At 42.4% G+C, this 144179-nt stretch overlaps 1 protein-coding gene across 2 annotated transcripts; it reads left to right on the forward strand.

Annotated features, from left to right (window-relative positions):
* The first annotated feature begins 16614 nt into the window (after positions 1-16614).
* On the forward strand, positions 16615-73145 carry NPR3 (natriuretic peptide receptor 3). Of its 2 annotated transcripts, none has more exons than XM_063128686.1 (8): positions 16615-17514; positions 30848-30970; positions 35341-35507; positions 59812-59947; positions 63622-63716; positions 66741-66873; positions 69831-69918; positions 72843-73145. In XM_063128686.1, the coding sequence occupies exons 1-8, from the start codon at positions 16800-16802 to the stop codon at positions 72952-72954; spliced, it is 1569 nt and encodes a 522-aa protein (XP_062984756.1). In that variant the 5' UTR covers positions 16615-16799; the 3' UTR covers positions 72955-73145. The 2 variants fall into 2 exon arrangements, with proteins under 2 accessions (XP_062984756.1, XP_062984757.1); XM_063128687.1 differs by having other exon boundaries at positions 69834-69918.
* Positions 73146-144179: the final 71034 nt, after the last annotated feature.

Raw genomic sequence — 144179 nt, forward strand, 5'->3', positions numbered from 1 at the left:
CCCCACTCTAGATTAAGAAATAAATAAAAAGAAAGGTGACAGGAATAGAACTCAGTTTCATCTGAATTATCATGGCCAGTTATGTAAATGTGTTCCTCTTCTTTGCATCAGCTTGATGAAGAAATGGTTGACTTATACTCTAAAAAGAAAGAATGTGAAAAATCCTGTGAACTTCTATAGTTAACATTGGCAGAGGGAGGCGATTTTTCTCCATAGGAAGGACTCGTTGATATTGGAGAAATAGGGCAAAAGTGAAGAGTGAAGGACACCAAGTAACCTCCAAACAGATTTTTCTACTTCCAGAACCAGGACTTTGGCCCACAAGAAACTGCAAATTGGCAGTAATAGTCACATCAAGAATTTTTCCTGTTGCAAACCTCTCCACCCCCATGTTGATCATAAGGCTCCCCGTTGGAAACATTCTTAACAGAGATTTCAGCAAAACTCGCTAATGTCGAACATGCTTGAATAATCCCCATGACGGGCTGCTGACGAGGCCTGTGTTCCAGCTGCGGTCTTCAGGGAGTCTGGGGGTATAATACAGCTGCATACCAAATGGAGCTGTATAGATGCGAGGAGTTGCCAGTTGCCCTGTTTTGTTAGCCTTGCTTCAAAAACTGCCAAGATCTGCAGAAAACTCAAAGCCAAAGAAAGGGAAATGAACAACTTGGCTCTGTACCTGGCCTGAGCCTACACAGCTAGCTTTCCACAGCTATCTATAAAAGTTATCATTCACAGCTAGCTTTCCACAGCTATGTATGAAAGTTCCAGCACCCAAATTAAAAAATGGGCAACACATTTTGCAACAATGTATAAACTGTGCCATGAGAGTGGCCAGACAACCAGGGTGGATGGGCAGAAGAAACTTAGGCCTTAGCTAGACCTAAGGTTTATTCCGGGATCGTCCTGGGGTCGTCCCTGCCTGCTCCTGGGATATCCTGTGTGTCATTTACATGAACAGGGATGACCTTGGGATGATCCCGGGATAAATCTTAGGTCTAGCTAAGGCCTTAGTTGGGATTTTTGCCTTCTGGACAGCTGCCAGAAAACCCAGGGGCAAGACCTTCCACAAAAACCATTTCAAAGAGCTCCATCAGACGGGGAAATCACACTACCCTGCTGTCGCTTCTCCGCCCCCGCTTTTGTTGCTTGATACTCCCTCTTTCAAAAGAGGAAGTAAACAACATGCACGTGGCCCATTCAACGGGCTGTTCTGATCGCACTGCTTCTCCTGCAGGCAGCAGGAGATAGCAACAACTTCTGCTTTTAAAATTATATTGGACTTTCTGGGGATTTTTTGTGTCGTGAGGAAGGCCAGAAGAGGCAAGGAGGTGTGCGGGAGGTAGACAACGTCGTGAGAGGGACCCGTCAAAATCCGTGAGTGCCCAGCAACGACTGTGCAATAAAACTGTGCTCGTCTGATGGAGCTCATAAACTTGTTTTAGTTGTACACCTTTTGCAATGGCTCTACTTCCAGGCCTGCAAAAACAAACAAAACAATCTTTACCCCAAACACTGAGCTTCTTCCCTAGGCCTTCACTGGGCCAACTTTGGGCTCTGCCACCTGATCCAGAAGGCTCCAACCTGAGGCCCTATCCAGGTACCAGAATGTTTGATTTAAAGAGTTGGCACTGCCCAGGCCACATGTATTTGCCATCACTGCTCTGAGCAATTACCTCTCACGGCAGATGAGGAGTGCTGTGTCTGTTCAGTTATCCACTGATTTAAAAGCCAAGGTGTTTTTTGATCCAAAATCAGGCGATGCTGTGGTCTTGTTGAAGCTAAGAAACTCTGGTTCTACTCGGTGCCTGGATAGGAGACCACCTGGGGAATATGTACGCACATGGCCGCTTGTGTTTCACAGCAAGTAGGATATAAATACAGTAATTCAAAATATGCTTCGACAACATCTGTATTGTGTGAAATGTCAGGGTGTGAACCGCATGGTGTCGTTAGTGTTCATGCACACGCAGATTTTAAATGCATGTGTGAACTAGAGACTTAAGTGCACCTGCTTGCTCATATCTACGGTTGCTCGGAAAATAACTTCTAAAGATTCTAGAGTAGAAAGATGAAGCCTGAAGGATGATTACTGTAGCTCAGCAACTCACTCAAACAATATTTTAAGGAGACATCCCTATAAATGGCAATAGTGATTGAAGAAGTACAGAAAATAGAGGCTGTCCATTGTAAATAGGGAGTCAGTTAAAACATATGCTGATTCCCCTTTTCCTGGCCTATCAGTTCCCCCTGACTCACCTCCCCAATCTGGCCATGCATCCCATCCTCACATACTTTTTGCAGCAGGCTTCTGGTGTAAACATCTTCCCTAGCATTTCATGTCAAAGTTTTCAAGGCAACGATGTTTGATCATCCTGCTCAGCTGTGATGCTCTTTAAGTGATCTTGGATGAACCAGTCACTATCTCTTGGCCCAACCTACCTTACAAGGTTGTTGTGAAGAACAAAGGGGGGGCACTATGCACACCATCCTGACCCAGGGCTGAATGAAGATATGCAGAGGCCCTAAGCCATGTCAAGATTCAGAGGCCACATACCATAAAAAATAAAGAGGAAAAAGGGGGTGTTTGTAGTTAAACAGTGTTAAATAGGCTTCTCTGAAGATGTGTCTAAGAACACTAATAAAGTAAACTTCTTTTAAACAGGCTCTACTCTGCGCTTATTGCTTCCAATACTAAATGCTGTGTTGCCATGCTTTCTCTTTATAAAGCAACTCTGCTGTAAGTCACACAGACTTTCCAACATATTTAAGCCGAGATTTCAACTAAAATATTTTAATTTAGTCATCTCCAACATATTTAGGGGCCCCTCATAATATGAAGCCCTAATCCATAGCTTACATGGCTTGTTTCTAAATCCAACACTGCCTTGACCTCCTTCAAGGTAGAACAAGATATAAATGTAATAAGTAAATTGCAACAAGAACCTGAGCAATGAGTAAAGTGTCCTACAGAACCCACAAGGCACTTCTGATGCACTTCTGCCAGCACAAGTTGTTCCAGTAAAAAAGACATAAACCTCCCTACGATGTAATAACACTCTGATCCACAGTGCTTTCGTGAGACAAACTAACTATAAATTCTTTCCTCCACTCCCTTCCATTTTAGAGTAGTACCTCATCTCCATATTTTTCTTTTAATATATTTGGTTTTCTGACCAGAAGTCCTTAGGAACTCTCCCCCACCCCCGCAAAAAAGCATTTTAAATTAAGAAACAAACAACAAAAGAAAGAGAATGGGAAGAAAATATTTGTTTATTGGAAAACATCTGTTTGCCTTTAAAGTAATGTAAAAATTTACAGGGGATCGCTAAGCAATGCCTTCTGTATTTATAGTTCTGCTTCATTTTCCATTCAAATATATGACATTAGGGATCCTGTGACAAACACCACAACTGTGTTTGTAGATGAAGTTTGTTTTCACTCTGACCTAAATTTCAGGAAGAATTTAAAAAATAAAAAATAAAGGAAGCATCTACAGAATAGCACATCTGTTGAGGCTGCCTGAGGACAAGTTGCTTGATAAATGTCTACATTTTTTCAGACGTGGGAACTCTTGAGCAAAGTGGGATGCCTGGTAAGGCCATCTGCATGCCAGTAACCAGCGTGCCTTTTCAGCTCATAGCAATCTGGTTATTGTGTCTGAATTCTGAGGATAAAGCAAAAAAGTTCAGGCTTGTTTGTATAGTGTGGGCACAGTACGCTTTTCAACAGTGCAGCCTTTTTAAAACAATTTCTTGTGTGGTCACCTTATTGGAATACTGCTCTGAAACCAGCCACATGATTTCAAAATCTATTTTGCTGGGTGATCTGCCTAAAAAATTCAGATTCTTAGGCACCAGGATAAAATGTCCAGGAGTCTAAGAAATCAGATATCAGATGTTTATCTCCCGCCATTAAATCATGAGTATTTGGTCCACCTTTGTTCTATCTTCATTATCATTTACTTCTGTCTTTTTTTTTTATGTGAACCTTTTTCATATTCATAACTATGTGCATAAGGGCCACATCACATCACAAGGAAATGTTACTAGCAACTATTTTGCCACTAGGGCCATGATCCAAGGCACATTTGTCAGGGAGTAAGTCCGACTGAGAGCCTCGTGTGGCGCAGAGCGGTAAAGCAGCAGTTTCTGCAGCTGAAACTCTCCCCACGGCCTGAGTTTGATCCCAGCGGAAGCTGGTTTCAGGCAGCCGGCTCGGGTCGACTCAGCCTTCCATCCTCCCGAGGTCGGTAAAATGAGTACCCAGCTAGCTGGGGGAAAGGGAATAATGGCCGGGGAAGGCAACGGCAAACCACCCCGCTATAAGGCCTGCCAAGAAAACGTCAGCGAAAGCTGGCGTCCCTCCAAGAGTCAGTAATGACTCAGTGCTTGCACGAGAGGTTCCTTTCCTTTCCTTCCAAGTCCTACTGAAGTTAGTGCTTTGGACCATGCTATGGTCAAATTTATGTGGACAAGTCCAAATTTCCAAGAAACGCCAGAGTGGGGTGTGTGGGTGTGGGTGTAGTATTGTTAGTATTATTATTCAGGTGATATTTCAGATGACCACATTGATTTATACCAGTTGGGGGAGTGTACTGGTTTTGTTTGTATATTCTTGCGTGTGAATCATTATTACGTGTTTATGTGCTCTACCATATTCTCTTTAGCTATTTTCACATAGCAATCTGGGTAAGAACTTATTCTTTTTCCAGAATACAAACTCCTGTAGACACCTCGAAAATATATACCCAGAGTTTCCCCCTCTCCCCATCAATAGTCCATCCTTCCTCAACCCAGAACTCTCCAGATGTGCTGGACTCTCATCACCCAAGCCAGCAGGACCTGCTGGCTAGAGTTGATGGGGACTGAAGTCCTACACATCTGGCATGTTGGCTGAGGGGATGGGAGTTGTAGTCCAATATATCTGGAGGGCACTGAATTGAGGGAGATTTCAGAAGTATGACATTTTTGCCTTTGAACAAACATTGTATTATCGTACACCATATAAATAGTAATAACTACATGTGCACACACAAACACACAGGGAGTAGGAAATATATACGTATGATGTTAAAAAAAGAAGCAATAATTCAATTTTGTTCTCTATTTTGGCCTACTTTCTCAACAGCCTGTAGGTGGAGCTCCGTTTTCAGCAAATCCTTTCCTCTCTTTTAAACTAAAGAGAGATTCGCACATCACTTGCTAACATCAGTTGGAGAAATCTGCAAAATTTGGGCCACATCCCCTTGAAGACAATGCCAGCATTTCTTTTGTTTTTTAAAACATCTGAATTGTGCTCACTGGGCCTTAGATATTTTTTTAAAAAACCACCAATCTTAGGGTGACCCTATGAAAAGGAGAACAGGGCTCCTGTATTTAACAGTTGTATAGAAAAGGGAAATTTAGCAGGTGACATTTGTATGTATGCAGCACCTGGTGAAATCCCCTCTTCATCACAACAGTTAAAGCTGCAAAAGCCCTGCCCTGTTTTGTATCTGGAGTCTTTCCTTTGACATGTGTGCCGTAGCAGGCTTGTCCACCAATGGCTCCACTGTTGCAAGGGCTTTCCTCCACGGAATGGCCCACAGCCAGTCAGAGTGATTACATCTTTCATCTGCTTTGTAAAGGCTTGACAATGGGCGCATGCCTTGATCCTGTGCCTTTCTCCCAGGTGAACAGGCACAAGGAATGCCCACCTTTAGGATGCAGTTTACTACCACAATGGACAAACTTGCACGAAGGGGCCCTCATGGCCATATGCCTGTAGGCAAATTGCAGAGATTGCAAACACAAAAGAAGCAAAATCCAAAACAGTAACTGGAAGAAAAATGAGAGGGCAGAAGAAATAGAAGAAAAAAACCAGACCTCAGGATTTGTAGTACAAACAACAAGCAACGAGGACATTCTCTAACGCAATGGCTGTTGAAAGGTAACTGAGGGAATAGGCCAGGGGAAGGTTACAGCCAAAAAAATATTCAGCTATACAAGTTTCCTGAACAGGGCTCTGCACAGGCGCAGACCCTATATGTGTGATGCACAGAGACCGCGAAGAAGAACATCTGCATTCCACTCTACGATTGGTGAGAGCTGAGATCGCCATTTCTGCTGGGGCAATGGTTGACAGCATTGCTATGTTTTGTGTGGTTTGGTACTGTTGTTCCAGGTAGGCGACTTGGTGCGCTTAGGATCCCCAGGCCATCTCCATGGTAGGTTCACTGGGTTGCTTTGCCCAGCTCATTTGCCCTGTGCTCGTATGTACTCTTAAAGCTGAAGTTTCAAAGAAAGCTGTTGGGCTTATTGGAAATATGTTTCAGACTGAGGGTATTTCTGCGACTCAGTGGACCTACTGCTGTAGTTCTAATGCACGTGACTCTTCACAAAAATAATAGAATCATAGAGTTGGAAGGCACCACAAAGGCTGTCTAGTCCAATCCCTTGCCGATGCAGGAAATCCAGTACTACACCATCCCAGAGAGGTGGCCATCTAACCTGTCTGAAAATCTGTAATGAACCTTCTGAGGCACTCTGTTCCACTGTCCCTCTAGAGCTATAGAAAACAATCTTGCTCCAATATCTGTATGACAACCCTTCAAATATTTGAAGACAGCTATCGTATCATGTCTTAAATCATCTTTTCTCCAGGCTAAACGTACTCAGCTCTTTCAAGCTTTCCTCATAGGATTTGGTCTCCAGGCCCCTTGGTGTGTGTAGGACCAGGGCGTGAATTAGTATTGGTTAAGTATATCAGCCTTTAAGCTGAAGTTTGGAAAATCTGGTACATGTTTTTGTCATTGATGGCTAAAGTTTTAGCCTCATCTCCGACCAATTCAACTGAAGTACCTGATTCTAAACTAGTTTAGGATGCTTCCACATGCCCTATCAGAGTGTCATGGATGCATCTCAGTGAAGTCCTTGCTTTCTGTTTGCCTGTTGTAGAGATTCAGAGCTATCATTGCTAGGTATGGTTGGTAGTAGTTCTGCCTTCCTTTCTGATCCTGCTCCACTATAAGCTAATAAGGAATTCCCCCAAGCTTGTGGATCATCAGTGAACGGCACCCTGTTGATTCAAAGAATCAATCATCTGCAAACTCATTGATGTATTCTTAATTGCACTGAAATGAGTGGAATGAACGTAATACATCTTAAATATATGATCAGACTACCATATGTTGCATTCCTATCTGGCAGCAGTTAGAAAGCTCAGTTTTACTTTAGATTAAATGCACACTTACTTGGGAATAATCACCTTCGAACTCAGTGGGGCTTACTTCCAAGTAAATGTGCATTAGATCAAGCTGTACAAGAAATGTGTTGCTAAGTTGTACGATATTGTGTGTTACATTTTTCATTATGATGTCTTGCTTTATTTCACCTGCGAAGACTGTATGACTGATAACATTATATAGAAAAGTGTAGAATGTGGATCATATTAGTTTAATTTTTATCTGATTTTTTTGTAAATTCCTGGATGATTTTGAAATAATTCTGAGTAACAAACACAAGACTTCATCCTCAGTGTACTTTTGACCTTTGCACTTGTACATTATATTTTCTATCTTATTTCCATTATACAAATATTTATGATCTGCTATTCTGGGATTTCATCATGTTTTATATACAAGGAAATCTCTATTATTTGATTTGGAGCTACATTAAAATGCATTTTCCTTTGACTTCAATACTGGTTTTCAGCCTAATCTACTGATATCAGTGGGAATGTGGGCCTAACTTGTCTTGGCTTGGTGGGTGGGGTGGGGTGGGGGTGGGAAAGAAAGAAGAAGCAGAAGTAGCAGCAGCTCAGTCTCATTCCAAAATCTGTAGGGAATTTATCACTCAAGTAGGGTTTGATGTGTAGCAGTCTAAAGGAGGCCTTCCATTAGACCTGGCTGGCTTAAGCAACTATAGTCCTGTATCTAAGCACTTGTCTTGTTGTCGGGGCACTGTGATTGAATGGGCAGTGGAAGAACAGTTCCAGAAGCTCTTGGTGAATATGCATTTTCTTTAACCATATCAGTTAGGATTCAGAGCAAAGTTCCTGACTGCAGTTGTCATAGTTGTCCCAACTGAAAAGATTTGATGGAATCGGGTAGAGTGAGCATGACCCTGCTCATGCTCACGTACCTCCAGGGGCATTTGATCTGTATCAGCCTTCCCCAAACTGGCACACATCTGGAGGGCACCAGCTTGGGGAAGACTGAAATATCATGTCCTCCATTTATAGATCAATATGTGGATCTTCTGCTCAGTTTTTCTTTCTCATCAAATTGAGGAACAACACAAGGTTCCCTGAGCATATGCATGAATGTAGGTATGAGGTGAATTAGGACTAATATTAGCTATTATCCACTTCCTAATAATAATGCATTTCCTTAAAAACTCCAACATACCAGCAGACTGGATTACAGCACGCCAGGGTTATCGTACACTAATCTTTCTCCCTTCCAGCCATATAGGCATAACAATAGTGAGCTATTTTGCAGGGCTGATGAAACCCATGCTCAGCTACAGGGCCCTATGTTGCCATGGAAGCCCTGAAGCCCTGAGCTGCCTTTGACAAGGGCTTGTTGGCTTGTTGTTGTTTTGTATTTTTGGCATAGATTTTAAAGTCCCCCAAGACTATAAATCAAAAGATCTTCAATACCACCTGAGACCATCTACATAAACTCAGGAAGGGAAGCTGCCAGGCAGCAGAGAAGGCTGTACGCTAGCAGGGTCTTTATCCTGTTTCAAGAACAAAACACTATATGCTGTCACTCACATCTGAATCATAGTGGACTGTTGGACAGGGAACCTGGTCAATGAGGTGGAATCTCAGTGAACCATGACAACACCCTGTCTTTCAAGTTGATGGTGATGCTGCACCTGGGAACCCAGTGGGGAAAGCTGGGAGAGGCTAACCCCACCCTATGCAGGTTGCTATCATGCCAGGTTGGCATCGTCATCCAGGATGAAATCACGGATGGCAGCAGTTTTGCTATTCACCAACCTGGCATTCAGGAGCAGCACTTGCAAGCATGGAACATGTTTAACAGGAACCATAGGGCTGGAAGAAGAATGAGAAGGTGAGATAGCACGCAGTTGACCCATCTGACCCTTTCAACTCTTCTGCCAGGACTCAACCAATGGCCGCACTACCGGCTCTGACACTCCTCTCCTTGTTTACCAACTTCCAAATACGCATTTAACAGGCACACTTAAAATTCAAGAGATAACTGGTAGCGAGGATCAGTTAAATCAGGAGATAGGGTTTAATTAACTCTAGACCTTATAAGCTAAGTCTCAGCGGCTGTTCCAAGAACCTCATCCTAGAAAGTTGCACCCATACCCTCTTGCTGGCCCTGCTGTGGTCAACCCACCGGCAGTGTTCTATTGTCCACAACAAGGTCTGATTCTTCTTCATCCTCCTCCTCCTCCTCCTACCCCAAGAACAGCCATCTGATGCTGCTAAAGATGTTCTCAGTAGGGAATGCTAGTTTTCATAAGCCAAAGATATTAAGCAGACTGGCTCTTCTCTCGGAACACAAAGGTTCCGTTGCCTTTTATGAGGGTGCTGAGCTGACTGTGGCCACTTCACTCAAATAAGGATTTGGCCTCAGCCATCCATTCTTTGCTATTCACAAAACAGTCAGTGCTGATATCCTGGCACAAGGTAAGGTGAATTAACGTCATTTGATTGTCGTTGTTTTAAACACCCTTTAGCATAATCTTGGACTAGATGGCCTTGTAGGCCCCTTCCAACTCTGCTATTCTATGATTCTATGATTCTTTTCTTTCTTTATACAATATTTATATACCTCTTCCCCATCCAAAACATTTCAGAGTGGTGAGCAACATAACAATAAAAGAATAAAAACACCATATTAAAAATTACTATTTTAAAAAAGAACAAAGACTCACACCTCTGACAATAGAACTGAAACTCTGAAGAGTAATTCCGTGCTATTCATGATATGATTGTCACTGTCAGTACTTTTCTGCATTTAATTTCCCCCTGACCTCACTGTTTACAAATCACCCAACCACAGTTATGTGCAATATATCCATCACTGTTGCTGGAGGCCCAAATAGCTGTGGCAGTTCAGAGGGCCTTTTACCAGCTTTGCATGGTTCACCAGCTACAGCCTCCCCTGGACAGGGATAGCTTGACCACAGTGGGACAGGCGCTAGTAACCGCAAGACCGCTATTTAGGCTGCTCCGGAAGCTGAAGCTAGTGCAAAATGCAGCAGCTCAGCTTTTGTTGGGAGCTGCCCCTTTTCGGCATACAACTCCTTTGCACTGGCTGCCTGTTCGCTACTAGGCACGTTTAAGGTTTTGGCACTAGTATACGAAGCCCTAACTTGAAACAAGGAGGCTGTCTACAGGTGGAGAAAGCCCCGTGGTGGCTGTGGAACTGCACCCCGTCGATTACACAATGCAGGTGCAGGTTCGCAGCCGTCATGAGGCTTTCATGTGATGCTGCATTTTGAAAAAGTCAAGGATTCACCCTCACCTTTTCAAAGGGAGCAACGTTAACATGGAGTTTTATTTTATTTTTTATTTTCTCTATATATGAAACTTTTCATACTAATTCATTCACATGATGATGACTACGGTCCACAAAAGCTTATGTCATAATAAATGTATTCATCATCATTACAGTAGCACAAGACTCTGTTTTTGCTGCAAAAGATTAACATTGCTACCTGTCTAGAAACTCTTTCCATATGTACTTCTCTGTTCCCTTGGATCAGAGGGTGAGTCTACACTTCCTTGACCCTCTTCAGATGACATACTAAGCCATAGTGGTTAAGCACTGAGCAAGGGGTTGGACTCGATGGCCTTATAGGCCCCTTCCAACTCTATTATTCTATGATTCTAAGCACTTTGAGCTAAATGTTATGGCTTAGCGTGTCACATGAACCATTCCTAACCATGGTGGTTACATAAGCACAGTTTAAACACACTCGCTAACCTTTTGCAGCAAAAGGGTTAGCGACCTAATCATGACTTCGTGTGTTGTCTGAAGAGGCCCATGTCTAATTCTCAGAGATAACAGTGTCGTGGATATGGAACCAGGCTTTCTTTGTGGCAGCACACATACAAGGAACATATCTTACATGGGCTTTTTGGCATCAAGTGGAGGCCTGGCTATTTCAGAAGGCATTCTGTGCTACAAGACTGGTTGTGAAGTTTTTATCTGTTCTTTTTGTGTTTTATTACTTGAATGGTGTTTCTGAGTATTTTAGACTTTTTGTATACCACTTTGGATGCCTTTTTTCTTTTCTTTTTTGGCAGAGAATGTGGCTTAAATAAATACATAAAAATTACGTACACACTCTATAACCTGACAGATCTTTCTTTTCTTCCAGAAAAACCATTTTGAAAAGGAGCAATTTGAAAAAAAGCAGCAGGTGTCTATGTGCTTAACCCTTTCCCTGTGCAGCTGAATGTGTAAACGGGCTCAGTTGAAAACCATTGGGTGTGAAATAAAAAAGCTCTATCTTATTTGATCTGTGACACCTATTTTGTATTTTCAGTTCATCACTTGATGTTGCAATCACTATGTGATTTGACATGCCCATGTGAACCCATCCTGACATGTCCCTAACACACTATGGATTGCTGTGAAAATCAACAGAAATCCCACTGCATAATAATGAAATAAACTAATTTGCATTAACCTGGAGAGAAACATCAACAGAAATATTTTTAAATCTTCCCCGTATAAGTAGCAACTTTCTAAATCAGGAGACTTTCTGTTCGGTTATTAACTAATTTAAACTGTAATCCTATTCTCATATATTTATTTATTTTTATTGATTACATTTTCCACATATCTTAGAAGAAGTCCCACTGAATTCAATTGGGCTTACCACTGAGTAGACATGTATAGGATTACTCAATTATTTAATGGCCACTTAGCATACCCGCATTTTCTCTTCTGTTTGGTCCTGCTATTACTAATGTATGAGGAGCTTTTCATTAGGGCCAATTCAGATGATGAAATTAATGTTAAGAATTTTGGAGTTGTGGATCAATATAAAATTCATCACAGGGTAAATCTTGGAAGTATGCACAGTCCTTTGTTTCTATTGATTTTCAATAGAAAACTGGTGGGAGCGAAGGGTTAAGTATTACAGCAGAGTGAACTGTAGTATCTCTTTTTCTTGCAGGTAAATGCTGTTCTGTCTTGCCAAAAATAGCAAACTTTACTTATAAAGCATAACCCATCACAGAACGTGGGGTGGGGGGGCACGACACAAACATCCTAACAGCAGAGTCCTATACTCAGAAACGAGTCCTGCTGATTTTAACAGGTTTACTCTGTTAAGAAGGCAGAGGTTTCTAGCCTTAGCACTTAAAAAACTTACTCTGAAATAGTCCTATGGATGGACTTCCATCATTTTTTATTTTTGTGAGCTGCTTGGGCCTTTTGTATAAATTGGAAAGGTGGCACTGTGACTTAACGGCTAACTGAAGTCAGCAAAACAGCTCCATGTTATGATAGAATACACCCCAACCTGGTGCCCTCCAGATACGTTAACTACATGACCATGTTGGCTGGGGATGGTGGGGAGTTATAGTCCAACACATCTAGAGGGTGCCACATTGGGGAAGGCTAGAATACACACTTGGAGAATTGTTGCTCAGAGAACATTTTTGCTCATTGTATTTTCCTTTATGGAAAATATTGATTTAAAAATAAAACACAAGCCCTTTCAAGAAGGAAAAACACACATGCAGATTAGTCTTTGGCCTGTTTTTAATTAGATACTTGCTGAAAATAAATACTGAAAATACCATACATGTACAATAAAAACTAAAAATGATGAAAAATGTTATTCAACTTTCATGTTTCTAAAACAAGGAACATGTTATTCTGTGAAGTGTGCAGCTGCTCGGACCCACTCCCCCCTCTCTGTCTCTGTCTCACATACACTACTCTCAATGGACTAGGAGCTCCTCAGATGAGTGCTCGTTACTGGGCACTCACGGATTTTTGCGGGTCCTTCTCATGACGTCGTCTGCCTCCCACACGCCTCCCACCCCTTCTAGCCTTCTTCACGCCACAAAAAAAAAACCCAGTAAATCAGACTGATTTTTAAAGACGGACGTTGCCGCTATCTCCTGCTGTGTGAAGGAGCAGCAGGATCAAAATAGCCCACTGAATGGGCCACGTGCACATTGTTTACTTCTTCATTCAAAAAAGGAAGTAATGAGGGGCAAACCCGCAAGCCGGAGAAGCCACGGTAAGCAAACGCGATTTCCCCATGTGATAGCGCTTTGGATCTACTTTTTCAGAGATGTATCTTGGAAGCAAGTACTATGAATATTATTATTTTCCATTAGGGCAGTGCTCCGCTTCACTTCGTAGAAGCGATAGCGGAGCGGCCTGATTCGCCTTCGACAAAGGCGGAGATGAATCGGGTCGGGGGGCTGCGGATCGAGGCGAAGTGGTTTGCCTCGATCCTGAGCTCCTGACGCAGGTAAGTGGGGGGAGGGGACGCACCTGGTGCCAGCGCCACTGCAGTCCATGTGGTGACGGCGATGGAGCCAGGTAAGGGGGCATGGGAGAGGGGGGCTTACCTGTGTCCATTGTGGGCTTCAACTGAGGCTACGGATTCCAGCTGGAAGAGGCCGCGGCCTTCTCTTCCGGCTTGAAGCCGGGGCCTCAATTGAAGCCCACGACGGATACAGGTAAGGGGGCGGGGGGGAGTTTGGCTTACCTAGTTCCACTGCTACTGTCCATGCGGCGACAGAGCCAGGTAAAGGGGCAGGGGGCTTACCTGCCTCCGTCAAGGTCCATCGCGGGCTTCAACTGAGGCCTGGCCCTCAGTTGAAGCCTGCGACGGACCACAAGAGAGCCAGGTAAGGTGGTGGTGGGGATTTTCGCTTACCTGGCTCCGCCGCCGCCGCCGCAGTCCGTGCGGCAACAGTGGCGGCGCCAGGTAAAGGGGCAGGGGGGCTTAGCTGTGTCCGTCTCTACAGATTCAAGCTGGAAGAGGCTGCAGCCTTCTCTTCCGGCTTGAAGCTGGGGCCTCAAATGAAGCCTGCAACGGACACATGTGAGGTGGGGGGGGGGAGTTTGGCTTACCTGGCTCCACTGCCGCCGCAGTCCATACAGCGACAGCAGCAGAGCCAGGTAAGGGGGCAGGGGGGCTTACCTGTGTCCGTTGCGGGCTTCAATTGAGGCCCCAGCTTCAAGCCGGAAGAGGACACGGCCTTCTCTTCCGGCTTCAAGCTGGGGCCTCAATTGAAGCCCGCGACGGTCCGCAACGGACACAAGTAAGGGGGCAGTGGGGAGGGAGGCTTATTCGGCCCCCATTTTGCCCCCCCTTCCCCACTTACCTGCCTCTGCCATCCGAGGCAGGTAAGTGGGGAAAGGGGGCAAAATCTCGATCTGCCCCTGCGGATCTCACTCCGTGAAGCGGAGCGAGGGGATATGGGCGGATTGACCCAAAGTGGTTCGGGCTCAATCCGGAAGTTCCAGATCAGGCCACAAAGCGGTTCAGGGGGTCCGTGCACAGTCCTGCTTTCCATAGGGGTTGAGTTATCTTGCTGTCTCCTCCCACTCCCAGCCTAAAGGAAATATATCTTATCTTCCTCCCTGCACTCGTAAAATCAGGAACCATGCCACAACAAAATGTTGTAGTGTGGAGCACTCCTTTTCAGATTTCCAGCCAGTCATTCCTGCCCTCTTCCAGGATACTACATCCCTCCTCCTCCCATCCTGTTTTTCCCACAGATGGCCCCTGAACATGCACATTTGACTGTTTAGTTGGACAGTATCTGAGGCAGTAAGCCTGTGTGCACCAGTTGCTGGGGAACATGGGTGGGAGGGTGCTGTTGCACCATGTCCTGCTTGTTCATCCCTGGCTGATGGCTGGTTGGCCACTGTGTGAACAGAGTGCTGGACTAGATGGACCCTTGGTCTGATACAGCATGACAGTTCTTATGTTCTTAGTTCCCCCCGCCCTTTAAGATTCTTTCTACTTTGGGGGGTATTTCTGACAACCTTTCCTCTTGTATGTGGATGGTGCTACTTGAGATACATGAAGATGGGCACTAGCAGAAGGAGTTTGCTATTAAGCATACAAGATTGTTATCGCCTCATTTAAACTGAAGTTTAATTTACAACTGAACCCAGTTTCAAATTCAGTTGCTTAGCCTGTGATTGTCCCTTAGATTTGATTCCATCTCAATGGTCTTAGGTTTTTGTTTCAGCAATTCAACATTGATGCTAGCAAGATAGGATATTGATTCCTTGCTACGCACGAATTGCAAAGGAAACCTCATGTGTACAATCCCCATATGGCAGATTAAAAAAATAAAAAAATAAATATACACTCATGTTTATTTGTGTTGGTTTTATGTTGAACACTACCTTAAAATGGAGAATGGAGGGTGGTATATAGATGTTTTAATAAAACGAATTACTACCAGGTATAGAAATGTAATGATTGTGAAGCAGGGCTTACTTCTGAGTCCATTTCACTAAAATTAATCCAGAGCTTATATGCACATGCAAAATTGCATAACAAGTCTGTAAGCCTCTCCACAATCCCCCTCATTCATGTATGCCAGCATATCCTTTAAAATAGAGTTAAGTTTCTAACCCTCACGGCCAGAGGGGCGGACACACCCCGCGCCGCAGCCTAACTACATGTGTACAGCACAACAAAGTACTCTACCTACTGCTGCCTACTCCTTGGACACTCCTTCGCCCGCCTTGTTTATTGGCTGCTTAGAGAGGTACACACATTCCTCCCCGCACGCCTGCCGGTTTTGCACAGCCCGTAAACGAGCACGCAGTCGAGGGGGGCCTGATGCGTGGAGGCGAAAGTTCAAAGTGGGAGGACCGCCCAGAAGGAGGAAGAGGGGACCTGGGCGCACGGCGCAGCCTTTTAGAATCCGTAGCCTTGTGCAAAAAGGGCATCGTTGCAAACGTTCAGCCATGGTTTGGGAACGGTTGTGTCCAAGGCTAAGAGCAAGTCTATGCATGGCAGCAAGTCCCACAGCACCAGGTTCAGCGTTGGGATTAACTTGATTCCCAGCAAGTACGCAAAGGACTGCATCCTTGGGACACAGGAGTGCAGCAACTCACGCACCCCTCCTGCGAAAGAGAGTTTGCGGGTCGCCGTCTTGTCATGATTAGCCTACCAGCTCCTCCTCCTCGTTCCAGAATCTCAGAACAAAGTGGCGGAAGAGCGAGAGGGAGGGATGCAAAGGCGCGGGGGGGGGGGCGGAGAAGAGAGGGGCGGGGCCCAGCCAGGGAGCGTTCATGAATGGCTCCTCCCCACCCCGCCCCCCGCCCCCCACCCAGCACAAACCCGGCCTCGCAGCGCCATGTGTGTGGCGACTGAGCGCGCGGGCTGCTGCCACACTATTTAAACAGAGGCTATGAGACCCGGAGGAGCAAGGGAGGTCCACCAAGATCACTCAGGAGGCAGAGAGGCTGGGGAAGGAGGGGGAGGAGGAGGAAGGAGGAGGAGAAGAAGCAGCAGCAGAAGCTGATGAAGAAGGTGGTGATGATGCTGGCGTCGCCGCTGCATCAAGGACGAGAGTTGTAGTCGTGCTGCAAAACATCTCCCTTTCCAGTAGTCATAATAATAATAATTAATACTAGTAATATCAATTGATAATAGTAGCAATACATTCCGTACTAGGCATCAAAGTGGCGGAGAGAACGAGGAGACGCCCCTTCAATTCGGATCCATACAAACTTTCCAGACTCTGGTTTCTCATTCTTCCTGCATCTTTTTCGGAAGTAACTTCTCTTTGCGAGCAATTTTCTCATTTTTGAGTTGCGTTGCGCCATGCCCTCCTTTTTCTTCCTCGGCTTCTTTTCTTGCAGTCTAATGGCTTGGCTGCTCCTCGCCGGTAGCAGCAACAGCAGTCCGGAGGAGGAGGTGGTGGCGGACGAGGAGAAAACGCTCCGGGTGCTGGTGCTGCTGCCCAAGGACAACGCGTACCTGTTCTCCCTGGCGCGGGTCAAGCCGGCCATCGAGTACGCGGTGCGCACGCTGGAGGCGAACGGGACGCTCCTGCCGGCGGGCTACAGGTTCCGGCTCTTCTACAACGACTCGGAATGCGGCAACGGGGCGTTGTTCAGCCTGGTGGATATGATCGCCTTGCGGCGGCAGTGGCCCGATCTCCTGCTGGGGCCCGTGTGCGACTACGCGGCCGCGCCGGTGGCCCGCCTGGCTTCCCACTGGAACCTGCCCATGCTCTCGGCCGGCGCGCTGGCCGCCGGCTTCAGCACCAAGACGGGCGAGTACTCGCACCTGACCCGGGTCTCGCCGGGCTACGCCAAGATGGGCGAGATGTTCCTCGCGCTCTTCCGGCACCACAAGTGGACTCGGGCCATGCTCGTCTATCACGAAGACAAGGAACAGCGCAGCTGCTTCTTCGCCTCCGAGGGCGTCCATGTGGTCTTCCGCGACGCGGGCTTCCACACGGACGACTTCGCTTTCGACGAGAGCGGGAAGTTCGCGGACGACGTGGTGCGCGCCATCCAGGGCGGCGAGAGAGGTGAGGGCGCTCGAGGAGGGTTAGAGTAGCCGGAGGAGAACCGGCTGGGGAAGCCCGGGCCTCGCGATGCTCCGGCCGGGGCATCTCCGGCTGCAACGGCGAGGATAGGACTTCCGGGGACAGAGCGCGCAAGCCGGGAGTTGCGCCCCAGCCTCCTTTCCAGGAACCCCCAGGGAAGCATCTCTCTGTGCCGGGTCATCTTTTGGGGTGGGGGACCTTTTGAGTCAAGCAAGTGCGCTCCCGCAAACGACACGGGGCTGTATCCGAATGGCTCAGTCCGTAGTTCAGAGAAGCCTCAGATAAAACCCTTTGTGTTACTGGGAATCTCTGCCTTGCAGTACCTCCCCCCGACCCCAGTCCCACTTCGAGCTTTGTCAAAGGAGGAGGCTGCCACCTTAATCCTAGGCATGTTTTCTGAGAAGTCCGGCCAAGTACAATAGGGCTTACTGCCAGGTAAATGTGCACAGGGATTGCAGCCCCGTGCATTTGCTTTTACCGATTCCCACAGTGGTCCTATGATGTAAGTCACTGTTATCATTTTACAGAGGGGGAAATTGAGGCTGAAAGCGAGCAATATGCCTAAGACCAAAGAGCCGCTCATCACCAGGGGTGCAACTTGGACCCAGGGGCCTTCCACATCCAAGTCAAACCCATCACAGAGTTCCCCCTATGTCTCTGCGACTCTTCATTCCACTTCTGCTATAGCTGTTTTGCTTTATTGTTTCCTTTGCAGCCAGTTGCTGCCCAAATGCCCATTGGTTTGGACTGAGGTTGGGTGCCCAGCAAAGCATATGATTGGAGGCTATATGTTACTGGACCACTATATTTTAAAACTGCAAAGGGTGCATGGAAATTTTAGAGGAGAGGATAACTATGAAGGTGTTCACCAGGTTTTCCCATACTTAACTTAAAGGTCTATATGAGTGCTACGACTGCAGTGGTACACTAGGGAGCACTCAGCCTCTAAAATCACATATACAGAATAAAATAAGTAAAGGTGATTTGAAATAATGTTTTAAAGGGTTCAGAAATATGCAGACAGTGAGAGGGGAAGAATGTATCATCATCATTATCAATGTTGCAAGCACTGGCCAATAAGGTGTTCGTGACAGTCTTGAAATCACAGTACACATAGCACTCCAGCCTGTAACAGATGTGCCAAAGATGTTTGGTTTCCTATAGAAACTGTACATTTATTACACTGTGAAATGACTTTTTGGAAAGATCCAGAGATGACTATTGTTCTATGCAGGCAACTGCTGATAGGAACATAGGAAGCTGACTTATACTGAGTCAGACTATTGACCCATCTAGCCCAGTATTGTCGACACTGACTGGCAGCAGCGGCTCCCCAGGATTTCAGGCAGGATTCTTTCCTTTCCCTACCTGGAGAAGCTGGGGACTGAACCGGGAGACCTTCACCATGCAAAGCATGTGCTCTATCACACTGAGCTACAGCCCCTCCCTTAGATCTGGAATGAATAGGAATAAAGCATTAACATGAAAATTTCATTTTAACAGGGCATCCTCTGGGCTAAGTGACACCTAACCTAACCCCTTTCCCTCTGGCTTTTCATCAGTCCTTTTTATAGTCTGCAGTAATACGTACATATTTTGCACTGTTATCACCAAACTGAACAGTTCCTGTAATGTTTAAAATTCTGATCTAGCTCCTTCCAGTTTTGCTCTTCTCCATACTTGTTGCCTTGTCCCCTCCTTTAATTTTATCTGTGACAGATTTTGGTTGAAAGTATTTTTAATTTAACAAACAAACTTAAAGGATTTATCCATTTCTCCTCCACTTCCAAAAGCCAAACGTTAATTGATAACTGCAGTGTCTTTTTAGATCTGGTTGTCTTTATGTATAAATACTTACTTAATAAATGTAAATACTGGTTTTCAGGACAACCCCCCCCCCCAATGCAGCTTACAAAAATTTAAAAACAAAGACGTGCTGCTTTTCATATTTCTGTTTGCACCATTACATACTGGAAAATTGCATGGCTGTCCACCCACTCTTCTGATGCTGTGAATGAATGGCTCAGATGTAGACTGTAAATATCAAGGGTGCAGCTGGATTGCAGAGTTTAAATGTGCTGTAGACTTTCCTGGACTGTTTTATATAGATCATTGCAAACCAGCTTGGAGTTTGAGCTACAGATTAGGGAGTTTGAATCTTGACTTCTGCCATGAACTCTGTACCTGGCCTTAAGTAAGCCCGTGCTCCATTAGTCTTCTGTTGTGTGGTATGGAAATAATACTTTTCAGGGTTGTTGCGAAGATTACAGCATGTGCCAGGTATTAATTCTACTTTACAGTTTGATTTTCTGCTGGAGCATTCCCTCCTCCCACTGCTTGCAAAAGCAATAGAAGAGGAATTGCCTAGAACGGACAGTGTAGAAAAGGATTGATAAAAGGTTAAATTCATTCAAATTTCAAAAGGTCTGTATAGACCTTTCCATGTGATCTTTGCACTTCCAGTGATACGGTGGGTTTGCTTACGTGTGGATGGTGTGCAAATGGGAAAATAGGAGCTGTGGTTTACAAAGTTCTGTTGTGAATGAAACACCCCCAGTGTTTGTTTGACTATATTCTTCTTATTGTGAACAGTATTAGCAAAGCTTACTGGTGCTTTGCTAGTGATCCCACCATTCATCTGTGTAAATGCTCTTTTCCCATTCATTGCACGCTTGCTTGTATTTCCAGTTAAAAGCACCTGGACTGTGACAGGCCAGTATGCATGAAGGGATTGCTAAGAACAGTTGACTGTCTATGGCATAAGTAGTTGCCTGTAGATGCATACGTTTCAGCATGCCTTATCAAGACATTACAAAAAAGAATTCCATTAGCAGAAATGCCTCAAGTAAGAAAGCAACAAGGAGTTCCCTTCAAAGGTCTCTCTTGTTCCTTAAGCAAGCTTTCCCCAACCTGATGTGTTGGACTATAACTACCAGCATCCCTCAGCAATGCTGGGAGTTGTAGTACATCCAGGTTGGGGAAGGCTGTCCTATGCTACCAACTCAGATGATCCTGTCTCTGCAAGCCTCTCTCATTTCCAGATTCTGTTTCTTTGTTCATATTTCCCAGTCAGGATTTTCCTCCCTTATATTTCCTTCAAAATTTGGCACATCCAAAATGTAATTACCTGTCCATATAGATTAGGGGTAGGCAACCTTTATGGGCACTTGTGACAATTTTGTTTGGGTCCTGTTTTCTTTGACACCCTCCCCCCTAGGGCATTCCTACTTTTTTTTGACTGCCTCTCCTTCCTTCTCCCTCCACTGCTTCTACCCACCTACTGCAGCCACTTCACCTGCTACCACCGCTTGTCCTGCCTGCTTTGCCTGTCACCACTACCGCTTTTGAGTCACCTTAGCAGCGAGGAAGTCAACTGATTGGCAGCCTTCCTGCCTCCTGGCTGCAGAAGTGAGGGGTAGCGGCAGTGGGCAAACAGTGGGCAGGCGGATAGGTGAGGAAGGGCCTGGTAGAGAAAGGGTCTGGCAGTGGCATCCAGCAGATGCACTTGGGGTGGGGTGGGGTGGGGTGGACGAGTGCCAGTGAACTTACAGATCCTGCATTGCTGATCCCTGATATAGATGATGAATGAAAGAACCGTTTCTAGCCTTTCTTTGTTTTTTTCCTCCTTCTGTTTCAAATATTTCTTGTTTGGGGCATTCAGGCTGACCACGCTCAATATCAGTGGAAACTTTTTTTGTGGTGTTTCCTGTTTTTATTCAGAGTAGGAAGTTGTTCTCCAGCAGGTCACATACACTGATAGCTTTTGGACTCCTTTAGTTCAGCAGGGGTAGTAGGAAGCCAGGAAGCCAGTTTTTTTAGTGAACTGGGGTTGGGATGTTCTGTAAAGCTTCAGATTCATACTGTTGGATTGTTCATTGCAGGTGCTTGTCATCTGTGACATGAGATGACCAGCACATCATAATCTGTATTAAATACACAGGGGCTCATAATTACTTATTTCTGATCACATGCACACACACCGTTGAAAGGAATGCCCTGAAGACAAGACTATAGAAAACTTAAAGTTTTCTATCACACATCTTACTTTTAGCAGCATCACTCAGATAATTCCCTGGAATTTTGGAGGCATTGACTGGCCCAAGCTTATTTTATTTATTTATTTCATTTCATTTCTGTCCCACCCAATAGCCAAAGCTCTCTGGGTGGTTCACAAAAGTTAAAACAGCATAAAATATAATATGAAAGCTTCAAGCCACAATATAAAACCACAATACAAAAGTACAATCAGAATAAAACCAAGCAGCAATGCAGAGATTTAAAATACAGATTTAAAACAGCAGCGTTAAAAGACTAAGAAAGTAAATTGCTAAAATATTGGAAAAATTAAAATGTTTTCACCTAGCACCAGAAAGAGTAAATGCAGGTTCCAGGCGAACAGCTCTAGAAAGCTCATTCCACAGTTTGGGTGCCACAGTAGAAAAGGCCCTCCTCCTGGTAGCCACCCACCTCACTTCCTTTGGCTGGGGCTCATGGAGAAGGACCCCTGAAGATGATATTAGAGTCTGGGCAGGAACATATGGGAGGAAGTGATCCTTTAGATAACCTGAGCCCAAATCATTTAGGAATTTTTATGTTAATAACAACACTTTAAATCGGACCCAGACATGGAGTAAACCAACTGAGGACTAGAACTTAGTTCTCCTGACTCCCAGACCAACACTCTAACCACTAGACAACATAGGTTATATCTAACAATATGTTGTTTTACAACAGATGGAGTGCCTTTCAGTAAACTAATCAGCTTGCAGATGTAGGATGCACTGAAGGCAAATGTTGAGATGAAAGCTATTTCATACTAGTTGAAATAGAAACAGCATGAAATAGAGATGCTAGAGTAGGGGTGGAGAATATGTAGCTCTCCACATGGGGTTGAACTGCAGCTCCCATCCCTGGCAATAGCTCATGCTGGCCGTGGTTGATGTGAGTTGGGGTCCAACAACATCTAGAAGCCTTAGGTTCCCCACACTTCAGAGGCTGAGGAACTGTTTATACTCTCAGGCTGAAGTATCTGAATGAAAGCTTTCCATTTGCACAAATGTTTACAAGGATACAAAAGCTCCACCATAGGGGACCGGATGGAGATTGTTACAATATCTGTTCTGATCCCTAGAAAGGAAGATGACAGAAGCACAGGTAGACATGACAGTAGTATTGTCTGCCTTAAAACCTTCATGGGGTCTTGAGAATCAAGTTGTTCAAGTCGTATATTGACCTAGCTCTGCGAAGAGCACAGAGACAAACACAGATGGTACAATGCTTTCCACATACACACCTGTTTTAATATGGATGGATACGTATATTGAATTAAAACGTTGGAAACCATTTGCTATATCAGGCAGTGATTACTACTGATGCTTCTGTAGTCTACTTCTTATACTAGCCAAACTGCCTTCTGTCCACTATATTTTATTTATTTATTTACAATATTTATATACTGCTCCCCATTCAAAATTTCAGAGCGGTATACAAGATAAGATAATAAAAACAGAATAAAAACACATTAAATTGATGTTTAAAAGAAGCAAAATGCAAAGTGAACTGTGGCTGGTCATCAAGGGAAGGCTTCCTGGAACAATGACATTTTCAGGAGGCGCCAGAAGGAATACAAAGTTGGTTCCTGTCTGACCATCAGAGGCAGAGAATTCCATAGGATGGGGGCCACCACACTGAAGGCTCTTTCCCTGGTGGACTCCAGTCAGACAGCAGGTCTATGTGGAACCACCAGGCGCATGCCCTTCGATGACCTCAGTGACTGGGCAGGTTGATAGGGGAGAAGGCGCTTTCTCAGGTATCCTGGTCCCAAGCTGTTTAGGACTTTGTACACTAGTCCAAGAACCTTGAACCTAGCTTGGTAGTGAAAAGGCAGCCAGTGCAGTTCCCTCAGTAGAGGAGTTACATGCTGGAAAGGGGCAGCTCCAGACAACAGCCGAGCTGCAGCATTCTGCACTAGCTCCAGCTTCCAGAGCAGCTTTAAGGGCAGCCATAACCTAATAAAGACTTTGTGGATTTCACAGCGAGTCTCTGTTGTGTCACATTTTGGTTGCCTCACACCTTGACACCTGCTGCAGCAGGAGAGTGGCCAGTGGGGTGCTCCAGAGCACCTGCCCTATGCCTCACTATGAGAGGCATAGGGCAGCAGTGGCATCGGAAACCCCAGTGGCAGGCACGTGGTCTGTGCTGCCTTTCCTGGTCTGCCGCCTGAGGCAGGCATTCATCCCACCTCATGCGAAGGCCAGCCCTGCCTGATGCTGGAGATCCTTTTAACTGGAGATTCCTCACAAACATGACACATGACATAAGATTATTGAGTGGTACATCTTCTCCCACTCCCCCACCTGAGAGGGAGGTGAAGGATGCCACTGTCCAGAGTTGCCACGTCACATGGTGCATCGTAGTAGGTATTATAAGGAAGAAAGAGCAAAAAAAAAGCCACAGAGGTACAGCAGCTCCATATATCTTAATATAGATTGTATTTTTCACTTAACTGTTACGTTTGTCGTTAACTTTTGTTAAACTGCCCTCAAGTTATAAGGTGGGATACAAATGGAATAGAAATGGAAATAAATACATAAACATAAATCTAATTCCACCCTAAGAACCAGAGCAAGATGTACCAGGAGTTTGCTCCAATCCAGACAAGACAGAGGTGATCCTGGTTAGGAGACAAATGAACTCTGGGATAGAGAAGCAACTTAGGCCTTATACACCAAGCAGGATATTGAACTATGAAAGCGGTATATAAAAGGCAGAAGCCACACTGCTGCTTTATAGCGGTATTGAAGTGCACTGACAGCTGTTGGGGCCCATTGACACAGACCATATACCACTTTCATAGTGCTTTATCCTGTTTGGTGTGGATGTGTCAATCGGCCCCAACAGTTGTCAGTGCACTTCAGTACCGCTATAAAGTAGTAGTGTGGCTCCTGCCTTTTATATACCGCTTTCATACTGCTTTCATAGTGCAATATCCTGCTTGGTGTAGATGAGCCCCTCAGATGAGCATTTTATAGCACACTCGTTCCTGGGCGCTCACAGATTTTTGCGGGTCCTATTCACGACGCTGTCTGCCTCCAGTTCGTCTCCTGCTCCTTCTGATCATTTTCACGGCTCAAAAAAAGAGCCAGCAAAATCCATTTTTCCCCCTCTTGTGAAACATGCCGCCATTTCCTGCTGTGTGCAGGAAAAGTAGCACGAAAAACCCTGCCCACTGAATGGGCCACGTGGTCTTTGTTTATTTCTTCTTACCGCTACCTCCTTCTCCATCTGAAGAAAGAGGAAGTGCTTATCCCTATTGTGGGACAGAAGCAGGATCCAAAGCGAAACCCAATTCCGTACCCCCCATCTTTAGAGGCTCATTGTATTATTTGAAGAGGAATACCTCAGGAGGTGAAACATTAAGGTGCTGACAGCTGCCTTTTTGTTCAAGCCTGTGACACCCTCCTGCTTGTCTTCATCCACCCCTGTCCTTGTTAATGTCCTATATAAAGACAGTTCCTTAGAAATCAGCCTACGTTTCAATGCCTTTAGGTCTAAGAATGTCAAAACCCCATGAGCATACCCAAAAGGAAATGTTGGATGGACAGCAACAAATCTGATGCTTAACCTTTCATTCTTTTATAGTGACTCTGCATATGTTAAGAGACTGAGAGATGTTTTCCTTTGGCCCTGCTGAATGGAGCGTCTCTTCCCTCTCAACCTTGGAGAGACCCCCGTTGAGTATTGCATAAATAACAAAGGCATTTTGTGGAAGCGGCTAATGATGGGGCTGTGGGGGGTGGGGGGGTGGAGTTCATGAATTCCTGACTCTTGCATTTATTCAGTAATATGGTCACTCGTTTAGCAAAACAAACAACTGGGAGACAAACCGCTTGCTAACCACTTTGAAAAATCAGATGCGATATAGACTGACTTAAGAAACATGAGCTAGTGTACTGACATTCACGTTTAAGATTAATTACCAAATCTGGGATTCAGGTTGCTGGCAGATCCATTGACTTACTTATTAGATTGTAAGCCTATGCGGCAGGGTCTTGCTATGTACTGTGTTATCTGTACAGCACCATGTACATTGATGGTGCTATATAAATAAATAATAATAATAATAATAATAAAGGCAGTATTTAGTTTTTAGAGCAAAAGGGTAATGTGATTGAAAGGAGCTGAACTTTCTCTGTGCCTGCCACTGACCTCCTCATAGCCTCTCTCGCCAAGTGCTTTTCTCTCAGCCAGATAACCTCCGGGTTAGTTTACTGCAATGCGTTGTACTGTGAGGCTTCCCTTGTAGACGGTCCGAAAACTTCAGTTAGTACAAATTATGGCCAATAAGGTAGTGACTGGAACTGGGCTGTGTGGCCATATTATGCCAGTGTTGTACCATCTTCACTGGCTTCCAGTTTGTCTCTGGGCCCAATTCAAAGGCCAGATCTTCAGCAAGCAGGATATAACACTTTGAAAATGGTTTGAAAACTGTATATGGCGTGTGTCCCAGGTCCCAACAGTTGTCACTACTGTTATAAACCATTTTAAAGCAGTAGTGCCTTCATGGATACTAGAGCCACAGTATCTGGAGGGCAGCCTCTTCCCTTATTATTTATTTATTTATTTATTTATTTATTTATTTATATAGCACCAACAATGTACTTGGTGCTGTACCTGAGCCTTATGTTCCTGCTGTGCCTGAGCCTTGAGTTCATCATTTGTAGTCCCAGAGCCAGACCAGGATTTATTTACCCCGAAGAGTGCAAAAGTTTAGTGAATATTATTTGTTTATATATGATGTAAGTGTCTCAGAAAAGTGAGTCTTACAAAATTCCAGTGGTGGTGGGGGCTGTGTGATGACATCATCAATATGGCTGCCGCCGCGCTATTATGCAATTGCCACGTTTAAATATGCATGACTTCTCACCAATTTATGCTACAGAGATGAATCTTTTTCTGAATCATTTCAAATTTAATGACAAATACTTTTTGTAATTACACATTTTTGTTAACTCCATTAGTTTTTGAGATAATTTCATTTGAACATATAAAAACAGTGTTCACATTGGTTATATGTGATGTTTAACCATGATTTACTCAAAAACTATACGACTTTTGAAAGACTACTCAAGAACAAAACAGTTGCATTTTTTTAATGAGGATTAAGAAAATGTATAATAACATGGGGTTTACCCCAACGCTTAGGGAATTATGAGTGGTATCTCGTTATACGTGCACTTTCTCAGGATTGTATGATTTTACAATTTATCATACAGGGCTTTCATTTCAAAAGTATCCACCCTAAATATCTCTCGATCTGATGCACGGATAATTTTGAACATGTTGAACTGTGATGTTTACAGTTGAACATGTTCAAATGCTCTTTACAAAATTTCAAACAGGAGGAATATGATGAAATATTTAAAAAGACAATTTATTAGGTTGAATTGTTTTTAACAAATGTTTTTAAAACCTTCAGTAAAAATTTACAATTTACAAAATAAAAACTATGTTCTGTGAGAGGGGTTAACAAATAAATTTCATTGGATGTCCTCTTCACTTTCATTGGAACTGCTATCATCACTGTCAAAATCACTTTCCTTGTCTTCTTTTTCACTGTCCTCTTCTGTGGCTGTTTCAAGATGTTCTGGGAGTGTTGGACCATTGTACCATTGTATGTTGTACCTGCCATTTTCCAAGTACCAGCTGTGTTCAGTAGGATCAAGGCCATCGTCAGGTTTTCTACCATCTGCTCGTTTCCACAGCCACGACACTGAATTGCTTCTTTTAATCTTTTGGATCAAAGCAGGTTTAGATGGAGGCAGCATTGTTGGGTCAATCCCTTTAACTTTGGAGAATGCCTTAGACTGGATCTTAGGTGTTGTTTTCTTCATAAATAGACTGTATCTTACTTCACTCACAGAGGAGTATCTAGGGTGGCCGTACATGGCACAGACAAATTTCTCCAACCCAGCTATCTTTCCTTCAGTTAAAGTTAGTGACTCACCTAGCTGGCTGAGAATTTCTTGGAATTCATGATTCTTTTTCATGATTTCAAAGGGTTTAACTTTTCCCTGTCTTGCAAATGCATCTGTGAAATCAGAGACTGTAAAAGCATGGTAGCTAGACAAGGCCTCTATCAGATCATGTCCGAGCAACTCTGTGATACAAATTACATTTATTGTCCTTCTGCTGTGGTTAGGAGACACACCACAATCAAACCAAACCTGAGAGTTTAGGAAGTGCTTTTGATGGTAAATTAACAGAACCAACACATCAGTGTCATTTTCTCTAACCAGGATATTCTTTGCCTGATTACTACCATGTGATGTATGTTGGATGTGCCAAATAATACTTGTGTCTGCCTCTTGATGATGGCAAGCATGAATGTACATGCAAGATCCAAAGAATGTAGAAAAGCCCATAACCCAAAATTTGTTAGCTAACTGCGCATCTTCTATTGCATCAAGTAACCTGAAAACCGAACGAAAGAAACTTGAGGTTGCCAAAAGCACTTTAGATGCTTTTGGTAAAGTAATTCATATGCTATTCAAAAATGTGATGTGAAAAAAGTCATTGAGTGCCATTCTCTCTTGCTCAGATTGGTGGATCAATGAATAAAACAGACAAAAGTTGATGCACAGGTTAGAAAAGTACCAAAACTTAGACGAAGAGCATGGTATAACTACAAGGTCAACCTCACATAGATGTGGCTGTATATAATGCAATGTTCGTGTTGCACACTTTGAAGTTCCCGGAAACTTACGGAACTCTTGCACGTAAATTACTGAAGCATGTTACTAGTAGTTCAACAGCTAAGGAAGTGTACCTGGTGTTTGTAACCCAATATTATGTACCAGTAGATCCAGATCTACCTTCTTCTCACCCAGGTCTAGAGCAGCTAGCCATATAATAAGCTCAATTGCATAAATCACAAAACCATACCATAACATTAAAGAAATCCAGCAGTGACAAAATCATCTAATCGACATCAAACTAAAGTCGATCCTGCAACCCTGATGTCTGCCTACTCCTGCAGGCATCCATGCTATGAGACTTTGGCCTTAGCTAGACCTAAGGTTTATCCCGGGATCATCCTGGGGTCATCCCTGTTCATGTAAATGACACACAGGGGATCCCGGGAGCAGGCAGGGATCCCAGGATCATCCTGGGATGATCCCGGGATAAACCTTAGGTCTAGCTAAGGCCTTAGTGAAAGTTCAGTTGTGGAACACTACTTTTGATAATTGCTCATATACATTTGGGGCCTATGTAATTACTTTGATCAGGTGAGAAGATCTAACTGCATGATGGTAGACTATTGATTTAATTAACTCTTCTTTGGTTTTGAATATTAATCTCCAATGCCATAGAATTAAAATCATCAATTCCCCTCTTATAATTTGCTAATACATGTTTGAAACAGAAATAGTTCCACAATTCTTCATTCCTTTTAGTCAAGCTTGATAATTGGCAACTGAGGAATGACTTTGATTCCCCTTAGAGAACACTAATTTTGTGGAAGATTAAAGACACAGAGGAAAGAACTGAGGAGATAGCTAGGATATTTTTGGAGAAAATCCAGCTTTTCCATGTATAATTATGAAGCTAATTCTTATCAGTTCATTTGACAGTTCTGTTCCATGTATAGCTAATTTAGGGTTTCTTCAGAGATGAATTCCAGTTGTCATCTCTGTTTTATTTTAAAGCATCTGGTGAACGCAGACAGATTTTCTCACATAATCTAGCATGTTGGACATTTTAGACTAGAGAGTGCTGCAATGCACTGATTTGGATCCAAGTGAAGATTTAGTAATTAATTTCCATCCCTTAATCATTCTGTAAAATGACTGCATTTGTGGTCACTGATCTTCGTTGTTACTGTCATTCCTTAATATTTCATGTCATGGGGTTGTATCCCGTGGTGTCCTTACACCAGCAGAATGGACACCACTGATAAATCCAATTTTCCCTCATCCCTGCAGCCCCCCACACATTCCAAATCTGTTCCAGATGTTTGGGGGACCATCTGGAGCAGATGGGGGGGCATGGGAGAGGAGGGTATAGTAAACTCCTGTTGTGTGAGTGGAGGTTTGTTCACATAAAGTTGAATTTAGCTCATGATAGAGAATTAATGTTAAATGAGTGGTGGGCCAAATACCACTTGGAGCTTTAGTTTTGCTTCATGTTAATGAGATAACTAAGGCTGCAATTCTATACCTGCTTATCTGGGAGTAAGCCCAATTGAAATCAGTGGGACTTATTTTTGAATAGATATGTATAGGATTACACTGTGACTGGGTTCAGACAACACAAGAACCCATGGTAGTTTAAATAGTCAGTGGTTGGTTATTTAACCCAGCCACCATGGGTTAGTTCGTCAGCCACAGAGTCGCAAGGCAAGAGTGGTCAAAGTGGTGGCTGGCACTCTAGTCCAGCTGACTGGATAGATTTTTGGCAGCAATGGCTAATGGGATATTAGCGGGAGGACTGGGGGGGGGGGAGGGCAGGGGATGAATGAGTCAACTCAGCGTGAACTAATAGTCAACTCAATGCTGATCCTAATCCACACCACAGTGATTATTATCATGTTGTGTATGGGGTACCTCCTAGATAAACAACTGTCAAGTTGATTATAACCCCATCGTTGACTATTGTGTTGTCTGAATGCAGCCTGTGAGTTTTTAATAATCACAGCACCAGTCATTTTCTGCACATTGTGAAACATTGTGGGCATGACCCAGGCCAAAGTTAATCACTTTTAAATGTTTTAAATAGGAAAGAGTTTAGTCCATACTTAATACTTAGATCGAAACCAATGGTACTTAAATGTGCTTAACTTTGTTTGGATTGTCCTCATATGTAGCATGTCTTGTTAAATTGTGAACTATTTATGTCTTTCTTCAAGATCAAAAGATGGTACTAAATTGTATGGAAATATTACAAAATATCAGTAGTTAATGAGCTCCCACCCCCACATTTTGTGAATGAAAAGTCTGGCAATAATGCTCAAATGCTTTTGCTTAGATCCAATGAAAATTTAGTGATTAACTTCCTTGACAATAAATAGCCACTGAGGACCCTCCAGGGAATAGGAACTGGGGTCCTGCAGAATGTCAGTGAAATTTGCCTCTTCAGTTACTATATTTTCCTTTGACAATCTTAACCTTTTTGGTCTTACATCTCCATTACTTAAAAAAGAACAACTGGAGGACAGTCTATGTCATTATCTCCAGCTGTGCATAAGATTGACAACATGTTTCCAGTGGTTTGAGGAATAGCTTCTTATCTGTGTTTTTCCATTTATTTCCACTAGTTGTGATCATGTGTGCCAGCAGTGACGCAATAAGGAACATCATGTTGGCTGCACATCGGCAAGGAATGACCAATGGAGACTACGCTTTCTTCAATATTGAACTATTCAACAGCTCGTCATATGGTAATGTGGTTTCTTTCCTCTGGTGGGTTGCAAGACTTTTATAATTGCAATAACATTTGAGAGATTGTTTTAGTCTTTAAGCAGGCCACCGCAAGTCTTAAAATGAGCCATTGCTTCTCCCTATTCTTCAGATTAACATCCATTTGGATAATGAAATTAGAAGAAAAAAACCCCAAAATTAACACTTAGAAATTAATTTTATTTATATATTTGTTATGCTTGTTTCTCATTCTATCCCCAGACAGTTGAGCAGGGTTCAATCTCCACAACTCTGCTAGAGGAGGTTACTCTGCTAGAGGAGAGACTGTGACTCTATTCACTGTGACCCACAGTGGTTAAGCATTTTGAGCAAAACATTAGCTTAGTGAGTCATGTGAACCATGACTTAGCATGTCATATGAACCATTCTTAACCATAGTGGCTACATAACCATGGTTTAAACATGCTCACTATTTGCTGCAAAAGGGTTAGCAGACTTAGTGCATCATCTGAACAGGCCCTGTAACTTGTCTGAGACCACCCAGTGAGCTTCATAGCCAAGCCAGCATGGAGCTGAATATGGGTTTCTCATGTTTAAAGCAATCACTTTAGCCATACTATAATGAAAGAGTGGGATAATTGAGCTACCATGTGGCAGCTTGTTCCACACTCTGGTGCATGTTGGAGCAGCCTTTGAACATAACAATGGCTATTCATGTACAGCAAGTAAAAACTGGCAAATAAATGACAGCTTCCGGTGCAATCCTATACATGTCTATTCAGAAGTAAATCCCATTGGATTCAGTGGGCTTACAGGTAAGTGGGTATGGGACTGCAGCATTCCTGTATACTGCATTCCTATATACTGGCCTCAGGCCAGTTCAATTCTGTCAGTTGTTTGACCCACTTTTCTTGGTTTGGGCCCTACTCATTACTGTGGTACCGTGAGAATTGGGCAAAGTATGCTATGAAAAAAGTGATTATAATTTTTTTAAAAAAAAATTACTAGCCCCATCTTTTGACAGCAAACTTTAGTTGATGCAGTGACAGTTTGAGTTAGGACTTAGACAGATAACAGATTTAACTGTAGCTGAAATAATGGAGTTCCTTGCTAAGGGACTTCTTGGGCTAGCATGTTTAGACGCAGGAGAGACTGCCAGCTGAGCAAGTGTGTGTGGATTGTGGCTCTTACATGTTCATTTAATGTACAATTTTTAAGGTTTGACTTCAGTGCTTGGATTCATTCAGAGTTATTCCAAAGAAGCAAATTGAACTAAATCAGCTCATGTTTTTCATCTTAACTGGGTAATCAAAGCCCAAAATGATTTAAAAACTTCTCTTTCTCTACAAGAATAAGACATTGGCTACTCCAGCCTTCTCTCACATTGTGTGTGCTCTCAAGTGCAACACACTTCACATAATGGATGTGTGTGTGATTATGCAATCTTGCAATCTTTAGAGCATCACACTATTTATTGGGTGACTGGATGCATAGACCTAAATGGGATTACTAGACTGACTCTCTCTCTCTCTCTCTCTCTCTCTCTCTCTCACACACACACACACACACACACACACACACACACACACACACACAGGATGGGAGCCTGAAACAAAGATGATGATTGTTCAGCAGTTGCAACACTATTAGGCATAAAAAGTTGAAGTGCCAGGATTGGTACATAGGCCTGTAGCTAGAAATAACCAGTCTAATGAGATTGGATGGACCATAATTTCAATGAAGTTGCACTATTGCGATTTACTATTCTTTTATATATTTAGAACATCTTTAATATATGTAACAGGAGACATCACAATAAAAAGTATAAAATTATAATAATCAGAGACCCAGCTTTCCTCTCCAGCTTGGAGCAGGGACGGTGACAGGGATCGTTTTATGTTTTCACTGTGCTTCCGAACTTTGAAGAAGATCTCCACTCCTTATCCAAGTTTCAGATTTGGAGCTGGGAAGGGGGCAGGAGACTGTTTCACCTCACAAAGTTAGAGCCAGCTACATGGGCAGGATTCTAAAACAATATAAATGGCACCAGCAGTTACAACTTAATTACTATGTCGACAAATATGTGTACAAAAATATTTATTACGTGAAAAGAATTAAAAACAAACCGCCTCATTGTGATTTGTTTTTAATTCTTTTAATGTAATAAATATTTCTGTACACATATTTGTTGATGTCGACATAGCAATTAAGTTGCAAACTGCTGGTGCCATTTATGTCGTTTCCTTAACTCTGTTATACTCATTCAGTGTTTTTTGTTAAGAACAAGTGTGGTTTTTCACTTGTGGTTCAGAGTCCTGAAACCACACATTGTTTAGGCTATCAAAGGCAACCAAAAAATGTAGGTCCCCAGCCCGGTCCCTTCTTTTTTTATGGATAGGCAGATTTGTATACTGCCTGTTGACCTTTGAAAGGTGATTCACAATAAAATGCAATCCTAATACAATAAGAAATGAGAACAGTAAAGCGACAATAAAAATAAAACAACAGCCAGAAAAGTTTCCATTCAGTTTAAACTCATTAAAACCCTGGTGAAAAAAGTCTTGCGCTACATTGACTGGCAGCAGCCTGCCTAAATCAAGGGGCCAGTCAAAGCTCTGTTGGGAGAGAGTTCCACAATTGGGGTGCTACCACTGAGCAGGCCCTATTTCATGTTACCTCTAGCTGTATTTCCCTTGCTAGTGGAACACAGAGCAGGCATCCAATGATGACTGTTGTTGATGGGCAGGTTCATGAGGGAGGAGCCAGTCTTCCAGATATCCTGGTGCCCAGCTGTTAAGGGCTTTATAGACAATAACCAGCACCTTGAATTTGGTCCAGAAACTAATAGGAAACCAGTGCAGATGAACCGGAATCAGTGTAAGGTAATCCTAAAAGCAGGCACCTGAAAGCATTCTAGCTGCTGCATTTTGCACTAACTGCACTTGTTGTACACTCTTTAGAGGCATGTCCACGGAAATGTACTATAGTAATCTAATATGGTTCTTACAATGGAGTAACTGAGAAAAATACCTTGTACTGAGAAAAAAACAATTGTGTGATAACAAGTTGCTTCAAACCACTTGAGGGACCGTTATTATACTTATCAACTGCATCTTCCAAATTTTATGCAGAACCTCTTCACAGCAACATAAGAAGCTGCCTTATACAAAGTCAGATTTGCATTGACTGGAAACAGTTCTCTAGGGGTTTAGATCTTTTGCAGCCCTACCTAGAGATGCTGAGGATTGACCTTGGAACCTTTTGCAGGCTGTGGCCCTTTCTTATTTTCTGTCTGGCTAGCAGTAACCTAACCTTCCATGGGAGCTGGGCTAAGGTGATACCCAGACAGCAGGTGTAGATGACTGGTCTTCACTTCTATCACCATCTTGTGTCTGTGCTACCCAGTTTCAAGACTGTACTCCTGGTCACAACCGCATCTGTGGATTCTGTACCTCCATTTGAACCTTTGTATTTTTAGCCTTGGCTAGATTTTAAATGTCTAAACGAATGGTTTGACCAGTGTGTGTGTGTGAGTGTGTGTGTGTGTGTGTGTGTGTGTGTGTGTGTGTGTTGTGCATGTGTGTGCATATCCCCCCCCCCAAAAAAAAATCTCAGTGCTTTATGATTACCATCTTCCACTTGGTCTTTTTTACTTTTTGATTTTCTAGAAGTAATTATCCAGTAATGTCTCAGATCAAGCCAGTCCTTTATGAACCTGCCCCGATATAGGAGTTGTGCATGATATCTCATTAGAATGGAGGCAGAGAGATGGATTAGGTTCCTCTTTTCTGTTTTCTCCTCTAATGTTTCTCATCAATGAATCAAATTTCCAAATGTAAAAGGCAGGCTGTTAGGAAGGAGATTATAACAGTTATGCCCTGGCACTCTAATACCTATAATGCCAGAACATAATGTTATTGCTTATTGCCCTTGGTAGAAACTATTTCTTGGTCCCAAGAGAGATTTATGTTTTCATTACGTTTTTTGTCCTGAACTTCCTGCAAAGAATTCCGGGCTTTTGTCACAAACTACCACCTCTGAAACAATGTGCTTCCTTTTTGTAATACAATGTATAACCTTTTTTAAAAAGTTGTTATTAATTAATCACATAGGGTACAATTCAGCCACAATTAAGTATTTTTCTAATACCAATTAATTTCAGTGAGAGAGTATGTGCTTTAAGGCTTCCATTGAAATCTGTAGAATTTAAAAGTGGTTAAAACTGGGTGGATTTTGCTTCTAGAGTACTTACACTGTATTAGGAGGACAACATGTTTCATATTTCTGGCTACCCCCAGCAACACATGGGGAATACAGCAGCAGGAAAGGGGAAAACGAGTTCTTTATGGTAACTGGCTTGGAATTGTAAATATTTTTATTTCTCCCTTAGGAAATGGCTCATGGAAGAGAGGAGACAAATACGACCTTGAAGCAAAGCAAGCATACTCATCTCTCCAGACAGTCACACTACTGAGGACAGTGAAACCTGAGTTTGAAAAGTTTGCTGTTGAGGTGAAAAGTTCTGTTCAGAAACAAGGAATCAATCATGATGATTATGTAAGTAATCTGATTATGAGGTTAGAACTTTCAGCATCTTTAAAACTCCTTTCTAATGAAATCAAAAGTGACTGTGTTTCCCCCACCCCCCGAATTGGACCAAAACGTCTGAATGTTCAAAGTTGCTTCTGGAACTCACTTCGCGCCCCCCCTTCCTTTTCTTTGCCAAAGAAAATGGTTCTCTCTGTTTGTTCAGTCATCTGGAATAGAGTTCTTTTTGTCTTCATCCTCTTCTTGCTCATCATTCTAGGTATGAAGTCATGATGGTGTAGATCCCAGAACCCTTAATGCTTTTCTGTACCAGATGCTCCTTAGTTTTCCAATTGTTCCGATTTTACCACATTTGCTTGGGAACCATGGTCCTTTCTACACCTAAGGGTTATCCCAGGAAAATGGAGGAATCATCCCTGCCTGCTCCCAGGATCCCCTGTGTGGCATTTGGATGCACAGGAACGATCCAGGGATGATCCCAGGATATAGGGCTGGTGTAGACATGCCCTATGTCTCTAAAGACATCTGCAAATTACTTCTCTGTGTTTAAGGAATAAGCCTTTCTGGAACACAAATGATTGGGGAGGGGGATTTAGTTCAAATGTATGTGCAGAAGGTAAATCTGGATGTACTGGTAGATGCCTCGGTAATTTGCAGTAGATTGACACGGTTTTCTGGCTCCCAGTGGTTTCACAATAGCAACAACAAAATTTCCAAAGAAGCTCCCAAAGTAAGCCGAGAGCTGGATAGAACTGGCCTAATTCATTCTTCTCATTGTGATCAGTTGGGGGAAGACGAAATGGAAGAAAAGGATAGATTGAGCTGCCTCCACTTTCTGCCCTGACCTCAGCAAGCTGGGTTTTGGATGTGATGGAATGTCCACCATAGAATATGCTCACCATTAACACCATAAGATTGCTCCATTAAGATATATACTCCTGTCATGGCCCAAAACCCAGATTCAGAGACAGTCAATTCTTCATCAGATGACAATATGGAACATCCCAGGAAGCAGAGGCAACCCCAATAGCAAAGTCTTCTTCAGATGAAGAGAAAGTAGAGCTTTACTCCTTCACCTTAGGGGCTGTGTTTCTTCTATCCCCTGTTCCCAAGAATGTTTTCTTGCCAATGTCCTTTGAAACTTATGACTCCTCCTTTGGCCATCAAGAACCATCTTCCACACTATGCCAAACCCACTTTCACTATTAGCTTCAGAACAAAGCATCCCTTTAACTGCGAATTGATTTCTCCCAGGGAGGTGAGGGCAAGAATACAGATCTCCCTGCAGGAGTATTTAAGCCCTTCTTAAATTCAGACCAGTGCAGGAGGAATAATCCAGGTTACCTGCTCTCTGGCAAGGCCTTATTGACCTCCAGCTCCCCTGTTTACTTTCCCGGGTTTTATTACTTGCATGCTTGACTGGTTGTCTCTGCAACTGAAGCAGTAACTCTGCTGCAGGCTTTAGTAATGAACAGAACTTCAGAAAAACAGTAGTTCTAAGTGATGGATGAGATCTACTACCCTATTTCTTTGATTCTAAGATGCACTTTTTCCCCCATATAAACATCTCTAAAATGGGGTGCATCTTAGAATCGCGGGTGTGTCTTAGGTTTTTTTTTTCTGTTGGTGGTACTGAAATTAGTGTGCGTCTTACAATCGATGGCGTCTTACAATCGAAGAAATATGGTAAATTCACAGGAGATTAATAATGAGTAGGTCATTAGAGTGCAAGCAACATGCACTGTGGATAATACAGCCCAAACGATTAATGCTTAAAAGGAAAATAACGATTAATGATTAAAAGGAAAATAATCCCAGACAAAGTGAATAATTAATTTGTGGCAACATCCATTGTTGTGGGTTTCTGCTCTAAGTTTTTATAACTTTTTTGCAGTGACAGGGCTATATAGAAATTCTTAATAGCTTCAATAATAAAATGAAATGCATCCTTGATATGAGTGTTTTCCTGGATATATTCATACTGTTTTATTTTGTAAAGATGTTATAATCAGATGTAAAGGAAATATTAAGACACTTGTAAAGTTCTTCTGTGAATCCATACCAATGTAAAGTTCCTTCATTGCCATTGCTAAAGTAAAGTATCACACATTAAGGAGATAACTACACATCTGGAGGGTACCAGGTTGGGGAAGGGTGCTTTCTAAGTAAATATTTATTGATGTTTTTGTTTTTATAATTTTTATGGCCCCTCAGAGAACCTCAGTTATGGAGTAGCATAGAAATACCATCAATGAATACATTAATCTTTCAATAAATTTATTTATTTATTTTATTTATTTATTAAACTTATATACCGCTCCCATAGCCAGGGCTCTCTGGGCAGTTTACAGAAATTCTAAAATTGAGGTAAAAACAAGTATACAAAATTTAAAACTCTAAAATACAGAACATACACACATAAAGCATTAAAAACCAATTAAAAACTAAACATGTGGGTAATTAGGATGTGCCGCCATATGCCTGGGCAAAGAGAAAAGTCTTAACCTGGCACCGAAAGGATAGCAGCATTGGCGCCAGGCGAGCCTCATCAGGGAGATCATTCCACAGTCTGGGGGCCACCACCGAAAAGGCCCTATCCCTTGTTGCCACACTCCGAGCCTCTCTCTTTAAAGAAAGCGTGCCAGTTATTCAATGTTAAATTCACTCAGTTGCCCACAATCCAAAGGGAGAGGCGGGTAAGAAATTTTTGTTGTTGTTGTTAGTGAAAGACAATACCACTATTACTGGCTTCATATTTAAGCTGCTGAATCCACCATTTGATAGACAAAATGTCAAAGATATATTGGGGGTTGTTGTTGTTTTTGTTGTTTGTAAAAAAAAAAAAAAACAGCCCTACCAGACTTTTTGCCTGTTCAAAGGCAGCGAACTGTAATCTCAATTGGTTCACCTTCTTTTTCCCCATGCGAACACCCTCTCCAGAGCTGTTTCAGGAATAAACGTTTTGTGTCAGCTATGGCACAGCCCTCATTGAAAGCCTACCAAGTCTTTGTAGTTTCAGATAGTGGAAGCAGTCATTTGGAACTAAAAGCTATTTTATGCAGACCTCCACAAAAGGTTAACGGGACACAGTATGTCTAGCACTTCCTGATGCCCCCCCCCCCCCCCGTCCCCACAAATGCAAATAACCTCTAGTAGCAACTCTTAAAATTTGTTTTATACACCAGCAAGTTTTGGGTTTAAAGTAGCACTACAATCTAGAAAGAAAACAGGGCTGGCCAACTTCAGTGTTCCGGGGACCATTTACACCCCTTAGGCTATACTTCTGCTACTGTACAGTTGAATTTAGTGGTGGCAGCAGCAAAAAGAATGACAACCACTGTTCTTTTTGCTGCTGCCACAAATTTCAACAGCAAATGATGGAGGGCAGTGGGGGTACGTGCAAATCAAGGGCTGCGTATTGGCCACCCCCTGATCTAAAGGCTATCTCCGGAGTTGTGATTTTTATTTTTCTGGACAAAAAGAAAGTAGCTTTTTCTTCCCTGTCTGGGAGCCACAGAGAGAAGTGTATGTGTGGGGATGCTATAGGCCATTCAGGATGGGCATATAATGAGTTCACGGAGAGTGCCCAAGAGTAGTAGAGCTTTCTAATTAGAATCAGTTTATTTCAAATATAGCCATTTGGCTGACATATTATTATTAGCTTTTCATAAGACCACAGTCGCTTGTGCAGTCAAATCTTGACAGTGGAAAGGTAGCAATGTTTTGCTTAACTCTAAAGCTTTCAGAATGTTCTTTCCTTGCACGCAGAATTGGAACACTGTGTTCCATTATAAAGGAAATGTAAAGTTGACCTAAGCTAAAAATGCCTACAAATGATCGTGATACCCGTTTACAGCTATCTTACAGCGAGCTGTGCAAACACCCTGGTACATTAGTGTTCTTATATTGTCCCTGTACTATCCGTATCTTGTCAGACTATTAACAAAGCACTAGATCAGGTGTTCTCAAACTTTCTACTCCCAGGGCCCTCTTGAGAGAGTTGAAAACTACTGAAGCCCACCTCTCACAAAATGGTGGCAGATGAAAGTAGAATCTGTCATATTCAGCTGGCAATTGCTGATATCTTTTTATATTGATATCTAATTCCTCTATGGAAATTGCAAATTCTTTGCTGCAGCTATTTCCTTATATTATTTTCATACTTCAGCTTTCCTCAAGTAAATTACACACATTGACCTGGCATGGCTCGTTGTGGATTATGGTCTGTTCTAAGGTTATGTGAGGATTGTTTAACCCTTGAATTACCCATGTTTGCACAACAACTCCCAAATGGGGGGATGGATATGCAAAATGGTGCCCACACATGCAAAGTGGTCTATTGGCTCTGGAGATATCATGACTTACATGATATTGGGGAAAGATGTTGAGATTGAGACGTTGCTGATGGAGACTGCTCATGCATTTGGCAAACCTTTGTAGCTGCTGTTATATCTCGCAGATAACAGACACATAGGGCCTTCCTAGACGAGGCCTTAGCGCGCCTTCTGACCCGGCTTCCCTGCTGTGCGTCCAGATGATGCACAGGGGAATCCGGAGACAGGCCGCGCTGAGGCCTCCTCCAAGGCGCCATAAGCCAATGCGCTTATGGCACGCTTTTTCCCCAGCTCCGGCCTCAGGCCGGGGCTGGGGAAAGTGTGGAGAGTTCCGCGGCTTTTCGCGGCTCCTCACTTACTCGCGAGGAGCCGCGAAAAGCCACGGACCTGGCACAGCGCTCATAGGAGCGCTGTGCCCATTGCCAGGGGGGGCAAAGGATGACAGGGTGGGTGGCAGGGTGGGTGGCACGGGGGGAGGGCGGGTGCGATCGCGCCGCGCACCGCCCGGGCAATGCCACCCCATGCCAGGCATTGCCCGGGCTCGGGCGGTGCGCGGCGCGATCGCACCCGCCCTCCCCCCGTGCCACCCACCCTGCCACCCACCCTGTCATCCTTTGCCCCCCCCCCCCGGTAAAAATAATTTTAAAAAAAACACTTACCTTGTCCGCCGTCTTCGGGCCGCACCCGGCCCTTTTAAAATAATAAAAAAATGGCAGACGCCGCAGGGACGCGACGTCCCTACGCGTCCGCCGTGTGGTAGCCTGGGGGAGGTGCGCTAACGATAGCGCGCCTCGGCCCCGCCTCCCTGCCGGCGTAAGCCGGCAGGTCTAGCAAGGCCCTCGAGTTAATTTACTGCTCTTCATCCTGTTTTGTTCCCCACATATCAGGGCCCTTGAGCCTACAGAGTACAAACTTGGCCTTGAAAGGGACTCTATCTAGAAGGACAGAGACTACTCTCCAAAACCATCTATATAGTCTCTTTCTAGCGTCACAGCAGAGACAGCAGTAAGCTCTCTTAGATCAACTAATAAAATGCAACGCCAAGCTACTGCTGATTTATTACGATCAGCAATAAGGACTATTGTAACAGCAGTATGCTGTCAGCATAAATACACCTAAATCTTTTGATCCCATTGATTCAAGAAGCCAAAAAATAATAATAGGAAAATGCCACAGGTGAAAGACAGACTTTATGAAACACTACAGCAATTCACTTACTTCTGCCTATTCACATTTGCCTAACAAGCATTGATGCTGAACAATGATGGCAATATAACCATCATTTTATGACCCCAGCCTTAAGCCCTGAAATAGCTACCTGTTGTCAGCAGCAAAGCTATGCACATCTGTAGCACATTCACTTTTCAAGCAGGTAGTTTCTTAATATAGACCAGTTGCATAAAGTCTACAGAATCTGGCCCTTAGTATATGCAACTTCTTCTCAATAGTGTATTGTTTTGTTGAGGAATCTGGTTTCCTCTAGATTTCTAGTATTGACATTTTCATAATAAGAGCTAAGCACCTGTAAAATATTTTAAATCTATGGATTAGACAAAGTGTTTGAATAGTTGATTCAACAATAGACAGATTCTGCTTTAACAAGCTTGACTGTTTTTCTTCTTACCTGCAGATGGTAAAAGGCTGGGCATGTTTACCAAGGCCAGGAGCTTATTCTGTTTGTTTTAAATAACAGAAACTATGTACCTTTTAGAATCAGATGTACCTTTTAGAATCAGCTAACATGCATGGTTTCTTTTTTGTTTGGGGAGTTAGAAAAGGTGCACATGATTATTGCTAGCAAGGTGCTACTTCCTTGCAAAGGAGTTAGTAGTAGGAAAGCAATTGGATTCCCCCATCCCATCTACCCCATGCACATGCACACACACACACACACACACACACACACACACACACACACACAGAGTAGGACACACTGGCTGGAGAACAGTTGCCTTGCAGCAACTAAATAAATTAGTTTCAGTCTTCATGCTATGAAAACAATATTGGGAAAAAGAAACCCTTACTATAAGTAATGTGTTAGGTCTGAAATGGGATAAGTTTTGAATGTGCATAACAAAATGGATGCATAACTATTTTAATGTACAATTCCTGTCAAACATAAGGAGAATCCCAGAATAAAAATAGATTCTGACATATCTGGTTTTCCAAAAATGGTTTTTCAGTTAAAGTTCAGGCACAGTCCACTTTTTATTAAATAATTCTTAACTCTTACAGGAAATTGGCTTAGGCTTTGCTTTTCAAAATTCTTAATGCTACCTCTGTTACTGGTTTTGGGGGTAGAATTTAATAAATGCTGCTTTTATTTCTGACCCAGTATTCTGAGCTGGAATGATTTTATAACCTTGGTTATTTGGCCTTTTGAGGTTAGCAGGCCACCCATAGCTTGTTTTTTTCTTCTCATTTAAAAGCTGGGGGGAAATTAACTAATTTAACAAACATTTCAACGGGATTGGTTGGACGGAGGGGTGCATTGTTTGATGGAATCAGAGATTGTCACTTGAAAAGGCCTTTCCTCACCACTAGTGCCCAAGAGATCGAACAGCAAGACTTCTTGCTGTACATAATTTCCTGGTACATAATTTCCTTGGCCAAAGAATGTGAAACAATGCATTAAATGAATATTTTACTACAGGTAGTCTTTCCCCCCCTAATAAGCGGATGAGGTAGACAGCATTCCTCTGTGAGAGATGGCGGATCTGGTATTCCTCTGAAGTAATCTAGAATTGTGTTGATTGTCTACAAAAACTGTTCAGGAGGAAGCAGAAATTGGTGATCTATGATTTCCATGCCAAATTCTCCCATTTTTTTCTGTTTTTCAATTCCAACCTCTACCTCTCTCTCTCTCTCTCTCTCTTTCTCTCTCTCTCTCTTTCACACACACACACAGTCTTAACATTATCTTTTAATTGTGACTCTACAGCCACAGAGATTGGAGGCCCAAGTGCTTCAGTAAAAGCACTGAAAGAGAATGCAGAAATGCAACATGTTCAATGGTGTGCGCTCCACTTGTCTTTCCCCAAACCAGCCAAGTAGGATTAATGACAGGCAGGCTTTTGTGTCCTCTTTTAAATGCATCAGAAGAGAAAGGAAAGAAAATAAAGAGGCTGGGGGCCAGGGAATAATTTGTACAAATGAATAGATCTATTCAGTGTCTGAAGTGCTTTGCTAATTGTCTCTGAGGAAAAAAGAAAAGCAAACCACAAATTGGCTTTTGGTGACAAGGAAAAATGAATTCACATGTCAGCTTAAGTTTTGCTGATAGAATCAATCCACTATTAATTAGAAGTTTGGGGCGTGACTCTACAGCCACCAAAGTCAGCAGAAGCTTTCCCACTGGCTTCATTAGAAGGATTAAACCCCAGATGCTGAAGACAATGATTTCTTTCCCCTTTGTTTTCTTTATGCCTCGGTGTTATGAACCCTTAATGCATCTTATGTCTTTGATTTTATAGATATATTAGCTGATATGCTTGGCATTGCTCGGGGCCATGAATAATGTTTATAACATTTATTTGATATATAATAAATGTCTATGCAACTTATTCATCTTTAGATTAGTTGTTGTTTTTAGTTTGGTTGAGTTAGTAAATTGTTTTGTTAGAACAAATGGAAAGTTGTGTTAATAAGAACTGTATTTTAAATTAGAGCTTCGTGATAAACCACATATTTTTGTTTTACCTGAAAAGCCTATACCTCCCATCATGCCTTGGCTGGAGCAGGGAGTTGTAGGCCTAAGCCTTGGTATTTTATTAAATTCTTTAAAAAATATTTACAATCCCAAATTTCATTTTTTTAGATTTTTTGGTACATTGTACAGCCAAACCTATCAGCATGCCAAATGTCAAGTTTCTACCCAGCTTTGCTCAGGTCCCTAAGATATATATGTCTATGAGGTAATCATCTTAAAGTAGCAGGTCGGTGCTAGGCCTGTGAGTTAACCTCTAAACAAATTAAATTCATTCCCGCCCTTACTTTCAGGACAACCCTGCAAGGTAGGCCTGTCCTAGGCTTGTGAGGTAACTTTAAAACAAATTAAATTAATTTCTTTTCTCTCTCTCCTTCTCTTCCTCAACGCCTGGCCTTGAAGCTGTCATCATGATTTTCCTTGCCCCCACAGAAAACAAAATCTACAACTCCCAGCATGCTTTCTGCCCAGGTGCTCTCCCTTCAGGCCCAGGTTGGCAAGCCACTTCCAGATGATGGCTCCCAAATCCTGATAAATCTTCCCTCCCACCCAAGGCATGCTGGGAGTTATAGGCATAAGCCTAGGTCCTGAATAATGTATTATCTTTGGACACCATCTGAGGTGCAGTGGAAGACAACTGGAGAGCAGGCCATCTTAGTTGTGGCACCATGCTTATGGATTTCTTTTTCCCAGGCAGGCTTGCCTAGTGACTGCATTAATGGCTTTTAAGTGCCAAGTGAGTTTTTTAAAAAATATATATTTTCCAAGGTCTTTTATCTTGATGAGATTTTTACGTGTGTTTTTCTGTTATAACTAAACCACAACATTCCAAGTCAGATGCAAGAATTACTGAATAAAGTTTATGATTTTTATGTAAAAGCCTGACTTTTCTATTGAAACAGAAGAGTGAATGGAGGAATGACTGACAGCTGAGGCTAGAATGGAATGGTGGGCGGAGTTAGCGGCAGTTGGGGAATCAGTTAGTGGGAGCCGAGTTAGGACTGAGAGAGAGTGATGCCAGTGCTACACCTCCCAGCATACCTTTGGCGGCCCTCAGTTGCCCATGTCCTCTGAGAGGCACTTTCTTCCTCTCATTGCTGATGCTGCTCCTTGACACAGCATCGAGGAATAGCATCACCAAGGAAGGGAGGTAAGCGGCTGTCAGTGGACACGCACAACTCCGGCCAAGTCCTGCTGGGACTGCGTCAGCCCACACTTCTCACCCACGAAGTGCTCCATCAGGAGCCTGTACTGAAGGGCTGGGCACTTCCCCACCTTCGTCAAGCCTGTTTCTGGGCATGCGCAGAGTGCTTCCCTTCTCTCCTTCCCTCCCTCCCTCTTAAGGGTGAAGGTTGTGCATATGCTTCCCTCAGTTTCTGAGAAAAACGATATCAGGACGGGGTGCCTTTGAGCATGTCCAAAGTTTGGCTTCTCAAAGACATGCTGTTGTATCTAGTTATGATTTTAAAAACACACATGGCAGTGGGAGGAGGAACTGCAAATGGATGCAGCTCATTTATGTGGGTTGTTTCCTTATATGTGGAATTGGGTTGACTGACTTTGGGAATCATAATGCCTGCCAAAGGCCAGTAAGTCTGACCTCCTACCCAAGGTGTGCTGGGAGTTCCGCCCAAGGCATGCTGGGAGTTGTAGGCATAAACCTAGGTTTTTATTAAATTCTTTAAAAAAATACTTTAAAACCCCAAATTCATGGTTTTAGATTTTATCTGATCCATGTACACAAAGTCCTGCCTGGGTGAATAGCATTAAGGCAGTACCATATGTGGAAGTGGGTAAACATTTAGGGACATACATGACACACACATAATTTCCATTTTATAGGTAGAGATTCAAACAGACAGCATCTGCTCATTCCAGGCCTATTCTTTGGTCAATTCAGTGTTGTGTATATACACTAACAACCCACTCTAACACTCCTTAGATCCATGGATATTCTTAGTTTTCAGCATTTTTATCCCCTTAGCAATCCTCAGAATGGTATAACAATGACATCTTTTTCTTTGAACACAGTTCTTAGAGGCATTTAGTGCTAGTCTTTGGAAGGGAATTTCAAATTTGCGCAGCCCACCTCCTTTCCCCATTGTGGGTTCAGACTTCAGTTGTACCCCAAGTGAAGGAACCTATATTGATATTTGAGTCCATTCTGTGGTCTAATTCTCTCATGAAAAGCTGTGTAGTTTGAGCTCCCTGCATCTGTTAGATGATAAAAATGTCTGTTCCAATGAGAAATCTCCCAAAGCAATGAGACCTTCTCAGTACTGTGATCTTTTATAGCTGTGATTAGACTTTATAAGGTTAGGTCTGTCTGGTTGATTGCCTGCATGCTCCCAAAACAAATTCTTTAGCTATCCAAACAGTGCTATTAATTTTCAGATTGCTGCCATTTCTGAAATCTGAAATTTAGTTATTAACTAGATACTTTTGTAAATGAATCTTTGCATTTAAGTTTCAAGCTTCTTTAAAAAAAACCCAGATACCAACTGCAGAGGAAGGGCTGATAATTATCAGGATCACAACAAGCAGGGAGGGAGAATGGAAAGAGCAACTTCACAGTGAGGGATTTTCGTTAGTTCCACAATAGGGGGAGGAAACAGTTAAAAAAAGGGTGACCATATAAAAAGGAGGACAGGGCTCCTGTGCCTTTAACAGTTGCATAGAAAAGGGAATTTCAGCAGGTGTCATTTTTATATATGGAGAACCTGGTGAAATTCCCTCTTCATCGCAACAGTTAAAGTGCAGGAGCTATACTAGAGTGACCAGCTTTAAAAGAGGGCAGGGCACCTGCAGCTTTAACTGTTGTGATGAAGAGGAAATTTCCCCAGGTTCCCCATATATACAAATGACACCTGCTGAAATTCCCTTTTCAATACAACTGTTAAAGATACAGGAACCCTGTCCTCCTTTTCATATGGTCACCCTAGTTTAAAAAAACAGCCAGCCTGCTGCAGTCTCAATATTTATCACCCTACACACACACACACACAGAGTTGCTATTTGTATTTTTTTTAACTTGCACATTAAATGCAAAGACACATTTAACATCATTCCTAGTTTGGCTCTTCGTGCTGCCTCTTTTAAATATATAAGAACTGTCACTTTAAGAATTCTGGAGGATGTTTTTAACAAACTCATGTCATGCTGAAATAGTGCACAGTGCTATTGCAGGCTCTCTAGCAAACAGCACAATATTGCTTGTACTGCGATAACTGCACATAACATTGTAAGAAATGCCCTGCTGGATATCACACCAAAAGTCCATCTTTTCCACCATACTGTTTCCGACTGTGACCAGTCAGATGCTTCCAGGAAACACAAAAGCAAGGCATGAAGGCTGTCTGCTCTTGTTGTTTTCCTCCAGCAACTGGTATTCAGAGATATATTGCCTCTGAACACAGAACTTCCATTTAGCTACCATGACTAACAGCTGTTGATAGGCCTGTACTCCGTGACTGTGTCTAATCCTTTTTAAGGCAATCTAAATCTCCTTTAAAGCACACGTATTTGCAGTGCTAGGTCCAGCTTTTCTTGCTTTTGTAGTTTTGAATTTCTTTTGGTGGGGAGGAAAGCACCAAACGTGCTTTCCCGTTACAAAATTAATCGTATGTGTTTATGTAGGAATTAATCCCGCATTAACTCTTTGTTTCCAGCATGTATCTTCATACACACACAGTTCCTCCTCCAAAAGTCTCAGTGTTGGTTAAACCCCCTAACAAGTCTAAACACATAGAATTACAATTTAAAATAGACAAAACTTATACAACCAGAGAAAGAACAACTCCCCAGATAGCAACAATACAATATCAACACTCTTATTTGAATACTAGTTCAGTCCTCATCTACTAAAATCCAATACAAACTCAGTCTTACACTAGTTTGATTACATTTTCATTCCTGTCATTCTAATAAGTGCAGTTCCCACATCCTAGGCACCTTCAGGCTGTTATTGATGAAGGTGCATATGTAAAACGTCATAAACAGAACTTCTACATGCCCAAACTTTTGATTACCTGCATTTCCAGTGCAGGTAAATAAATATAAATAAATGTGATACAGCCTCAATTTGAGAATACAGTACTTAAGCATGCCAGTTCTGTATGTATTGAGTGGCTTGAAGAACCTACATTATTTAATCCATATGAACCAGGGCACACATTGTGTGCTATGGCTTTTAGAAATGTTAGGCCCATTTCACCGTTAAGACAGCTCCCTTGCGATCACTTCAGGAGTGTGTGATGTCACCACAGGGGTTGCGTGGAGAAGCCATTCATGTGAACCAATGATTCCATGTATGAGTGTTTATGCAATTCCTGCAATGGCAGGAGGTGTTAGTATGATGCTGTCCATTGGCCGAAGTAGTGTGCTTTTAGCTAAGATTCATGTTTTCTTCGTTCGTCATTGCACTAACTAAAGGAGAATAAATAGCTCCATGAAGTTGGATAGGATACTGATGAAACATTCCCACCTCACCACTTATTTGCCCCCACTTTGCCTTTAGTGGTGTAACTGTGTGGCACAGGCCTACCACAGCTTCCTCTTTGTGGCACTAGTATAAAGGTGCACCAGTATCAAGGCCCTTAGTTGCAATTCTGTTCCGTTCACAGCCTCCTTACAGAAGATAGATTTGTGCCCTTAGATTAACATGTGAAAAGTATCAGTGGCTAAAAGTGCAACTTACTTTTCATTATATCTTCTGAGGTACACTTGTTTGGAATTAATAAATATTGACATTGTGCCCTGCTTATGAACCTTGCTATGTCTGGCCACCGTTGACAGAAATGGAACAAATGGAAGGAACTTGGTTTTCCGTTGCACTTTGCAACAAAAAAGTGACAACAGCTTAATTCTAACAGTTTTGGGAAGAAATGGGATGTCTGATGTGAAGCCAAGGAGTTTGTCTCTCCTAGAGACATCAAGATTCAAACCGTATTTAAATCCATGGAAAAAAGCCCATCCCATTGACTTCGTATCTGGTCCTAAATCTGATAAAGTGGCAGTTTAATGTTCAATAGTAAGAAAACAATATGAAGAACCTGGGGGGTGGGTAAATTTATGGGATTTATTGTTCAGTAAGTTGGCAAGGAGCTTACAGCCATTATTTTCTGGCTAATCACTTCAAAAAGAGTGGTAATAAAAAAGGATACAATGGAGAACCCTAATAAGAACTACTGCTTATGAAGAAGAGAATTTCCTTCCTTGTTTGTAAGCCATTTGTCATTGTAATGTATCTCCCATTTTTACTTTAATGCTCTTACACAGATCAGAGGCAGGATAAATTTATACTTATTTACAGCCACATTAAAAGGACAACCTATGGCTGTACTAAAATGAGTAAATTTTGGTCTTTGAAATTTTAGGGGGAAACTCAAATGAATCAGAGATTTTCCTCCCAGGGATACAAAAACAAAGTAACTTAGTGGAAAAAACTACAGTTGTTATGATTGAACTGAACACACAAAAGCTGGGAAATCATTTTTTCAACCATAACACACACGCACCCTTTCAAACCACAACACGCCTTGGGCAAAGGGACCAACACATCTGTGACAAAGGGCAAGAGCCCATTGGGATGCACACGTGACCGTTGAACCACAGGGCTCTGGGACCTATCAGTCAACAGCCTGAGTGCTGGGACTTGTGAGAAATTATGCAGAGCCCTGTGGTTCCACAGTTGGGGCTCATGCCTGGGGTGGGTATTAGGGGTGGAGGCTCATGCTAGGTGTGTGTGGGAGAATTGGTTGGGGGCTCCAGGCTGGGGAGGGCAGTTGGAGGGGCGATATGGGGAGGTTCGTACCTAGGTCTCTAGATTGGGTCTGCACAATGGAGGCTCAGGGGGTAATGTCTAAGGTGGAGTGATATATGGACTAGGGGTTCAAGGGCATGGAGCAGGTGATAGTTTGTGGGGTTTTGTGGGAGTATGCGTGCATGGCTTCTGACCCCCTGGCCCACCCCCAGATGTCAACCTCCCTGAATGCTCAGCACGCAGACTCAGGCATGGGCTCTCCCTATGGTTCTTCGAACCAACCTCTTCAACGTACTCAAGACCAGCATGAGCTTCCACTTCTGATCCACCACCCGCAGACTCAGGCATGAACCCACCATCCTCACCTCCCAACCTAGAGCCCACCTACCCACCCACACCCATCCCTCACATCCCCACCCCTGGTATGAGCACCCCAGACTCCTGCACTTCTTGCACTTTCTATTACAGTCTTTTTTAAAAAACACATTATTGTCTATGATCACCATCACTTGGCTGAGTTTCCTCTATTATTCCTGAATAATTACTTTTATTCTATTTTGATCTGGTTTTATATTTTTTGTAAGCCAACTTGATTTTTTTAATAGAAAATCAGTGCATACATAATAAACTTTACTATACTTTATTTAGATCTATATGTCTCCATCTTTTTGGGATATCCATCAAACTTTGGATATGGAAAGCCTGTGAATATGCAGCTTTGAAATTCTGTTATAGGGAGTGTCAACAACTGAAGAAAGAAATCGTAGAGCTACAAATAATGGAATGTATGAAGAAACAGGGGGAGCAAAGGCACATGTGTCTATAAATTGTGTTTTATGATTCTAGAAGGAGGGACTCCCAAGGAACAGTGTTGATCCTAGTCAGATTAAGAAATAAACAGTGCCTGAATTTGGAGAGGGATCGGGTTGCGTAGGACTTTATGCCTTCCCTAATTTACCAGCTGAGCATCCTTAACATAGAGGCTTGCCTGAATATTTTACTATATTCCCTTCACATCCATTTTACAATCTCCACTGAAATCAGTTGATACTGTAAACATCTAATGGGTCAGAAAATCAGACTATTTACTATAAATACAATTAAGGTATAGAAAGTTTAGATACATAAAAGTCTGGGTAGTTTGCAGATGCAATTTGGCTGTTCCCTTTTTATATCATATTTTATATGCTTTTCAACATAATGCTGTAGTATTTGTATTTTCTGAAGTCAAATTTTAGTCCTTTGGGGAACCATAATATCAATATGCCCGACTTAAGGGAATGTGAAATTAATTACCACAGTGTTTCATTGATATTGTTTACTTAAATTCATTGGAAGTTTCTTTAGATTTCGTACAAAGCACGGGGACGGCTAAAGACAATAAGCAGTAATATGATTATACTCTTTTTGTTGTTTAAATACAATAAGATAATACTATGGGCCTTTTTGTTATGCCCTGCACTGCAGGAGTGTAGGGAGGAAGCTGAAATCAGTGGTCAAAAATTGTTTTTGCCAAAACAAGCATCATTCCTTTGCAGCTATTTTTGCAAAGTATCCAACTATATTGCATGTTGCTCATGCTGTCAATTTATTTATTTATTTATTATTGCATTTATATCTTCACAATAACAACCCCATGAGATAGGTTAGGCTGAGATTCTGTGACTGACCCAAACTCACCCAGTGGGTTTCCATGGCTGGGTGGGGACTAGAACCCGGATCTCCCGACTCTCAGTCCAACACTTTAGCCACTACACCTCACTGGCTTCTAGTGTGGACATATAAAGATCTGCTTCATACTTAGTTATCCCATTGGTTCATTTAGCCCAGTTCTGTCTACTTGGATTGGCAACAGCTGTCCAGGGTCTTGGGCAAGAGATTTTTCTCCTCACCCTTATGTGTAATAAGGTTGGGTAAGGGCTGCAGTCCTGCATGCTTCCTCCCTGCTTCTGCTGCCAATATTTCCCATGGTGACCTCATCTGACTCTTTGGAAATCTTTAAAATAGACTGCTGAAGGAAATGCCATTGACCTTAGAAGGAGATAAGGGCTCATCAACATGCACAAATATTGCAGAAACATCTTAAGTGTTTCGCAGTGTACAGAAGTTCTGTGATTTTATCACGAATGGTATTTTCTTCCCTGAGTACCATTTATTATATATGTCCCAAATCTTGTACTGTAAAATGAAAGCTAAATTTCAAGTATTCACTGCCCACAGTCCATTTCAATCTGGCTTCAGGCCTGGTTATGGGACGGAGACTGCTTTGGTCTCCTTGGTGGACTATATAAACTGGGAACTGGTCAAAAGTATGTCCCCCGCTCAGCAGCCACTGACTATGGTTTCCTTCTAGGGCATCTCGAAGATGGAACCGGGAGGCACTTTCAGAACGTGGTACTAGGGGATTCCTGTTTAATGCCAGGGCTGTTGGCCTGTGATATCCCTCAGGGTTCCAGCTTATTGCGCATGCTATTTAACATATACATGGAACTGGAGTTGTCTGGAGTTTTGGGAGTTGGTGATACTGATATGCTGATGATGACACCCAACTCCTTTTTCTCTCCTTTTCATCTAAATCCAAGGAAGCTGTCTGTTGTCTGATGTCAGTAATGGATTAGATGAGGGCAAACAAATTGAAGCTTAATCCAGACAAGACAGAAGTGTTCTTGTTCTATCAAAAGGCAGATCAAGGAACAACTGTGCTAGATGGGGTTACAGTCTCCCTAAAGACTGAGGACTACAGCTTGGGTATACTTCTAGACTCAGCCCTGAACCTGGATGTCCAGGTTTTGGCAGAAGCAGGGAGTGCATTTGCACAGATGAGGTTAGTGTGCCAACTGCACCCATTCGTAGAGATGTCTGATCTGGCCACGGTCATGCATGCATTAGTTACATTTTATTTAGACTACTGCAATGCACTCAATTTGGGGCTGCCTTCAAAAGCTGTTCAGAAAGTTGAGCTGGTCCAGAATGCTGCTGCCAGATTGTTGACTGGGGTGCCCTTGTTGCAATTGCTGTGTCAAATACCAATTTGTTTCCAGGCACAATTCAAAGTGCTGGTTATGACCTATAAAGCCCTATGCAACTTAGAACCAGGCTACTTGAAAGACCACCTTCTTCTGTATGAGCCTGCCTGGTCTTAAGAACTTCAGGAGATGTCCTCTTTTGACTGGCTTCAGAGGTGCATTTGGAAGTGAAATGAAAGAAGGTCTTCTCAATGGCTAATCTCAGACTGTGGAACACCCTGCCAAAGTAGGCTAGGTTCACTCCCTTTCTGCTGTCCTGCCAGAATTCAAAAACTGGATTCAGACGTCATGATAATGGTTGATGGGTTAAATAAACCATGATGGCTTATTTAACCTATTGTGGGCTATTATGTTATTTGTAGGGAGTTTTTTTTTAACCCACAATGGGTTATTTTGGTCATCTACAGAGTTGCTTGGCAAAGAGTGGTCAAAATCGCTGCCGCCACTCACCTCCAGCTGGCAGATCTCTGTGATCTGCCTAGCAACTCATTGCTCTCACAGCCTGCCCCTGCCCTAACCATTCCCCTGGTGATGTGCTCTGCAACCTCCCCAGGTATCAAATACTGTCTCGGTTGGGTTGCGGCAGCTGTGCAGGGTTGTCATTTTGGCTTGTGGGCATTCCTGCTGTGTATGAAGTTTTGTCCCTCTCCTGCAAACTTCCAGGGAGTTATAGCCACCACCACCCTTTTTGGTGAAAAAGTGCCCTTCACTACTGACTAACTTCCCCATTAGTATAAAATGATGGCTATTTTAGTGAAGAGTAAAAGGTATATCCTAGAATCACAGCGTTTTCTAGCATGGCCAGTTGCAAAAGAGATCAGAGCTTCTGCACCTTCAGTAGTTCTGTAGAAAAGGGAATTTCAGCAAGTATCCCATGTCATGCAAGCTTCCCCTATTGAAATTCTCTGATGTGCGCAACTATTAAAGATGTACGAGCCCTTTCTTCATTTTCTTCAGGCCACTCTACCATTTTTTGCCACTAGAACAGGAAAAGAGAACCACACATGTCTAAATGCCAATCTATGCCAATGTATCTAACATGCAAGCTTTTAAAATGCAAATTTTATCAGCTGGGTAGTCTGATAATTAATAGGGTTAGAGCAGCCACGGAGAGTGAATTTAACCCTTTCCTGCCCAGCTGCACATTGAGGAAAATTCCTCTGAGTTAATACTTCCATCTGCTAAACCCCTCTTCCTTGCGCCAAAGGACCGTAGTTAGAGCTGTTACTTGGCAACGGCCAGCAAAGGAAGATTTAATTCCATCACGGAATGAGTAAGTTCAAGGGGCGTGATCTCGCTCATGCACACTGAAGGTCTTTGGTGGGTCCTGCTGCCTAGGAGGTGGTGGCCAAAGGATGGCACCAGGGTACAGCAAGGGGAAGGGCACAAAATGGTGTCTGAATAATTCTGGCACTATATGGACAACATTTTTTTCCTGTTCCTGAATTTTATTATGAGATTATTCACAAGCCACTTTGAGAATTTCTTGGGGCTATAAAATAAGATATTTTCATTCTGTTTTTATTTAATTACCTGCAAACACAATAAACCTGTAAACCGCCCAGAGAGCTTTGGCTATGGGGCGGTATATAAATGCAATAAATCAAGTAAAATAAATAAATAACAAACAAAAACATAAGGGGGGAACCACAAAAGAGAGAAGGGAAAAAAATCATACAACATATTGGACTATATAGAGCATTCCAACTCTTTCTTTCATTCCTCCTCTGACATTCTGAACATCTACTTTGCTACATTCCGAAAGGCTTTTATAAACAGCTATTGTAGGCTTAGCTTTCCGTGAAGAACCAATTAATTCTTCCACTAGCGCAGGAATTCTAAGTAAATAAATGTCTTTTAATTGGGAAATAATCCCCCCTTGGTACAACTGTTCTCCAGAAGTCTGCTGTGGTGAATGGTCGACAGAGAGGCCTGCAATCACGTCAGTAATTGCACAGGGGACCCATACAGGAATACCGCAAGGCAGTTTGTTAATTTCGTCTATATTACAGCTCAGAAATACACAAGCTACACTTGAGAAGAATTAACAGGTGATTTATACAACTGTTAAGGTAGCAACTAAATTTAAGCAACAATAGGTCTAAAGCCTTTTTTTATTTATTTACAATATTTATATACCGCTCCCCATTCAAGAATTTCGGAGCGGTGGAGAAACTGAATAAAAGAATGAAACAGAATAAAACACATTAAAAGTACATTTTTAAAAGAAACAAATTGCAATAAAACCACAGGTTGTTAAGGGAAGGCTTCTTGGAACAACGACGTTTTCAAGAGGCACTACAAAATTGGTGCCTGACTGACTGCCAGAGACAGGGAATTCCATAGGAGGGGGGCCACCACACTGAAGGCTCTTCCCTTGGTGGTCTCCAATCGGACAGTAGGTCCATGTGGAACCACCAGGAGCATGCCCTCAGATGACCTCAGTGACCAGGCAGGATGATAGGGGAGAAGGTGCTCTCTCGGGTATCCTGGTCCGAAATTGTTTAGGGCTTTGTACACTAGTCCAAGAACCTTAAACATGGCACAGTAGCCAAAGGAGTTACATGCTGGAAACAAGCAGCTCTGGACAATAGCTGAGCTGCAGCATTCTCCACTAGCTCCAACTTCCGGAGCAGCTTTAAGGGCAGCCCCACATAGACTGCATTGCAGTAATCCAGTCTTGAGGTTACTAATGCCTGTACTACCATGGTCAAGCTATCCCTGTCCAGCTGGCAAACCAGCCGAAGCTGGGAAAAGGCAATCTGAGCTGCCATGGCCACTTGAGCCTCCAGCGACAGAGATGTATCTAACTATGAACCTGATGTTTCAGAGGGAGTCCAACCCCATCCAGAACAGGCAATGAGCCTATCTTCCAGACTCGGGAACCACTCACCCATAGGGCTTCCATCTTGCCAGGATTCAGTTTCAGTTTATTGGCCCTCATTAACTGATGAAGCTCTGATCCATGACCTTAAAACACTAAAGCAAACATATCAGTGTGAGAAAAGTGGAATCTTAGACCTGTTGGGCCAGATCAGAAATCTACCAGATGCCCTCATCTCATCTTTTGGAGGGCAGATGGAAGATTTACCCTCCTTTCCATTTCAGATAATGTTTCCTGGAGTTAGTAAGCAAAGGGCCCAAACAAGCTAATACTGATGGAGCAGTAGGTGTCGGTATGCGTAAGTATGTATGTAATAGAAAAGAGAATGTATAAGAGTAAAAGTACAATATAGAGTGTTCAGTGCTAAATGGCTGGTTTACACGGCACTTTGCCACTCTTAGGGTTCAACTAGGCTGTGCAAGTTTTTAAAATGCAACTTCCATGAGCTGGGAGTGGATCAGAGTAGGCACGGAGAGGGGATTTAACCCCTTCTTCTCCTGCTGTGGTTCTTAGGAAATTCACAAATACAAATAGTACAAGCAGTCTGCATTTGTTTTTTGTTCTGTGTTCACACACCTGAAGAACACCCCACTTTTTTAAAAACCCATCTTATTTCATCTTGAGTTTTGCTTAAATTTTTCAATGTGTACTTGAAATATATGACTGGGGGCATGTCTATACCTCCCGGCATTCCGGGAGGAAGTGGGGAGGATCTTGCTGATCGCGAGATCCTCACCCTGCATTCACACACGGTGCGCGACGTCCAGGGAGGAAGGAGGATGTCGCGCCCGCCATTTTTTTTTAAAGGACAGGACCTGGGGCGCACATGCGCTCCAGCACGAAAGTATTTTTTTTAAAAAAAAGCCCTGACCCTGTTCCCCTCCCCACCCCCGATGAGCATGGAGTGCTTGAAGAGCTCCATGCCCTGGGCCTGGTTTCTGGCTCCTCACATTTACTCGCGAGGAGCCGGGACAAAACTGGGACAGCTGCCCACACCTCCTCCCATGGTCTCAGGACGATCCCGAGACCGCGGGAAAAGCCGAGAAAAAAGGGTATGGCAATATCCCGTGGAAATGGAGGGATCATCCCTCCCTGTTCCCGGGATCAGGGACAATCCCCAGGATATCGCCTGGTGTAGACATGCCCTGGGTGAGGGAGACTGAAGACCAAAACAAACATAAAGTGAAAATTTATACCACAAATCTGGTATTGGAGACAACCCTATCAATCTAATGGCCACTCGCGTATTTCCTGGGTCTGCAGGTGGTTGCCCAACAGGCCAAGTGTAGTAAATGGAACCCTGGGAGAGTAAGAGCACAGCTGGATTCCTTGTAGCACAGCGCTAACAGTACTGCTATAAAACACAAAACTATTTGTTTGCTTTGGGGATTTGTAGTGGAAAGTGACATTTCATTTAGCTCATGCCATTTACTGAAAGAGCCACAAAAGATGGGGAATTTTTTTCCCCTGTCCACTTCAGAAAACATGCTATAGAACAGGATTGCTCTGCTATTCACGTTCCAGCAAAGGGGGAGTCTGTTGAGCAAGGTCCAGAATCAGCAGGCGCAGGGAGGTAGAAAGCTGGAGGAGTGTAATCATTAAACAAACAAATCAAGCAGCAGAGCCGGGGAGGTGGGAGGGAAACGTTCTCTCTCTAAAACAGCACAATGGGGGAGAGTATTTTCATAACCAATGAGGAGTTCTGTGTAAAAAGGCAATTATTTGTGTTGTCTGTGTCATGAGCAGTACCAGATTATTACACCACTAATCCTATGAGGACCCAAAAAGAGGAAATAGAAGTAGTAGATTATGAATGTGTATCTCAAGCAGAGTATTTGTAGACACAAAGTCATTCCAGGAGGGATCCCAGTTTTGTGAAAAGCCTGTCACTAGAAGGAGGCATCAGACATGTCTGTTTATTCTCTTCTGACAACTGATTTCTAGGGGCACTCTGAGATTTTTCCTGCTGCCTCCAGTTAAGTTTCTATAACTGTGTGGACTGAACTGAAAGCTGTCTTAGCCTTGCCATTTGCTGTGTGAATTTAATACTTAAGTTGCCTGGTGATGTTGGAGACCAGTAGAGTAGTCTTTTCATGGGCTGAGAACGTCTCATTTTTTCAAGAACATTTTTTTTGGTATGCATTAGCTGCGTTCAGACAACGCCATAGTCAATGGTGGGTTAAGAGTCATCTGCACATTTGATTGCCGAGGGGGTACTCCCCACATGACATGATTATAATCAACCATGATATGGGTTAAGGCCAGCATTGAGTTGACTATTAGTCAATGGAGTGTTTGATTGACACATCCCCTGCCCCCTCCCACCCCCAGTCCTCTTACTATTATCCCATCAGCCATTGCGAGTTCTGCTGGCTGGACTAGAGTGGCAGACACCACTTTGGTCACCCTTGCCAGGGGACTGTATAGTCACCGAAAACCAACTCTGTGCAACAAAATAATCAACGGTGCTCAACACACAACACAATAACCAATGGTTGTTCAAATAATCAATTCTGCACAGCATTGGTTAATTGCATTGGTTATTTGGCCGAATAGCTAACCGTGATGTGAAAAAGGCCCGACAGACGACACAATAACCAACCGTTGACTATTTAACCCACTGTGGGTTGTTGTGTTGTCCGAACCCAGTCAATGTCTTCTACAGGCCCCCAGACTGAAATCAAAATAGCTTGCTTTTCACTGTCAGATGAAGAAGGAAGCATTATAATACAGTGGGAAGAAGGTAGATTGGGATCTACTGGTAGGCCTCTGGATGATTTGAAGTAGGTTGCCAAAAATTTCTGACTCCCAATAGTTTAACAATAGAAATAACTAAATGACTCCTAAATTCAAATTATACTGCTGAAAGAAACCTGAGAGTGAGAAACTAGGAGTAATTTTTTATGTAGAAAGACTGTGAGTTCAGTTTGAGTATTCAAAACAAATTCCTGGGCTCAAAATCCTTTATCATAGAATCATAGAATCATAGAATAGCAGAGTTGGAAGGGGCCTACAAGGCCATCGAGTCCAACCCCCTGCTCAATGCAGGAATCCACCCTAAAGCATCCCTGACAGATGGTTGTCCAGCTGCCTCTTGAATGCCTCTAGTGTGGGAGAGCCCACAACCTCCCTAGGTAGCTGATTCCACCGTCGCACTGCTCTAACAGTCAGGAAGTTTTTCCTGATGTCCAGCCGGAATCTGGCTTCCTTTAACTTGAGCCCGTTATTCCGTGTCCTGCACTCTGGGAGGATCGAGAAGAGATCCTGGCCCTCCTCTGTGTGACAACCTTTTAAGTATTTGAAGAGTGCTATCATGTCTCCCCTCAATCTTCTCTTCTCCAGGCTAAACATGCCCAGTTCTTTCAGTCTCTCTTCATAGGGCTTTGTTTCTAGACCTCTGATCATCCTCGTTGCCCTCTTCTGAACACGCTCCAGCTTGTCTGCGTCTTTCTTGAATTGTGGAGCCCAGAACTGGACGCAATACTCTAGATGAGGCCTAACCAGGGCCGAATAGAGAGGAACCAGTACCTCACGTGATTTGGAAGCTATACTTCAATTAATGCAGCCCAAAATAGCATTTGCCTTTCTTGCAGCCATATCGCACTGTTGGCTCATATTCAGCTTGTGATCTACAACAATTCCAAGATCTTTCTCATTTGTAGTATTGCTGAGCCAAGTGTCCCCCATCTTGTAACTGTGCATTTGGTTTCTATTCCCTAAATGTAGAACTTGGCATTTATCCCTATTAAATTTCATTCTGTTGTTTTCAGCCCAGCACTCCAGCCTATCAAGATCACTTTGAAGTTTGTTTCTGTCTTCCAGGGTATTAGCTATCCCACCCAATTTGGTGTCGTCTGCAAATTTGATCAGCGTTCCCTGCACCTCCTCGTCCAAATCATTAATAAAAATGTTGAAGAGCACTGGGCCCAGGACTGAGCCCTGCGGCACCCCACTCGTTGCCTCTCCCCAGTTTGAGAAGGTTCCATTGATAAGTACTCTTTGAGTCCGATTCTGTAGCCAACTGTGGATCCACCTAATAGTTGTTCCATCTAGCCCACTTTTAGCTAGTTTGTTAATCAGAATGTCATGTGGTACTTTGTCAAAAGCTTTGCTGAAGTCAAGATATATGACGTCCACAGCATTCCCACAGTCCACAAGGGAGGTTATCCTATCAAAAAATGAGATCAAATTAGTCTGACAGGATTTGTTCCTGACAAATCCATGTTGGCTCCTAGTAATCACTGCATTGATTTCAAGGTGTTTACAGATTGACTTCTTTATAATCTGCTCCAGAATTTTCCCAGGGATGGATGTCAGGCTGACTGGTCTGTAGTTCCCAGGTTCCTCCTTTTTGCCCTTTTTGAAGATAGGGACAACGTTAGCCCTCCTCCAGTCGTCCGGCACCTTTACTTCCTATCCAATTTTGTTTTACCACTACCCTTGAAATACATGTATTTTTTTTGTTTTATTTTATTCTGCAACGGTTGTTTGGTCGTAATCGGTTAATCGTTTGTATCAAATTGCAATTTTGCTGAACTTTGCAAATAGTCCCTTTCTTATGGCTCAGTATAGAAATGAAGTTTAGCTTTGTATTGCTTTTAGGTCAACATGTTTGTAGAAGGATTCCATGATGCAATTGTCCTATATGTGCTGGCTTTACGGGAAGTTCTGAAGAATGGCTTCACGAAGAAAGATGGAGAAAAGATTGTTCATCAGACATGGAACAGGACTTTCGAAGGTAGGAGCAACCACGTGGTCCCTGTGACTTCATTATAGTTCCACCTTTGCAAACGCTGTAACTTTTTTTTTTTTTTTTTTACTTTTGGGGACATAATAAAGGGAATAGTTCCCAGTTTTTGTTGGTCAGACTTTCTAGCTAATGAAAATTAAAATCTGATACCTCCTGCTTATCAGAGTAAAATTTGTTAGATGCCTATCAAACAAGTTCCCTAGGCATTGGACAAATTCATTTAATAACATTTAATATGCAAATACCAACACTGCAAAATATAATACAAATTGCAGGAGTTAAAAAACCCAGTAAATTCAGGACCGAAAACCACCAACAGCACCATAGGGACTAAGACTGAGTGCTATTTTTCTTAGTAGAAAGGTGAGATACAAATCAAATAAATTCATGTTTCCTGTTCCACAAGCTGGGATCACCACTGATCCTCTGCAAGCAGCACCCATCTCCCATGCAACAGGGATTTAGCACTTTCTTTAGCTGGAATGGAATCAGCAGTAGTCCTCACTTGCACAATGGCCCGCTTGAATACGGCCCCAAATAACAAGATTTTAAAAGGCCTCAGAGAACAAAAGACGTATTTGCTGTCCTTTTGACACCAAATGAGCTTTCCGAAGGAAAGCGCTCCATAGCCAGGAGACCACCAAAGATGCTCTTTCTCTCATGGGCACCCTCCGAACTTCAGATTGAAGTGGCACTCAGAGAAGGGCACTGTATATTTATTTATTTATTTATTTATTTATTTATTTAATTACATTTATATACCGCCCCACAGCCGAAGCTCTCTGGGCGGTTTACAACATTTAAAAATAGTAAACATTAAAAGTATACAATTTTAAAAAAACAAAACAAAACACACACATAAAAAACAGTATAAAAACAACAGTATCCATTTAAAAACAACAATTGTGGGGTCCATTAAAAACAAACTTAACGTTGTTAAATGCTGTTAAAATGCTGTTAAAAATGCCTGGGAGAAGAGAAAAGTCTTGACCTGGCGCCGAAAAGATAACAATGTTGGCGCCAGGCGAGCCTCATCGGGGAGATCATTCCACAGTCGGGGGGCAACCACTGAGAAGGCCCTCTCCCTTGTTGCCATCCTCCGAGCTTCCCTTGGCATTAGAGGAGGGGCAGGCTTATATGGAGGAGGTGTCCATCAGGTACAAAGGTACCAAACCATGTTGAACTTCATATACGTCAAACCCAACTCTTTGAATTGGGCCTGGAAACAAATTGGCAGCTGGTATAAATGAGAAAGGGCTATCACGGGAGTATCTACTTTGATTAAATTCTCTCCTCATACTGCACTACACAAAGGAAGGTTAATGAAAAATAGCAGCCACTTGAATAATGTGGCCCCTTTAAAGAATGAGGTAGAAAACTATGACCCTTAAATTCTGGTGTGACATTCTTGATGATTATTGTTAAAGTAGTAACTTTCAAGAAGGAGGTAAGAAAATCTCATTTTTCCAGATGCACTGAGAGTTGTTTTTTTTTTTATCACCCCCTTAACATACCACCTTATGCGTCTTGTGTTGTGTTTGGAAAGCGCCCTCCTGCTTCTGGGTATCTACACAGATAACAGCATACACAAAACAGAAAGACTGCACCATGTTTAGTTTAAACAGGTTACGTAGATAACATGCGTACACGTTGCATCTGAAGAAACTACATTAAATAGTCTCCTGTTGTGTACATGTTTATAGTATCACTGTCAGTAGTTTTCTGCACAAAGAAAGCCTTTATAATCAGAGCTTAGCAGTTGTCATAAGGGTTCTCGGCTCCTTCCTTGCTTTTAAAGATTGCAGCCCTTTGACTTTTTCATGTGCACATATTAGCTTGCTTCATTGCATTGCTTCATCTTTTCCATTTAGCATTTTATCTTAAAAGCTGGGCTTGATAAACGTGCACAAACACCAATTCCAACCTTCCTTCCTTGTCAGTGTTGTGTTAGGTTTAAAACTGCCTTTTGTGCACGTGTGTCCATTCGGAGATATTTCAAGACCTCAATTTGCTATTTCAAGTTATTTGCCAAATGTAGCCATGTTTTTCTGTGCCCAACTTGTTGCCCCCCCTTCCCAATACAGCAAAGCTTAGACTCTAACACACACACGTGAATTACATTTTATAAGGTCAGCAGGACTTTACTGCTAAGACGAAGCTGCTCTTGCCAGATCCATCTGTCATTTCTTACAGTGTAAGATTTCCAAGATTTCCAGTGGAAGTACTTAAACTAAGGGAAATGTTTCCTTTAGATAAGAACCCAACAATGAGTTCAGAAACTGGAACAGCAGTGAAAAACATTATGGGTCATTTTCTCAGCTGCAGTGACTTTTTCTTCCTGAGAGTGCAAGGGAGGCATTGGGTTGAAAGTGAGGGTGCTGGAGGATTTCATTCATTCTGAAAAACAACCTAATTCACACTTCCTGGACTAATATGTGAATTGGAATGCAGTTGTCCTTCAGATTGCGAACTTCTAAGTTTGGTGTACTGCTCTCAGTTCAAAATAGGTAAAAAATAGACTTTTTAGAAGTGCATTTTTTCAGCCTAGACTACTTTACAGAGTTGCTGTGAATATAGAAAAGGACTATGTATGTTGCAAGGGACTTCCAGGCCCTTTCTACACCTAAGGACTATCCCAGGAAAATGGAGGGATTGTCCCTGCCTGCTCTCAGGATCTGCTGTGTGTCATTTGGATGCACAGGGATGATCCCGGGATGATCCTGGGATATAGGCATGGTGTACACATTTGAAAGAACGTATTCTCCCTTATGAGCCTACCCGTGCTTTGAGATCTTCTGGAGAAGGCCTTCTTTCAGTCCCACCATCTTCACAGGCGCGCTTGGTGGGAACATGGGAGAGGGCCTTCTCGGTGGCTGCTCCAGTGCTCTGGAACTCTCTTCCTGGGGAAGCTAGGCTGGCTCCCTCCTTGATGGGCTTTCGGAAGCAGGTTAAAACTTTTTTGTTCCAGCAGGCCTTTGGAGAATAATCTGGCCCTCCATCTATGTTAATGTCTTATAATTTTGTTGTGTATTTTAAACGTTTATGGTTTTGTTCCCCCCTCCCTCATGTATGTTTTAAACTTTGTAAAGCCGCCTTGAGGCCCAGCATTGGGCAAAAGGTGGGATGCAAATAAATATAATAGTAATAATAATAATAATAATAATAATAATAATAATAATAATATACATGCCCCCAGTTTCACTGTTGACAGGCTTAGCCACAACTACACTATGCCAGCTCTAAGGTTATTGTTACATTAGGACTCTGTTCTTGCCTTTTGGTTTCAAATAAGCAATGTCCAATAATAGGTGTGTCTTCCGATCTCCCCCCACTTGAAGCCTTTTCTATATTATTTCAGCACCATAGGGGGTTTGGAGTAGGACTTCATTTTACTTTTTTCACTTATTCTTTCAAATAGGCTGAGATTATTTGATTATTTTTTTAACAAAGAAAAGATTAAATGTTAGGAATTTTAGGAATGCAGACACAGAGGTGAAATTACAATTTCTTTCGGAATGCCAACAGAAGTGCTGGAACACTGATGAGGTTTCCTGCCATATCAGTCTATAAAAATTCTGCCCACTCCGTTTTTTTGTTATTCTTGGAAGCATTCTACATTTCCAACTCATTATTTTTTTAATTTCTCACATGCAATTCTTCAGGCATTGCTGGGCAGGTATCCATAGATGCCAATGGAGAAAGAATTGGGGATTTCTCTGTAATTGCAATGACTGATCCAGAAACCGGAACACAGCAGGTAAGCATGGGAATAAACTTAATTCTAAATCGTAGGTTGGAACAAGGAGTACAAGGCAGTTCAGGTCAGGAAAACAAAATTGTATGTCAGTCAGGTCAGACTGATTGAATAAGTCGATAGAGCTTCATTGCATTCACTGAAGTATCCTGAAAGAGAATTTCATCATCATCAGTAGCAGTAGAAGATAGATGGATATGGGTTACCCCATTTTATCCTCACAGCTGAGGCAAGGTGACTGTCCTAAAATGACCCAGTGAATTTCATGAATGTTCTCCTGATATCTGTGGAACACCGTCACAATTGTTGTGTTTGGGCCTGTCATTTCTATCCTTCAAAAAAGCTTTGAAATCTTATCTGCTTCAAAAGGCCTTCAACTGAGATGGTTTTATTAAGTTTTCTATTGGCTTTTAGGCTACTGTTTAGTAGTAGTAGTAGTATGGAATTGTGTGAACTTGGTTTCAAAGTATTTGTTGACTGTAGATATGTTTAATTGGTTTGCCCTGAAAGATTGCTATTCATCAACTGTTATTTTATAATATATATTATTGGAATCGTGTTTTTATGGTGTTCTGTAAGCTGCAATGAGAAGACCCTGTCCTGAAAGGTGGCCTAATGACATCTAAAATGAGTTGTAAGCCTGCAAGCAGAAATTGTGCTGTTTTTAATCGTTGTATAGCAGCTAGAAAAAATTAGGCACAATGATAATTACAGCAACAATTGAATGGAGATTTGAACTCTGATCTCCCTAGCCTAAATCCAACATACTAATTGCCATAGCACACAGACTCTCCACTATTATATTTGACAATACTCATAGAAAATTGGCATGGACTTAGAAAAGACTTCATAATAGCAAATATGGAGACTGAGGAAGACTCAGGCTATGGGTAGACCAGGCGATATCCCAGGGATTGTCCCGTGATCGTACACATGATGCACAGGGCATCCCGGGAGCAGGGAGGGATGATCCCTCCCTTGCCCTGGGATATCGCCCCGGGATGATCCCGAGACCGTGTGATGTGTGACCCACTGTTGCGGTTTTGTCCCAGTTCCTCACAAGTAAACGCGAGGACCCGGGACCCAGGCACAGGGCACGGAGCTCTGCAAGCACTCCGTGCCCATCGGGGGGGGGAGTGGGATCGGGGCTTTCTTCTTTTTTTAAAAAAAGCAAAAGCAGGGTGAGTGAAGCATCTAAATGTGGCGAAAAGAATGGAGAAACAGGTTCTCAAGATGCTGAACTACTTATTCTTAAATGAAAAGCCCAACGCGTTTCGGCCTGATTCTTCAAAGCCTTCTTCAGGGGGCTGTAAACATTCAAAATACATATTGTAAAACATGGTGGGAACAACACATAGTAAGAATACATTGTTATTGTAAAATAAATTAACATATTGCCACAGAGGCTTCTGTACATATGTGAAATGTTTAAAACTTTTTAAATATTTTTATATAAGGTCAAAATACTCTATATACTGATATTTTAATACATACATACCAACATTTTTTTTACAAAAGAATATATAGCATAAGAAAATGCCATTCCATTCAACTGCAGTTTGGAATATAGTGTATAGCTGGGGGTCATACATCTCAAAAAGAATGCTGATTAAAAAAAAAAACAGTTAGTGTTAAAGTATTACAGTTTGCTGTGGAAACTGCTAAGGTTAGAAAAATAATTGTAGATCTCAGCCTTTAAAATGATAAAGCCAATGATGTGGTTAGATTTGGTGTGGACCAGACTGTACTACTATCTTGGTGTTATGTATTTTTGAATGCGTTTGAAATATTGTAATGGTTTTGGCCACTAAAAATTGACTGAGTGATAAAATGGAAGATGTCAGAAGGAACTATAAAGACAATAAAAAGGTCCAGAAGTCATCTGAGGAAAGCTGCAAGACGCAGCATATTAATCCAAAACCTAGGGAAAAATGAGATTATACAGGAAGGATCATATTGACCCTAATCTCTACAGATGTTCATGTGCAGTTCTCATCTATGACAGGAAATACAACGGTTGCACAATTGGTCTTTTTGTATATTTAGTGTATCCTTTCTATCAGTCATGAAAACTTTAGTTCCTAGCTGGAAAGCAACCAGGCTTGACCAGAAAATCCTTATCTGACGACTTGGTTTTTAAAATATGAAGTTTACTTTTAAAAAATATAACTAAAGTGAAACTAAATAAACTCTGTACTCTGTACAGCACCATGTACATTGATGGTGCTATAATAAATAATAATAATAATAATAATAATCAAGTATTTTAGAAGAATTTTAAATAGAGCTGCAGGAAAAACAAAGGAGTTGAGGAGGAGGTGGTGGAGAACCAAGGCACATAACAGAGAGCTCTGACAAACCACACACTAATAATAGTGACGCCTCACACACCAGTGAGGTGACACACTGATGGGCCTTTTGCCATAGCTTTGAGAAGCTTCTTTGTGTTTGGCTTCATAAATATTAAGAGTTGATGGGCTGGGAATGTGATTCACTTTCAAGATTCTTTCCTATGTCCACATCATTTCAGTCATGTTGCTTTTCTGCAGAGCTGATAGGAGGGTGGTTGCTGTTGTTCTTATATCCTGTCCTTCCACCAAGGAGTTCAGAGGAACTCTGCATTTTATGTTTGACTTTGGTCTGTTTGATGATGTTTCTGATATGGTTCCTTCCTCAACACTTCAGAATGGAGCAAGGTGGGCCTGTTCAAACAACACACTAAGCCATGGTTAGGCTGTAACCCTTTTACAGCAAATGGTTAGTGAGCATGTTCAAACTGTGGTTATGTAGCCACCATAGCTAGGAATGTTTCACACGACACGCTACGTCATGGTTCACTGACATGCTATGTTTAGGTCAAAATACTTAACCACCATGGGTTAGCGTGTTATCTGAACTGGGTCAGAGAGATTTATAATCTAATTTATCTATCGCTAGCAATAAAACAGGGTATCTGTTATATGCAGCAGTTTTCTTTCTTCTCTCAGGTGTGATTGGAAATGTGTTGTCATACTTTTTTCTGCACAGGTTATTGGGAACTATTACGGAAAACAGGGGCGGCTTGAAATGTTTCCAAATGTAAATTACCCCTGGGAACATAAGCTGGGAATAGATGACAGCCGAGGTTTGGAGCATCCAAGCAATACACCCTGCAAATCATGTAAGTTTAGTGAGGTTAACATCTTCTTTTCAAAACTTCACAGCAGTCCAAGCGGGAGGATTGTACTTGTTCTTAGATATACTTTTGCATGTTGACACCTTTTAACCAATGGGCGAATAATGTGTACATTCAAACATGTGCACAATTGATGCATACATTTGGAAAAAATATGCATGAATTTTCATGCGAAAAGAAGAAATAAAGATTATAGTCTGATATAGATACAAGACAGATCAAGCAATGAAGTGGAATTTGGAGAAATTCAATGATCTTGAGATTTGCTTGCATGCACATCCCTAAACGTGAAGCACAAGCAAAGTGAATATGTGCAAACAGTTTTGAATATTTTATTGGTAATAGCTCAAGATTTCCTAAATAGTGGGTTGCAAACTCACTGATATCACTGAGAGAAGGGAATGATCCCTGGCTGTTGAGGGTCTACCAACCTTGGGCTGCAAATGGAGCTGAATGGGGAAAAGGGGTGTAGGGGAGTGCTGCAGGGGAGAAGAGATAGTAGCTACAACTGGGATGAAGTAGTTGTGAGGCGAGAGTAAGTTCTGAACAGACACAAGAGTAAATCAGGCCACAAGTTTATTAAATTACAGCTTCTGAACGTATTTGTCATGGCATGGGCAAGGGACCCCAAACATTTAGCCTGACTGTTGAAGAGGTGTATGGGGAGGAAAGTCAACATAAAACTGTAGATGTCATAGGTTACTTCTTCCTACCTACTGTGACCAGCCAGGGATGTGGCAGCTGCTGAGGTCCCATAGATGATCCAGATATGAGCCATTACATCCTAGGGTCCATAAGCACCCCCCTAAGGCAGCATGTGGAAAACCCAGCTCCAGCACCCCATTGTCAGAGCTAGTTGTAATACAGTTATTGAAGCAAGAACACAAAAGCACTGGTGAAACAAATATGTTTGCTATGAAGAAGGCAAAAAGCCTGAAACCAAATGGCCATGCAGGAATGCAGGTAGAATTCCTTCCCAATGCTGTCACCCAGCTACTGGCAATCAGACCACAGCAAAAGGAAGCAAGCAGTCAAAAGAAACAACTAAAAATTAGGGAAAGGAGCAGGGTAGGCAAGGAACACACTGGTTGGAATCTAGGTGTGGGGCCTGAATTTAGAGCCCGGAAAAGTATTGGATGGATGAAGTTCCCTTTCCGCTCTGCCCCAAGGCTCTACCCACACAAGGACAACTGGCTTGTGCATAGGCCCCACAATACAGCTATGGTGGCCAGACAGCTTGTCCTTCCACTCACCAAGGTGCCAGGGGATTCCAACAAGAAGGCCGAAAGGTGTGCTGTTGTTTCTCTTGGCCTGCTTAGTAAAGGCCTGGCAGTGGGCACAGGAGTCCACCCTGTGTGCCTTTCCAAGGCGGAGAAGGCAAGTGGTGTGCCCACTGGTTAACAGTATCTCCCCACCACAGTCGATGCAGGCCTCGGAGGCCATGTAACCCAAAGAAGCAATGAAATAAATTATTATTTATTTATTTATTTATTTATTTATTTATTTATTTATATAGCACCATCAGTGTACATGGTGCTGTACAGAGTAAAACAGTAAATAGCAAGACCCTGCCGCATAGGCTTACATTCTAATAAAACCATAATAAAACAATAAGGAGGGGAAGAGAACGCAAACAGGCACAGGGTAGGGTAAAACTAACAGTATAAGTCAGAACAAAATCAAGTTTTAAAAGCTTTAGGAAAAAGAAAAGTTTTTAGCTGAGCTTTAAAAGCTGCGGTTGAACTTGTAGTTCTCAAATGTTCTGGAAGAGCGTTCCAGGCATAAGGGGCAGCAGAAGAAAATGGACGAAGCCGAGCAAGGGAAGTAGAGGCCCTTGGGCAGGCGAGAAACATGGCATCAGAGGAGCGAAGAGCACGAGCGGGGCAATAGTGTGAGATGAGAGAGGAGAGATAGGAAGGAGCTAGACTGTGAAAAGCTTTGTAGGTCAACAGGTGTTTATATTGGATTCTGAAGTGAATTGGAAGCCAATGAAGAGATTTCAGAAGTGGAGTTACATGGTCAGAGCGGTGAGCCAAGAAGATGATCTTAGCAGCAGAGTGGTGAACAGAAACCAACGGACTGATGTGAGAAAAAGGAAGGCCAGTGAGAAGAAGGTTGCAGTAGTCCAACCGAGAAATAACCAATGCATGAACAAGAGTCTTGGCAGAAGAGACAGACAAAAATGATCGAATCCTGGCAATATTATACAGGAAAAAATGACAGGATTTAGCTACTGCCTCAATATGAGGAATAAAGGAGAGCGAGGAATCAAATATAAAGCCAAGACTACGAGCTTCCTTGACTGGAGTAAGCGTAACATCATTGACAGTAAGAGAGAATGAGAGATGAGGAGAAGGTTTAGGAGGAAAAACAAGCAATTCAGTCGAAGAAACTGTCAGAGAAAATAGGAAAGGAAGAGAAGAAAAGCGAACTCTGTTCAGCATCCCAGGAGGGGACAGTAGAATGTTTCGGGATTTTGCCGTCAGGCAAACACTGCTAGTTGCTGTGGCAGATGAAAAGGAACTGAACGGCAGGTGGGAGCCATGCCTAGAGGAGGTGGCTGGGGCTCCCGCCTGAAACACTGTTTAGCTCTAGAATGTTCTGAATGACTGTTCTGCACAGAGGCATAACCCCTGTGTGTGAGTCACAGACACTCCGAAGAAGCCTGCCTTGCCCTCAAAAGCACTTCAGGGCTGGGGCATCTCTATTATGCTCATCGCTGAGGATCTCTGAATTTGGGAGGAGATTTTATTGTTTTTAAATAACAACCCCAAACTAAACATAAAACCTATAAAAAGATCATTGAAGCAACTACACCTAGCTAAAAATAGATTTTTCATAGATTGGTTTATAATACTATATTGGTCATTTATTCAATGTTCTGTTTGTTTGAACATGTTTTTTGTGAATTGCTCTTGTTTACTTCCTTTTAATTTTTTAAGCAGGTGGCCTAGGAGAATCAGCAGTTATAGGAATTGTTGTGGGTGCCTTGCTAGGAGCAGGATTGTTGATGGCCTTCTATTTTTTCAGGTTGGTTCACCTTAAATTACATTACTTACATGTATATCTCTACCATACTTGCTCCCTTAAAATCATGTCATTTTTATCCCAAAGGAAAGCATCAGAAAAAGAAGGAAAACACACACTAAGGGCCAGTTTATTCAAAATGTTAGTATATCCACAGTTCCTTCACCTGTTTGTCTATGACCTAATCTACACCAAGCAGGATATTGCACTCTGAAAGCAGCATGAAAGCGGTATATAAAAGGCAGGAGTCACACCAAGCACTATGAAAGCGGTATATAGTATGTGTCAATGAGCCCCAACAGTTGTCCGTGCACTTCACAGTACCGCTATAAAGCTCCTGCCTTTTATATACTGCTTTCATACCACTTTCGTTGTGCAATATCCTTCTTTGTGTAGATTAGGCCATAAACACACTGGTGAAGGAACTGTGGATATAGTAACATTTTGAATAAACTTGCCTTTAGTGTGTGTTTCCTTTCTTTGGTTGAATGTAAAACCAACAAGTAAATAAACATCATTTATTTCTTAGCGTACTGCTTTGGCAACTGTTTCTTTCCAGGGCTAATTTTTCATAATAGGAAATCATTTTAGAAATTAAGTTCTGTGTACAGCAACTAACAGCTGGTTTTTGTGATGTAAGCAATTACAGGTTTCAGAATATAAAATATTTTTCCCTAGTCACTACAATTAAGAATTATTAATAATTAATAATTATTTTTGTAAGCCACCTTGAGAGCCTTCTGTGGCTAAAGGGAAGGATAAAAGGATCCCGGTTATGGAATGAGCTCCCCAGAGAGGTCCGCCTGGCCCCTACACTGTACTCCTTTCGTCGCCAGCTGAAGACCTTTTTATTCTCTCAGTATTTTAACACTTACTAACTTAAATTTAAATTTTACTGTTTTAACTCTGTATTTTAATTTTATATCAATTTTGCTGCGTGGTTTTTATCCTGGTTGTGCATTTTATACTGTATTTTGTATTTGTGCTTTTAACCTGTTGGTTGTTTTATGATGGTTTTAATTTTTGTGAACCGCCCAGAGAGCTTCGGCTATTGGGCGGTATTAAAATGTAATAAATAAATAAATAAATAAATGTGCTAAAATAAATAAATAAATAAAACTGGACCATGGAGAAAACTTATTACTGCATGGAAATAGGCTTATCAGCTTAAAGCAAAACATTATTTTATACTGAAATGGAACTAGTTACCTAGGGGGGCTGTGGGCTCTCCCACACTAGAGGCATTCAAGAGGCAGCTGGACAACCATCTGTCGGGTATGCTTTGAGGTGGATTCCTGCATTGAGCAGGGGGTTGGACTCGATGGCCTTATAGGCCCCTTCCAACTCTGCTGTTCTATGATTCTATGATACAGTGAGGGAAAATCCTTAAGGCTCCTATAGGTGGTAGGTTTGTGACTATGTTATTAAGATAAAAATGGTATGTGTTCCTTTATAAACGCCCTTTGTATATTGGCATATACAAATCCTTTACGTTTTTCATTTTCACAAAATTAATTTAGCTTAGTTTCTTTTTCTAAATGCAGAGACTGCATTATTTAAATTACATCAACACCTTTTTTTCTGTCTTTGACATCTGGGACTTATTTCTGTTCCTTTAGTAATCAGGACAGGTTTCCCCCCCCCCCCCCGCCCAATTTTTGTTAAAATGAACCAAAAGAGTTAAGTACTGGTGATTAATACTCCTTTACCATGCTTATGGGATCATATTGTAAAAAAAAAGAAAAAGAAAGTCAAATGGAACATGTTAAAAATGGTATTATGTGGCACTAATAATGATAGTCTCAATGAAAACATACATGTTGCTGAAGATCAACATAATAATTCTTTTCCCTACCTTAAAATTAATAATCCAAACAAATTATTTTTATGAATTCAGAATTGAGTGGGGAAGTATAATGCTATTAACAAAAAAGTAAGGATTTGCATAGCAATATTAATTAGCCAAGAAGTTATGCTTGAGTATTTAGTTTTAATTAGATTGTAGATTGGACTTCAGTGTAGTGTTCCTGATTTCACTTGAGATAAAGAATACAGAATACAAATTTCATATAACTGTGTGGGACTGCAAGATATCTCACCAATGTATCAAGGGGAAGAAGGCATGTGCCGCATGAACTTAGAATTAGTTCACTATTTGCAGCCATAACTTCAAAGCGTCAGTTGTATTTCATACTGGTTTCCTGATCACTTAGGCCTTAGCTAGACCTACCTGTTAGCCCATGACGGAGGAGGGATGATCTCGCGTTGTTTAACGCAAGATCCCTCCTCTGTTTACACGCGACTCGCGACAACCTCAGAAGGAGAGGCGTTGCGCCCGCCCTTTTTTTATACTTAAAGGGGCAGCTGCGCATGAATGCTCATGTGCAAAAGGTTAGTAATTTTTTAAATTTAAATTATTTTCCCTGCTCCCCCCACCCTACCCCCGATGGGCGCAGCTCCTGGCGAGGGATCGCGTGGAGTCAGGTCAACCCGTGGTGCCCGGCCACACGTTCCGCAGTCTCAGGCTCAGCCCGAGACCACGGAAAAACCAGGGCTAAAAGGGAGGGCGAGATCCCAGGGCAAGGGAAGGATCATCCCTCCTTGATCCCGGGATCCCCTGTGCATCATGTGGATGCACAGGGACGATCCCAGGGATTGCCCCGGGATTTTGCCCCATCTAGCTATGGCCTTAGTTTCAATTTGTGAAGAAAGGGGCATTTTATCTGAATATGATTTAACTTTTCAACTAGGCAGAAATGCTCCAAGGCACACCCCTTTAATCTTTTGGCAGTGATATTCACTCATTTTATTATAAGAAACGTATCTGTCCTTCACAGATATTCTTTTGTGGTGGGAGTTCTATTACTTATCCTAATGTGGAGGTGGCGGCTTTGTTTTATTCTGTGTTACCCTTTCCTTTCATGCAGAAAAAAATACAAAATAACTATTGAGAGGAGAAGTCAGCTGGAAGAATACAACATCGGGAAGCATCGGCAGTTACGAGAAGACTCCATAAGGTCTCACTTTTCTGCTGCATGAAGTACAGAAAAACAAATTGCTGTTGTGGGGGGAAATCTATGGACCAATGGATGCTACCAAAGACAGCGACAGAAAAGAAGCTCATTAATGACTCAGCATTTTAAAAGTAGAGTAACTTTGTCTTACTTTCTTTCAGAAACTCAGGAAAGATTTACTAGCCACATTTTGCCGCATGGCCTTTTTATCTTGTGGAAAGGAAAATGACAAAAGTGCAGTTTTTCTTTTGGCAAGATGTTTTTAACCCTACGTTTGTATTATAGGGGTGCTTCCAGATGAGGCTTTCATGGCACCATTACCCTGCCTCATTCATGGAAGTTTATGGTGGGTCCAGATGTCATTGTCTTCTCCCCATGACCCTCTTGCATTTTCTTACCACTTCTTCCACCTTTCTCCTTAATGCAGAAAACTCATTAACTAGAAAAAAGGCAGAACAGCTGCAAAATGCCTTCTGATTGCTAGCTCTACGAGCTCTCTGTCTGGAAACACCCTGAGACAGGTTGCTCCAGTCAGGTCTTTTGTGTCTTGGAACGTGGATGGTTCTTCCTGATGCCATCTTTTGAACTTCAGATCATCCTCTGTTAGCTGCATCTCACACCAGGTTATAAAGTGATTTCACAAACACAGGGGCTTCTTCATAGCAAGAACATAAATATGTTCAGTGTTGAATGGTGGGGGCAAGATGGAAAGGAAAGAGATGCGTAGGTAGTACAATACAAGATGATTTATAGGAAAAGAGTGGGTGTGCATTTGTTCTTCGAACATAAGAAACCTCAAGACTGAGGAAAGGGAGGATTTGATTCTAAGAGATCATCTACATTCCACTACAAAAGCAGTATATAAAAGGCAGGAGCCACACTACTGCTTTATAGCGGTATTGAAGTTCACTGCAGGATCTACACTACTGCCTTATAGTGGTATTGAAGTGCACCGACAACTGTTGGGGCCCATGACGCATCTACACCAAGCAGGATATAACACTATGAAAGCGGTATGAAAGTGGTTTATGGTATGTGTCAAAGGGCCCCAACAGTTGTCAGTACACTTCAATACCACTATAAAGCAGTAGTGTGGCACCTGCCTTTTATATACCGTTTTCATAGTGGAATATCCTGCTTGGTGTAGATGAGCCCTAAGTGGACCTATTTATTCAACGCTTTGGTTTGGGAGATCTTTCCCATAGTGATCCTTATGAAAAGATTTCTTCACAAATATGTTTAGGATTGTGTAAACAGGGCAACTGCTTTCCACTGTTCTTGAGAAAGGAAACTTGGGCTTACAAGAAATTACATGTACTTGGAATTTTTATTTTCAGGAAGCCCCCATCTGGATCACTTCCACAACCTATGTATCGGCATCCTGTCACAAACATCACTGTGGGATTACGCATTCCCTGGCACATGTCCTCTACTTTAAATCCTTTGAATGTTTCTTGTATAAGAAAAGTACAAAACATTTGCAGAAAAGAGGCAGAGACTTAATCCATGGTCTATGCATAAAGTAGCATGAGGTGGTAAAATCCTGAGGTAAAGTGAACTTGACACTTCAGAGTGCAGGTATGTGGGGTAGGATTCCATTTCTGTGTGTTCCCTTATAAACGCCTAAAAGTTTTTTTAAAAGTTAAAAAACTAGTACTTTGGAGAAGAAAGTTCTAGCTAGCCCTCTCACTGCTATGCTAGGTTTCTACTTGAAGATATAGATATTACATAGGAGTATTCAAACATGTGATTTCCCCTACCTGCAATCTGAAGTGGTATAGTCCATTTTGCTTTATATGTAGACCAGGTCTTACTCCTGCCAGTAGCTGGAAATAAGATTCCAAAGCACCTTATGTTGATCTCCATACATAGAGGCATCCAGCCATACAAACAATTGGAAGTTCAGGTTGTGTTTTGGCTCCATCTCTGCCCCTGTCCCTCCCCACCAGGTTGCCCTGTAAGTCTTTCAACCTTTGGTTGCCACCACTAAAATTTAAGCTGGTGAACAAGATGAAAATGTTTACTTTTACACTTGTGTGGGGTGTGACAGCCATGCAGATGACACAATCCTAGTGACTGTGTAAAGAAACTATTTTTGAAAACCAGTCCATTACTCAGCAGTATGTTGCATTGAAAGCTGTGGTACTTACTTCTGAGTAAATGAATATAGAATCAGGATGCAATATAGCATTTCTGCTTTGAATTCTTCAATAGGAAGCAAATACCCCACAGCCACCTTTGAGATTTGTGTGTGGCCCAAACTATGTAAATATTAAGTATCAGAGTTGTTTTGTACAGTAAAGGCAACTGAATTTTTGTTGTTATATAAATGATGACATTCCAGGTTAACATGGTAATTTAGGTATTCTTATCTTATATTTTTCTATTAGGGGGAAAAGTCTATTTTGGGTTGTTTTATTTCATTTTGTAAAGTCAAGGTAAAAATACATTTGAAGAGCTATTTTTCTTTTCTTTTAGTGTGAATAATAATGAGCAAAGAACTTCTTAAGTGTATATAAAAGTAGTATTTTTTACCTTTGCATATTGGCCAGTGTTCCTCCTCCTCCTCCTCCTCCTCTTAGACATGGCTCTCTGATTCAGTGGCAAGATGCCACTGATTTTGTAGGAGTTGAGAGTTCATGCTAATATTCCCAGGCGTTCTCCAGCAGGAATCTTGCTTAGTACACCCATCTATTTTATTGGAAGAGTACATGAATCTTGAGGCTTCAACATCAAAAATTAACACTCTTACACATGCTGGTTTTTTAAAATCCTTGTAGACCAGTCCGCCAGCCCTGCCAAACTTTCAGCCATCAGGGAACCCTTTCCAGATCATCTGTCGAGGAACTTCTATATGCTCGCCAAGAAAACCAGCTAGTGACAGCCTGAGATGCTGTGCACGAACTGGGCCCTCCTAGCCATTCATAGCACCTGCAAGGTGCTACCTCCAGTTGTCCCCTGCCTTTACTGCCATCTCAAGTCTCCTGCAGGGAGGGCTGTTAGCTCTATCTTTATGCATCCCAACTCACCATTTAGCAGAAGTGGCCGCCTTTTGTCTCTTCTCAATGCACCCACTCACTAGCTGCTGAACCCAGAGCATTGCAGAAGATTCTGGGGCATATTCTACACTCATGCACCACAATGGCCAGTCCTGTTTGGCCTTGCCAATACCCAGCGTGAAATGGAACAAATAACCAAGAGCTACAACAACTAACCTTCTCCTGTGGCTGCACATTACAGGAGAAGATGGAAGACCAGCGGTGTTTCAGGGAAGCTTGTCTATTCTTTCTGACCTTCTTACTAAGGACACCCTGGTATCTTTCAGGGAACCCCAGAGTTCCTTGGAAAATAGTTGAAAACCACTCGTTTACATTGTAAGTAATCAGGTTCTCCCCCCCCCCAAAATAATCTGCTGCTCTTTCCCTAAATTGGTTTGTTTTTTTGTTTTTTTGCAATTCCTTCAGCTTTTAAAACTGGTTCTCTAGCATTAATACTATTCTTAGATTTCAAACTTTTTAAGGGAATAATGAAAACCCTCCACCAAAACTTGCTTCACTAAAATGGATCATGCCTGCACACATACATATACAAAATAAACAGGCCAACGTAGCACAGGGTTCAGTGTGCTTAAGTTGAAATTAAATTGAAATTAAAGCAAATTGCTTTGTCCAGTTGAAATCAGAGAATGCACTGGATTGTGACCAAAATTTAGAAATAGTACACAGAAGGAAGTGCTGAAATTCAATTTAAGAACTACAGAAGAATTTAAATGTTCACACTGAGCAAACTGAAAGAGATAATATATGAGGTTGGATACACATTTTATTGAACCAGCAGCTGTTGGTGGGAGTGTCAGGTTTTCCAATACTATACAGCCCCTTAGGATGTTCAGTTGTTCACATTTGACAACGGAAGTTGGACCAATAAAAATAATAATCGTATCAATTCCTTTTCTTCTTTAGTTCTTTTGAAGTAAGAAAATTGGTACAAGAATAATATATCCACAGAACCATATAGTATCTTGTTGTCCTTTATAATTAACACCAGGGAACAGATAGAACTCCGGCTATACTGCCAGTGTGGTAGAGGAGCTAGAATGTTGGACTGAGAGTTGAGAGATCCAGGTTCTAGTTCCCACTTGGCCATGGAAGCTCACTGGGTGACTTTGGGCCAGTCACAGACTCTCAGCCTACCTCATGGAGTTGTTGTGAGGATAAAATGCAGAAGAGGATTATGTATGCTGCCTTGGGTTCCTTGGAGGAAAAAAGGCAGGATATAAATTAAATAAATAAATAAATCTCTGGCATACAAATAGAAATCTGCCTGAAAAACCATGCTCCCAAATCTTTGTAAAAATTCTCTTATTTTGACAATACATTGGCACACAGGTCTTTGGTACATTAAGCAAAAATCCCGCATATTTACTGTGGCTTCTTCTTCATGGTGTCTGTGCATCACACATAGGGGCTCTGCACCTGCACAAAGCCTCTCTTAGGGAAAGTCTTGTTTTTGTCACTTAACTTGTGCTGTATTTTTTCCTTGCAGCCCCCAGGACAGCCAGGACTTACTTTTGAGTAGATGTAAGATTGTGCTGTAAGTCTGCAACCCTAGGCAAACTTACTTGAGAGTAAGCTCCATTAAACGCAATAGGACTTATTTCTGAGTAGACGTAAGGTCACTCGGCACATTTCCTTGGGAGTAAGCCCCTTGAACTTAAAGGGGTGCTCTTAGAGGAGTGGAGGTCAGATCGGTCTCCCTTTCTGCAGGGAGGCAATTTACCCTCTTCTCCGATCTTGGCAATTTCCTAGCACAATGGCAGCTCTACACAGTTCCAATTTCTCACCATTAAGAGTTTATTCCAGCTTATCTCCAATCTTTTTGAAAATGGAATAACGGGGAGGAGGGGTGGGAGATGTTCTGGCTTGTCAACATCATGTAATCTACCCGCAAACTTCTGTGAGTGGCCTGTCATGAGCATGCTATAAAGCGTTCGTTTAGAGAAGCCCTTTAAATCGACACTTATTCAATCAATTACTAAGGGGCTTAAATTCAGAGCATTCATATTCTACCACTGTACTAAAAACAAAGGCTATGCTTTAGTTTCTTTTTACATTCCAAGAAGTAGCTATATTTTGCAAGTCAGCTCCATAACCTGTTGGTGAATGCCTCATTTCTAAAGTACTTGCTAAACTTAAAGAGCAACCCTAAACATATATAGGATTGTGCCCTTAATTAGGGTGACCATATGAAAAGGAGGACAGGGCTCCTGTACCTTTAACAGTTGCATAGAAAAGTGAATTTCAGCAAATGTCATTTGTTTGCAAGCAGCACCTAGTGAAATTCCCTCTTCATCACAACAGTTCAAGCTGCAGAAGCCCTGCCCTCTTTTGTATCTGGTCACTCTAGTATAGCTCCTGAAGCTTTAACTGTTGTGATGAAGAGGGAATTTCACCAGGTGCTGCATGCATACAAATGACACCTGTTAAAATTCCCTTTTCTAGACAACTGTTAAAGATACAGGAGCCCTGTCCTCCTTTTCATATGGTCACCCTACTTTAATACTACAACCACCAAAGCATTTGACTTCAAAATGCATCAGAAAGATAAATCTGAATCAAGTGATTTAAGAAACATAGGCAGTTTTTCATTCTCATCATTTGGCAGCAGTGCCTTCTGGACTTTTCCTGAGCATGTATCCTTATAGAGATGGATGTTGGAGCACTAACAATGCAGTTCTATATACATCTACTTAGAAGTAAGACCTATTGAATTCAGTGGGGCTTACTCTCAAATAAATTAGTATAGGATTGAGCCTAATTACTCATTTCCAAACTCATATTTATAAGTAGTAGCCACACGAACTCTCAATACACCAAGGAGTTGGATTTAAATTAACAATATTACATAGGGTGACCATATGACAGGGCTCCTGTATTTTTAACAGTTGCTTAGAAAAGGAAATTTCAGCAGGTGTCATTTGTATATATATTGAGAACCTGGTGAAATTCCCTCTTCATCACAACAGTTAAAGGTGCAGGAGCTAGGAAAGGGAATTTCAGCAGGTGTCATTTGTATATATGGAGAAAAAGCCCAACCTTTAGCAAAAATCTTGCATTAATTATTTCACTGCATACAGCTTTAGCAATATATTACAAAACCAATGCATGAAAAATTACTTCAATGAACTCTTAAGTGTGTTGGGGAAAAAATCTGCTTTCAGATATGCACCTATGTATATTTTACACATAACCTTCAATCCTATAATGGCATGTTTAGAACTGGGTTAATTGTCATGGCTTCCTAAAATATCCTTTCGAACTGTAGTTTAAGGGGTATGCTAAGTGCCCTATGCTCGATCTCACAGAACTAAAATGCCTCATACTTATAAAAAATGGGTGTATTAGTAGTGTACCTTAGTCTGCTCATGTAATACTAAGAAGTCAGCAGATTCAGTAGTTTATAGGGTTAGATCCAGAACTAGTCACATTGAAATAAATGAAACTTAAGTTGCTATGGAACCACCTGTCAGTAAAGATTGAAAAAAAGATGAAAAGTATTGAATACTGATCTGCAAACCTTTCAGAAGCAAATTTTTTGATGAAGCAAGTGTAAGTTTGGTTAATAAAGTGCCCTCAGAGAATGACAACTGAAAGTATTAATAACTGTTCTGCAAACTATTGAGATGTCATTGGCTGTGAACACTTCGCAAGCAACCTTCAGTTTGGAATGAGGTTATATTCAGGGCTGGCATCCAGGTCAGGCATGGTTGGACACCTGCTGAGGGCCCATTCCCCAGTAGGGGACCATTGGCAAGACCTTCCTGGAGTTGCTCTTACTGGTCACTATTTCACCTGCGTCTCGCATCACAGTCGTGCTAAGAAGGAGGAGCTGTAGAGGCAATTGCCTACTGGCACTCTGCCTGTCAAGCGAGCAAGTGGTAACAATCATGAGAAAAAGGGTGGAGGAATAATGGCAGCTGCGGACAATGGTGGTGAGAAGATAGACTCACTGAAGGAGGAGGTCAATTGAGGGGGTCTTGCCCAAGGACCCTCAAAAGCCTGGAACCAGCACTGGGTGAAATAAGGAGATTCCCTGTGAATTTATCTCTAAGGAACAAAAAGTATAAATAGGAAACCTTGTTTTATGTAGATTGCTTGTATTTGATCTGGAAAATAAAGTCAAAATGAGGCTTCTTACTGCTGCATGCAAACGTTTTAGAGAACATTGACATTTTTTTTAAAGGTGCACCTTTCACATTTTATAGGGTGACCATATGAAAAGGAGGACAGTGCTCCTATATCTTTAACGGTTGCATAGAAAAGGGAATTTTAGCAGGTGTCATTTGTATATATGGAGAACCTGGTGAAATTTCCTCTTCATCGCCACAGTTAAAGCTGCAGGAGCTATACTAGAGTGACCAGATTTAAAAGAGGGCAGGGCACCTGCAGCTTTAACTGGTGAAGAAGAGGGAATTTCACCAGGTTCTCCATATATACTAATGACACCTGCAGAAATTCCCTTTTCAATACAACTGTTAAAGATACAGGAGCCCTGCCCTCCTTTCCATATGGTCACCCTACATTTTATATAAACCACTAATGCTAATTTTCTACATCAAACACAAATATCCTAGTGATGTTGATACTGCTGAGGTCTATACATTAAGCTACAAGACTTATATTATGGGGATTCAATGGGTGCTGTAATATATTTAAAAACATGCTTGCTTGGTGTTTCCACTGTGTTATCTTTTCCTCCTAAAAGATACTTGAGAAGAAAATATATTCAATAGGGCATTTTCAAAGAGACTTAAAAAAACGTAAGCTGGAATGCACAAGTTCATAGAATTATACCAAACTATGGACAGTGTCCTTAACCCACATATTCTTAACTGAATGAATTGCTACTTCTTCTGATGAGTATGTCACACGGAGATCAGAATATGACTACATTTTTATTATCAGTCTGATCAGGTGGCAACTAATATGTGCTAAATAAAAGTTATGTTATCTGAATTCTTGATTCTGCTGAACAATGGAGCTTTCAAATTGTTACAGAGCAGTCCTGAGGCCAATGGATGCTATTCCTGAGTGAGCTCTTATGGACTACAGGGTATTGCAAATTCACAATGTGTCCTTTCTGTACCTGCAACAATGTTGTGTCGGCAATGGAAAATAATGTTTTATCATTTATTAAAGATGACCATATGTTCATTTTTAGTATTGCATACTGCTCTGGGTACCATTTTCACAGATGTGCAGTTTCTGTATTCTTAAACAAAAACATTTAAAGCCTAGAGGGACTGAGTTGCTGTAATAAATGGAATTAGAATTTTGCCATTGACTTCAATAGGAGAAGACCCAGACTAAACATTCTAATTTTAGTGGCATCGCAAGAGCCATGTCTCTCATTTGCCACTGTCAAAAGAAGTCAACTTCATACTCTCACATATCTGGGCTTTTTTCTTTGAGTTCTATGTATCAAACCACTAAATTACTTTTGCCTATTTCCCCAAGTATGAAATAGGAATGATGCATAAGTAGATCTTTTGATTATACCCACTGTCATATTCTTTCACAGGTTATTATTATTATTATTATTATTTATTTATATAGCACCATCAATGTACATGGTGCTGTACAGATAACACAGTAAATAGCAAGACCCTGCCGCATAGGCTTACTGTGTGTTCCCACAGATCATTAAATGCAAAGGGTGTCTGCTAAAAAGCCAGATAGGGTTGGCAAGGATTGGGAGTACTGATGATGGCAAAGCTCACTTGTGCTCGCTCAGAAACAAATTTTGGTGGCCCAGAAAAACCACATCAAAAGGAGAGGCAAGTTTTACAAGTCTGAAATTCCTCCCCTGTCCAGATCAAGATTCAAACAGAAAAGAAATTCCTAGTTCTCCCCTACCCATCAATGCCATCCTCGCATCAACATCTATACCTGTCTCTATCCCAAACATACTAGCCTCCTTCCCATCCCTTTTCTGAAATTGAAAAACTACAGATCCCATTGTTCACTATGTCCCATCACTATGAGGGCAATGGAGGGCAGAACCCCCACTTTTTTTTTTTTTTACTATTTCTCTGCTGGCAACAATGAGGGAAGGAAAGAGGGGAGAGTTTGGGGTACTGAGATGGCAGTACCCTGAGACCTTGGTTTGGTTCAGGAATTTTTCTCCCTGTAGGAAACCTCAGAAAATTCCTGAGCCAAACAGGACAGCCTCAGAAGACTCACCTATCTTTAGCTGGGAACAGCTTGACATTATGTGCCTTACTCATAAATTGACATGTGCACAGATGACAATTGCAATATTAGGTGCTGCCTTCAGAATACAATCCACAAGCCACTTAACTGCTTTGCTTTGTCATACCAATTTAAATATAAGATGGGGCAGTCTATATGCTCTGGAAGCGCTGGGGTGACTTGCTGCATCATTTATATGACACAACCGCTGATTCGGAGCCATCCTGGGGCAAAGAGCTGAAGATCCACAGCAAAAAATTCAGGGAATTACCCTGAATTTTCTTGCCTGAGCAAGGTCTTCTGCAATCTGTCCTCTCCCCAGCACTGCTCCGGGGGCGTTCCCGGGTGGAAGGCGACATCCCATTGGTTGCTGGAAGCCAGGGGAGGGGACAGGCCTAGTGAGCCTGATGGCTGCTGGAAAACCCACACTGCCTCACCCAGTGGGGATTATTCACTGCCACCCCACACCAGCGATATTGCGAGCTTTGGCAGCACAGCGGTGCCAACTTGGTGCCGTAAAGACAGCCTCTAAGACAATGGAACATTAAAAAAAAAGAACATTATGTTAAATGGGGGCTTGTAATCACAAGATGTGTCTAACAATTTAGGAAGACCAACTTATACCCTATTTGGATTTTAGACTATATTGTTTGAAATTATTACTTGGAGTTTAGTTTGTCAGCAAATCTAGTTGTTTCCTGGTAACAATACTGGATTCAAAGTTTTTTAAAAAAAATATTTGTGAACGATGAACCGACCTTACTGACTATTGGAGAGGAAAACAGGACAATTTTGGTCATAAAATGGATTTGGCTGGTTCCTTGTGCAAAGTATGTAGTTATCACAAAACTAAAAGGACACAGGATAGAGATTGTGGAGGCTTAACTTTATCTCCCCTCCCTGTTTAATGTGGGCAATGTTATGATTGTAGAAAAATATACTGGATAATTTAGAAATGTAATATTGGTTTGGTTAAAACAAATTAAAAATGAAAAGCTGCACAGTATGTTGTACTGATGTAAGTAGAATATTTGCATATGATGTGATTTTATTTATTGTATTTCTTTAGAAACAGAATTCATGACTGTGGATATAACCTCTGTGTGATGTATTTTTATTTTACAAATTGCTTATTTCAAAATATTATTGGTGTCAATTGACTATTTAATGTGTACATTTTCTTGTAAACATTTCAGGTAGTACGGATTGTCATATTCCCATATTATAACAAAAGGCTCCCATTAAAGACAAATCTATACATTCACCTATTAATGTGTTCTCGTGATATTAAGAGAATCTTTGCCTGTGGCCTGCAATTGTACACTACTGTTCTGTGGAAAGCAACCTATTTTAAAGGGGTGGTTGAAAATTTTTCAGCTGAAAAACAGCAACTTTTCTAATACCGCTCCCCCAAAAAATCCACATCAGAATTTGAACCCAGACCATGCTGTAAAATATGCTGTTCTTTAGATTACTTATCACTTAATGGCATGAACTATTCATAACTGTAAGTATAAATAGGTAAAGCAATTAGGTGGTAATAGAAATTAGCCTTTCCCTAGAAATACAAGACAGTTTCCCAAAATAACACCTTCACATGGGTGGCAAAAAACATTTTTATATTTATTGTCTTATGGGATTTCAACATACATGCCTTGGCCACCTTGTCTGGTATGGCTATGGGGCACTGCTTGCCAGCAATTCTGAGCAGTCCTGGAAAGTCAAGCCCTGTTCAAGCTTGAACATACCCTTTCAGATTCAACATGGCAAGGTCTGAACTGAAGGGAGTGGGCCACCTGTCAGTAAACCCATTTCACCCACTCTAAGCCCTCACATGTTCAGGTGAAAGTCTGAAGAGGGTTTCAGTCACATAAGGTGTTAGGCCCAAGGCCTAGCTGGCATCAGGCTTACAGAAGTTGGTGCTGAGAAACTAATTCCAACCCATGCCCTTTGGCCTGTTGGTGCCACTAGCTTCCATCTGTTGCCCATGCTTTTCAACATCTACGTGAAGCCACCAGATGAAGTCTTTTGGAGGTTTGTGCTAAAGTCATCCAGCTAATGACAGCTTTGCCTGTCTTTTCCAACATCTGATTTCAGGGTAGCAGTAGATGTGACAAGTTGGTGTCTGGCCTCAGTTCAGGATGGATGAGGGTATATGAATTGAAACATAAGAGAATATAGAGGTGTTGCTGATTAGGAATTCTGACAGGCTGGGAGAGATTAGGCAGCCTGTTCAAGACGCAGTTGCACTTCCTCTGAAGGAACAGGAATTCAGCTTGAGAATGCACTTTGAGTATCCAATTCTTCCCATAGATAATCAAGTGGCTGTAATGACAAGGAGTGCCTTTCCCTATTTTTTATTTATTTATTTATTTATTTATCATACTTATACCCCGCTCCTCAGCCAAAAAAGGCTCTCAGAGCGGCTTACACTTAGGAAAAAAAGACAGTCCCTGCCCTCAGGCTTACAATCTAATAAAGACATGACACACAAGGAAAAGGAGTCAAGGAGGGAGGGAGGGAGGAGAGAGAAAGAAAGAAAGAGAGAGAGAGAGAGAGAGAGAGAGAGAGAGAGAGAGAGAGAGAGAGAGAGAGCAGCAGGAGCAGGCCCCGATGTTACTTCTGCCTGCTCCTGTCCCCTCGGTCCTTCTTCTTCCCCACAGGGCCAAGATGGCAGTTTGCCCTGTGGGGGGGGGGAGAATCCAGCAGGAGCAGGCCCCGATGTTACTTCTGCCTGCTCCTCTCCCCTCGGTCCTTCTTCTTCCCCACAGGGCCAAGATGGCAGTTTGCCCTGTGGGGGGGGGGGAAGAATCCAGCAGGAGCAGGCCCCGATGTTACTTCTGCCTGCTCCTCTCCCCTCGGTCCTTCTTCTTCCCCACAGGGCCAAGATGGCAGTTTGCCCTGTGGGGGGGGGAAGAGTCCAGCAGGAGCAGGCCCCGATGTTACTTCTGCCTGCTCCTGTCCCCTCGGTCCTTCTTCTATACGACGAGATTGCTCCTCATTAAATATAAACCCAAATTTTCATTGATTTGAATGTAGGTAAAGAGTGTCACACTGCAGCAGCAACAGTGATTTATTTCCTGATTTTTTTTTATAGTGCAATTATAAATGCGCACATGTGCATATACGCAATTAGATGCTATGGAGTGGAGATGACGCAACTATAAATTTTATATGTGGAGCTCCGCAGATTCATATAACAGACAAACCGGGAACCGGGGGGGGGGGGAGGAACGAGGCAGCAGAAGAGGATGCCCATTCCCACATCTGTGCTTTAATAAGCTCTCTCTGCAGAGCTCCACAGAGAATTCAAACTAAAAACGGCACGAAGGAACGAGGCCGATAGGTGGGAAATCAGCCAATCACATTGTCCTACCCTCAAAGCTCTGCCCATATGTCAAAATGCGATTTAACCCCCAAAGACACATAAACATAACACAGTGCAAATTTGGAGGTGATCCAAAAGTCACAGTAAATCGCCACTACGAATATGCGCATTATCGCATTAAAAACCAGGAGCTACTGCAAATGGACGGCTGCTTTGTGTGTCCTAAAATGCGAATATGCGCATTTAGGTCAGGGTAAACAAGCCGTATAGACAAGCCCCTAGTTTCTGCGGCTTTCACCAGCAGAAAGCAGACCTAGTCTCAATTACCCACTCCTTTATTGCTTACACTCGGGAGTCCTGCAATGCTCTCCGTATGGGGCTGCCTTAAAGACATACTGCAAACTTAATTTGCTCCAAAATGGAGCATATTTTTGTGAACCACCCAGAGAGTTTTGGCTATGGGGCAGTATTAAAAAGTAATAAATAAATAAATATGTTGTTTAAGACCCAAGAAATTCCAATCATATATCTTTATTGGTTGCATATTCATTTTTGCAAGCAATTAAAGAGTTAGTTTTGACCTTTAAAGCCTTAAACTTTTTGGCCAACTGCTCCCACATAACCTGTCTGGCACTTAAAATCAACCTGAGAGGCATTTTTCATTTGTGGCCTTGAGTATTCCCATAACTTGGATTTTATATCTAGAACACATTTTATACTGAAGAATCTTGTTCAGATGCACACTAATATATTGAATATTGAGACACATATTCAACTCAGAGTTTTAGCCAGAGGACACTGAAAAATGTGCTGCTCTTTTAGTGAGGCATACATTTCATTTGATCTAATTACACCTGGCAAGCAATTTTGTAGTAACTAGTAGCAACTTTGACATATCAAATGAACCCATAAAATCTGCCTGGGTACATTCATCACATTTCTGAACAATTATGGCAACAGTAGCAGTTGTTTTATAACTTTGGTTCTGAACTCCATACACTGTTTTCTTGAGTTGAAAGGCGACTCACAGCATGATGAGGTAAGAGATACAGGAGCAATAGGCTAGCAATTGTGCCCAACAATTTGATGTTGCCAAACAAAACAGAGAACACAAACATACCAAAAATTGGGCATGTACATTTTGCCTTTATTTTCTCATCTGATTAACTGCATTTTCTACGCATGCTTTATAGCTCTCGCATGCTTTATAGCTCTCGTTTGGTAGCTCTGCTAGTCTGTTCTTTGTGGGTCTCTGGGGATAATGCAACCAGGAGCTCCCCAAAAATGCTTCTTTCCTGAACTTTAAACATTCTTGCTGGTGAATCACATGCATAAGCAACAAGTTAAAGTAGCTTTTCGATATATGTTATCTCTGTGTGTACTGTCTGTGTGTTTTCCTGTAACTGGTTTTTAAAATTTGTATACTGTATATAGATTAACCCTTTTAATCTTTGTAAAACACCCTGAGAGCTTCAGCTATGAGGCACTATAGAAATGTAAACAACAGCAGCAACTACAATCTTTTCAATTTCTGGCAAAAGGCTCTTTAAAAGATTTCTTTGTTATGATTGAGCTTTGTTGACTTTCAGGAAATGCATAATGGCCTTTGCCACTCACTAAGACAATAGTTGAATATCTACAGAAAATCACACACTTTTACAGAGTGGGGCAGATTGTTTCTACAGCAGCTCATTTTATTTGAGAGGTGGACTGCACTTAGATAATCCTTCAAAGAAGGGACATTGACTGAAGCAGGACTGGTGAAAATAATGATGATTTCCAATGATACACAAAGCTGTCCAGAGGTCTAGGAGAATCAACAGGATTGCACACCCTCTGTCTCCTGACAGAGGTTATCCATCAAGGATATAAATGTGTGAGTATACACATATACTAAACTTATTAAACTTATTAAGTCTATTCGATTAGAAGGTACCCAGTGAAAGTACAGACCTTTCACCCTAACTTCTGTCCCAGGAAAATTGATGAAAAGAAGGGTAAAACATATGTATGTATGTATGTATGTATGTATGTTACTGAGCATAGTGCCACGATGGCAAACCATTATTTGGAATTAGGATAATTTCCAGAATTGACTCCAGCCACACAAGGAAGGGCTTCAAGTGACTTTTTTCTTCCCTTAAATGTCTTTCCTCCTTTCCTACGGACAGAAGAAACCCTCATCCAGAAGACAGGGCAACAGGCCAAGTGTAAATCAAACTGAAGACCCTTAGGCAGAATTGGATTATTTTAACGGTTGGTAAATAGCCCAATGTGTAAAGATGGTAAAATCAGCTTAGAAATGTACTTGAGATTCAAGCAATGGTGCAGTGAGTTCACAGATCTCTTCTCAGAACGCCTGCTGTTCCTTGAATGTTTATAGGTCGGTATGTCACCACACAAGAATAAATATCTTAAAGGCTTCATTATTAATAATCCTTTCCACAGTTGAAGGCAGGGATCTGAAAGACATATAGATGCATCAACACCTCCAGGGTAGGGCTGAAACTGGCAGAAACACTGAAATACTTTGCCTAGATCAGGGATGAGCTGAAAATTCCTTCCCAGTTGCGGCTGGGTAACAGGGGAGGGACAATTATCTAAAGAGCTGATTCAAAAATCCTGATGTTTTCCTTCCCTGTACTCCTCCCTTGTACTCTCAAGAAAGCAAAATGCTAAGAACAAAACAAAATGCTATATTATGTGTGTGGGGTGCTTGTACACGAACAGGCAGGACAGCTTGCTTTCATGACTATTTTTCCCATTGTTACTATTCACCCTAATTCTCCCAGTATGTACTTTCATCTCCTTTGCTTTTGTCTCTCCATTTTATATTCTTTCCTGAAAACCAATTCATATAGCTATTTGGAGGGCTTGTTTTTCTATTTGACACCAGTTGAACATTCTTGTGATAAACACTTATGTGAATCTGCCCTCCTCTATGAACAGACATAGGTTTCTAAACTAGAATCTGGGAAAACAGCATGACAAATCAAGATGTGGTGTGATTATTGACACTGTTTTTAATATCTGAATTGAGATGGATGCACTATGGTCTCACTTCCAATCCCAATGCCATTTTATGAACCTCAAGAATTGTTAATTCTTCCACCCACCCGTCCCAACCTTCATTTTTGAAAAATGTGCATTTAATGCTAGTGATAAAAAACAATAACACTAAGGCCACAGCTAGACCTAAGGTTTATCCTGGGATCATCCAGGGTAGGGTGACCATATTTGGGAAACCAAAAAAGAGGACACCTAGTGTGTGTGGGGGAAGCAGCTTTCTGAGTCCTGCAGAAAGTACGTTATTCCCCCGCCACCTTAAAGAACCCGACTGGAGTGGAGGAGGGGAAAGGATTTCATTCTGCACCACCACCATCCACTCCAATTGGGGCTTTTTCTATAATGTTCACGAATGACCCACTTTCCCCTTTAAGACCTCAATTGGAGCTCGGGGTGGGGGAATGATGTGCCTCAAGAAAGCATGTCATTCCCTCCTGCCATGCTAATGGCAGCCTTAAAGGGGAAGGTGTGTCATTCCAGGACATTATTGAAAATTATAGAAAATCCCCCCTGACACCATGGAAAGAACAAAAACCAGGACAAATCCGGGGAAATCCTGACAGTTGGTCACCCTAATCCAGGGTTCACCCCTGCCTGAGCACTGGATCCCCTGTGTGTCACCTAGATGAACAGGTTTGACCCCTGGATGATCCAGGGATAAACCTTAGGTCTAGCTATGGCCTAAAACAATTTGTTCAGCAAGCACCTCTATTTGTGTTAACCTATTTGTGTTAGGTTGATTATATGGGCTTTTGGTTCCATCTATGAATGTACTGGCTAAATGTGTGAGCCAGGTAATCCCCAATTCAAATATCACCCCATGCCACATGACCTGTTCTTAGGTAAATCACCTTTCTCTCAGATCCACACCCACACCATCAGCAATATGAGGCCAATATATTGGATATAACATGTTGGATGCCAAGGGGACATCAGTGGCTTGGGGGCATTTTTACATCTCCAGCTGGTACATCAACTATGACCTTTCCTGTTAAAGCCAACCCTCACCAATGTCATCCATGCCCTAGTGACATCCAGATTAGACTACTGTAAGGCCCTGCACATGGGGCTGCCCTTGAAAAGAATCTAGAAACAATGAAAGTGAAACTAAAGCTAAATAGATTATTTCAGCTCACCTCTGCCTTGAACATTTGAAATGCACTGTACAAAAGCTAAGTATTAAGATAATGACAAATGTGGACTAAAAAAAAATACAACTACAAAAAAAGTGGCCAAACTCTTGATCATTAATCCCATCTTCTGAGATGTCCCATGGGTCTGTGATTTGACCCTCAATAGCTGGAGCTCTGCGAAGAATGTGGTTGTTTTGCTGCCCAACTATTAAAATGTGACCAGGAATAATAATAGTTAGAAAAATGCTGTCATAAGTCTAGACTATGTTCAGTTTAGAACATACTCTAGCTGTTTTGGCTTCAACAACAGAACCCTGAGATCCCAGAGGGAAGAAGGCAGCTGTATACACGCAAATACTCAGCTTGCTGTCACTGGAGTTCTGACTGGCTTGTGGCTATAAGTTCTGCTATCACACCCTAATTGTTTTTATTATTAGTTGAATTACAATTCCTAAGCTTATTTTTAAAATACATGTGTTACCAAAGGAAGGGATGTATCATACATATGGACAAGAGGTATTTATGAAGGGAGTCACTTGCCTGGCGCTACATGAGCCAATTGATCCTTCCCCATTGTCCACACTGCACTGACAATCAAAGAGAAGACAATTGTGCAGTACCATCCTTTATAGACATACCAGGAAAGGGAGAGAGGGAGGAGAAGCAATGAGTTACTGCACATGGTTGGCAATGGAAATGAGTTTAATTGCCTTGCATTTATCCACTAAGTTCATCTTGTCAACAAGAGGCAAATTCATCCACACTAAGCTAACCTGTGCAATTAAGGTTCATGTGTTTGCTAACCGCTCTATTCCTATGGTGCAATACGAATATGATGGGGGGGGGGAAGCAGAGGGGGGAACTCATCCTTCCCTTTAAATTCTTGTAAAAATCCACAAACAAGCAAAACAAAGATAAACTTTTTTTCCAAATACAACAATTCACATCCCAACCAATCCCCAAGAAAAGGAGGACAAAGAAAAATGTCATCGTCATCATTTGACAGATCCTAGTGATATTGCTTAAAGGCTTACTGGAAGGTGGTAAAATAAAAATAGCAACCGTAGGTCATCATAAATGACCTACTGAACAGAACAAAAGTTATTAATAACAAACAGAAAGGAAAGAAAGAAAATGGCTTTGATGTTTCTTATCTTTAGAATGGTCGTATTTCATTCTCTCCCCCTCCACATAACAACTTACGTTCATTATTCCTTTATTTATCTTCACTTAGTCCAAAATATAGGTATTAGGTTACTAACTGGGGCTAGCTAAAGAGATCACATCTTGACAGCTCCTTAAAAATGGCACTGGTTGCCATTCTGCATCCAGTACGGTTCAAAGTGCTGATGGTTTCCTTTAAAGCCCTAAATTATTTGAGACCTGTGTCCAAAAAACTGTCTCCTCCACATGAACATGGGCAGATGTTACAAGAAATTAAATAAGAGTCCTCATAAAAGCAAGTTCCCCATACCATTATATGTGGGGTGGTGCAAGTCCAACAGGACCTGCTGCAAGCAGACAGCAAGCAGCACCCCTCTTATCCTGCACCTCAAGTGCCCACTGCTGTCTTCACTACCACTGCCCTCCCCCATTCTCCTCACTGCCAAAGGCCTCCAAACTTATCTGGGGCAGAAGAAGGGGATGGAGACAAAAAAGGCAGAAGTAAGGGGTGAGCCAGCTCCTAGCACTGGAAGACCTTCTCCTCAGCGGAAATTGATGCAAATAATTACATGCTCCCAGTCTCCTCCTTGATAGGAAAGGGTACTTTGCTGAGGAATTGGAGCACTCATTGCTGCCTTCACTGCTGCTGCTTCCTCCTTCTCCTCTCTCACGGGTAAGTTTGGTAGGTCCGTGGGGGTGGGGGGAGGTCAAGAGTAGGGGGAGGCAGTGGTGGCTAAGGCAGATGTTCTGTGGGCACTTACAGTGCACCCACAACATCTATCCTTTTTTTGCACACCCTTGCTTGGAACATGCACAAAGGACTGAGCCTCTTTGAGGGCAAGCATAGGGATATCTATGCATCCCTAATGTTTAGAGGCCTTCCACCAACTCCACCAACTTCTAGAGCTGTGCAGTTGGAGTCAGGGGAGAGGGCCTTTTCAGTAGTGGTGCCCTGCATCTGGAGTTCCCTCTTCATGGAAACTTGCTTGCCGGTGAACCTGTTGTTTTCCTGGTATAAAATCAAGACTTTATTAAAATTTGCCCAGACCTTTCAGAATATTTAGTTTTTTAGCATCATGGACAACTTTTATTTATATTAAAAGCTCTAAATGTATAAAAGGCTTTTATTCTTCTGCAGTTTGTAACTTGTATTTTGACCTTGTATTGCAATATCTGTGTTTTTATTAGTATAAATGCTACCTGAGAGGTTTTTTTTTAAAAAAAAACTGAAGGACTGCTTATAAATATTGCAAATAAATAAATAGGCCTGTACAAAAATGCTATTAACACTGGGGATTAAAAGTCAGATAGATGGGGCAGGGAGGGTTGGTATCAGAGGCTTCTTTGTTATGGAGAGATGTCAGTTCAACTCTTTACACTGTGCAGATCTATGTACCTAAGGCAGGTTTATAGCTAAAAATCCATTCCCACTGGGGATTTAGATCAACTTGTAAATCAAGGCAGACTTTTTCAGTAAGCCTCCATGTCTTCATTTATTTTCTGCTCTCATTTATAGAAGCAAATTCTTTCTAATGCACTCTATAAATGAGTTTTGCTAAATAGAAGCATCTTCTTCATGCTTAGTCTCATATTTCATGCTCAAGGCTATTAATTGAGCTCCCTTGATAGTTTAGAAAGGTTCTCGAGGCCTCCATGTAGAATTCCATGAAAATTACTTTGAAAGACAAGGATTTCCATTTCTCTAATTTGTTCGTCAACATAACCTTTCCTTTTGAGTTAGACAGCGCTATTGAATTCTTGGCATAGATTTATATCCCAAAAGGATTTTCATGTAGAAATTTGTGTTGATTTGCATCCCATGACAGAATCTGGGGCAAAAAAATAAAAACTAAAATAAATCTGTGAGATTTTTACATGAAGCATAAAAGTTGCTGTAAAATTTCACCCAGTGCCCAGCACCTCCACCCCCACCAATGAAATAAATAGTCTGAATAGTTCCATTGGCAATCAGTTGGTATTCTGTTTGCAACTATACATCCTTACTAGATGGTCCAAGTTATATTATTATTATTATTATTATTATTATTATTATTATTATTATTATTATTTGCATTTTTATAGCACCCAATAGCCAAAGCCACATTTAGGCTGCAATCCTATACTCACTTTCCTGGGAATAAACCCCATTGAACTCAATGGGGCTTACTTTTATGTAGTCATGTGGAGGATTGCATCGATGTTAAAGTCTTATGTCTTTCTTTGCTCGCCTCCCACCACCATATCATGGTGTATGGTGGATAGCAAGATCACAGCTCTGTCCTCCATAAGTGCATATAATACCAGTGTGTGTGGCCCATCAAACCAAAAAAGCAAGGATAGCATAAGTTTTTTAAAATGGAAGAACCATATTGCTTAAAAACACTAGGGGGGGGAGTAATAAAATTGAAGCAAAAGATGTGGCTATCTGGCAAATGCAATTAATTTTCTTGAGTATTGCATCCAGTTCTGGGCACCACACTTCAAAAAGGATGCAGACAAGCTGGAAGGAGTTCAGAGGAAGGCAACCAGGATGATCAGGGATCTGGAAACAAAGCCCTTTGAGGAGAGACTGAAAGAACTGTGCATGTTTAGCCTGGAGAAAACTGAGGGGAGACATGACAGCATTCTTCAAATACTTGAAAGGTTGTCACGCAGAGGAGGGCCAGGATCTCTTCTCGATCATCCCAGAGTGCAGGCCATGGACTAATGGGATGAAGTTACAGGAAGCCAGATTCTGGCTGGACATCAGGAAAAACGTCCTGACTGTTAGAGCTGTACAACAATGGAATCAGTTACCTAGGGAGGTTGTGGTCTCTCCCACACTAGAGGCTTTCAAGAGGTAGCTGGACAACCATCTGTCAAGGATGCTTTAAGGATCTGCATTGAGGAAAGGGTTGGACTCGCTGGCCTTATAGGCCCCTTCCAATTATACTATTCTGTGATTCTTTCAGATACATATGTTAACATAACTTTAAATGTTCCAGTGTAGGGTAATAAATATTTTAAAAGTTGAAAAACAATGCTTAAAATAAAAAAAACTGTTGGATCTAAGTTATAAAGCTCCATCCAACGAGCGTTTTATTGCACGCTCGTTACTGGGCACTCACGGATTCCTCGGAGGTAGCTCACATGACATTGTCTTTTGTGTTATATGGTTTTGTTCTTTGGCATTAAATAAAAAGCAAGGAAGGAAGTAGTAAGAAAACGACATGGATGGTGTACTATTGTTTACCAGAGCCAATCTCTTAAACGGTCTCCATTCTTGGACCTCCTGTGAGTTTGACAAAATAATCATACTTTTTCCTATATTAGTTATACAACACAACTTTATTTGGAAGCAAGTCTTGCTCACTCCTTAGTTAGGGTGACCATATGAAAAGGAGGACAGGGCTCCTGTATCTTTAACAGTTGTAGAGAAATGGGATTTTCAGCAGGTGTCATTTGTATATATGGGGAACCTGGTGAAATTCTGTCTTCATTGCAATAGTTAAAGCTGCAGGTGCCCTCCTCTCTTTTGTATCTGGTCAAGAGGGCAGGACTTCTGCAGCTTTAACTGTTATGAAGAAGACAAAATTTCACCAGGTGGTACATGCATTCAAATGACACTTGCTGAAATTCCCTTTTCTATACAACTTTAAAGATACTGGAGCCCTGTCCTCCTTTTCATATGGTCACCCTATCCTTAGTAAATGTGTTTGGGGTTGCAGCCTTTCAATGTAGTCCTATACATGTCTACTCAAAAGTATGTCTTATTGAGTTTAATGGGGCTCACTCCCATGAAACCAGGTATAGGGTTGCAGCCTTAGTTTAGCAAATTGATGGTTTAGGAATGATAAGAGTACATATGATTGAATACAATGCTGAGCAACATTTCTTCCACATAGAAGCCAAAGGGAATTTAGGCCAAAAGCCTTGCAAGCAACATGCACCAATCTAAACAAAGTGTTTCAAGCACGCACAAGTCTCATAGAAGTTTTAAAAAAATGATTCTAGGGATGTTTACTAAACATGCAGTTGAACCCAACACAAATGCTTGAACCTTAGATGCATGCTATGGGAATTTCCACTGCCATCATTGGGAGTTGGTTCCAAATAAGTATATTAAGGGATGGGGTGTAAATGTTGAAAAGAACCAAATCCAAAACTGATATGATCTCTCTCAAAATTACACCACCAAGCACAAACAAGCAAAGCAACACTGTGAAGTGCTACTGCTGAGGCCTTCATATATTTCTGTGGATTCAGGTTTCCTGCAGCTGTCCTGGATGAAGATCTTTCTTGTTGCCAGTGGGAATTTCTTGTGGAACAATACATTTTGACAAGCAGTGCTTAGGGACAAAGCCTTTTGTTTGTTTGTTTTCTCCCGTGAACAGTGGCCCCATTTTACCAACTAACAAAAGTGAGCAAACCCTGCTTTGATTGATACTTTCTCTGGCAAAAAATTAAAAAATAATTCATGGATATATATATATTCCTAGTGATTGTACATTGGTATAAAATTAGAGTTGTTGTTCCTTAAGGAGTCATAGGAGAGTTATGAGCCAACATAAACTATTTTAGTCATTATAATTTCAAGCCCCAGTCCAACTCCACTTGGGGATGGAGACCTGTGTTTTTGACTGCATCAAATATATCCAGTAAGTTCATTGGGCACAGATGAGCATTGCCATACACATCAATTGCACAAGATCTCCCTTACTGGATTAGGATGATGTGCTGAATATAGTATTGCTAATTAGGGGTGTGCACGGACCCCCCACTCCGCTTCACTTTAAGATCCGCCATTTTCGGATCGGCCCGCTCCGCCCCGCCCCCACTCCGCCTGTGCCCACTCCGCTCCGCTCGGAGCTCCAGATCCGGATCGGAGCTCCGGTCCCCCCCCATAGGGGGGGTTACCGGGCCCTGCCGCCATCACCGCCCATGCGGCGACGGCGGCAGAGCCTGGTAAGGAGGAGGGGGGCCTTACCTGCCTCCATCCGTGGTCCGTCGCCGTCTTCAATTGAGCCCGTGGTTCCACCAGGAAGTCTGGGCCGCAAGTGCGGCCCAGACTTCCTGCTGGAACCACGGGCTCAATTGGAGACGCTGACGGACCGCGGACGGAGGCAGGTAAGGGAGAGGAGGGCGGGGGGGTTACCGGGCCCTGCCGCCATCGCCGCATGGGCGACAGCGACAGCGGCAGGGCCCGGTAAACCCCACTTACCTTTCCGGCGGAGCTCCGGATCGAGGCGAAGGATCCGCCTTCACTTCGATCCTCTTCGCCACGCTCCGCCGGCCCCCCAATCCTCTTCGCCTCCGCCTTAAGGGCAGGCGAAGCTCCCCCGCTCCGCTACTGCTTCTCCGGTCCGATTAGAAGCGGAGCACATCCCTATTGCTAATGTTGTTACATCAAAGATTCACTCACAGTCCATTCCTTCTTAGAAATTATATATACGGTATACAGGACAAACTGTACAAGATGGACAAATTTAAACAATGTTAAGAGCCCATGCCAGTCTGGTTCAACTGACTTCAGTCCATTGTGGATGTCCCTAGCACTGGCCTAGCTGAAATGAGGTTCTTCAACTCTCATTAATTTCAATGGACACTTCCACAGACACTACAGCCAGTCGGAAATCAGCAGAAATCCAAGTACTTGACTTGTATGAGCTATGGATTTGGCTGAACAGCTTTTATGTAATGATTTGTCAGGTTTTAAATTATAGGTTTTAAAGTAGGTGTTGCAGTATGCCTGTGTGTGGCAGTGCTGCCATAAATCAGCTCAAGAGTAGAAGTGTGACAAGTTTAAACCTGCATGGAATACAGATTCTGTCACTTCTAGCAGACAGTGAATTACTGGGCAGCATCCAGACAGTGTCTTGCTCTACAAATAAGCCCCTCCACCTCCAAGATTTGGCAGAGAACCATTTGTATTTCATGCAAGTGTCAGATGTTATTTGAATCAAAATATTTTAAATGGACTCTGTCTGTACAGCTGTCCACTGTACTGCTACAGCACTCAGTACTTTTGAATGGATATTCAAAGAGTCAAAGATGTGACTTCCAGTGTCAGGGACTGGACATTTGGGGTCAGTGAGTACAGACACATGGGAATATATTGCACCTCCACAAAAATCTAGCTTCCACATGTAAAGAGTCCACCTGGAGTGCACAAAAGAGGAAGTGCATCAACACCTGGCCGAAGTTATATGTAAATTATCTCACAGCTTCAAGGCTGCAATAAGGATAAATGTACTGGTGGCAAAGATAATTTTCTGCAGACAGTTTAAAGGAATGAAATGAGCCATGCAAAATGCACGTAGAATACTGCAGTGCAAATTTGAGCATGAAATTGCATGACCAGCTTCCCAAATTAGAGATGACAGCACGAGAGAGACCCTCTAAGGATCAGGTTGCCAATTCTTATAAATATTTTGCAGTTTGCAATTTTCTGCAAGCTTAAAGGAGAGTCTGTTTAGATGACAAAGCAGAGAGAGAGAGAGAGAGAGAGAGAGAGAAACTTTTCAAAGCCAAATTTGCACTCACAATTTTGCCAACGCAGGGAGGAACAAAGGAAGCTGATTTATGCCAGATCAGACTATTTGATAATCTAGCCCAGACTCTATAGTGGGCAGACTTCAGGCTTACGGGTCCTACTTGTTTGTTTGTTTACTAGAATCAAGCGATCCACTAGGAAGCCTCGGGCAAAAGACATACATCTGGGGCATCCCTACATTAAGGAGAAATCGCGTTGACTTACCTGGGGTTTGTGCTTCCTGCTTCTTTTGTGTGATTGTAATGGGCTACATTACACAAGCAGAAAGGGGTCTGTAACTGAAAATTTCCCCTTCTCCTGGTACTCATATACTTGAATATGGGACAGCACCCTCTAGTGAGTGCCTTGTAGCACAACTTCGGCTGCACACATTAGGAAATCCAGTGATATTTTAGAAGAATCGTGATATCCAGAGGGTTGTGTTTTTTTTAAGAAAGGGATAACTGGGGTAAGGCATAGGGGATGTGCAGGAGGTTGTTGACATCATCTAAAGGATCCGCAAACTTCCATGAGTGGCCAGTCATCAGCATGCCATGTATTGCTATTGTAGAGAATTACAGAATTCTAAGCTCAGGAATTTGTTTTGAATATCAGAACTGAATGGATCTCAATCTCTCCTCACAAAAACCCACTCCTAATTACCCCAAGCTTTCTTCATTTCAGCAGTATAATTTTGGGTGGGAGGGGAGTCATTTTGTTGCTGCTATTGTTAAACAACTGGAAGTGAGAAAACCTTGACAATGTACTGCAAATCTACCAGGCTGCACACCATTCTACACTGACTGGCAATGGATCTCCGGCATCTTGGGTCTTTCCCATCACCTGCTACCTGATCTGGGACCTTCTGTGTGTAAAGTATGTGGTCTATCCCTGAGCCATGGATATTGAGCCTAGGAGGATAGGAATGATTGCATCTGGCTGGAAGAAGATGAACCAGGCAGGGTAGATCAGGGCTGTGAGTAGATCAGGTAAACCAAAAAATAACAAACAAACAAACTTTTGGAAACAGGCACTAAAATAACTGAACAAGGAGGCATTTTTAATGTGTACAAATGAGAACAAAATTTAAAAAGCATGAGTCATTTGGGCTTAGCCCTAGTTCTGTCTCATTTCTGCTGTAATGTATTTTTTTTTATCCGCTTATTCCTTCATAAGAGATATCCATTTTGTTTGTTTTTTAAAAACCTTTTTTTTAAAGGAACAGGGATATTGAAGCTGTATGGTATTCTTAAAACAATTCTTACATATTTGCCTTTTATTAAAAATATTAATATTGCCCTAGGGGTGGGGGAAAGAAAAGAAATCCTTATAGAAAAAATAGATTGTAAACACAGTCAAAGCTAATTTGCTGGAAGTAAAAATGTATGTGTCTATGGCATGATGCCATGTTTCTTTTTGATTAGGAAGATTAAATCTGGGATACATTCTGAAAACAGGAAGACATGGCAAAAGCTTTCTTTCAATTAAATAGTTCCCATATAAACACAGGAATTCCACTGCCATCAATCTCAGGAGTCTCGGGCAGGGCAAAGAGGCTGGGTAACGAGATTTGTTTTGTACAAGTAAAAAAATACCCTCCCCCATCCACTCTATGACTTATCCTGCTTTTTGTTATTTCTCCTACCTTCTGCCTTCTCTTCTCACTGAAAAACATTATCCACCTTTAATGATGTAAAAGATAGTGCAAGGTCAGATCCACACCAAGCAGGATATAGCACTATAAAAGCGGGATGAAAACAGTATATAAGAGGCAGGAGCCACACTACTGCTTTGTAGTGGTATTGAAATGCACTGACAACTGTTGGGGCCCATTGACACATACCATACACCGTTTTCATAGTGCTATATCCTGCTTGGTGTGGCTCTTGCCTCTTATATACTGCTTTCATATCGCTTTCATAGTGCTGTATCCTGTTTGGTGTAGATCTGGCCCAAGTTTCAAATTATTATTATTATTATTTATTTATATAGCACCATCAATGTACATGGTGCTGTACAGAGTAAAACAATAAATAGCAAGGCCCTGCCGCATAGGCTTACAAGCCTGAAACAACAGCATATCATAGATACAAGGATATGAATTTAACTAGATGAAACACCATTAAAACAATAGTTTTGGGGGGGTTTTTTTGTTTTGTTTTTTGTAAATAGCAAGTGGGGGGGGGGAGGGAGCGAACCAGATTGGGAACCTGGTGGAGTGTAGGGAGGATTTGACCTTTTGCCCCCTGCTGGCTGCTTCAGTCCCAATCTGGATCAGGGCCCCCCACACCTACTATTTGCACGGAAAGAAAAGCGTCTACTGGCGTAAACAGAAGCTTTTCTTCCAAAGCAAAGGAGGTGTGAAACTTCCCTTCCCCTGAATTTAGATGGAGGCCAGATCTGCACCAAGCAGGATATAACACTTTGAAAGTAGTGTGTATGTGGAAAGTGTCATGAGCCCCAACAGTTGTCAATACTGTTAGAAACCATTATAAAGCAGTAGTGTAGAGCAGCTCAAATAAAGCCTCTCTAACCCCCTGCCATGCCAGGGTCCTGATCCAGGTCAGGGCATGCCTGCTATTTAGTTTTTAAAAGTCATTCATGGTAGACGGGGGGCGGGGGCACTATGAAAATAGTGGGCCTGAAAGTCCATGAAATTCAATAAGTAAAGTCTGTGACATTTCTAGGCGAAGCTCAAATGTAAACAAGATAAGCACAGTGGCCATACACAACAGCAGTAACTCATGATAAGACAATCTTCCTAGATCTGTTATGTAGGTGACAATAAATGGTATTCTGTCACCTTCTTTGCTAGGTTTCTCCTGTAGTAGGTTACTTGTGGGTACCAGTTGTAAGTAATAAAGCCAAGAAGATTATATTATTGCCAAATTTGACTGCTGTATATGGCCACTGTGCTTATTTTGTATATAGGTGAGGTGTGCATAGACATGCCATTATTGTACTTGCATCCCATGGCCTTTGGGCTCCAATGTTTATACTTATAAAAAAAAATCTCCACCCATGTATATGCAGTAGCAGACTTTTAACCTTTCACAATATCCCAATGAGCCTTGTTCCTCACCCTGTCCATGCTCCCCTGCTCAGGGAAGTTTAATGGAAGTCTGGAATTAAGCCCCTGTAGTTCACCCCACACTTCTCCCCTCTCATCCACCCTTTGGGACAGCGTAAAAGGTTACTGCATTGTTGTGAATGGGGGAACCGGGCTACTATTGTGAATGGAGGAAGCAAGTTGGGCAAAACAGTGCTACTGTGTTATTGTGAGAAGGCAGATGACACAAGAAGGAAAAGATAGATGGGATAGCTTTCCCATAAAATTTAATCTGAGAAAGAAATGAGTGTAAAGTTAATTGTTTTGGTTTAAACTTGTCTGGTGGCACCTTAAACACTAATATATTTAGTATGGCATATTGTTTTTGCTGCAACTAACAGGGTTACCTCTGATCTAGGTCAGATTATAAATGAAGAGTATATCCAGATGTACATAATTTCAGCAGTGAGCCTACTATGGAAGTGGTGACATACATGTAGCCTTCTCCACAGGAATGGATTCAGAGGCAACCTGCTTTTTTTTACTTTTTGATAGCAGATTTGCTCAAACACTCGTGGCCAGCCTGTATGTCTGTCACAAGGCTGCATCCATTCTCAGAGCAGGGTTATGCAAAGCACCGATTGGTGAGATCTGGTGTCAAACAAAAAGCTACCCACTTCTCAAGAGCAGTTATTGTTTGTCTATATAATGTTTTTTAGATCAATGCAGGCACTTAATGAGTAAAGGGGGGGGGGAAGCAAACAACCTGCCTGTGAATAGGGATGCGCAAATTTGTCAACCTCGATTTTGCTTAGGTTCTTATTTTTCCACTGCTAAATTTATTCTGTTCTGACCACATTGGATTGCTAACTTTTAAAAAAATATTGTACAAAAGTCTATATATACTGCATTTTTCAAAATAAATGCATTTGGTGTGTATTTCTCAAATGTATGCATACTTGTGCACGCTTTCCCAAATGTACCAATTTTTTGGAGTGGTTTTTCAATGATTAAAGTATTTTAGTGCATATTTCCCCAAATATATACATCTTGAATGCACTGCTTCAAATGTACATATTTTTGCAAGTGTACACATTTCTTCTTGTTGTTGTTTTAGAACTAAATCACAAACTCTGGAAAAGTACAGACGTCTGGTCTGTGTTTAGGTTCAGGAAGTGTAAAGTTTGTAAATTTGCACTGAAATGCAAACTGAACAAATATCTTACTCAACCCTAATAGTGAAACACAGGAGAAGAGGCAAAAAGGAAGGGACAATCCACATTCCTTTACAGGAGTGGAGGAAAGAGCAGCAGGACTCACCCAGATCAACCTCTCCACCTGCTCCTGTTCACTGGTATGATAAAGGAAGGCACCTTTATCATGGTGCCTTCCTTTATCATCAAAGGAAGGCACCATTAATGATGGCACCTCATTAATGGCACCTCCCAATGAATATCCTCATTGAGAATATTTATTATATTTATACCTCGCCTTATAGCCAAGATTGGCTCTTACAGTGGCTTACAATTAATCCACAAAGAGGAACAATATATTATGGCTAATATACCATATATATATGTATGTGTATATGTATATGTATGTATAGTTAAAGGTATTCCCCGTAGTAACCTATGGCTGTGAGAGCTGGACCATAAGGAAAGCTGAGCGAAGGAAGATAGATGCTTTTGAACTGTGGTGTTGGAGGAAAATTCTGAGAGTGCCTTGGACTGCAAGAAGATCAAACCAGTCCATACTCCAGGAAATAAAGCCAGACTGCTCACTTGAGGGAATGGTATTAAAGGCAAAACTGAAGTACTTTGGCCACATAATTGCACTCACCCTGAAGGAGCAGGTTCGTAGCTTGGGGGTTCTTTTAGACCCATCATTGTCACTTGAGGCTCAGGTGACCTCAGTGGCACGGAGTGCCTTCTACAAACTCCGGTTGGTGGCCCAGCTACGCCCCTATCTAGACAGGGATAACCTGGCTTCAGTTGTCCATGCTCTGGTAACCTCCAAGTTTGATTACTGCAATGCGCTCTACGTAGGGCTGCCTTTGAAGACGGTTTGGAAGCTGCAGCTCGTGCAAAATGCAGTGGCCAGATTGATTTCGGGAACCAGAAGGTTTGACCATATAACACCTGCTCTGGTCCGCTTGCACTGGCTGCCTATATGTTTCCGAGCCCAATTCAAGGTGCTGAATATAAAGCCTTACACGGCTTGGGACCACAATACCTGACGGAACGCCTCTCCCGACGTGAATATACCCGGTCACTACATTCAACATCTAAGGTCCTCCGCCGAGTGCCTACTCCGAGAGAGGCTCGGAGTGTGGCAACAAGGGATAGGGCCTTTTCGGTGGTGGCCCCCAGACTGTGGAATGATCTCCCTGATGAGGCTTGCCTAGCGCCAACGCTGCTATCCTTCCAGCGCCGGGTTAAGACTTTCCTCTTTGCCCAGGCATATGGCGGCACATCCTAATTACCCACATGTTTAGTTTTTAATCGGTTTTTAATGCTTTATGTGTGTATGTTCTGTGTTTTAGAGTTTTAAATTTTGTATACTTGTTTTTACCTCAATTTTAGAATTTCTGTAAACCGCCCAGAGAGCCCTGGCTATGGGAGTGGTATATAAGTTTAATAAATAAATAAATAAATATAAATAATGAGAAGACAGGATACCCTGGAGAAGAGGCTGATGCTAGGGAAAGTGGAAGGCAAAAGGAAGAGGGGCCGACCAAGGGCAAGATGGATGGATGATATTCTGGAGGTGACAGACTTGACCTTGGGGGAGCTAGGGGTGGCGACGGCCGACAGAAAGCTCTGGCGTGGGCTGGTCCATGAAGTCACGAAGAGTCGGAAGCGACTGAACGAATAAACAACAATATGTATGTGTGTGTGTGTGTGGGTGTGTATATATATATATATATATATATATATATATATATAGTGTGTTTGTGTGTGTGTGTAATATATGAGCAGTAATCACTGCTCCAAAGTGATAGACAACATGGGTTCAAAATGAATCAGGAAGTCCCATTTGCAAACGAAAGGTCACTCTGCAATTATCTCTATGGCTGGTAGTGCTTCCAGAATGTCACTCATATCTGTGATTCATACATTGATTAAAGAGACTGAAAGGAGGTAGAAACTCAAAAGCAGACAGAATTTTGACATTCTGTCTCACCTCAGGTTCTACAAGCCTAGAAAGTTATTTTTTTTAGTTGAAAACTGAGAATCTGAACAAGCTAGTGGGCCCCTTAGACCATGGGTTAATGTAGCCATGTGTTAAACAGAAGTCAAGATAATACAGAACCATGAGGAACCACATTGCTTATGGATTCTATGTTGCTTATTGGTGGTGGTGGTTTTGGTGGTGGTGGTAGGAAATGCTTCAGAATTATACTGTGAATATTTCAGTATAGAACTGAATAACCACTGATTATATTTGCAACCCTAGGAATATCCCCAATCCTTAGAAGAACAATTACACAGAGGAACTGCCCGTGTTCCTTTATAAACAGTGCTGTGGAAGGAGTATGCATGATTGATTATCTGTAATGGCTTCCTCTGCCTCATCTTTGATGTCATGAAACTTTTAAGAACCAGCCTTTCCTTTGACAGAATAAACAATCACAATATTCACATCAAGGTAATTTGCGTCAATGAATCCTGTTAGTATTAACACAATCCTTTTTATAATGTGAACAAAAAAAAAATCTTAAAATGTCAAAGTGATCTCAGAGATAGTGGGCTGACATACCCCCAACATCAAATTGTGCATGGGAAGGTTTTGCATGGGAAGACGCTTGAGGAAATAGCATTGCCACTCTGCCCATACCCAGGTCATAAAAAACAACCCTCTCAGGAATGCATACCTATGACACACCAGTTTTCATTACATTTGATCTTTCCGGGACTCAATATAAAATCACCCCTTAAGTTACCTATATTAGCAGTTTCAATTTCCAAATGCTGTTATTCTGTTGGAAAACAGGTTTTAGAAGTTATGGTTTTGGAGATTGAATACAGTAAGCCAGCACTGATTATGTTAAAGTAATGAAGACCAGTATTTTTGGCAAGTGTGCCACAAGTCTAGCATACATCACAGTACATAATCAAATGACCTTCCCCTCCCTCCCTCTCCTACTTTATTGCAGACAGAGGGAGAAGTGAGGAAATAATGACACAGACACCAGAGCTGGGGTATAACTAGGGCCTCTTTATTTAAAGTGGGTAACTCACCCCTCCCTGGATCTGCATGTGAGAGTGCAGAAAACCAAGCATTCTGTCTCCAGGCAACTAGCCTGCATAAGGGCGAGCCACTCAGCCAAGCTATGGCCCAGATCTTGCCACCTCCTAGTCCAGCTGCGGTAGAGGCAGACCAATCCTGGATGGGTGTCAAAACTGAATAACTCCTCAGGGCTGATGTCTGAAGAGGTTTCTTGGGTACCATTAAACTGGTAGTGGATAAGGTGCTGCCCATTCCTGTGATAGAACAGCAACTCATGTTCTTTCTCACCATAGAGCAAAGTAGGGTCAAAACTACAAATGGGCATATAGCCTCACTCATGATCATAGTGAGTGTTTACATGGCCCTGGTAGCCAGGTTCCGTAAGCCTGATCTGAAGGGTCTGCCTGGTTACTGTATAAATGGGGCCTGTTAAGGAGCAGTTCATACCCATGATGAAACAGGAAACCCAAGGTCCTTGTTCAAGAGAGCAAAGTAGAAAGTCAGACTGCTCAAGGGCATATCCCCTCATACGAGGCCACCACCAGTGTTACCATGGTGCCTCAGCCGCTCTGGCCTGCAGTACAGCTCAGTGATTAACTAAGCAACAGACAATTGAAGAGTCCTATCAGCCTCCTCACACAATCCTGCCTGCCTGTCAGCCCATCCTCCCGTTTCAGGATGGGTTCCACTGTGCCTTTGTGGAGCAGGGTTGCAATCTTGTCATGTTAGACAGGGGATGGGGATGTAGAGCAGAAGATGCCAGTAGGAAGAACGAAGATGAATTCTATGGCATAACTGGCCCAAATAATCAGGATGAGCCAGACGTCCATAGTGATATAGAACAAAGTACCCAGAAATAGTCAGAGTCTCTTCCCAAAAAATGGGATGGTGTTGGGGAGTAGGCAATTGGGTCCGCAGTTGTAATTAACACTGCTACTTGGACGGAGGCCGTTGCTAGACGGGGCTGTAGCACGCGTTACATACCGTCGTCATCTTTACAGATCCACATGGCGTTCACCGGGATCCGTGTTCATCCTGTGGTGAAACCTCTGTTTTCCCGTGTTTTATGAAACGGCTTTAAGCGCAGGTTTTTCTGTCGGCGCGCGCTAATTTGGATACGGGAGGCGGAGGTGTGGGACGAAATGAGGTCAGCGCAGTTTCCGGCGAGGTCAGCACTGGTCAGGAAAAGGCGTGCTAAGGGGAGTGGTCAGCGGCTTCAGCCAAACCACCTCCGCCGTTTGCGCCCCGTGTGCAGCTGTGGCAGCAGCTTGGCGGCTTTTTTTTTAACCAAACGGGTCCGCTTTGCGCACGAACGGAGGCCCGAAAAAGTGTCTGCTGAGTGGTTGGGGGTGTGTGGTGGATGTTTGGGTTATGTGCAGCTCGGTACCTCTGTGTGGGTCACTTTTTGGGAAGGCGGGCATCCAACTCTAATGGGAAGTTGGTGACCCGTCGTGGTGGGCAGCCACAGGTACCATCCTAATGCTGGTGGTTTACGCTGCGCAGAAGATGTAAAGGCGAGCGGGGAATGATGGGCACGGTAGAGGCACGCAGGGCTGTGTGCCTATTGGTGTGGGTACGCGGCAGCTGGCTGTAAGGGGGCAACAAGCGAGGGTGGGCGGCCATCTTCCATCGGCCACGTGGCGGCAGGTGGAAGGTCAGGGAACCGTCAGCCCAGGGTGGGGGCCCCTGCCCTGGGGCCCCTTGGCACTCCCCTATCCTACCGACTCCATTTGCTGGGGGGGGGGGGAGTGACGGCGGCAGGCTGCTGACGCCGGTTTCGGACCTCCGCTGGTGCGGAAACTGATGAGCCCGCTCTTCTTTCTGCTAACGATGCCAATGAGCAGGGTTTGCCCTTCGGGGTAGACTCAGGAAGACTAGATGTCGTGCAGTTTGAATGCATTTTATTGAATACATGTGGTGCGAAGGACGTTGGGATGGGGGGGGAGGGCACAGGGCCGGTCATCGCTGGCAAAACTCAGAGGTGTGATGGGATGTGTAGGCGCAGAGTGCCCATGCAGACGGCTGTTCCTGGATCACAGTACGCCTGTCATCACCCCCGAAAGGAAATGGCAGCATCCCTGCCTTGTCAATGTTGCCGCTCAACAATGCCACTCGTTCCCATCCTCCTGCCACCGCTGGCCACGCCCCCTGTGGGTCATCCCCCAATCCCAACTGGCTCCCCTGTGCCCAGCCTGAGGGGGGCGGCGGCATGGAACAACAGCAGCAGTGCCACTTCAGCCCCTGCCGCCGCCACCGCCACCGCCGATCTACGCGGATTGTGCTCTTTCGCACTTGCGCAAATCGTGTAGCGGGCGGGGAAAAAACCCCAGAAATCAGGCCGGTGTGGCTGCGCAACCCGTGCTCGACCCGACAGCACCACAACCAGAGCAAACTCCCACAACCACCCCCCTCCAACACCGGGATAATCCTCACAAGGTGTGGACCATGAGGCGTCACACCTAACCAGGAAAATCCGGATTCACCCCTCCTCAACCACGTAACACCCGGTAGGTCTAGCAAGGCCCTGAGTGTTCTGATTGTGACTGGAGAAAAGACATTTCTGGTGGACTGGAAAAATTGTTTAGACCTTTGGGAGTCCTGAGACAATACCAGACAAGAGGATCTAATGCCAGGAGACACAGATGGTTCACAAGTCAAAGGCTGCCTTGGACAGGATAAGGCAGGATGATTGTAACTGAAGTGATGGGTGCCCACAAGAGGCATAATGACTGCTTATTTGGGGCCTATTGAGTAAAGCCCGTGCAGTGCTGGCAGGACTCTATGATATGACCTTCTTCCAAACAAAGCAAACACCATGGCAACAGCAGCGGTATACCCAAGCCTTAAAGAAAAGGCTTGGCCAGGTATAAGCACATCTTGAGGTGAATGCTTGCATATGCAGCTGCTGTTGTCATGAGAGATTCTGTTCTTTGATTATGGTGTGAAGAATAGGTATTAGTCTTACAAAGATGGAGAAGTGTTTCTTTGGAAATTGTTTTTGCAATCTAGCCTTTAAACCTGATTCACACTGTGAGTCTGAGCCAAGCTGTTCATGGTAGGCTTAATTTCAATGGCATATGCTAGTCATGTAAAACTTCAAAACTGTTTCTTGTCACAAATGGAAGAAAGCAGGACTGCCCTCCTTCAGCTTCCTCTTGCGTTGTTCGCTATCTTTAAGAGTTTCAATTTGTTTCCATCCTGGTTGTAGCATTTTTAACCACTATAACCATAAAATCAAGACCAAATGTACTGAGTTGCTTATTTTGAATTGCCTCTTTGCTAACTTGTCCTTCAGATTTAGATGTTTCTGTGAACCAGGGTTAGGAGCCCAACACATGATATCTTGATACAGAGCATGGATCTAGCTTATTTTCTTGATCTAGCTTATCACATAAAAATAATAATAATATGCATTATTTTGCTAGCAAATGAGTGAATTCATGCATCTTATAGCTCAGACAGTTACCAAAGACCTCACACAGTTTGGAAGGACAGACATACCACCCACATGATCCTGGGGTTATGACCATGGCAATGATCTTAACCTTTCTTCATGCATAAGGTCATGGGAAAATGTTGCAGTTCAAGCTCCTAGACTTTAGGAAGCTAGGACACAAAACAAGGCTGGTTGCTGCTATTTCTTTGTTAATCAATAGATGCCTTTCAAATAGCATAATTGAGGTAAAGAATGTTCTAACTATCTCCATTTTCCTTACTAGTGTCTTATTTTCACTTTGCATGTTCAGTTATCTTTATTTTAACAGTCTATAAATTAATTTTAACTTTGTTTTAAATTTGTATTTTAAATTTGTATTTCTACACTGCTGCTGATTTTATCCTGGTTTTGCTTTTATGTTGTATTTTATATTATGGTTTTATACTGTTGTTTTATACTTTGAATGGCCTTAATTTTTGTGAACCGCCCAGAGAGCTTTGGCTATTGGGTGGTATAGAAATGAAATGAATAAATGAATAAATAAATAAAATCTGTGGCTAGGTTTCTTTTCCTTGCCATAAAGTTAATTTTATCAGACTGCTTTTTCCCTTTGGTATTTTAACTCTTTATTAACTTAACCTAAAACTAGAATTGCTAACCAGTTAGTGATACTCTAATTAGTTACCCTAGAGTTGTTTCGTGGATATCTGATTGAAGTAAATGGAATTACTAAACACTAGTCTGGAAGGACAAACTGAGTTGAGGAATGCAGCCTACAAAAGCCAATGTTCCCTATGAAGTACTCATTATAGCTTGAGTAAAGTTCTCATTCTGTCACAATAAAAGTATCAGGCATAGACAAATTAGTTCAAAACCAGAACATCCACCCCCCTTAAGAAAGAATGTTGAATCACCACGCTGAATTCAGATTGGTGAACGAAGGCCTTAGCTAGACCTACCTTTTAATCCATGACGGAGAAGGGAAGATCCTGCAATGTGATTATTGTGAGATCCCTCCTCCATTTACACATGAGGCATGACGACCTTAGGAGGAGAGATGTCACGCTCGCCATTTTTTATTTTTAAAGCAACAGGAGTGCACGAATGCTTGTGCGCAAAGGTAGGTGCTTTTTAAAAAATAATAATAATTACGTTTCCTGTTCCCCCCACCCTACCCCCGATGGGTGCAGCGCTCCTGAGGAGCGTTGCACCCGTGCACGGCTCTGCGTAAGGAATTGCGCGGAGCCGGGTCAAACCGCAGCAATGGGCCACACGTTCCGCGGTCTCAGGCTCAGCCCGGGACCGCGGAAAAAGCAGGTCCAAAGTGAGATTCCGGAGCAAGGGAGGGATGATCCCTCCCTGATCCCGGGATCCCCTGTGAATCATGTGGATGCACAGGGATGATCCCAGTGTTCGCCCTGGGGATTTTGTCCTGTCTAGCTAAGGCCTAGGTGGCTGCTGCAAGCAGGATATTGCACTATGAAAGTGGTATGAAGGAGGTATGTAAGACACAGGAGCCACACCAAGCAGGATAATGCACTATGAAAGTGATATATGGTTTGGGTCAATGGGTCTCAACAATTCTCAGTATACTTCAATACTGCTATAGAGCAGTAGTGTGGCTCCTTCCCCTTATATACTGCTTTCATAGTGCTATATAGCCCTAAACAACTTGGGACCAGGATACCTGAGAGAGCACCTTCTCCCTTACCAACCTGCCCGTTCACTGAGGTCATCCGAGGGCCTGCTCCTGGTGGTTCCACCTAGATTCATCCTCCAATTGGAATCCACCAGGGGAAGAGCCTTCAGCGTGGTGGCGCCCCTCCTGTTGAATTCCCTGCCTCTGGAGGTCAGGTAGGCGCCAACCTTGTACTCCTTTCGGCGCCTCCTGAAAACATCTTTATTCCAAGAAGCCTTTCCTTAATATGCAGCCTTGAATCTGTTTTTGCTTCTTTTAAATTTTGTTTTAATGTTTTATTCTGTTTTTATTTTCATTGTATCTTGTACACCGCTCCAAAAATTTTCAATGGGGAGCAGTATATAAATGTTCTAAATAGATAAATAAATATCCTGCTTGGTGTAGATCTGGCCAGGGAATTCCAGTTTTGAGGCCTGGGTACTAAGATCTGCATCTGTGCTGATATTTCCCCCCAAATGCAATTGCTGCTCTGTGGGCACATGTTAATTATACACTGCATTATCTGCTGTGTTTATAATGTGATCAAGTGTCACACACCAATGCACAGTGTTGTGATTGTGGGAGAAGTTGGAGGAATTTGAAAGGTCACGTGAGTGTTGTCATTTTCCCAAACTACTGTTAAAGATACAAGAGCCCTGTCCTTTTCATATGGTCACCATACGGTTTTAAAGCTACTCCTGTCGATAAGAGTTATAATATTGCTACATTGGAACACACATGACTTGGTAGCATACAGAAACCACATTGTTGTGTGTGTGTTTTTAAAAAAAATCATAAAAGCAGTTTGGGTGGAAATGGGATATTGAGGGTGATGTAGTGACAGGACTACAGGTTGGGGAGTCCATTGCTTGCCACATGAGTGAGCCAGCGTTTATAGCACCAAGACTGGCAAGACAATGGAAATTAATGATGGAATTCAAGTGCTTAGAATTAACTGGAATTAATTATCATGTTTGAAAATAGAATTAATTATCATTTTTGAATTGATAGGAATGCTTGTGAAGGCATACAGATGGAAAGCCTAGTTTGATAGCTAGGCTTTCCATCATATAGTTGGATGGAAAGCCTAGCTATCATATTCATATAGTTTTTTCAGGGCAAACTCATGAAGAAGTTCGTATATTTTCACAGGCCCACGCTCAATGAACTTTTCTAAAAGGTCTAAGTGAATGACAAGTGCCAGCTGAGCGAAGGAAGATAGACGCTTTTGAACTGTGGTGTTGGAGGAAAATTCTGAGAGTGCCTTGGACTGCAAGAAGATCAAACCAGTCCATACTCCAGGAAATAAAGCCAGACTGCTCACTTGAGGGAATGGTATTAAAGGCAAAACTGAAGTACTTTGGCCACATAATGAGAAGACAGGATACCCTGGAGAAGAGGCTGATGCTAGGGAAAGTGGAAGGCAAAAGGAAGAGGGGCCGACCAAGGGCAAGATGGATGGATGATATTCTGCAGGTGACAGACTTGACCTTGGGGGAGCTGGGGGTGGCGACAGCTGACAGAAAGCTCTGGCGTGGGCTGGTCCATGAAGTCACGAAGAGTCGGAAACGACTGAACGAATAAACAACAACACACATATATACATTTCTTACAACATGAATAATTCAAAAGCATTTGCATGGACAAATTATATTGTGACCGAACTGTCAGAAGGGCCACATCAATGGGCTTCTTCTGCACTTTTCTGTTTGCCCCTATTAGCATTACCATTCATTAATCTGTCTTTTTCTCTTTATAGCACTCTCTCAAAGAAAGGATCTGTTGAATATAGAATGACAATAAGAAAATATTAGCTGAGTTGGTTTAACTGGCAGTTGATCTGTTACACTCCAAACTAGATCAACATAGTATTAGAAAAACCTGCCTAAGGAACAAATGGAACATTTGGGGGTGGAGGGAATCCCACAGAACACAAATCCTGCTGAGTGATCAACAAGAATGCACTCCACCCTTTGGAAACCAGCAGAATGTTGAACACATGGAATTAGAACATTCTCTACTACCATGCTGCATTTTTTCCTTTAGTGCTCGTACATCTCATTGCCTTCCATTACAGACCATATACACTAACCTTTCATCCCTGGGCAGTACTCTCCCAAAAGTAATTTGGAACTTGAACAGACAGCGTGACAACAAAATGTGAACCATACACTGCTTCATCTTGGACATGGGATTTGTTTTAGCTTCAGGGGTATTTATTTTATTATACAATGAAACATGGGGGGGGGAAAGAGAAACATCCCCCCCTCAAATATACATATGAAATCAGTATTATTATTTAATATTGACCAGTTATATTATGCCATTATTTTTCTTAGATGTTTAAGGATCCTATTTCTGCCTCTCTACATTTTTGCCTACATTATTGTTATTCTAAAAATCCTAAACTTTAGTAATGGATATATAGTTGGAAAATCTAGGCAGGCCACAGGTGTATAATATAAGTCAGGGTAGAAATTGGCACAGTGGCTATGCCTAAAATGACACATGTGCCAGATCCACACATACCAAGCTTCCCCAACCCCTTTTTTGCTAGTCTGTAAATGCACTTATGTGTAAGAAGTAGCTTAAGGGCCAGTGCAGCCAAGAACGTGGGCTGCTGCATCAAAAATGAATGGATAACCTTGCTCACAATCCTCTGTGCAGGGGTAAACATGTGCAACAGGATAGATTTGAATGGTGTATGGATTTTGGGGTGAGTAGCAGTAGCACTGTTTTCAGTAAGGTGGTCCTCATCAATTCCCTTCTGCAATATTTTTACTTGCAATACAACTGAATGGTATTCTGTAACAATGATAATAGGTCTGATCAAGTAGGGGACTTCTGTTCCCTTACATTAGACACACTGAAGTGCACTTGCTTTGTCCTGAACTGTAGATAGTACCAGCAGTAGTTTTGTACAAAATTTCATTCCCATCTAAAATTAGCATGAAGGAAATTTTGTAAATGATCACTTTAAATTTATAATCTAAATGTACACTGCAGTATTTAATTGGGACTGTTCTATATTCTACAGAAAAACTTATCACAGGGTTCAACATATTCAATAAGTTTTCTTTTAATAAATCGTAAGAACAGTATTGAAGATAAATGCAACACATGTCAAAAATTCCATTTGCTTTTCACTACAGAATTTAGATTCAAGTGTTACAGGACCCTAATGTCTGTTTCATTATAAAAACAATTATTCCAAACAAACCAAACCCACTCTTCAAGGCTTCTCTATTTTGGAAGTATTGTATCTTCAGTACAAAAATGCAGAAACAGGTCCAACTCTGACATTTTTGGATTGATTTACTTTCACAAGATCCAGTTAAAAATTACACATGACATATTCCGTATGTGATGGTTCCAAAAACTTAGCAAATCCTTCCAAATATGGGGGCTTGGGGAATGCCTGTTGTTTCCACCAGTGAATGGAAACAAAAATTGTTTCTGATGTATTCTGAAGAACATTTAACATTGTCTGTCATTTAACACTGGTGAAGGCTGCAAACTACAGTATAATGACAGCATAGTCTTCTTAGACATGTCTACTCAGACATAAGTCCCATTCAATTCAATGGAGCTCACCCCATGTAAGTGGGTCAAGGATGGCAACCTAACATCACTTAAATTTAAGTTAAACACTATATAAGCTTTAAACATACAACAAAAACAGCAGTGAAATTAACCACCTAGTTAACGTGATGCTCTTGAATTTAAACTGACTGGCAATCAACCAAAGGCATACTTAATATGGAAAAAAGAACCACAGAATTCAATGGCACTTACACCCACATAATATATCTCTGATCTGTATGTTAGCTGAATTGCACTCAATGAGACTGATTTCCTGATCAATCCCTAACCAATTATTACTTAAAACATATATAAATGTGTTTCAGATTTGGATATCTTGGTCCAATTCAGTTTTCTTTTCCATAAGTATGAACAAAAGAAATATAATTCAGGAGTCCAAATGGTTAAGGCTATACTCGAAATCAAACTGGGGGCGGGGGGATGACACTTATTGGCCATAATGCACAAGGTGTTTACTCTGAAACAAATTCATTTTATTTAGTGGAACTGCTCATTTGGGGGTTAAAATTTTTGAATGGCTTTCATGTAAAAAAAACCTGAATAATCATGGAAGATGTACACACCACTTATACAAACCCTGTCCTGAAGAGAAGGCTATAACTGCTATGAGAAAAAAAATGCTACAATGTTACTTACACTTACACACACACACACACGGGGGATCTGTGTTAGCATGAGTTGAAGCAGCTACCTTAGAATATATGTTCAGAGCCAATTTCATCATCCTGTAGAGAATAAGAGCAACGCGCTTTCCTCCCATGCTCAAGATGAGGCCCTTATCTACTTGGAACATAATGGCTGGTGGGCCACTAGGGCTATTGTTCCCACCCTCCAAAGTGGACAAAATGTGTCATCGGTGCCTTGTGAGTGTGCTCGAGGCTGGGTTATAAAGACACAACCACCTGCTGGCAGTTTGTTTGTTTATTTATTTAAAATATTTTTTGCTTGTCTTTTGTATCTTGAATAGAACTTTTGTTTATATGTTTACTGTAGCATTTTTGTTGTTAAATATGCTTTTATATTGTTGTCTTTTGATATTTAATTTGACACCATTGTAATTGTTTCTGTATGATGTTGTAGCCAGGGCCGGTATGCTCGCGAAGGTTAAGCAAATAGGGCAGTGGTTCTCAACCTTCCTAATGCCGCGACCCTTTAATACAGTTCCTCATGTTGTGGTGACCCCCAACCATAACATTATTTTCGTTGCTACTTCATAACTGTAATTTTGCTACTGTTATGAATCGTAATGTAAATATCTAGGGTTGGCGCGATGATGTCATCACGCCGGGCACTCGTATGTGGGCGTATCTGCATGTGGGCGGACCCTCCTGGAGACGGATAGAGGAGTGGTGTCTCGGTTCCTAAGACCATCGGAAATATGTGTTTTCCGATGGTCTTAGGCGACCCCTGTGAAAGGGTCGTTCGACCCCCAAAGGGGTTGTGACCCACAGGTTGAGAACTGCTGAAATAGGGGCTTCCCCTCGCTCCCCACTGTGGCAAGTGCTCGTGCAGCCAGTAGACCAGTAGGGTGTTCCCCCCAATCTCCAAACCTGAGGGCCAATGCCCAAGATGTCACCGCTCGGGGAGCGGTGCAGTGGAGATATCCTGGGAGGAGGAGGATGCCTTCGGAGAGCAGCCACAGATATCCTAGAAGGAGGAAGCTTGTCTTCCGGTAGCCGCAGAAGCCGCAGAAGCAAGAGGGCTTGGAGGGGTGAGACACATACTTTTATTTATTTTATTTATTTATTTATTACATTTCTATACCGCCCAATAGCCGGAGCTCTCTGGGCGGTTCGCAAAAATTAAAACCATTCATAATATAAAACAACAGTATAAAACCATAATATAAAATACAATAAAAAAGCTCAACCAGATAAAAACAGCAGCAATGCAAAATTACAAATTTAAAACACCATGTTAAAATGTATTTATAGATTGTTAAAATGTTGGGAGAATAAAAAGGTCTTCACCTGGCGTCTAAAAGCATATAATGTAGGTGCCAAGCGAACCTCCTTAGGGAGTTCATTCCACAGCCGGGGTGCCACAGCAGAGAAGGCCCTCCTCCTGGTAGCCACCTGCCTCACTTCCTTTGGCAGGGGCTCACACTTTTAAAAGGCCCAAACGCCTCCCAGCCCTAGTGGCGCGAAATCCTGCCAATGCAGGATAGCCACGTCTCTTCCCTGCTCTGCCCACAAATCCCTCCCCATGCCCAGGCTTTGCCGGGCATGGCAGAATGGGCCTTGGAGGGAGAAGTCCAAATAAATTAAGATGATCTGCTCTTGGTATCCCCACTGTGAGAGATATGTGCAACTCCACTGCATAAGACAAGGCCATCTTTTGTTACAACTACACTTTGGAATGCCCTCCCTTGGAAGACCTTTTTAGCTCCATCCCTAATCTCCTTTCAGTTGACCGCGAAGACTTGGCTCTTTCAAGTCTTCAAGTTTAATCCTATTTGATTCTGGGGTCGTCCCCTCCCCCCCAATCTTTTTCTGATAGATAAATTTTATTCATTTATCTATTTTTGCTTCTTGTTTTAGCTTGATTTTGTCTTATGGTTGTTTAAATCATTGTTCCAAACAAACAACAAACAAAACAGAGTTGGTTGTTCATCCATGTTCCCTCATTGAGGTTTGGCCAGTTCCTGAATTTATAAGTGGTATTGTAGCATACTCTTGAAGCTGGTGTTTTATATTAAAACATTTCAGATTTTAAAATCTGTTTATATATGTACATGTTTTTAAAAATTAAGTTCATTAAAAATAGTATTTTTTTATAATTTTAAAAATTGTAAATCTATAAAAAAATTATAAACTGAATACGCTACTACTGCGCATTTGTTTTGTTCGGAGTGCTCTACCATGCGCAATGCATCACCTGCATATCAGTTAATTGTAGCTTTTATACCGTTAGCCATGGGGTAGGGGGTCTGTTCAAACGAAATGCAGACTAGAAGGGTTTTGTTTTGTTTAAAAACACTTTTGTGCATTGCAGAGAGTTTTCAGAAATACAGCTGCTGCATACCATTGTTTAGGCTTCCTGGGCCTCTCACGGCCACTCTATTCAAACTAAGAGTATAATCTAGAGAACATGTCAACACTCTCCTGGGGCTGCAAAGTACAAGGGGAGATTGGTAGTGGTGGAGGACAAGCTGTCTTTCAGGGAAGCTTGTCTGCTACTACTGAAAAGTATGTTCCAGAGCATTGAAAAAGCTCTGGAACATACTTTGCAAAACCATGGAAAAAGGAATGATGTAGACTACCAGATAACATGTGCAAGCACTTAAAGGGATTACAGAGGGACTGCAGACAATATGGGTGTTTTTAGAGCACTGACCGAGGCATGAGGCATTGCTGCCTGTTCTATTTATTATTACATTTATATCCTGCACTTTTTCATCTTGCAAGGCAGCTTACATTGGCCTCCTCTCCATTTTATCCTTCCAACAACCCTGTGAGGTAGGTTAGACTGAGAGACTGTGACTGGCCCAAAATCTCCCAGTGAGCTTCGTGGTGACAGTAGAGTGACCATATGGAAAGGAGGACAGGGTTCCTGTATCTTTAACAGTTGTCTAGAAAGGGGAATTTCAGCAGGTGTCATTTGTATGCATGCAGCACCTGGTGGAATTCCATCTTCATTTCAATAGTTAAAGCTGCAGAAGCCGTGCCCTCTTTTGTATCTGGTCAAGAGGGCAGGGCTCCTGCAGCTTAACTATTCCCTTTTCTAGACAACTGGTAGAAGCCCTGTCCTCCTTTTCATATGGTCACTCTAGGTAACAGTGTGTGGGGCCTAGAACCTGGATCTTCTGAGACCTGGATCTTCCAGTCTAACCCCACTAGACCATATTGTTATATGCATAAACCATCACACCACCCTCCCTGTTCACAGATTTAGCAGATTTTTATACTGATTCAAACTGTAAAATCGGTTACATCAGAGATAACAGCAGCATGAAATAAGCAATTGGACACCATGAGCAATGATGTCTTAAAACTATCGTGCATCAACAGGACCTGGGGGTGATATTTAAATCAGCTTCCATGGTGCAACATCTTCATGAAAAACTTTGGACAAAGTCTGAATATTGAACTAAAGCAGCCCACTTCAGAGGTATTTGGCCAGTTGTGCAGTGAACCAGCTCTTGCCTGAAATGTACAAAGTGAAGCAGGATGTACCTAAAGCTTTGGAGAGTGGTTAGTTTCAGTACTGAGAGTGGTTTTGTGTAATCCCAAAATGTATATAAATTTGAACCTCCTGCAGACAAGCTCTCCATAAAACGATAACATCAGGCAGAGTAGTTTTGTGACTGACAGCTTCAGGTTTCAATCAGAGAAAATGGCTTTATCAGGTTATTCTAATTTTGGTGCTTTGGGGAGGAATGTTGAAATAACATATCATAAGTTGTTCCAGTGTTTTCCAATGTTCTAAGCAAGTTGTCTTGGTACCAATTTGCAAGGTGAACCCCTGAATCTATTCTTAAATTTTTCAGGGAAATTACTTAGAGGCACAATTGCGTATATCATGTTCATACAAATTGCCCACAAAACCGCATAGAAGATAGGACATCCCTTTAAAATAAAGGGTGGGGGAAAACTACATTTTTAAAGGCTCCTTGCCTATTTATCTGAAATTTGGCATGCTCTATCTCAAAAGTGGCTACTGTGGCAGCAAATTTCATTCAATTCATCCAATTCCATCAAAAAGTAAAAGTATTATATAGACATTTGTTGATGCCCCCACTATAGTCAACAGGGAAGATATTCAAAGCTTTGGAAAATGAACTAAATCAAGGTTTTGTTTTATATCTGAACCAAAGCAGTTAGTCCAAAGTACCTAACTAAAGAAATTAGCTATCTGAAGAGCTGCAGCAGGTACAAAAATGGATTTCCCCCCTAAACATACCTCTAAGAAATATTCATAAAATCAAGAAAAGATAATACAAACATTAAAGTAGTCTCTGCTTTTCTGCCATTAAAAGTGGCTGTAAAAGAAACTGGAATGTCTGCCAGTGGCATATATATTTATTACATTTCTATACCACCAAATAACCAAAGCTCTCTGGGCAGTTCACAACAAATGTTCAAATATCCTTTATAGTTTACCTAAAAAGAAACTAATTAACAATTGCGGCCAAATCTTTTGAGAACTACATAAACGTCATGGGGGGGAAATACCTCTATATCCACATAAGGACATATGAACTTGTTAAGTTTTATACTTGCTAAGTTTTTTTTACTAACTAAGTAATAGAGTCATCTTTAGCTAGAAACTGGATGGTAAAACATGCACGTCATTCAAAAAGGAAATATTTGAAAATTTAGAACAGATGGTATTTGCACAAGTTGCCTTGGTGCTGCAGACAAGAGCCAGGAGTTCAGTTGCGATAACTAATGAAGAGGCTCAACATTGTAACCTAACAATATAGCTAAGTTTTTCAGAGAATTCAAGATAGGTCCGAGGAACTGGATTTTCAGGTCAGTGTCCACAGATCAAAAATCTAATTTCAAAGAGATTCATTTAAAGAAATAACAGTATGTGACTATGTTAGAGCACCCATAACTATGTGCATTGTCATTCCCTCTTCTTTATGTTAACGTATTATTTTGAGAAGAATAAGAGCAAAAATTGGCTGCTAAATAAAGTTTAAAAATAACATATGTTGATTAATAATAAGAATGAAGAGTAAAAGAAAAACGGATAGTTCCTTACAGGCTTGTTTTTTGACCGTATATATCCATACCCTTAAAGGAGTAAGAATCCATCATTTAAGTGCAATCTTATACATGTCTACTCAGAAGTAGTCCATTTGAATTCAATAGGGCTTACTCTCAGATTACTCTCAGATAACTGGGCATAGGATTGCTGGCTCAGTGACCTCGTGATTACACTGCTGTTGACAGTGTCCAAATGCCAACACAGTGATTTCACCCATTTTCAGAGCAGATTGTGTGCGTTGATTATCCAGCACACATTACAATTGACATAGAGAATGATTTCACTGATCACTTGTGCATCTCTATATAAAATCTACTTTATGTGAGTCCACCCTTGAAAACTGTTTGGAAGATGCAGCTAGTGAAAAATTCCATAGTTTACTTTCTAGTGAGTGGCTTGTCAGGGCTATAAAAGACTTATACTATGTCAGCTACACAAGTTAACTATTTGTATCTGGGTACATTTCAAAGTGCTGACTATCCCTAAAACCTTATGGTTATTATCTAGACCAGTGGTTCTCAACCTTTTTTGCTCCATTTCCCCCTTTCACCATTGTTCAGAATATAATTCCCCCCTTCCCAAGAAAGGTGCATTTCAAATAATATGCATATAATATTGAAAATCTTTTATTTTATTTTCTATATTAGTCCTATTTAAAGGGGCAATGCAAAGCATGGACCCTATTACATTCTCAGCTCCCATGCTTTGCATTGCCCCTTCAAATGGGAGGCTTGAAACTTCTAGGATTGCGAGGGCAGGAGGGAAAAGAGAGCAAAGGCCTGGCTTTTGCAGATGACATGATACTTTTCTGGGATGTTTTTAATAACATGTGTAGGAAGACGTAATCTACAGGACATCATACTTTGCTGAATAGTGGTCCCAATTCCCCCCTTGGAACCCTAAAATCCCCCCCGGGGGGAATTCCCCCCTTGTTGAGAACCCATGATCTAGACTTTGTTGTTGTTAGCCCAATGTACACAAGGGAGCATCTTTTCCCATAAGAGCCCCTTTGCACATTAAGATCTAGCAGAAGATCTGATTTCAAATTCCATTTCCCTGCAAAATAAAATCTATTGCAGCATAGAGCATCTTCATGATTGAGGTTCCCCACTATGGTATTCCCTGCCTAGGAGCTGCTGTACATGAGCAATTTATTGCACAGTCATGATTGGCTACTCATGGAAGTTTGCAGGTCTTTACATGACACCGTTAACCTCCGGGACATCTCCCACAGATTCAATAACACTCTGCCTGCTATTAATATAATAGAACCTCTATTACACTAAACCCATGTCTAAGAAATTGTGAAGTTAATACAAAATTGACTGAAGCTTTACTAAGATGTGCAGGACCCTATAGCTGGTTCACACATGATGCTAACTCATGGTGGGTAGCAAGCTACGCTGGTAGACAACCTACTGTGCTACCATCAGGTAATCAGGCAAACAAGCTAGACAGAGTATTTTATTTCAATCACCTACCCCTCCTCCTCCTCTTGTAGTCTTCCCGTCCAGCCAGGCAGGTATCCCAACTTCCTTTGCGGTGGGAATAGAGTTCGCTTGAGAAGAGAAGAGCAGCAGCAGTGTTTTGGCCAATCTTGCCAAGCAGCTCTGTAGGTGATCTCCATAACCCATGTTGCACGACAGACAACATGCTAACCCACCATGCGTTAAAAAAAGCCTTACTGAAAACTGTGGGTTCACAGGGTGTCTTATTTGGGGAAATAACACACCGTAGGGGAAAGGAAACACTCCAGATACAACACACTAACTCATAATGGGTTGTTCCGGAAAATAAACCATCATGGGTTAGCGCGTTATGTGAACCCAGTCTCTGTGTTTTATAAACATGGACTTCTCTTTTTTCATTAAAAATGTGCTGGATGTTCAATTGCAGTAATGTTTAAGGACTAGTTGACCTCATGTTTTCCAAGAGGTCCCACGAAATGAAAAAATCCTTTTGAAAAATGTTATAGAAAATGGGGCAGGGGGGGAGGATCACTGAACTGTTTAATTGAAGACAGGGCCAGTTCCCATATGGCCCAGGCATTTGGATTCTACATGCAGCAGGCTGTGGAAACAGTGGAAAGGAACGTTAGACCCATCATGCATATAACCTTTAATGAGAACCACATGCACATAAGTGCCTACTCAGCAGCTATGTACAACTTAAACAATCAGTCCAGGATGTTACAGTAAATACATAAAAGCAACATGCAGGCTAGAATGAGGCCCCAACTCACATGATCAGGGCTAAGGACAGGCAGGTGCTAATACCAGTTCCACTCACCCAACTGTTCAGCCCTATTACAAGCTCTTTGCCATTTTAAAGTGCCCACAATGCTCTCACACAGCATCATTCTAGAGTACTGCAGGGAATGTAGAATGGTAGGCTGCACTCATGCACTGAAGCATGTATATTCTGTACTTGTACATCAGAACCCTACCTACAAGATGTTTTGGAAGGAGCAGCCATTTCCTTAAAACCAACAAATGGAAAAGAAGAAATACTGAAAGACTTTCATACAATAAGTTTTATTTTAGTACTTGCGTTGTTGAAATAATTAGGGTTTATTTTTCATACTATTCCTCCACCTTTGTGTATCATATTCTCAAACCCACACACACCCCTTTCACCCCTTGTTTGAAGAAGTAAATAATTCTTCCATTTAGAATGCTTCCATATGGCCAGCCAGCATTCACATGTACAAGTGCAATTGGACTCTCCTGAAGTGCTTTCAGATGCGTCAGGAACAGCAGAGCAACCCTGCTCCCAAATCCAGCATTTTGGAGGGGGGTTACTTGTTTAAAAATATGAAAATAATATAGAGCTAATAATAGCTAACTCTATACTAATCATATCAACTGGCCCTCAATGACCTTTCTATGGCTTACTGCCATGGATATAACTCTTTGCATACTGAGTTTTTATACCATCATTTTATCTCTGCACAGTGAAGGCAACAGTTACATTTTTCCTCCAGTGGCATGTTCCATTACTCTGCAGGGGCTTAAGGCAATGGGATATCAGGTCTTGGAGGTCACATTACTGTTGTACTTACGTCTGTGTAATCCCACAGAGTGTGTAGGAGTAAATTGACAACAAAGATGTCCTTATCCTTTCCCCCTTAGGTACGTGCAGTCTGTTTCACATGTACCTTTCATACACAACTTCTTATTTGCATTCTCTTTCTCCATTGTTTTCCACAATGCTGTCTTTTCTTTTTATACTCACCACAAATATCAGTAAAATGGGAAAAGCTCCAGAAGGAATTCATTGCTTATGCTTTCTTAATGCAATGCAATCTACACTGTAGAAACTGAACATTTGCTTTAATTTACCATGTTTGTCTTGGGGAAGCATAAACAAATTGCAGACCATGAATTCATGAAATGTGATCCAAAACTTTAAAAGAGAATGTGGTGACTAAACATGCTACGAAGCTGCATAATGCACGCTATTATTCCATTCTCTAAGGCAAGTTACTCTAGTTCAGCATTTCCCAAACTCCTGCTGGCTGAGGCACACTTTTCTGAATAAGAAGTGGTAACATATTCAAACCTCAAAAGGTTTGCTTTTATAGTGTTCAGGAGTATGAACTACCAACCCTCAGAATTACCAGCCCTGTGTTCCACAGAGAGTTGTGTTCCCTCTGATAGCCAGTGTGAAGGAGCCATCTCAGGTGGTATATGCTGGGGGTGGGGGATTGGCACCCCTGCAAGACATTCCTCCTTAGACCTTCCCCCTTGGAGCTATAATCTTTTCCATTCCTTTGAACCATGGCCTGAGCTGGTTCCCAACACATCACAGCACCATCAGGGGAGTCCCCCAACCAAGCGAGCAGGCAGAGAGACAGTCATTCCAAGCCACATATTCCAGCAGGAACCATATATGCACATCGATTGGTCTGCTCATACAATGGTGCTGCAACTTGTTTGAGCACAAGGCACTAGGCGGAGCAGAGAGAGAATGGTGGAAAGGTGTTGGGAGGACAGAGCTGTGTGTGCCATGTGGCCTGTCCTTTACCTCTTAAGCTGGCCTACTGCACTCAGATGCACTGGAAGATGGTCCTATCACCAGTGTTGAAGCTAGGTTCAGCTTCTGTATGTGGAATGTGGGGAAAGCATAATCTTGCCCTTTGCCTCAGGCAATAAAGTATCCTGGGCTAGCCCAGTGTTTCTGCATGAAACATTAATCCAGATGTGCATCCTAACTAGAAATCTGGACCAGGGAATATTGCAGAGATGCAGCAGGCAGCAGCCTCCACTGTGGACGATTGCCTCTTTTTCAAAAGGAAGAAGCTGCCCTAGATTAATGGGGAAGTAAAGGGAGTTAGTTTTAGATATATTGAATGTGCAGAACAGAAGGTGTAAGTTCTATATATACCATACTGCCCTAGATAATGAGCTTTTCTACATGCAGCTATTAATCCGCTGTATCTACTTTTGGTTTCATTTCAGAATTGAGATCCGAGCTCTACGCAGAGCTTTTCCTTTCCCACTTTTCTACTACATAACCACTAGGTGGCAAAGTGCTATAGTGGAATAATACAATTACACAAGTAGGAAAATACGTTTGTTTGTTTTGCTTTCTCAAATAATACTCCATTTTCCCCACTATAAAAGCTCCCACAAAAAACAGAAGCCAAACTGGAGAGTCACAATGTCATCTCAAGAAGCTGTAAACAACTGTGAGTAAGGAATGATGAGTGTACAATAAATGACTCATGCAAAAAAACCAAAAAAAAAAAAAAAAAAAACCTCACAGACATTCCAGGAGGTGTGTGTGTGGGGAACTAAAGACCTTGGCCATTTCTACACATGCCTTTTCCCCCAGGATTGTCCCGGGATCATCCCTGTGCATCCAAATGACACACAGGGGATCCTGGGAGCAGGCAGGGAAGATCCCTCCATTTTCATGGGATAATCCTTAGGTGTAGAAAGGGCCCAGATTTCACTCTGAATGCAGTTGTGGCAGAAACTGCCAGATATTTCAGCTATGAGCTTCCCCACGTGGGGCTTATATCATGCGATCAAGACTGGTTTCTTACATAAGTTTGCGGGTCCTTTAAATGATGTTGTCAACCTCCAGGATCCCTCCTGCAGTTTATGACCTTTACCCCATTCCGTAAGATTGGAGATAACACGATAAGGGACATTAATCTCACATATTGGCCATGTAAAATGACAGCATTGTGCTACAATCACAGAGCCATCTAGTGGCTGTAAAACAAAACATATAGAAACATTTAGAACTTGCAGAAAAGGCCTTATTTCAAACCACGTGTCTGCCATGTGAAGGAGCCAATCTTAATCCCACAAAGAATCCAGAAGCAGAAAGCCCCAGTAAGGATGTGGGATTTCAGGCTCATGTGAAAACCCTCTATATCTGGGGAGGGGAATTAAAAATTAATACTGTAGAACTGAAGTGTGCTGAGAAGTGCATATAGAAGTTTCCTCCTACCAGTCTTTGTCCTCTACTCGTTGCCATGGCCACTCTCTTGATCTGGTGGTCTTTAAGTTGCTTTAGGTTTGATCCCTCTGCTGTAGAATTTGTCCTCTCCAAATATCGCCTTCCCTCTTCCTCCCACTTTTACTTCTTCCATAATCTGCAGGCAAGGAATGCTGTCACGGCCAGCTCAAGGCATTTTACTGCCTGGCAAAGGAGAAGATGGCATCCTCACTCCCCATTCCATGTCCAGAAGCCAACCCGACTGAAAATTTAATCTTACTTCAGCACTGGTGACAGGACAGCATCTTTCACTGCACTCGAGAGCAGCAGACTACTTTGAGGGCATTGATGAGACCATGGCCATATTATTATTATTATTTATTTATTTATTTATTTATTTATTTATTTATTTATTTATATAGCACCATCAATGTACATGGTGCTGTACAGATTGCACAGTAAATAGCAAGACCCTGCCGCATAGGCTTACAATCTAATAAAGTTGTAGTAAACAATAAGGAGGGAAAGAGAATGCAAACAGGCACAGGGAAGTGTAAACAGGCACCGGGTAGGGTGAAGCTAACAGTACAGAGTCAGAACAAACTCAATATTTAAAAGCTATAGGGAAAAGAAAAGTTTTTAGCTGAGTTTTAAAAGCTGTGATTGAGTTGGTAGTTCTCAAGTGTTCTGGAAGAGTGTTCCAGGCGTAAGGGGCAGCAGAAGAAAAAGGACGAAGCCGAGCAAGGGAAGTGGAGGTCCTTGGGCAGGTGAGAAGCATGGCATCAGAGGAGCGGAGAGCACGAGCGGGGCAATAGTGTGAGATGAGAGAGGAGAGATAGGCAGGAGCTAGACCGTGAAAAGCTTTGAAGGTCAACAGGAGAAGTTTATATTGGATTCTGGAGTGAATTGGAAGCCAATGAAGAGATTTCAGAAGTGGAGTGACATGGTCAGAGCAGCGGGCCAAGAAGATGATCTTAGCGGCAGAGTGGTGGACAGAGACCAGCAGACTGATGTGAGACGAGGGAAGGCCAAAGAGAAGAAGGTTGCAGTAGTCCAACCGAGAGATAACCAGTGCGTGAACAAGAGTCTTGGCAGAAGAGACAGACAAAAATGTCATATCTACACCAAACAGGATATGACACTTTGAAAATGGTTTGAAATATGTATATAGTGTGTGTCCTGGGCCCCAACAGTTGTCACTACTGTGTTATAAACCATTTTAAAGCAGTAGTGTAGATCCTGCCCATGTGACACGGAGTACTCTCCTCCAGCACCTTGCTGCTGCTTCCTGCCCCACCACATCTGCTGCCTGAGGCAGCTGCCTCATTCTGCCTAATGGTAGGACTGGCCTTGAATGTTGTGGCTTTCAGAACCATTGTTCTTCTGCCCTCCATCTCCTTTCGTATTTCCCTCCCATTCCTTAGATTCTGTAGTCTTCACCTTTATCTCCTCCCTGCACTAAACTCTTCACTTATTGCCTCATTGAACTGTTGATGCCCCTAATCCCCAGTCCTGTATTATTCCCTCAATTCCTTGCTCATGCTCTTGAGCCGCTAAATGCATATCTCTTGATACGGCCAATCAGTTGTCCTCATCTAACTCCTCCATCTCCCCTTTGATACTATTCCATTTTGACTTCTTTCCCTGGGTTTGTGTGCTCACCCCTCCAGACAATCCTCCTCCAATCCGGAAATAAGGAGAAGTTTGGAAGGTTTCACTTCCATTTTTTATTAACCACAGTTTGCAGTATTGTCCAAAATGAACAAACTGTGGTTAATCTTAACTATCGTTTGCTTAAAACAAGCAAACTTCAATCCATGGGTAATGAAACTCTCTTGTTTCAACAAATCATAGTTAAGATTAACCACAGTTCAGGGCTCAGATGGCACACTAACCTATGGTTAATTTAAAACAGAGGTAGAAGCCTCTGATCTCCATAAGGCTGCACTGGAGGAGGATGGGCTTAAGCCCAGGAGAAGGCTTGGCTTATTCTCGTAGTCTAAAACTATGATTTAGTATTACATCCAAATGCAACTACTATCTGCACAAACATAACTCCCTTTAATTATTTTGTTCTGGGCAGTACAGAATTTATCAAACCTGTCAGTATGTCAAGTATGTTTGGCATTAAGGGTAAAGAGAACATTTTCATAGCTAAAAATGTCTGCCAGAATGATGACCTTGCCTAAACCATGAGATAGCCAGGGATATCATCGTAAAGACCACATCAAAGTACAGAAGATTAATCACCAGGGCATTTTAAGATAGTTTTGAAATGCCATAAGGTTATCAAACACAACAAATAAAAAACAAATTATGGATGAGCCAAAACATGTGTAATGCAATACAGCCAACATGCTTGGGGATATAATGCATAAACAAAGATATCAATAAATAATCACAATGTTTAAAATCTGCTTTAACGGTAAAATTCCCCAAGGAAAATCCCTAAGCTTTGATAACAGTGATCATATCAAATTTATGGTGGTACCAACATACTAATCACTTGTAATTCATTCAGCAGTAAACTATAAACTGAGGATTCATAATTTTATGATTTTAGTAATAATGAGCAAGTAATGATTTTAGTTATACTGAGCAAAAGGACAGATAAATCCTGGAAAAGAGCAATAATAGAGTCAGGTGGCTATATCTTTGTGAAGCCATTGTAGTTAGGCATTCCAACATAAAAGATCTATGTTCATATCCCTCATGGGTTGACTTGGCCAAGATGGCAGTTGGCTCTAAAAGCATTCCAGCAACCTGTTTGCCATTTTGTCAAAATTTCAATTACTGATCTCTTTTCTTGGAGATTTCCATGTTGGATGACTATCAAAGATGTTCTAAGTACTGGAAAAATATGCTGTTTTAGAATGAGGAGTGTGGGATTAGATGATCAACTGGGTCCCCTCAAACCTATTTCACTAAATTCATCCTTGCTGTAACATCTGAGAGTAACTTCTTCCATTTAAAAAGGATTTCCCTTTAAGTCTAAATGAGTTTTTTAAGCAATAGGTGATAAGGTCCAAAATGTATTTGTCAACCATGATCTGGAGATTATACTACTACAAACTGAATACTGGGGAATTCGAGCTACAAATATGAGAGAAGCAGATGTAGTGCTCAGATAAATCTGTGCTGGACTTAACAACACTCTATAGTTGCCATAGAAATAAACCAAATGCAAGTTCACATTCTAGACCTACATATATATATATATATATATATATATATATATATATAATAAAAATTGGCTTATTATGCATGATATAAAATGATAAATTTCTGGTCTATATGGGAAACTTTTCATTAGGTCATTAAATAGCTTTCTGCTACATCTTTCAATATGATTATAATGCCCCATACCCAAGCAAACAATGTAGTTGAATAAAAATGTACTTTATGTTTATCATAAAGGTCTAAGAAAGGGACTTATTGCCCTTCTATTTCTAATTTTGTCATTTTGTCTCAAACAAGGCACTTAGCCTCATTTAGAAGTTCTCTGGACATAGGAGCTCCAGAGAATAGATAGTTTTGTAAAAGTCCTTATCTCTCCAGCTAATCTAGCTCCCTGGGGTAACTTCACTTGATCCCCCAGGACAGGGCAGCAAACAAATGCAAATGCACTCATTAGTGAAGCTGATCCACTAATATTCACTAACACTTGCTGTGCAGGAGATACATAGGATTCAGATGGAGAAATATCAGTATAGGTACAAATTTGTTTTTAATGGACCCCAGCATTGTTGTTTTTAAATGGATACTGTTGTTTTATACTGTTTTTATGTTTTTTTAATTTTTGTATACTTTTAATGTTTACTATTTTTAATTGTTGTAAACCGCCCAGAGAGCTTCGGCTGTGGGGCGGTATATAAATGTAATAAAATAAATAAATAAATAAATAAAATGAGGTCAATTGGCAATAGTGAGTTTATACATAGTATCACAGAAGATGGCTGGGGTGAGGGTAATACCTGCTATCACCTCCTTACCTTTACTTAGTAGATTGTTTTGTTTTATTTTAACATTTTATAAACTACACTTTTATCCACACATTTTGGCAGAAATGCATGTTACACATTTAATAAATAAATACATAAAATAACAAATTATCCAAATGAGGATTTTAGGGCAGTGTATCCAAAAATAAAATATTCAATACAATAGAAGCCATACAAAACCTAAATATCAATAAATTAACATTAAGAGGCATAAAAACTATTTCCTGGGAGAAAAATATATGCTGCATGTGCATATGTGTAACAAATCCCCTTTTCATAAGGAAAATCAGATTTAGGAGGGGACATTCTGAGCAGTGAAGTGGCAGGAGGGATTGCTAACCCCATTTCCCACCACTGTTCTGCTCCAAAACTCACAAAGCTGCTCCTCTTCCTGCAAAGGTCAAAATGTATGCTTATGAGGGTGAACTGTTTGGGAGCAATTTGAAATCAGCAAATCACCAACAGGAAAGGATTAAACAACCCAAACCCTGACCCTCAGCTGCCACCACCAGGTTTGAGCAGGCTCTAAATGAAGGGTGACCATATGAAAAGGAGGACAGGGCTCTTGTATCTTTAACAGTTATATAGAAAAGGGGATTTCAGCAGGTGTCATTTCTATGCATGCAGCACCTGGTGAATTTTCCTCTTCGTCACAACAGTTAAAGCTGCAGGAGCCCTGCCCTCTTTTGTATCTGGTCAAGAGGGCGGGGCTTCTGCAGCTTTAACTGTTGTGCTGAAGAGAGAATTTCACCAGGTGCTGCATGCCTACAAATGACACCTGCTGAAAATTCCTCTTTTATTCAACTGTTCAAGATGCAGGAGCCCTGTCCTCCTTTTCATATGGTCACCCTACCTAAATAAGGTGCCCCCTCTTTCCCAGTAACTTCTCTTGAGTCCCCAGGACACAGCAGCAAAGAAATACAAACACCATCATTAGCTAACAAGGCAGTGATGAGTAGCCGTGGGGATGGGAAGCCCTTTTCCTTCCTTCCTTCCTTTCTTAAAAAACACAGAAATTTTTTACTAGTGCACTGAGAGTACCCAGAGGCATTTTGGGGAAATGAAGATGATAAATGGATGCAGTCTCACCCAGTGCTTTGATTCAAAATGCCTCCGTTAGCTAAAAAATATTACAAAAATATTTTTAAAAGAAAAAAGAAAAATGGGTGCCCAGTGGCCAGCATCATCCATGTGGGCTTCAGTCACATCCATGGGTCCATCTAGTCTAGCACTCTGTTCACCCAGCGGCCATCCAGCTGTCAACCAGGGACCCACAAGCAGGGCATAGTGCAACAGCACCCTCCCATCCATGTTTCCCAGCAACTGGTGGATATAGGCTTACTACATCTGATACTGGAGGTAGTACATAGCCATCAGGACTAGTAGCCATTGATAGCCATCTCCTCCTGGAATTTATCCAATCTCCTTTTAAAGCCATCCAAATTGGTGGCCATCACTACATCTTCTGGTAGCAAATATTTTCATTCTTTCCCTCCCGGACAAAGCCTGATGCCTCCTTTAATTTCAGAGTGTTGTTCCTTGTTGTTCCATCTCAAAGGGCTGCAATTAATTCTAATTTTTAACGTACAAACATATTTCAGACCTAACACAGAGAAAGCCAAGCAGAAATTTAATTTTATATCTTTTCAAATATGGAATTGTGCCCAGACGCAATTTATCTTTAAGTGTCTGTATAGGGCTTTAGTGACCTCTGATTCATCCCTCAAACCACAGTGCATTATGTTTTCTTTCCACAGGCAGAACAGCAATTCATCAGGAAAATGCAAAACTTCTGCTTGATTCTGCACACCATTTAAAATGCTACCCGTTTTCAAAACAATACTCATGAACAGCAGAAGAATACAAATGCCGGAAGCATTCTATGCTTGCTCTGCAGCTAAAGTAACTGGGTTTCTAGCGTTACCACTCAGAGCATTTTCAGCTATCTAAATGTGGCAAAGGTCTAAACCTAATTGTACTGTTTTCAGTTAAGTTTTATCCCAACTGGAAAGCAGTTAACTGATAAGCATAAGGGGACAAATAATGAATGGTTTCTGAGTATTCTGGGAATGGATCTAGGGTTTTGTTTTGGAATGCCCAGAGAGGAACAAATTCTAAAGCTGATGAGCTGCGTTTTGGCCCGCGCACATTAAATTATTTATTTATTTTTTACAAAATGTGCACTGCAAGGGACTAGGCATTTGCATTCCGTGATTTGTATGTCTCCTACCTAGATGTCACACTGCCTTAGTTTGCATTTAATAGATTGTTCAGTAAATATTTATAAAGCTGTGGAACAGTGATTAAAATTATAAACATTGTTCACTGTGGAAAAAAATCCTCCTTGTTTAAACCACGTGGCATTGTTAATGAATAAATCAAAATAGAACCAGGAAAAAATCCAAGACCAAAGACTTTGACCTTCATTAGTATTATCAGCTGACAACTCTGTAAAACTAGTAGAGAGTTTCAACTCTAAAAAACACTTGCATGTTTATTTGCTGCCATTCTTTACTAATTAAAGATCTTTCTTCACAGATACTGAATCAACACTTTCAAATGTTTATTCATTCATTCATTCATTCATTCATTCATTCATTCATTCAATTTATACACTGCCTTCCCACCAAGGAAATGGCACTCAAGGCGGTTAACCATCATAAAAACATTTTAACGTAATTTAAAACAATAATAAAACAAATACCTTAAAAACACATATAAAAACACAACCAAAATTACAGAATAAAAAACAGCACCCAGCCCCACAGACCATTTTACAAGCTGAAGGCCTGCTTGAATAGAAACATCTTTGCCTGCTGGCAGAAGGGCAACAGATGAGCCAAACTAGCCTTCATTGGCACAGAGTTCCATAGCCTGGGAGGAGCCACCGAGAAGGCCTCCTCTTGCGTTGCCATCAAACATGACTCTGAAGGTGGCAATACTGAAAGAAGGCTCTCCTGTGAAGATCTTCATGTGGGAGAAGGTGGTCTGGGCCCAAGCTGCACAGGGCTTTAATTAGGCATTGTAGAACATGCAGGGCGCCTGCCCCAGGGGTTCACCAAGTGCTGCCCGCCCGGCCCTGTTCCGGGTGGGCGGCTCAGCTGAGTGCTCAGCAGTGCACCGAGTCCAGGGCCTCTGGTAAGTGCACAATTCCCTCAGCACACTTTCTGGAGGCTTCTACTCCAGTAGAGGGAGAAAATACGCAATTTCCCCAGCCTTGCAGAAATTGTTTCTCTCCCCCTACCCCTACCCCACCCCATCGGCAGGAGGAGGAGGAGGAGAAGAGGTTTTCCCTTCCCTTCTATTCTTAGAGTGGAAGGGGAAAACCCTTCTCCTCCCTCCGCCTCGCACAATTCCCCTGACATACCATTAGCTCACTTTCCTTCCCTCCCTCCCATGCCAGTCAGGGCCCGAAAGGGCCTCTTAACCCTTCCACTAGGAGGCCCATTCAGGCCCCAACTGGCACAGGAGGGGCACAGGAAAATGATCTTTCTGGGCCTCTGGAAAGTGTGCAGATTCCCCTGGCTATGCCATTAGCATGGCCAGGGGAATATGCACACTTTCCAGAGGCCTTAAAAGCACACTTTCCCGTGCCTCTCCTGCACCAATCAGGGCCTGAAAGGGCCTCCTAACACAAGCATTAAGAGGCCCTTTCCATGGGAGGCCCTCCCATGGGAGGGAGGGAAGGACGGAAAGAGCCCTTTCCAGGGCCTCCGGAAAGTGCACAATTCCTCCAGCATGCTAATGGTGTGCCAGGGTAATTGTGCAGGGTGGGGGGGAGTTTTTTTCCTTCCGCTCTAATGGCAGCTACCATTAGAGTAGAAGGGAAGGGAAAAATGCAGGTTGCTTACCTGTAACTGTAGTTCTTCGAGTGGTCATCTATGCATTCACACATATGGGCTTTGCGCCTGCGCAGAGACCAGACCGGAACCTTCTATAGCTGAGTGGAACGTTTTTGGCGGGAACCCCTCCCCCACGCTACTGCGCATGTCCATGGGGTTCCCGCCCTTCCCTCAGTTTACAGGAGTCCGACATTGTGCCCCCATAAACCTGAGTGTAATTTCAATAAAGTACATTCCACACATAACTGTGTCATTTGTAAGTCTCACACCACCAAGTGGGGATGGTGGGTGGGTTGTGTGAATGCATAGATGACCACTCGAAGAACTACAGTTACAGGTAAGCAACCTGCATTTCTTCTTCGTGGTCTCTATGCATCACACATATGGGCGAGTAGCAAGCTGACATACCTTTGGAGGTGGGTTGGTGCATCATCTGAAGATCTCTGAAAGCACTGTCCTCCCAAACGAGCAGTCCTGCCTCGCACGAGTGTCCAAACTGTAGTGCTTGACAAACGTGGATGGAGTGGACCACGTTGCAGCTCTACAGACTTCAGTCAGTGGAACACCTCTGGTGAAGGCCACAGAAGTTGAAACAGCTCTGGTGGAATGAGCTGTCACAGGTTTCACTAACTCCATTTTAGAAATAGAGTAGGCCAATTCAATTGCCTCCACTATCCAACGTGACAGTCGTTGGCAGGAGACAGGGAGTCCCTTAGAAGGCTCCCCATAACAAATAAACAACTGTTTTGTCTTCCTAAAATTGTCCGTTCTGTCCTTGTAAAAAGCAAGAGCCCTTCTTACATCGAGAGTATGCAAGTAAGACTCAAGAGGTGTAGATGGATTAGGAAAGAAAGCAGGCAAAGTAATGTGCTGGGACAGATGAAAAGTTGACACTACCTTAGGTAGGAAGGCTGGATCTGTGCGTAGCACAACCTTATCCTTATGAAAGATAGTGTATGGGACATCTATCCTAAGAGCTCTAAGCTCACTTGCTCGTCTTGCCGATGTAATGGCTACTAGAAAGACAGTCTTTAAAGTAAGTAGCCTAAGGTCTGTCGAAGCCATGGGCTCGAAGGGCTTGCGTGTCAGTGCTTGCAGCACAACTGACAGGCTCCATGGCGGCACGATACTCTTCACAGTCGGTATCGTGTTCTTCAGACCTTTCAGAAATTTCTTGGTTGTTGGATGGGTAAAAGGTGTAAACCCATCTATACCTTGGTGAAAAGATGTAATCGCAGCAAGGTGAACCCTGATGGATGCGAGCTTAAGTCCTTGCTGGAAGAGTGTCAATAAATAATTGAGGATGAAAGACAAATGGCAAGATTCTGGTATTTGACCATCTTTTGAAGCAAAGTTCTGAAATCTTTGCCACTTTGCCGCATAAGCCTTTCTTGTGGAAGGCTTTAGTGCTGCTAATATAATGTGGTCCACAGTCAAAACTCTGATCCCAGAGGAGGAGTGGCTATTATCCTCCATGCAGTCAACTTGAGGGTCGACAAATCTGCGTGTCGAACCTTGCCCTGGTGTCGAGACAGGAGCTTCGGTATCGACGGAAGCCTGATGTAATCCCCTCTCGATAACCGAAGAGCGTGGGAGAACCACGTCTGTCGAGGCCACCACGGCGTGATCAGGATGCAATCGGAGTTGTCCATCTGGATCTTGGCTATCACTCTTGTCAAAAGCGGAAAGGGAGGAAACATGTACAGGAGATTTCCTCTCCAAGTCCTGGTGAAAGCGTCTCCTAGAGAGCGCTTTCCTTTTCCTGCCCTGCTGCAAAACTTGGCGCAGACCGCGTTGTTCTCGGTAGCGAAGACATCGACAGCAGGGCGGCCCCAGTACCGAAAAAGGCTTTCCCGCACTTCGACGTCGAGCTCCCACTCGTGGTCGACATGGAAGGATCTGCTGAGAGAGTCCGCAATGACGTTTTCCTTGCCGGCTACATGGATCGCAGTCAGGTAAGTCCTTCTCTTTATGCACCAGTTCCATATCCTGAGTGCAGAACGGTTCAGAGGGTGCGATCTTGTTCCACCCTGCCTGTTGATGTATGCCACCACGGTAGTATTGTCCGTCGCGATCAAGACATTCTTGCCCTCGATCAACTGTGCAAATGCTCTTATTGCATTTTCTACAGCCATGAGTTCGAGGTGATTGATGTGCTGTTCTCTCTGTGATCGAGGCCAACGACCTTGAGCAGTAAGGGAGTCGCAATGAGCTCCCCATCCTTCTAAGGATGCATCCGTCGTGATCGTTACCGAAGGCGCCTGTTGTTGGAATGGAACGCCTTCGAGAAGAGTCGACATCGAGAACCACCATTTCAGCGATGCCCTGACTTGCTTCGGTAACGAAAGGTAAGTTCGTCGGGCATTGAGCCTGAGATCGAAAGTCCTTAAAAACCAGGCCTGCAATACCCTCATTCTGAGTCTTGCAAACCTGATGACTGCCGTAGTGGCTGCCATCAGGCCTAATAGTCTCTGGACTGTCCAAGCCGATACTTTCCGACGACTTTCGATGTCGATGGCTAACTGCTGCAAGGTGTTTGCCCTGGTTGAAGGTAAGTATGCTCTCCCGTCTCGAGAGGATAGGGTTACCCCTATGAAGTCCAATCTCTGCTGCGGAGTCAAAATGGACTTTTCGTGGTTGACCCACAGCCCCAACGAGTCCAACAGGTTGAGGGTGGTTAGTATATCCGACTGGAGCGCCTCGCTGCTGTCCGCTACGAGAAGCCAATCGTCCAGGTACGGATAAACATAAATGCCTTTCTGCCTTAGGTGGGCGCATACCACCGCCATGACCTTCGTGAAGACTCTCGGTGCCGTGGCCAACCCGAACGGAAGAACGGTGAACTGGTACTGGGATGCACCGATCGAAAACCGCAGGTAAGCTTGATGCGACTTCCTGATGGAGATATGGAAGTACGCATCCTTCAGATCCACCACTGCGAACCAAACTCCTTTTTGTAGAAGCTGCAAAATTGAAGTAACCGTTGTCATACGGAACTTCTTCGGGGTGATGAACTCGTTCAGTTGTCTTAAGTCCATGATCGGTCGAAGACCTCCATCTTTCTTCGGGACCGTGAAGTAACGGGAGAAAAAACCTTGGTTGATTTCCTCTGTAGGTACGGGAGAGATGGCTCCTTTCGATAGCAAGGTCTGTACCTCGAGTAGCAGAGGAGGGGATGGAGTCGTTACTTTCACGCCGGAAAAAGGAGGAAGGGCATCGAGCTCGATGGCATAGCCCGAGTTGATGATAGTGAGCACCCAGGAGTCTGATGTTATTGACTCCCATTGATGGTAATGGGGTGCTAGGCGGTTCGCAAAAGGGAGTGGATCTGGGGCCGAAGAGTCAAACCCGCTGCTTTTTAGAGAAGTCGGGCTGACGTTTTTCCTGCTGGAAACGACTCTGATAAGGCCGTTTCCTTTGAAGTTGTTGCTGCTGCTGCCTTGGTTGCTGGTATTGAGACCGCTGCTGGTATTGTTGTTGTGGGGGAGGCCTTGTCCATCTTCTAGGTTTGTATTGTACAGAAGGGGCAGAAAAACCCATCTTTTTAGCAGTCGTACGAGCCTTATAGATGGAATCTAAGGTCTCGTCAGTTTTTGAATTAAACAACCCTTCGCCATCGAAGGGCATGCTTTCAATTCTGGCTTTTGTCTCGGTAGGGAGGTTGGCTGATCGTAGCCAGGCATGCCTCCTCAAAGAAATGGCCCCCATCATATTCTTTGAGTGGCAATCGACTTGATGCCTCGCAGTTGACAATTGTTGCCTCGCAATCGCCGAAGCCTCCGTTTGGAAGACCCTCGCTAAGTCTCTTTTATCCTCTGGGAGGTAGTCACATAGTGACCCCACTTTCTCCCAGAGGAAGAGCTGGTACCGTGCCATTGTTGCTTCGTACGTTGAAGCTTTGATACCGAGGGAGGATGCCGCGTAGATCTTTCTGCCTGCCAAATCCAACTTCCTACCCTCCTTGTCAACGGGAGCAGCATGAGCTCTTTGAGAATGACCCTGGGCTGATTCAACCACAATGGAATTCGGTTTTGGATGCTTAATTAAAAATCCAGCATCCCGTTCTTGAATCCTATAAAGAGATTCTAATCTCTTTGAAGCTGGTTGTGTTACCGATGGTGTCTCCCATGCGAGTTGTGCTGTCTGTTTGAGTGCCGGCGGAAAAGGGATTGCAATTGACAGACTAGTCTTTGTTTGAAAGACATCGTAGATGGGATCGACCTCCGGTTCGACCGCTTGTTCCAGGTCTAAGCCGAGTGCACGGGCCATCCTTAACATATGGTCCGAAAACCTCACCATATCATCCGAAGGTGATGAAGGGTCCTCTCCATGTACGTCATCATTAGGTGACGGTACCGATGCTGCTACAGTGTGTATTGAGTCCGAATCAGATGGGTAGTCACCCTCTGGGGATGATACGGTAACCAGTTGCATAGGATCCCGCTCCGTCGGTACCGTGGCAGCTGCAGCAGCTGGTGTCGAAGGGTGGCTTCGACGTCGAGATGGAGATTGATATGCTGATGGAGGCCGTAGCGGTAATTGGCAGACCCTAGTGGTAGGAGGAGGTTGAGGAAAACATTCCTCCTGCGGATAATGATAGGCTTGATCTGTATCATAGTATCTTTGGGTACGGTATCGATCCCAATCATAGAAACTCTGCCTGTCTTGGGGCTCAGAATATCGGGAGACTCTGTCCCAATCACGCCTCGGTGTTCGTCTAGGCGACACCTGCAGAGGGATTACATTCTGGGATGTTTGAGGTCTTGTAGGCTCCCGAGCCGAAGCTGCTGATGCGGAGTCTCGTAACTCACCCTCTGATAGACTAGGAGGGTGTGTCGGTACCGTCTTCCTCGGTATCGACTGAGGTCTCGGGGTCGAGACATGCCTCGATACCGTAACAGCGGTAGGAGGAGTTGTTTGCCCTCGAGGGGGCTCAGATAGTCTGGGAGAGCCATGAGAGGTTTTCTCCGCAGATTTCTTCTTCTTTTTCTTTTTCTTCTCCATTTCGGAGGAAGATTTTGGCGTTCTGGCCTTTTTAGCAATCTTTTTGGCTGCAGAACTTGCCAAAGACCGGCCAGGCGTCAGGGGTATCTGTGCCCTATCAATTGCTCTGGCTTGCACATTCGTCCCTGTGCTTCGGTCAGAAACGGACTTATCAGTTGCCGTTTTATCCATTGGAGCTTCTGTAGCTTTGAGGGCTTTCTCCCAAAGTATTGAGCGAAGGCGGTCTGCCCTGTTCTTTCTGGTCTGCTTCGTAAAGGACATGCAATGGTGGCACGCCTGTACAATATGGCCTTCGCCCAAACAAAGGACACAGAGGGAGTGTCCGTCCGTAGGAGGTAGTTTGGCTCCGCACTTGACACACTTGCGGAACGGGGCCTTTACTGCCATGCGGCAGTCGCGACCGTAGTCGCTAAGATAAACTATCTACAAGAATATAATAATAATTTTTTTTTTTTTTTTTTTTTTATAGATGAAAAGAGAAAAAGGGCGAAAAAGAAGAAAGCTGAAGAAAGCTGAAGAAAAAGGTAAGTAGAAAATATTTTTAAAACAGATTTAAGCAGAGAAACGCTAGAGGTTCAGTCTTTTGGTCTAGGCACGATGGCGGACGACGAAGAACTGAGGGAAGGGCGGGAACCCCATGGACATGCGCAGTAGCGTGGGGGAGGGGTTCCCGCCAAAAACGTTCCACTCAGCTATAGAAGGTTCCGGTCTGGTCTCTGCGCAGGCGCAAAGCCCATATGTGTGATGCATAGAGACCACGAAGAAGAACCTCTTCTCCTCCTCCTTCCCCTGCCAATGGGGCCTTAAAGGGGTGGGGTAGGGGGAGAGAAATGCAATTTCCTCAAGGCTGGGGAACTTACGTATTTTTTCCCTCTACTAGAGTGGAGGGACAAATATGCAATTTCCCCATCCTTAGCAGCTGCCATTACTGCAGCGGGGGTGGGAAAGGAGAAAGAGCGCATGAGGTCAGGGCGGAAGTGAGTTCTGCCTGGACCTGCACTCCCCTTGTCCTGCAGCAGCCATGGGGCGAAAATCCGCCAGGCACGTCTGTTGGAGCCCGGGAGAGCCCATGTGTATTTTTGCCTCATTGCTACTTTAAATTGTACCTAGAAACAGACTGGTAGCCAGTGAAGCTATTATAACACAGGAGTCACGTCCTACATGTAGCTGGCCCAGGACAACAGTCTGGTTGCAGCATTCTGGGCCAGCTGAAATTTCTGAACAGTTTTTAGAGGCAGACCCAGATGGAGTGTGTTACAATAGTCTAAACAGTCTGTAACTAAAGGCATGTGTAACCATGGCCACATCAGACAACTCTAGGAATGGTTATAGTTGGCGCACTAACCTCAGCTGTGCAAACGCACTCCTGGCCACTGGTGAGACCTGGACATCCAGGTTCAGGGCTGAGTCAAGGAGTACACCCAGACTGGGAGCCTGCAAATTCAGGGACAGTGTAACCCCATCCAGCACAGGCTGAATCCCTATTTCCTGATCTGCCTTTCAACTAACCAAGAGCACCTCTTTCTTGTCTGAATTAAATTTCAATTTGTTCACCATCATCCAGTCCATCACCCACACCGAAAACTATTTATTTTATTTTATTTTATTTTTTAAAAGAGGTCTCACCATGGCCATTTTTGAGCAAGACAGATTCACACCTTGCTGTAAAGAGGCATTCACCACTACCCTTACTTACTCATCCCGTTCCCTCTGGCTGCTTTTATAAGCCAGGAAGAGGAAGGGTCCAGCACAGAAGTGGTAGTCCTCACCTCTCCAAGTATCCTGTCCAGGGCTGGGCAGAGGGGAGGGGCCAGTTGGCATAAGCCTACGATTTTGAGGGGGCCTACTCCGAGTCCCCCTGGTAGAGGCAAAGGGGGACCCTTTGGTAAAGATTTGTTACAAAGTAGCTCTCCTGTGAGTGAGCAGTACTAACACTGACAAGGCAAAGTTGCTTGATTTTTCTGTTGTTGATGATGAATTTGCCCAAAGAAAAGCACGTAAAGCATTTCTGAATGTGAAGAAGTGATGTCTTATATACATTTTGAATAAAAGTGCTTGCCATTATCTTTTTTTATAAATTGTTCGAATTCATAAGTATTTAGAACTGATTAAAAATACTTAATGAGCAGTTTGAAATGGAGCCTACATTTCCCATCTGGCCCGGGCCTATTACCGGCTTTGCCCAGCCCTGATCCTGTCCACATCCTCGGGTTACACAAATTGAAAAGTATCCATTGTAACCAGACAAGCGGAGCCAAAGTTACATCAGTTGCTTTTTTACCCTTCAGCTTGCAATATAGATAGTACCTTTAATAAGTAACAAAAGGTGTCCACCTCTTATTTTGATGGCTACCAGAAGATACTTTCATAAGTGTTCCTAAATATTGAGTCTGAAGTTTAGAACCACAGGTCACAATGAAAGCCATTCTTTCCATTAAGATTTTCTGGTAAATTGTGAAACACACATTTGTTACTAGCTCTTCAATATTTCTACTAGTCTAGCATCACAGCGCAAGAAAGAATAGAACATTTAGGGCTGCAGTCCTATCTATATTTACCTGGAAGTAAGCCCCATTTAATTCAATGGTACTTATTTCTGCATAGACTTGCATAGGATTGCTCTGTAACGATTTTTTTTCTTGATGTCGTAAATGCAGGGAACCATTCACACCTCTGTCCCTAACTCTAATAAGATACTGGGCACATACCAACAATGTGGACCTCAAATACTGACAAAACTGGATGAACTAGCCAAGCTGTTTCTACTGACAAAAACTGAAGATGGGAATGAAAAAAATGAAAGCACTTGGCAATACTTGAAGAAACAACCAAATTCTGTAGAAGTAACAGAACTGACACTCACCTTATCATCTGGGCTCATCTTATTTTACAGAGACATTAATACCCGGAAGATCAAAACAGGATGAAGACATTGTATATGGATAGAAAAGGTCATTACATGTGAATATTAACCCAGACCAAAGGAGCCTCCTCCCACACTGCCTACTCCTTTATTACTACAGCCCTCCACTTCATTTCCTTTGCAAACACGCTTTACTGTTTCTTTGCAAACACATGTTTTGAAAACCATGGGGGTCGGGGCATGGGAGGGATAATTTGCAGTAGAGAACATGTCAAGTGTCCCCAACCTTTGTGTACTCTAAATTCCCTGTCCCAAAATGGCTTCGTATTTAACAAAAGATTTTGGGGCACTGTTACGTTACACGTGTTAACACATTATGTGTAGATAGCCCCTTAAACAGTTCTATGTTCATAGTGTGGAAAAGGTCTTCATGATAATTAAGCTTCTCCAGCTCTTGCTTAATTTCATTTTCCCTGTTATGAGCATGTTCGCTATACTTTAAACTATTTCCAGTTTATAAACATCTTCTTTGAAGTATGGACCCAGATGAGTCATAGTTTAGTTCTGTTTTAGGAAGCTTGGCATTGAAGTGGCAGTTCTGTTTTAGTAATCTCTGATGAATGACCAACACTACTAAATCACGTATTAGAGCACAATCTATTACAGAAAGGCAGTCAAGCATAAAGGCATGGAACGGATCTGGATGATACAGTGAATGTGTGTGGTCTGCAGTTAGTATTCTAAGGACTCACTTTGAAAAAGGAAAAAAAGCTAGTGTATGGAACACCCACCAAAGTCCAAAGAGCACTGTTAAAGTCTTCTCTGAACTCATTTTGAGATGCCATGGCTAAGCTGCATAAAATCAAAGGTTAGGATTAGCTACTGTTATAATTTTAAATGAATTATAACACAATCTTAGGTATGTTTACTCAGAAGTTAAATCCTGCTGTTTACCTCCATGGTTAATAACCATGGGTTGAACTGGATTTCCCATTCCAGTTTGGAGCCAAACTGTTATTTATACAAACCACAGTTTGCCCAATTTAGACATCACATTCAACTATGGTTTGCATAAACCAGAAAGGAAAGATGAAATTGGAGCACATGAGGGAAGGAGGAGCAGAATAAAATAAAATAAATAATTCAGGCATCAGAGAATTCTTTCTCTCTTCTGTTTCATCCAATGTATGAACCAGGCTGCTGTAATAGTAAACAGATTGGAAAGTAGTGATTATTAAAGTCATTGGTGAATTGATGTTGGCAAGGAAATACAGAATAGGAAACGTGCAGTTACAAAAGAAGAGCTGTTGCTCCATCAAATGGAACTTATGCTATGGTGTTTCACAGAGCTCCATTTTGTCTCCCATGGTGTCCAGACTCCAGAATGAAACTGCCAATTGAGACCATCTGGAGATTTGAGCCCTCTTCTTACTACCAGTGTAAAGGCCATGTTACCATGGGCACTAGTAGTCCTGCTCCTTTCCTGATATTTTTTGCCCCTCAATCCTCTCACCACAGAGGGGCTCATGAATAATGCAAATATGACTCATGCATAGTAAATCCCCCTCTGAAATTTGCATGAGGCATGGCCCCACCCCTTCCCTCACATGCCCCATAGAATCATAGAATAGCAGAGTTCTATGGCCTACAAGGCCATCGAGTCCAATCCCCTGCTCAATGCAGGAATCCACCCTAAATTGGCTGCCTCTATCCCCTTCCCCCTCCCACTGGTGATAACAGCTTAACTGCATGGCTGCAGCCAGGGCTCACCTTCACACCACACTTATTGGTTGAGCGCTGCTGTCTATCATCCTGCTGGCAAAAGGGCTGCCCTGCCTGTTTGGGGTGGAGTCAATTAATTGCTATTAAAGCTCAACATCTGAACTTTTTTTGAACTTTCACAATTTTGTGCACATCTACACTGCTCAAGCTTCAGTTTAAAACAATATTGAGCAAAATCAGTCTGGTAGATCTTGAATAAAAAGCCTTATTCTTGTATATAGATGTTGAAAGAACGCCTATAGAGAGGAGTGCTCCAGCGCTGACCCCTCTGCCATGGCATTTGCTGCCCTCTACATGTATGGGGCAAAGGTCTAAAAAGGAGCACCTCCTGTTTCCGTGGGGACACTCCACACATTTAAGAACTCTGGACTTAATTTACTCTCTTCTTTTAGCAATGAAAACATAGATTTGAAAGATGAAAACAGACTAGTGTAAAGAACCTGAAGGGTTAAACACCTCTGCTGAATATTATGGGATAGATCATCACTTCACATATGGTTTTGTTTTTTACTTCAAAGATTTGCTGAGATTGAGATTTTGTATCTGCATTTGGAAAACCATTAAAGCCACGTGTTCTTGTTTTATCTGCAGTAGAGTGCAAATATAGATTATTTGGTGAATCAAAGGGTTTCAAACGGAGCACATGTATCTTCTTTCTTCTTCTTTTCTTTAAGGAACGGGATTTACTTTTAGAAGAAGACAAAGTAACTGTCCCCTTCTGAACCCACTCCTCACTCAGGTTCAGATATCTTCATAACAAATAAACCATCAAATAAACTCAGTATATTTATTTAGGAAGAACATACGAACATAGGAAGCTGCCTTATACTGAGTCAGACCATTGGTCCATCTAGCCCAGTATTGTCAGTACTGGCAGCAGCTCTCCAGGGTTTCAGGCAGGATTCTTTCCTCGTCATGCCTGCAGAAGCCAGGTATCAAACCTGGGACCTTCTGCATGCAAAGCATGTGCTCTATCACACTGAGCTACAGCCCCTCCCTATATTTATTTATTATAGTTCTATACCACCTTACAATCTCAATATAGCAGTGCCCATTGGAGCTTGTGGGACAGAAGGCAAGGCTGCTAACAGTAGGCAGAGCAAGGAGGTTGCAGTAGGCACAGCCACAGCAACAACCTATTGCAAATTAACTTTGAGACCATGCCTGCAAAGCAGAAGGTTGCAGGAGCAGCTGTACGAGAGAGTTCAATCTGCACATCTATACAGCAGTTGATCAGAGCCGGCGCTACCATTAGGCCAACTAGGCAGCTGCCTAGGGCGCAGAGCTCAGAGGGGCGCAGTACTGCCCTTTAAGGGTCACAGTTTTATTCAAATTAGCTGTTTTAAGAAAAAATATAATAAAAGGAAAATATAATAGTAGAGAAACTCTTCTTGAACAGCTGAATCAAAGTTGGCAATATGTATGTGTGTGTGTGTGTGTGCGGAAGTCGCTCTCCTTGCCTAGGGCGCAAAACAGTCTGGCACTGGCCCTGCAGTCGATGTGCAGTATTTTGAATCCACAGAAACAAAACACCTTTCCACAGAAAAGCAAAATGCAGGTTGCTTACCTGTAACTGTAGTTCTTCGAGTGGTCATCTATGCATTCACACATATGGGCTTTGCGCCTGCGCAGAGACCAGACCGGAACCTTCTATAGCTGAGTGGAACGTTTTTGGCGGGAACCCCTCCCCCACGCTACCGTGCATGTCCATGGGGTTCCCGCCCTTACCTCAGTTTACAGGAGTCCGACATTGTGCCCCCATAAACATGAGTGTAAATAAAATACAAGTACATTCCACATATAACTGTGTCATTTATAAGTCTCACACCACCAAGTGGGGATGGTGGGTGGGTTGTGTGAATGCATAGATGACCACTCGAAGAACTACAGTTACAGGTAAGCAACCTGCATTTCTTCTTCGTGGTCTCTATGCATCACACATATGGGCGAGTAGCAAGCTGACATATATTTGGAGGTGGGTTGGTGCATCATCTGAAGATCTCCGAGAGCACTGTCCTTCAAATGAGCAGTCCTGCCTCGCACGGGTGCCCAAACTGTAGTGCCTAACAAACGTGGATGGAGTGGACCACGTTGCAGCTCTACAGACTTCTGTCAAAGGAACACCTTTGCCGAAAACCACAGA

The sequence above is a fragment of the Elgaria multicarinata genome, chromosome 6, assembly GCF_023053635.1.
Source record: "Elgaria multicarinata webbii isolate HBS135686 ecotype San Diego chromosome 6, rElgMul1.1.pri, whole genome shotgun sequence".
Taxonomy (NCBI): Eukaryota; Metazoa; Chordata; class Lepidosauria; order Squamata; family Anguidae; genus Elgaria; species Elgaria multicarinata.

What these genes read in the sequence shown, in the direction of transcription:
- NPR3 (XM_063128686.1), top strand. Translation starts at nt 16,800, where the DNA reads ATGCCCTCCTTTTTCTTCCTCGGCTTCTTTTCTTGCAGTCTAATGGCT. An exon ending in CATCCAGGGCGGCGAGAGAG is followed by an intron (nt 17,515 to 30,847) that starts GTGAGGGCGCTC and finishes TATTTCCACTAG; the next exon opens with TTGTGATCATGTGTGCCAGC. An exon ending in ATGGAACAGGACTTTCGAAG is followed by an intron (nt 59,948 to 63,621) that starts GTAGGAGCAACC and finishes GCAATTCTTCAG; the next exon opens with GCATTGCTGGGCAGGTATCC.